Raw genomic sequence first — 105794 nt, forward strand, 5'->3', positions numbered from 1 at the left:
TCCCAGCTAATCAGTCATTGGGTGCAGGCTGCCTTCAGGGGTGTAACTTCCCCAGGTGTTCCCTGGCAAGGGCGTTCCACTGGCTGAGGGGAATCCTTAGGAGAAGGGAGTAGCTGCGACCTGTGAGCCACCACCTCTCACAGCAGCTGGGGGATGAGTGCACCAGCCTGGTAAAGAGGCTGCGGGCGGGGGTCCCAGGATCCTGTGCTGCGTAGTGATGACAAGGCTGATGCTGATTCCCACAGGGAGGATGATAGAGATGGAGATGCATGCATTGTCAGGGGAAGAGTCTACGGAATGGACATCTTTTTTTTTTTTTTGTCTTTTGTCTTTTTGTCTTTTGTTGTTGTTGTTGTTGTTGCTATTTCTTGGGCCGCTCCTGCGGCATATGGAGGTTCCCAGGCTAGGGGTTGAATCAGAGCTGTAGCCACCGGCCTACACCAGAGGCACAGCAACGCAGGATCCGAGCCGCGTCTGCAACCTACACCACAGTTCACGGCAACGCCGGATCGTTAACCCACTGAGCAAGGGCAGGGACCAAACCCGCAACCTCATGGTTCCTAGTCGGATTCGTTAACCACTGCGCCACGACGGGAACTCCGGAATGGACATCTTTTCATCCGTCTCCGTGTCTGCCTGGATCTCCTCCCTCCCTCTCTCTCTCCCTCCCCAGAGTGAGGTGATGAGGCAGGAGAGGCTGCTCCCATTCCACTCCAAGGGGCTCTATCACATTAAACGTCCGACAGAATAGCTCGCTGCTTAAGAGCTATTCTGGGACGAATGTAAAATGCGTTCGCTCATTCAACAAACATGCATTGAACGTCAGCTACAAACCATGCACTAGTCTGGGTGCTGGGGATACAACAGTGGTGGGAAAAGACAAAAATCTCTGCCCTCAAGAGCGTATATCCTGCTGGGTTTAAAGTGAGGAAATTGATGGTAAAAGAGGTTAATTGACTTGACCAAAGACAGCAAAGAGCAGAGCTAAGGTTTTTCTTTTTTCTTTTCTTTTTTATGGCCACACCTGCAGCATATGGAAGTTCCCAGGCGAGGGATCAAATCTGAGCCTTGGTTGTGACCTACAGCCACAACTGTGGCAACACCCAATCCTTAACCTACTGTGCAGGGCTGGGCATCGAACCAGCAACTCCGAAGTAACCTGAGTCACTGCAGTCAGGTTCTTAACCCACTGCACCACAGTGGGAACTCCAGGCAGAGCTAAGATTTTTTTTTTTTTCCTTCTTCTTCTCATGGCTGCACCTGCTGCATATTGAAGTTCCCAGGCTAGGGATAAAAAAAATCAGAGCTACAGCTGCAGGCCTACCCCACAGCCATAGCCACACAGGCTCTGAGTCGCATCTGTGACCTACGCTGCAGATTTTGGCAACACTGGATTCTCAACCCTCTGAGCAAGGCCAGGGATCAAACCAGCATCCTCAGAGAGAGAACTTCAGGTCCTTAACCTGCTGAACCACAACAGGGAAGTCCCAAGAGCTAAGATTTTAACTAAGGTCAGCCAGCTGCCCAGACCCATGCCCTTGACATTCTATACTGTCTGCAGGGGACACTTTTTTGGTTTGTTTTTTGGTTTCTTCCTCTTGCCGATCTTCTGGTACTTGAACCCTCAGATGGCTTCAGGAAAACCACTCTTCCCAATACCATCCAGAAAGACGGTCTGTCAAGGTGTCTGGTCCTCATTTAACTGTGGAGTGATGACCAAGCCGTCACCCCAATACTTGTTTCTGCCACCCAGACCTTCCGGAACTGTGTCTGCCTTTGTATCCAAATTGGTTTTTCAGCCCCATCTCATATTCTTCCCCCAAATTAATTTCTCTCCTGTTAGAAAGCCCATATGGTTGTGTGAGTGATGTAACACAGGGTGGCTCCACTCTCTGGACCTCAGGCAAGTTTTGTTGTCTGCTGACACTGAGGTATGACACCCACCTTGTAGGAGGCAGGAAGAATAGAGGTTTTATCTCCTCGTGCCAGGTCTCGCCAGCCTCCCCGGTTTTAGTGCCTTTTCAGACCCTAACCTCCCAGGAGAAGCTTCCTCATTCTTCGCTGGGGCTGCCAGACGTGAGGCTTCTGCACACTCAGCAGAAGCACTGGAGGAGCCTGAGCTATATTTGAGCTTTCCTGAGAAGGCGCAGCCGCAGCCTCCTGCGCTCTGCTGGCCGGGGAGAGGATGGAACAGGTGATGACTCAGCGAGTTCAGAATCGCATCCATGTCCAATCCCTCCTCCCCACCCAGGTCTATTTTTGGGTCACCCCCAGATGCTTATGAAGGCCACATGTCACAGCTACAGGGCAGAGGACAGACTTTCCTTGGAGAACCAGTCAGTTAGGGTTGCACAGAGTTGCATGAAACAGAAATCTGACCCAGTCAAGCTTTCCTTTTCTCACATAACAAGAAGTCTTGGGGTAGGCAGTGCAGGCTAGCACAGAGGCTCAAAAACACCATTAAGAACTGAAGTTCCTTCTATCTTCCTGCTCTGCTATCCTGAGCAGGTGGCAGTCACCCTCATGGTCACAAGATGGCTGCTTCACTTCCAGAAATCTCACCTACATTCCTGGCAGAAATGAAAGCAAAAGCAAGGAGGAAAAGTACATGCCTTCTAATTTCTCCCCTACCTTCGCTGAGGAAGACAATAGATTCCCAGGAAGTCCTACCCCAATTTCTACCTACATCTTATCAGTCAGACCTGGGTCAGAGAACCACCCCCAGCTGCAGGGGAATATGGGAGGTATTTTTAACGGGGCACATTTTTTATCCAAAGTTGGGATTCTGTTACTAAGTAAGAAGGGAAGAATAAATTTTTGTTAAGCAATTAGCAGTGTCTGTCAAAGGAGGTGAGATGGGAAATGGATGGAACTGTCACAGCAATAATCAGAGTCACAGCAGTAACAACACAATTCTTTTTTTTTTTTTTTTTGGCAGAACATGCAGCTTGTGAAAATTCCTAGGCCAGGGATCAAACCCACAACACAGCAGCAACAACGCCAGATCCTTAATCTGCTGAGCTACAAGAGAACTCCAACACTGGATTCTTAACCTAAGCCACCAGGGAATTCCAACAAATTTTTTTTTTTTAATCTTTTTGTCTTTTTAGGGCTGCACCCGTGGCATGGGTGCATATGGAGGTTCCCAGGCTAGGGGTCTAATAGAAGCTGTTGCTGCTAGCCTACACCACAGCCACAGCAACGCCATATCTGAGCCTCATCTGCAACCTACACCACAGCTCATGGCAACACCAGATCCTTAACCCACAGAGTGAGGCCAGGGATCGAACCCACAACATCATGGTTCCTAGTTAGATTCATTTCCACTGAGCCATAATGGGAACTCCCCAACACTTTTTTTTTAATGGTCACATCCACGGCATATGGAAGTTCCCAGGCCAGGGGCTGAAGCCAAGCCACAGCTGCAGTAACACTGAATCCTTTAATCCCCTGCATCAGGCTGTGGATGGAACCCATGCCTCTGAAGCAACCCACAACACTGAGGTCAGATTCTTAACACCAAAGGAAAACGGCAGGAACTCCTCCAACACTTATTAATATAACTAAATGCATGAATGAATGTGTGAATGAAAGAATGAATAATGCCAGTCTCAACAGCCGCATCGTGAGATTTGGAAATAAACAAATGTTATTAATTTACGTTTTAGATACCAGGGCTCCTTTTTCTTTCTTTCTTTTTCTTTCTTTTTTTTTTTTTTTTTTTGCTTTTTAGGACCACACCCACAGCTTCTGGAAGTTCCCAGTTCCCAGGCTAGGGGTCAAATAGGAGCTGTAGCTGCTGGCCTACACCATGGCCACAGCAACACAGGATCCAAGCCTTGTCTTCAACCTACACCACAGTTCACGGCAACGCCAGAGCCCCAACCCACTGAGTGGAGCCAGGGATCGAACCCACATCTTCATGGATACTAGTTGGATTCATTTCCACTGCACCACAACGGGAACTCCCAGATAGCAGGGCTCTTGATAGTTCAGTTGAACAAAAAGATTTAACAGAGATGAAGGTTGGACAACTCCATGGTTTCACACTTGAGGGATCATCAGAATTTTAAGGAAAGTTTGTTCAAAATGCCAATACCCAGTGCCTACCCGCAGAGATTCTGGGGACGAGGCTGGCCATCAGTTTTTTTTTTTTTTTTAAAGCTCTTCAGGTGACACTGATGGACCTCCACAGCTGAGATTCCCAGTCCTAGACCTCCTGAAACAATCTCTTTGACAGCGGATCTCAACCTTGAAAGCTTTGGAAGGTACAGGTGTGGGAATCCCACCGCCAGTGATTCTGAAGTCATTAGACTGGGGTGAGGCCTGAGATTCTTTATTCAGTGATTATGCTTTCAGCTCCAGAATTTCTATTTAGTTCATTTTTATCATATCTATTTCTTTTGATAGAATATTGATATTCACATTTTGTTCATACATTGTTTTTCTAAGTTCTTTTAGTTCTTTGTCCATGGTTTCCTTCTGTTCAGTAAACATATTTAAGACAGTTTGTTTAGAAGTTCCTTGGTAACTCAGTGAGTTAAGCATCCGGCTTTATCACTGTTGTGGCTTTGCTCACTGCTGTGGCACAGGTTCAATCCCCGGCCCAGGAACTTGTGCATGCTGGGGGCACAGCCAAAAAAAATAACAATTACATTTAAAAAAAATTTTTTAAATAACTGGTTAAAAGTCTTTGACTGATAAGTCCAATGTTAGGGCTCGCTCAGGGATAGTTTCTGCCAATTTTGTTCCTTTGACTGGACCATACTTTCCTGTTTCTTGGCATGCGTTGTGATTTTTTTTTTTCTGAGATCGGACATTTGAATATTATAATGTGATAACTGGAAATCAGATTCTCCTCCTTCCCCAGCGGTTGCCGGTTTGATTGATGAAGGCTGCCGTCACTACTGGCTTAGTGATTTTCCCAAACTATTTTACAAAGGCTGTATTTCATGTTATATGTAGTCAAAGAAGTCTGTTCCTTCAGCTCATGTTCAAATAGCATGTTGATAGAGATTTCCCCGAATGCCAGGATCTAAAAAAAAAAAAACAAGACAAACACAACACGCCTCCCAGGGCTTGCGGATGGGCTCTGTTTGCAACCTGCCTAAGACAATATTCACTGCTTGCAGGGAGCCATCTTTACGATGCTTTTTTTTTTTTTTTTCCTTGCTTCAGCATTCACTTGGTTGCTGTAAACCTTGATGGTTTTCCAGAATTCTTACAAAGTTGGTTCTGACAGTTTCTGCTTATTTTTTCAATGTTTCTGCGGAGGAGCTGGGAATGCCTTTTCTTAGCAGCGGTGCGGGCTGCTAATAACAGAAATACTATAGACTGAGTGGCTTAGCATCAACAGCAATTTATTCCTCACAGTTCTGGGGGTGGAAGTCCAAGGTCAGGGTGCCAGCATGGCCAGGCTCTGGTGAGAGTCCTATGCACTTGCAGACTGCCGGTTTCTCATTGTATCCTCACATGGCAGAGAGCAGAAAGAGGAAACGCGCTCTCTGTGAGTCCTGTAGGGGCACTATCCCCACTGGTGAGGCCTCCACCCTCATAGCTGCGTCTAATCCTGTTTACCTCCCAGAGGTCCCCCCTCCTCATACCATCGCAGGCTGGGGGGGGAGGTATGGTTTCCGCATGGGCATCTGGGGAGGACACAAGCATTCAGTCCTTAACACACTGACTCCGCCATTTTTTTATTTTTTATTTTTATTTTTTGCCTTTTGTCTTTTTAGGGCTGCACCCATGAGTATATGGAGGTTCCCAGGCTAGGGGTCCAATCGGAACTGTTGCTGCCAGCCTACACCAGAACCACAGTAACACCAGACCTGAGCTGCATCTGCAACCTACACCACAGCTCATGGCAATGCCGAATCCTTAACCCACTGAGTGAGGCCAGGGATCGAACCTGAAACTTCAAGGTTCCTAGTCGGCTAGTCAGATTCATTTCTGCTGCACCAAGACGGGAACTCCCTTTTTTTTTTAAAGCTCCCCAGGTGATTCTAATGTATAGCCACGGTTCACACCCACTACTCTGGAAGCAAAACTTTGGCATGACTGCTTTCAACAAGCTCCTTAGGTGATTCTGATGTAGCCATTCCAAGCTCTGGGGTCCTGCAGGTTCAGGAAGTCCACTTTCTGTCATCTTCCGCCACTTCCTGGGACCCAGATGAGGAGATCAGGCTGAAGGAGGAAGAGATCAACCTTTGTGGGCATGGCTCACCATCCCGGGACTGCAGCACACGGTGCCACGGGGACACCTAGTGGTGAGTTGCTCCATTGGGGGGTTAATGAGAGGAACTGGCTTATTGCTCCCATTTGCTTCAGAAGAATTAGAACGGAAATTAAGAAAGGAGCCCAGGATGGGCCAGATTCCTGCCTCCACGTGTGACCGATGAGTTAAAGTTTTTCAGCAGTAGATTTCTGTTGGGACTCAGCATATGGGTCACCTGCACCCGAGCTAGCGGCCCCTGGAATTGCTAAGACTTCCAGTTACATAAGGTACAAGCTCTCAGGTAAATGCAGCTGAGGATGAAGGCTTCTCAGTCCAGCTGAGCTCCAGGGTTCACCCCTCGCAGACACGAGGTCCTCAAAGAGTAAGTAGTTCTGGGATAACCAAGAGATTTTTTTCCCTATCTCACCAGGTGTGATCATGGACAGGGCTTTAATTATCTGACTCTCAGTTTCTTTACCTGTATGGTGAAAGTAATTACCTGCCTCAGTTCTTCTATGGAAGATATACGCAATGTATTACCTAGTAAAAGAATTTTAAAAATAAGGGAGTTCCCGTTGTGGCGCGGCAGAAATGAATCTGACTAGTATCCATGAGGAAGTGGTTTCGATCCCTGGCCTTGTTCAGTGGGTTAAGGATCCCACGTTGCCGTGACCTCTGGTGTAGGTTGCAGGCATGGCTTGGAACCCACGTTGCTGTGGCTGTGGCGTAGGCTGGCAGCTACAGCTCCAATGAGACCCGTAGCCTGGGAACTTCCATAAGCCGCAGGTGTGGCCTTAAAAAAAAAAAAAAGGCAAAAAAATAATAAAAAATAAAGTAATAATAATAAATGTGTAGTTTGATCCTGTTTTGTTTAAAATCATGAATATATCTTTATACATATATTTATCTTTATATAAGTTAGTATGGGTGTGTATATGTATATTTACATATGTATGCATACAGCGCTAGAACAGTGCTCACCAAACAGGTAGTGAGGTTGGAGGTGATGTTTGCTCTCCTTTTTGTACTTGTTTATGACGTGCGTGTACTGTTTTTTACAAAAGAATACTGAACCTTTGGGTCAAGAGGTCAGATTAAATACACCTGTTCATCTCTCATCTCTCCTCCCTCCAAACATCCCACTGAAATGACAAAGTGAGCATTTCCAAGTACTAATGAGAGTTCTTCTAATAATAATAATAATAATACTCTTAGAATAATGAGGATTAAAATCTGGCACGTAGCACTTGCAGTAATTACCTCCATTCCCCAACTACTTGTAGCTCTAAAGAGAACACGAATAAAGGGATTTTTTTTGACTCTTTCTGTGCCATAGACCCATGAACCTGGTGAAGCCCAGGGACCTCTTCTCAGTATATTTTTAAATGAATAAACAACCACACATAGGATTACAGAGGAAATCATTTATATCAAAACGCAGTTATCATAATATTTTTAAAACAAATCTGTCATAAAGTAACATATGTGCTTCTATATTAGAAGAATTTAGCAATGTGTCTAATAAATAGAATGAACAGAAGTGATATTTTGAGATAACTTCAGCAATATCACCATGATAGGAAACTGTCTCCTTTCCATTGGTGATAAAATCACAGGAACTGCCAAAACCACCATGGTTTGTTGCTTATGTTCCTGTGTGTAGGTGATGCTGAATTTAAATTCAACTTCATGAAAATAAAGACCATTTTTCTCATCCAATGTCATGGACCTCCAAAGATAATAAAATAGGTGCTCCCATAGGTCTTTGCTTAAGTCTGTTTGATTTCTTTCTCTATTTGCATCTTTTTTTGTTGTTGTTGGCCATGTCCACAGCATGCGAAAGTTCCCAGGCCGGGGATCAAACCCAAACCACAGCAGGGACCTGAGCCACAGCAGTGACAAGTCCCGATCCTCAACCCACTGAGCCAACAGAGAATTCCCTTGCATCTTTCTTCCAATATGTGATGATCCTTGGTTATGGCTTTGGTGTGACTATCCATTAGGGAGCTCCCAATGTCAGTATCTTTCTATAGGTCTTTCCTCCTAGCTGGTCAAATTCTCCAGAGAAGACTCTTACAGCAGCTCTTTAGGAGACCCTCATCCTCTGGGCCAGCATTCTGGAATCGAGGTTGGGAGAGAAGTCTGAGGGGAGGAGATGGCGCAGGGCATCTCAATCTTCCCGTGTAAATTCTCAGGTAACCCCGCTGCTCTCAAGATGGCGCCCCATCATCCACTGTGCATGGTGGTTCCCAACCCAGTGCCCTCTACAGCTGCACTTGCCAACACAGCAACCTCTGATCTCCTGCAGCTATTTACATTTAAATTAATTAAAATAGGAGTTCCCTTCATGGCTCAGTGGTTAACGAATCCAACTAGGAACCATGAGGTTGTGGGTTCGATCCCTGGCCTTGCTCAGTGGGTTAAGGATCCGGCGTTGCCGTGAGCTCTGGTGTAGGTAGCAGACGTGGCTCGGATCCTGAGTTGCTGTGGCTCTGGCCCAGGCCGGCAGCTGCAGCTCCAATTCGACCCCTAGCCTGGAAACCTCCATATGCCACAGGTGCGGCCCTAGAAAAGACAATAAGTAAATAAATAAATACATAAATTAAAATGAAATAAACTTTCAATCTCTCAATCGCACTAACCACATTTCACGCAGTCAAGAGCCACGTGAAGCTAGTGGCTGGCAACTGTATTTTTTTTCTTTTTTTCTTTCTTTTTTTTCCCCCTGCTTTTTAGGGCTGCACCTGCAGCACATGGAAATTCCCATTTCCCAGGCGAAGGGTCGAATCGGAGCTACAGCTGCCAGCCTGCATCACAGCCACAGCAATGCAGGATCCGAGCCGAGTCTGCAACCTACACCACGGCTCATGGCAATGCCAGATCCTGAATCTACTGAGTGAGGCCAGGGATCAAACCCTCATCCTCATGGATGCTAGTCGGATTCGTTTTCACTGCGCCGCAATGGGAACTCTGGGCAACTGCATTTAGACAGTACATGACACTCCTGATCTTTGAAGAATGTTCTCTTGAATAGAGCTGCCGTAGAGCATGGGTAGGCAAGTTTTTTTCTCTAAAGGGCAGACAGTAAGTATTTTTGGCTTTGTGTACCATAGGGTGTCCATTGAGAGTTCTCAATTATGTCACAGGGGCATGAACACAGCCATTAACAATGCAGGGAATATGCACTGAAACACACAGCTTTGTTCCAACAAAACTTTATTTATGAATACTGAAATCTGAATTTCCTAACATTTTCATGTATCATAAAATGTTATTCTGCTTTTGACTTTTCCCCAACTATTTGAGAATGCAAAACTAGTCTTAGCATATGGACTGTTCATAAACAGAGATCCTTAACCACTAAGCTACCAGGGAACTCCTTAGGCTATTTTTTTTTTTTTTTAATCCCTGTTCTGTTAGTTTTAGTAGGTTCAGAGAGGAAGCAGAGCTTAAGGTGTGCTTATCTAAAAGTCTCATGATTTGCTCTGGGCCTGTCTTCTCTGTGTATTTTAGGGTCTATGAGCACAAAACTCCATCTCTCTTATTGACTGTTCTCTGCCTTGGGTCCAGCCTTTGGTCCAGCATGACACTTGACATGTAACAGGCTCTTAGTCAATAGGGCTGAACAAAGACTCATCAAGCCATCTTTTTTCCATTATTTGGCATGATTTCACTTTTTCCTTAGATTCACCTTCAGGGAAGAATGTACTGGTCATGCTGATGGGAAAATTGCAGTCTGCTTAACAATCCAACTTCTGGTTATCAGCGAAGACACAGACATTCCGATTTTCCACATCAGTCCCATGAGCTTGCTAAATGTAATTCCACCTCTGAGAGAAGACATCATCAGTACCTAAGCCTGTGTAGGATCAAACAAATCTTGGCTACAGAAGTGTAAGTCTCAACTGAATCTGATAAGAAGGCTTGTAAAGAGAACGGAAGTAATCTGGCGAACACGAGTACTTGGAGATTTTAAATGCTGGGCTGAAATTGCCTTCTTAGCAAGATAAGGAAGAGAAGGTTATAGAATGTTAACACTGCCAAGACTGTAAGAAGACAATAAGCCAAGGGCATTATTGGAAACCAATTGGAGGGGGGACAAAAGCCACAGGCTAGATGAAAACTATTTGTCCCTCTGAGTTCCCTGGTGACATAGTGGTTAAGGATCTGGCGTGGTCACTGCTGTGTCTTAGATCACTGCTGTGGTGTGGGTTCAGTCCATGGCCCGGGCACTTCTACATGATGTGGGCATGGCCAACAATTTTTTTTAATTAAATTAAATTTTTAAAAAACTATGCATGCCCCAAACTCCTACAAGCTAACAGGGGCTAGCCTTGGGTATGGTAATATCTTTCAAAATATAACATTGAAGGAACAGTCCATGAAAGAAAGAATTGATAAACTGAAATTCATTAAGGTTAAAAACTTCTGGAGTTGTGACGCAGTGGCTTAGGGATCTGGCATTGTCTCTGCAGCAGCATGGGTTCAATCCCCAGCCCAGCGCAGTAAGTTAAGGTGTTGCTGCAGGTATGGTGTAGGTTGCAGCTGAGGCTTGGATTTGATCCCTGGCCTGAAAACTTCCACATGCCACAGGTGTGGCCAAAAAAGAAAAAAAAAAAAAAAAAAAAATGGCCAGGGAGTTCCCATTGTGGCTCAGCAGAAAGGAACCTAACTAGTAACCATGAGGGTTCAGGTTCCATCCCTGGCCTCACTCAGCGGGTTAAGGATCAGTGTTGCCATGAGCTGTGATGTAAGTCCAAGATGTGGCTCGGATCTGGTGTTGCTGCAGCTGTGAAGTAGGCCAGCAGCTGTAGTTCTGATTTGACCCCTAGCCTGGGAACCTCCATATGCCGCAAGTGCGGCCCTTAAATGCCAAAAGGTAAAAAAATAAATGACCCAATTCCAAAACACTGACAGCATCAAATGCTGGTGAGGATGTGAAACAAGAGGAATTCTCATTCACTGTCTCGAGAAAATGTTCCTTTCCTATTTAATGGTCTTCCACCTCACAGTCTGCCTGAACCAGATCCGAGGACCACAGGTTTTCTGATTATTGATTTTTTTTTTTTTTTTTCCTGCAGTGAGCAGCAGCTTGATGTGGGATCTCAGCTCCTTGTCCAGGAATTGAACTCAGGCTGCAGCCATGAATATGCTGAGTCCTAACCACTAGACCACCAGGGAACTCCTTGGTGGTGAAGGTTCTGGGAGACCATCGAACATACCTGCTTGTGCTGCCCTTGGGCCTGTGTGACCTGGTCTTAACGGAGGAGTCAGGCCTTGTGGCCAGGCTGAGAACCGGCTCCTGACTTCCAGCCCAGAGCCCTGCGGCCCACCCCTGCAGTCTCAGATTCCTAAGTGCATTTGGCTCTGGGCATAAGAGAAAAGAGAGCCATTTGGGAGGCATTGAAACATTTCCTCCTGTGCAAATTGTTTCTTTTTCTGCTGGCAAGTCCAAGGTGTTCTGACAAAGGTCAAACGTATTTATTTTCTTGAATATTCTAGGGGTGAGAGTGAAACATACATGAGGGCGAGAGCCAGAGCGGTTGGGGGTGGAGATTTGCCAACTTTGAGAGCCCAAGGGGCTTCTTTTTATCCCAGGAAATGGTTGGTGTTTTGGGCACAGAAAACAACCTCTGGTTTTCTTTTCAAAACAGCAGAAATTATAATGTGGGAAAATTAGGAAATGGTTGAACAGACCCACGAGGCGCTCGAGGCCATTCCCCAGGGGGGGCCCTGGGCTCCTGCCCAGCCTCCCCTCCCCCTCTCCCCACCCCCACCTGATACCTGAGCTTTTCCAGCCCAGCACGGAACTCCCCTGGGCTGTTACCTCTGCCTGGACTGGCCCCCGCCCCAGTTCCTCCGTCTGCTGAGTGCCCCCCCCCCAACCCCCAGGACTCAAATTTGACACCACCTCCTCCTCGAAGGCCCCCTCCCCCACGCCCGCTTCCCGCCTCTGCCGCATTGCATCACGTCTTTCAGTCTTTGCACGTATCAGGCTGTGTCAAATCTGCCCATACACCCATCTGTCTCTCCCTTGGGGCTGGAGCTCATGCACTGGACCCCCTGGCTCCGATCTGACCCTCAAATAGAATCCTGTTTTATTTGGCCTGCAGCGTTTGGGCCTATGCAGGGTTTTTCAGGGTTTTTTTGCATTCATTGCCAAAAATTCAAAATCAAGAGATTTCACAGAGTTCCCTGGTGGTCTGGGGGTTAGAATGTATGCTTTCGCTGCTGCGGCCCCGGTTCCATCTCTGGTCAGGGAACTGAGATCCTGCAACAAGCTGCTGCATGCTGCATCCAAAAAAAAAAAAAAAAAAAAAGAAAGAAAGAAAAGAGAGAGATTTCAAGTAAAAGTCCAGATTTCTATCCTCTTGGCAACTTGGAAATCCAGCAACACGGATGCACTTCCTCACCCCTGTGACGGGGTCTAGTTTACCGAGAGCAGCGTTTCCCCGTTTGGCCACAATTCCCAGAATGCCCTGTGCCGTCTCAGCATTGAAGCCTCTCAACAAAGCCATTTGTCATAATTCTTACAATATTGTTTTTTCTGTTTTGTTCTGTTTTTACAGTGGAGTGAAAAACCAAAATATTTCTTTTACCTGTGTTCCGTCCTCCCACATGGCCCACTGAATACCTCATAGGTAACCATGTTTGTAAATTTTTTCCTTTCAAATCTCTTATTTTTGCACTTAAACACAATGATAAATAAAAATGGACGTATCGAGAATCTCTTTCTTTTTCTTTTTTTTCTTTCTTTCTTTCCTTTTTTTTTTTTTTTTTTTTGCTATTTAGATCCACACGTGTGGCACATGGAAGTTCCCAGGCTAGGGGTCAAATCTGAGCTACAGCTGCCGGCCACAGCCACAGCAATGCCAGGTTCAAGCCACGTCTTCAACCTACGCCACAGCTCATGGCAATGCCGGATCCCTGACCCACTGAGTGGGGCCAAGGACTGAACCTGCATCCTCATGGATACTAGCTGGATTCGTTTCTGCTGTGCCACAGCATGAACTCTGGTTTTTTTCTTGATCTCAGTGGAAATGCTTTCAATATTTTCCCATTAAACATGATGGTTGCTATATATTCTATGTAGAGAATCTTTATCATATTAAGGAAGTTCCCTTCTACTCCTAATTTCTCAAGGTGTTTTATGTTTTGTTTTGTTTTGCTTTAAGAATAAACTTGTCTTGGAGTTCCCGTCCTAGCACAGCACACACAAATCCAACCAGGAACCATGAAGTTTCCGGTTCGATCCCTGGTCTCGCTCAGTGGGTTAAGGATCTGGCGCTGCTGTGCGCTGTGGTGTAGGTCGAAGATGCAGCACAGATCTGGCGTTGCTGTGGCTGTGGCGTAGGCTGGCGGCTGTAGCTCTAACTGGACTCCTAGCCTGGGAATCTCCATATGCCGTGGGTGCAGCTCTAAAAAGCAAAAAAAAAGAATAAACTTGAATATCAAATACTTTCTTTGTACCTACTGAGATGGTTATATATTTCTCCTTAATCTGTTAAAGTGGTAAATTATATGAGTTCATCTCCTAGTGTTAAACCCACTTTATATTCCCGGAGTAAAAAGTCATATTGGTTTAATAATAATTATTATTATTATTTTATTCATAGACACTGTTTTTCATGTGATTGTTTTTTCTGAACTATTCCTTTCTTTCTCGTTTCTCACCCTCCATTAACCTTACTCCCCACCCATGATTTTTTTTATTTTTTTATTACTCAATGAATTTATCACAGTTAGAGTTGTACAATGATCATCACAGCATTTCCATCCCAAACTCCCAGCGCATCCCCCACCCCACAAACAGTCTCCTTTCAAAACCATAAGTTTTTCAAAGTCTGTGAATCAGTATCTGTTCTGTAAAGAAGTTCCTTGTGTCCTTTTTTCAGATTCCACATGTGAGTGATAGCATTTGATGCTGGTGTCTCATTGTCTGACTGACTTCATGATAATTCTAGGTCCATCCATGTTCTTAACAATGCCAGTATTTTGTTCCTTTTAATGGCTGAGTAATATTCCATTGTGTATATGTACCCCATCTTCTTTTTTTTTTTTTTTTGTCTTTTTGCCTGTTCTAGGGCCGCTCCCACGGCATATGGAGGTTCCCAGGCTAGGGGTCCAATCCGAGCTATAGCTGCCAGCCTATACCAGAGCCATAGCAACTCAGGATCCGAGCTGCGTCTGCAACCTACACCACAGCTCACAGCAATGTCGGATCTTTAACCCACTGAGCAAGGCCAGGGATCAAACCTGCAACCTCATGGTTCCTAGTCAGATTCGTTAACCACTGAGCCACAATGGGAACTCCGTACTACATCTTCCTGATCCACTTCTCTGTCGATGGACATTTAGGTTGTTTCCCTGTCTTGGCTACTGTATAGAGTGCTGCAATGAATATTGGAGTACATGTGTCTTTTTGAGTCATGGTTTTCTCTGGATAGATGTCCAGGAGTGGGATTGCTGGATCAAATGGTAGTTCTATGTTTAGTTTTCTGAGGCATCTCCATACTGTTTTCCACAGTGGTTGCACCAATTTACAATCCCACCAAGAGTGTACTAGGGTTCCTTTTTCTCCACACCCTCTCCAGCACTTCTTGTTTGTAGACTTTTTCATGATGGCCATTCTGGCTGGTGTAAGGTGGTACCTCAGAGTGGTTTTGATTTGCATTTCTCTAATCATGAGTGATGCTGAACATCTTTTCATGTGTTTTTTTGGCCATCCATATGTCTTCTTTGGAGAACTGTCTGTTTAGATCTTCTGCCCATTTTTTGATGGGGTTGTTTGTTTTTTGGGTATGGAGCTGCAGAAGGTGTTTATCAATTTTGGAGATGAATCTCTTGTCAGTCGATTCTTTGCAAATATTTTCTCCCGTCCTGTGGGTTGTCTTTTTGTTTTGTTTAGGGTTTCCTTTGCTGTGCAGAAACTTGGAAGTTTAAGTCCCATTTGTTTATTTTTGTTTTTACTGTCATTACTCTAAGATGTGGATCTGAGAACATGTTGCAAGATAACCCATGTTAACAACTGATGTGCACATGTACAGACCTTTCTCTGAGACAGTATAATCTCACACACACACACACACACACACACACCCTCTACCTACCTATATAGAAGGCCTGCTTTTACCTCCTACAATACACATTTTAAAGGTCAGTGTATCACTAAAGGTGGCCTTTGGGGCTGAGACTGGTTGCTGAGGGGGCGATGAGGTTTCTGCCCACGCCGGGAGCCCTTCTTGGCACCCCTACGCTGCACTGCTGAGATGACCTTCAGGTAAGCTCATGCCTCCAAGGCTCTGGAGTGAGTGAGCGAGGCTGAGGGTGGGCACCCTCTGTCCCACCAGGTTCTCAGCGGGTCTCACTGCTTCCAGGAATGCTGGCTGGCCAGTTGCAAATCCGAAGGCACTGCAAAGTCACTTCTATGGGGAGCTTCTGAATCCAGGCCAGCTAATTGCTCCTCCTCCCAAGCCCTCCACACTTCCTTTATGGGTTTTTTCTTTTTTTTTTTTTCCCCCTGCTTGGTAATTTTAATCAGTCCAAGAACCAATTGCTGCGCCCTCAGATCAATAGCCCCTGGGAGGGACTGAGGATGGTCTCGGGGGAGGCCCTTCAGCTGCTCCTGCAGGGGAATCAGTTCCTTCCTGCCTCAGATTCACTCTAATCAAGCTTCTTCCACTTTATTGCTTTATGAAAGCAGCCTCCTCCAAGAACCTGAGCTGGCACCAAGTCAGGATGACCAGAATGAAATCAGTGGCTAAAACGTATCTTTTCATATCTTAAAATCCAATTTTCCAGTAAGGGCTTGGAGTTTTGTTTTTTTGTTTGTTTGTTTCTTTCTTTCTTTCTTTTTATTCTTTGTTTATTTGTTTTTTGTTTCTTTGTCACCATGTTTTAGAAGGGATTTAAAGCTGCTCTTTAGCTGAAGTAAGAGCTCAATAAGCATGCATTGAGGAAGAGATGAAAGAATAAATGATGGACTAGTCCGCACTTGGTAAATGGTTAATGAAGGAGAACCAAATAATATAATGTATGCGAAACAGATGTCATCAGCGAAGAGTGAAAATTATAACTGAGCTGGACAGAACAGCAGTCTTACTCTGTGGCGCCATCTGCTGGAAGTAAGTTAGCACCACATGTCCGTTTCTGCTTTAGAGAAGCAGGCGGACATGAGGTTCTGAAAATACAAGCAAAGCGCTGAGTAAAAATGGAACACATTTCAGCAAAATCTAACATTTGCCAGATACCGTGCGAGAAACATGCATTATTTCTCTTCATCCTCACTGTAACTATGAGAGGCGTATACTATGATTATTTTATCTTTAGAGATTAAATATCTGAGGGCTTCTTGGCATTCCCTGGTGGCTCATTGGATTTTAGGATCCAGCCATTATCAGTGCTGTGACTTGGGTCCCTGCTGTGACTTGCATCCCTGCTGTGGTACCAGTTGAATCCCTGGCCTGGGAACTTTTGCATGCCACAGGAGCAGAAAAAAAAAAAAAAAAAAAAAGAAAGAAAGCAAAAAGAAGGAAAAGAAAATGAAAATCTAAGGCTTATCAAGGATTCTAGTGAATATATATATGAATGTCTGAGCCCACAGAGCTAGTGGGTATTTGGCATAAGACTCAAAACACAGTTCCATCTGACTTCAGAGCCTCTCGTGGGTTAGTTCCCCAGGAATTAAACTCAAACATGGGGATATGCATGCAGGAAGATTATTACAGAGTGTTTTAGGATCACAGATGGAAGGGAAAAATCAAACTTCATGCAGCCTCAGCAGAGGCCTCAGCTGATGCCAAGAGGTTAGAATGGAGCTGGGATGGCAAGAAGGCTGGGACTCCCGCTTCATCCAATCTTTGCATGTAGAACTTGGGCTAGGTTGTTTTCCTCAGCCAAGGGCAAATCCTCAAGAAGGACTCAGCTGAGAACTGTCAGTAGCCTAAGATCCCAGCAGCTGGGGGAATATACAAGCACAGCATTCCTGGAGTGCGGAGGTCTGCGCATCATGCCACAGTATCCACTACAGAGCCCCTATACTTGTCACATCTGCACTGCTGCTCAAATAGGGGGTAGGTATCCAAGGTCAATGTCATGGGTAGTAGGGGGGGCAGGGGTTAATGAGCAAACATAGTTCTGCCCACCAACCACCCAGTGAAACTGATTCAGGCCATGCCTACCATTCAGTTGCAATAACTGATTCATACAGAAATAATATATAGATTGCTTTATGGGTTTCAAGCCACTAACAAAGAAGTAAAATGCAATGTTCAACTAACTGGGCAAGTGATTGGTGATGGATTCCTTGATACATTCAAATAAGAAATGGAAGAATTGAGGGCCACAAATTGACTAATGTATAAATCAAGAGTTCCTGTCATGGCTCAGCAGCTAATGAACTGGACTAGCATCCATGAGGACATGGATTCAATCCCTGGCCTTGTTGAGCAGGTTAAGGATCCGGCGTTGCCGTAAGCTGTGGTGTAGCTCACAGATGTGGCTTGGATCCCACGTTTCTGTGGCTGTGGTGCAGGCTGGCTGCTGTAGCTCTGGTTAAACCCCTAGCCTGGGAACCTCCATATGCTGCGGGTACAGCCTTAAAAAGACAAAAAAAAAAAATCATTCGTGCCGTATATTCTATTCCAGACAGATCCTGCTATATAGAACAGGGAACTGTATCTAGTCACTTGTGATGGAACATGATAGAGGATAATGTAAGAAAAAGAATATATATATATATATATATATATATATATATATATATATTTTTTTTAACATTTGTATGACTGGGTCACTTTGCTGTACAGTAGAAATTGACAGAACACTATAAACCAACTATAATGGAAAAAATTATAAAAAATAAATCATTTAGTGGCAAATGAAATTGTTTAAAAACATTTCGCTCCCTCTCCCACACCACTTCTATAGGAGGAGTGAAATTTTAATGTTGGGAGGTGTTAGCCTTGGTTCTGTCAGCCACCCACTGACCTTAGGCTTGGTCATGTGACTTGCTTTTCCCAATGAGATGTCTGCAGTTACTGACACAAGCAGAGGCTTGAAATGTACTTGGGTGGTTGGCCTTGCCTTCTTGTGCTTCTGTCATGCCCTGGCTGCTAGGTCACTGAGACTGCAGAACTATACATCAAAGTCAGTAGGAAAATTGTTGTTTTATATCACTAAGTTGTGAGGTGGCTTGTTTGGCAGCTTTGGTTAATCAATACACATTTACCAAGCTGTGGAGGATAACATACAGGAATGTATCAATAATAATTTTTTTTTTTTGTCTTTTTTTTTTGCTATTTCTTGGGCCGCTCCCGCGGCATAGGGAGGTTCCCAGGCTAGGGGTCCAATAGGAGCTATAGCCACCGGCCTACGCCAGAGCCTCAGCAACGCGGGATCCGAGCCGCGTCTGCAACCTACACCACAGCTCACGGCAACGCTGGATCGTTAACCCACTGAGCAAGGGCAGGGACCGAACCCGCAACCTCATGGTTCCTAGTCGGATTCGTTAACCACTGCGCCACGACAGGAACTCCTCAATAATAATTTTGACTGTATATGATTTTTCCTAAGAACAGTCCTTAATCCTTAGTCTCCATAAATGATCTGAATCTCATGCTTAAATATGGGAAAAAATTGGGCCAGGCATTATTTTGAGCATCTGTGGCAGAGACCACTAAATGCCCCTTAGTCAATGTCTCTATATTTATTTCTTGAGCAATAATAAACTCCAGTGTCCCCAAACCATCCGGAAACAGGGGTATAATATCTGTGCAGTCCTCCCAGAAAGTGATACTAGAATCTGTTCAATTTGGCCATGAGGATACTGGACAAGGAAGAGTGTCCCCAAGGGAAGAGCCAAGGGTCATGGAGGTCAGAGGTCAGGTAGGAGGTCAGAGGACAGGTACACTCATCCTAGAAAGCAGGACCAACTCAGCTGACAAAGGAGGATGTCTGTCCAATACCTGGACTTTATTTATTTATTTATTTATTCATTCATTTATTTATCAGGCCCATGGCATGTGGAAGTTCCCAGGCCAGGAATGGAACCTGAGCCACAGCAGTGACAATGCCAAATCCTTAATTGCTCGGCCACCAGGGAACTCCTGAATTTTTTAATAATAGTATTTAGAGGTCATTTCCCTTGTGCCCAGGCACATGATCCCCCAAATACATGCTAATCTTCCCAACCTTCCTTATAGCCAAGTGTGGGCATGTAACTGAGTTCTATCCAGTGGGGTGCAAATCAGATAATCACATAGCAGATTCTAGAAACTTCATTAAGAGACAGCTGGGTTACACCAAATACCTCTACCTTTTTCGCTCTGATATCTTTTTTCCTTCTGGTTTAGATGCAGGTGTAATGGCAGGAGCTGGACCAGCCAATTTGGACTATAAGGTAAGTTTGATTCAAATGGGCAATTAATGTAGAATGAAGCAACAAGACTAAAGGAGCCTAAGTTCTGGAAAATTTGATGGCACAAACCGCCAAATCAACCCCAAACTTCCTATCTTTAACTTTTACAGGAGAGGGGAAATAAAACAACTTCATCTTATTCAAGTCAATGATATTTGGCCTCTCTGATATTGGCAAACGCACCTAAACCCAACTGATATAGCATCCAACTATTGACAACTCATAGAAGGAAAGAGATCTTGTTACTGTTTGTAAAAAGACACTCTAGATAGAAATTTATGTTGGAGTTCCTGTCGTGGCGCAGTGGTTAACGAATCCGACTAGGAACCATGAGGTTGCGGGTTCAGTCCCTGCCCTTGCTCAGCGGGTTAAGGATCCGGCGTTGCTGTGAGCTGTGGTGTAGGTTGCAGACATGGCTTGGATCCCGCGTTGCTGTGGCTCTGGCGTAGGCTGGTGGCTATGGCTCCGATTCGACCCCTAGCCTGGGAACCTCCCTATGCCGCGGGAGCGGCCCAAGAAATAGCAAAAAGACCAAAAAAAAAAAAAAAAAAAAAAAGAAATTTATGTCTGTGATTCAGTGTGCTGGAAAAAAGACTATACTGGAGTTAGAAGAACCAAATTCTAGCCCCGGCACTGTTGCTGATGAATCATATGACCTTTGCCATATTTCTCTGATCAATAAAATAAGAGGGTTGGAAGAGGAATAAATTCAGGAAAATCAATAAACATAGAAGATGCTTACCATCACTGGTAATAAGAGAGATGCAAATTAAAACAAGCAGATACACATTAACTCCAATGAGATTGGCAGAATCAAAGTGCCTAATAAGTCCAGGTGTTGATGTGGACAAGGGGGAAACAGAATTTTCCTACAATGCAGGTGGAAATGAAACTTGGTACAACCAGTGAAAGTCAACCATTTGCAATAAAGCTGGAAACATGCATGTCTTGTGATCCAGCAGTTCACCTTCTAAATAAATACCCTAGAGACTCTTTTGCTGTCATGTCCCGTTTGATGATCTAGGCCACCGATGAAAAGACCTATGATCTCCACATGTATTATAGAAACGAATTAGGTATGGACATTGTCATATATTCAGGCAACGGAGTACTATCACAATAGGAAAATGCTCCTTCAGGCTTAGCCTCACTGTTACCTGTCCTGGGGTAGCACACTATTCTTTGTAAACCCTGTGAAATTCTCCTAATGGGTGCACCATATTAGGATACAGAGAGAAACCTAGCAGTTCCTTTGGAACGATTCATGAGCTCTTCATGACCCATTCCTCTTCTCGGTACCCATCCCAGAGAAAAAACTTGCATATGTGCATGAGGGCCAAGTACAAGGATATTTGCTATACTTATATTTGCAATAATAAAAAAATTAGAAACTATTAAAATGTCTTCAAATAGGGAAATAGCTAAATTATTATTTATCATCATCATCATAATTATTATTATATAATGCAGCTTGGATCTAGTGTTGCCGTGGCTGTGCAAGTAGGCCAGCAGCTACAGCTCCAATTGGACCCCTGGCCAAGGAACCTCTATATGCCACAGGTGCAGCTTCAAAAAGAAAAAACTTAAATTAAGTTTAAAAATACATACCCACCCTATTGAAGTGAGCTTGTCCATGTCATTTGCTTTGACCAAGGAAATGTAGGTAAAAGTGACATGAGACTTCTAAGCAGAAGCTTTAAGAAGTTCCACTACTTCTTTTCCTTCTGCCTTGAGATTAGCATAACCTACCTGCTTCTTCGACCTGTGTCCAGAGATACACCTGAAGCCAACCCATGACAAACATGAAAGGATCAAGAAATAAACTTTGTTGTTATAAGGCACTGAGATTTTGGGGATGTTTGTTATTGCAGCAAAAGCTAACCTCCCTTGACTAATGCAGGCTGTTATATAATTGATACATGGGTACTTTCTGGGGAGGATAAATGGCATTGAGAGCTGGTGATCAAAAGAGACTTTAGGGTTTTGTTTTTGTTTTTTTGCCTTTCAGAGCCGTACCTGCAGCAAGTTCCCAGGCTAGGGGTCAAATCAGAGCTGCAGCCATAGCCATAGCGACATGGGATCCAAGCTGTGTCTATGATCCATGCTACAGCTCAGAGCCACGCCGAATCCCCAACCCAGTGAACAAGACCAAGGATCGAACCTGTATCCTCATGGATACTAGTCATGTTCATAACCTGATGAGCCCAAGAGGATCTCTAAGACTTTAGTTTTTAATCTTTAATATTTTAGGTTTCTTACACTGAAAATATATTCATACATCACCAGGTAATAAAAATACATGATTAAAAATGAATACAGCAGGTGTTTGCTTACTTAAAATTAAATTCTAAAAAATATCATTCTTAAAATACACACATGAATGCCCCAAAAAATTAATGGTTCTTCTCCCCCAGCTGGCACTCTGAAGAAAGAGACTGGAGGCGGATACCTCTGTGAACTTTCCAAGGCTAGAGGAAGCACTGGAGCATGATGATACCTCACCACTTTCTCCACAGGTAGAAATTTGCAAAGCCTACACACACCATGAAACTTATTTCGGGTTCAGTTCTCATGAAATTGAAATATGGATCCACATTTTTTTCATTAATGATGCCTACCTTCCCAGTGACCTCATTTAGATAAGAGCCTAGGTGGTGATTATGTCATCAAAATTCAATCCAGTGAGTTTGGAGAAGTCTGGTCTCCTTGACCCAGGCTACTCTTGTCTGGCAAAGTCAGTGAGAGCTATTAGAGCTCTGTTTCTGATTATACCTATAGAACTCTCTGAGTCAAGGGTTCACCTTTTGTTCCTTTAAAATGAAAAGCCAAAATTGGCTGGATGGATATCAAAGTCCTCATGCAAGCTCACATGTCATAGACAACCCTGCAATTTCAAACTCTTATTCAAGCCACACAACCACCCCCTTGTCTTTGAACTTTACTTCTGAGTCAAATGTCAGTAGACAGACTTCCTGATCCAGTGCCCAGTCCCTGGCTTCATGTAGTCAGGAAGTTACTGTGGCAGCAGCAAAGGCAGCAAACCTGACCTCTCAATCACAGCTATGGTGACTTTGAAACAAAAGTCCCTCCTGACTTCAGCAACCCCAGCTCTTCCAATGAGTCTGCAAGGACCAATTCCCTGTATTAAATCTCTTTCTGCTTAAAATACCTAGAGTGGCTTCTGAGCCTATCTTCTGCACAGAACTCCGACTAAATACAAGTTGGAAGATCCTATTCAGAACGTAGACCCAAACACAAAACGATAAGAAAATAACAGAGAGGAGGAAAACTAAAACAATAAAATTAGAAAACCATTCTAAGACCTCAGCTATCCAAATACTTGGAGTTCTAGAGAGTGAAGATGTGGATAGAAAATAGGAAGATGAAGAAAGGAAATCTTTGAAGAAATAATTCACGAAAAATATTTTGGAACCGAAAGAAATGGGTTTTCAGATTGAAAGAGGTCACTGAGGAACAATTATATGCTTCCTGATCTGATATAGGAAATAGTCCCACCTATAAAATGCTCTTGCCAAAAACTGAAATGTAATCAAGACTCTACCAGTTTACAGGACATTCAAAGGACAATGTCACATTTTTAAAACAATGCAAGGATCTAGTCAGTCAAAATCAGATGGTGAGAAACTCTACAGGAGAATTTACCCAGTTTCTTCAACAGTTCAATTATATATTTTTTGAAAGGAGGGGTAGGAATAACTGTTACAGAATCAAAGAGAATTAAGAGACTTAGAAGCTAAATGCAAAGTGTAGACATTTTCGGATCCTGATTTAAATAAACCAATGTGACAAGTCATTTTTGAGATAATTAGAGAAAATTGATCCTGGATTATGTCTTGCAAGATTGTAAGGAATTGTTATTAATTTCGTTCAGCGTGATCATGGAGTTATGGTTGTTATTTTTTTTCTAATTCTTACTGTTGGAGCTATATATTAATATGTTTATGAATGCAATGATATGATACCTGGGATTTGCTGTAAGATAGTGCTGTTAAAAAAAAAGTGGGATGGAGTTCCCTTCGTGGCTCAGTGGTTGACAAATCCTACTAGGAACCATGAGGTTTCGGGTTTGATCCCTGGCCTCGCTCAGTGGGTTAAGGATCTGGCGTTGCCGTGAGCTGTGGTGTAGGTCACAGACGTGGCCTGGATCCCGCATTGCTGTGGCTCTGGCGTAGCCTGGTGGCTACAGCTCCGACTGGACCCCTAGCCTGGGAACCTCCACATGCCTTGGGTGTGGCACTAGAAAAAACAAAACAAAAAAAAAAAAGTGGGAGTTCCCGTCGTGGTGCAGGGGAAAGGAATCTGACTAGGAACCATGAGGCTGCGGGTTCAATCCCTGGCTTCGCTTAGTAGGTTGAGGATCTGGCATTGATGTGAGCTGTGGTGTAGGTTGCAGACCAGGCTCGGATCCTGCGTTGCTCTGGCTGTGGTGTAGGCTGGCAGCTGTAGCTCTGATTCGACCCCTGGCCTGGGAACCTCCATATGCCACAGGTGGGACCCTATAAAGACAAAAGACAAAAAAAAAAAAAAAAAAAGTGTGAGAGCTTGCAGAAGAGTAAAATAAAGCTGAGTGATGGGTACATGGAGTTTACTGTACTATGCTCTCTACCATTGTGTTGCTTTGGAAATTGTTATAATAAAAAATGAAAGAAAGAGAATGAAAAGAGGGAGTTCCTGTCATGGCACAGAGGAAACGAATCCGACTAGGGACCATGACGTTGTGGGTTCGATCCCTGGCCTCTCTCAGTGAGTTATGGATCCGTCATTGCCATGTGTTGCAGTGAGCTGTGGTGTAGGTTGCAGATGTGGCTCTGATTAGACCCCTAGCCTGAGAACTTCCATATGCTGTGCAGGTACGGCCCTGAAAACAAAAACAAAACAAAACAAAACAAAAACCCAAAGGGTTTTTAGAAAGACTGGCGCTGGCATGTTGGGAGGATAAGGAATCATCCAATAGAACTGGGGTTTTGTGATGAGGAAGAAATAGCAGAAAGAGGCTGAAGGATAGGGGCAGCTTCTAGAAAAACTTGATTGCCACACACAAAGAGCTTATCAATAAGGATTAAATAAGATCTGAATAAAGAATTTAAGCAAGAAAAGAACACAATTAGAATGCTTTTTTATGTTTGTTTTTTGACCTCACCTGTGGCAGGTCAGGGGTTGAACCTGTGCCACAGCAGTGACAAAGCCAGATCCTTAACCCACTGAGCCACCAGGGAACTCCTAGAATGGGGTTTTGAAAAGATCATTTCAGGGAGTTCCCATTGAGGCTGAATGGGTTAAGAACCTGGCATTGCAGAGGGCTGCGGAGTAGGTCACAGATGCGTCTCGGATCTGACGTTGCTGTGTCTGTGGCTTAGGTAGGCAGCTGCAGTTCTGATTCACCCCTAGCCCAGGAACTTCATATGCTGCGGGTACGGCCCTTAAAAGAAAAGAAAAGAAAAGAAAAGATCATTTCAGCAGTTGATGGGAGCAGGACTGGGGGTAGCGTGAAGAGTTAGAAGTCTATCATTAAGCTAAAGCAAAGGAGAAATGACAAAGGCTTATCTATTTACTCTGTTCTATTTCGTATCAGACTATAAACTCCAAGACAGCAGGGCCACGTCTATCTTGTTCTTGCTGTGTCTCCAGCACGAAACAAAAAGTCTGCTTCATAAATATTCGCTGAAAGAATGAATGAAAGGGAGGCAGTGGAGGTGAGGCATTTTGAAGAACTGGGCTTAATAGTCACTGGCCTTGGCAAGGGCAGAATGGTGATAAATGGTGAGAGCAGATGGGAATGGGGTGGGGGGTGTCGTGGAGCCTGGTTCCTTAAGATTCCTTTAAGAGCTTGGGTGAGGGGGTATTCTATCACGGACACAGGCTTCCAAAAAAAAAAAAAAAAACAACACTTCACAGGTCTAATTCCTGGCCTTCTCGGTTCACAAAAGGAGGAAATGATCAGTATTTTGAAGGACTGAAGGGAGGATTAAGGAAAAATTTAGCAAAAATTTCTGTCCTTCCTTAAACGCAGTGTTTCCAAAGCACACAGCAAAAGGGGACTAACTTCAACCTCACTCAGTGACGATGATTTTTTGGGTGGGGTGGGAACCAATGACCTCAGAGACTCTGGGCCCGGCCAGGGCGACTCCCTAGCCTAAGCCTCAGGCCCGCCCAACCCCAAACCTTGCCCAGCCCCCTCGTTTCCACATGTCGCTTTTCTAGATTCCCCCCCTCAGCCCCGCCTCCACTCCGCCCACCTCCTTTTTCAGCTCCCCGCCCCCATTTCCGTCCCCCTACACCCGCCTCCTCCTAGCTCCCTACCCCGACCCCCGCCCTCCCCCCGGCCGCAGCATCCCGGCCCTTAGCTCTCCTTCCTCCTCCCTCTGTCCGCGCCCCTCTCGGGCGGCCGGGGCAACCCCGTGCCCTGCTCACCCAATGAGGAGACGGCTCAGGGGCGGGGCTCGAGCCGAAGCGGAAGTGGTGACCGGAGCGGAAGTGGAGCCGCCGCCACCGCCGCCGCCGATTCCGGAGCCGGGGTAGCTGCTGCCGCCGCCGCCACTGCAGCTGCCGCCGCTGCCGCCAGAGGAGTGGGCTTGGGAAAGAAGCGGTCACCGCGCCGGGAGCTCCGCTCGCAAGCTTTTTTGCCCCCTGCAGCCCTCCCACGGTGAGTGCGGCGCGGGGTCCGCCCGGGGCCCCCAGGGGCCCAAGCTCCAAACTACCCCCCCCACAGGCGGCGGCTGCAGCAACGAGGGCGACCCGCAGGTGGGCCCGGGTGGCAGCGGCGCGCGGCCTGTTCAGCCCCGTGCGGCCGCCTGCGGCGCGGGCTCGGCCTCGCCGCGGCCCCTCCCTGTTTCCGGGGCCGGGCCCTTAGCTCTGGGAGAGGCCCCGGCCGCCCTCGCCGCCTGCGGCCCTGCCCGGCGGGCGGGGTGCGGCTCTGTGCCGGGCCGGAAGGGAATCGTGTCCCGGACCCCTGACCGCCCCTCATCACCCATCTTCGATTCCCTCGAGACCCCTCCCTGCGCCTTGAGCAGCCAGAACCGACCCTTTCAGCCCTGTCACCCCCTGCGCCTCGCTTTCCGGTTCCCAAAAATGAAATTTAACCAAATGCAGGCGAGTTCTTGAGCCGCAATGGCCCTGCTCGACTCCCTCTGGATGGGTAAGGGGTTTAACCTTGGGAGAGAGCAGAGAGAAGACCCCCTCCCACTTTGCAGTAAAGCCATTTCATCATCGTTCGCTGGTGCGGGAGCCTGACAGAACCCGAGATTCCCTAGGAAGCACAGGGTTGAGGTTTGAATCGAGAAAATGCGTTTGGTGGAACCGGTTACTGAGTCAGGCCGGACCCCCAGAAAAAAAAAATAAATAAAAAATGTCAGAGGTTGAGAATCGGAATATTTTCCCACGTTATTTCCCATCATTTAATGCCAGAGTCTCTTTTGTCCTCGCCCCAAATTCCCCTATACTGTGGGCTAGCACGTTTTTAGGACTGAAATTTGCCCGGTGGTGGAGAAGGGGTGGGTGTGATTAGGCCCCTTTTCTTCCCAAGATGAATACATCTTTGTCTCTTGCAAATGGAGAACTCACGTGTAATGGGGCTTTCAAAGGCGGCAGTATTGGTAAGACAGTTTGCCAACCTTTCTGTGAAAATTCATGTCTTTTGTCCTTGCCGTCACTGCTTTTCCCTTTGGTAAGGCTAGATGGCATCAGGTTCTGATTTTGCTTGCCCTGTGTGGGAGACGGAATTTGGCAATCAAGCGGCTACAGGAGCCAGAACAGAAGGATGAAGCACTTGGAAGAATGTGAAAATTGTCTGCATTTCTCACTCTGTCTCAGTTGTTCACATGAAACCGCACACGTATGTGGTTTATAGAACCAGACACGTGGGTACTCAGTTTTTTGCATTTTCATGTTAGAAATTTATATATGTTAATATTACTTGGTTCTTGGTCATTTCCTTCTTGACTGCTTCCAGAGCACCCCTTTTCTTATCTAGGAACGTGTCAGGGCCCTCATTTTTCTTGGATCTGTGTTCTTAGCACAGGTGGTGAGGGTAATATCTGTCAATTTGACTGGACCCAGGTTAGAATTGTACAGGTGATCTTCACAGTGGAAGGCTAATAATAATCCAGAAGCAACTGCTGAATTATTTTCCTGGTCTCTCCTTTCAGTGAGATAAGAAACCATTCATCCATCTAACCCACGAAGTCTTTATGAGAAATAAGATGCTTTGGCCTAGACCACACACCTGGTTTTCAGGTTGAATATCCTCATTCATCAGTAGCAAATATTTATGGCCCGTCAGCCCCTGGAGTATGGCTCCTACCCTATAATCTTCTGTACATTTCCCATCATGCAGTGCTTGCATTACATTGAAGCCATTTTAGAATTGGAGCTCTGTAGATCTGGAAGCAGCCTGCAGAAAACCAGGCTGAGCAAATTCCCACAATGCCAGTTCTCAAGGCAGAGTCTCCAGAGATTCGGGCCGCTGCAAAAAGTGCATTTTACCCATTTGGCTGTGGCTGTTGAAGCAGAGAGAGCACTGGACTTGGAGTCAGGTAAATTTGATTCCAGTTGTGTTTGCAGCATTTTCTAGCCGTGTGCAGCTTAATCTCTGCTGCTTGGTTTTTCTATCTCCAGAGTTGTCAAGAGACTTTCTCACAAACTGTAAATTGTTAAATATAAGCCTCTAGTTTTGTGTTTGAATCACAGGGTTCACTATTAAGGGCTTTCTTTTTGCCTTGATTACATTCTGAGGAGACCCAATCCTCTTTGTATACATGTTGCTTTCAAAGAATGATACATCATGATAAAATTGAACTTTGTGTAGAGCCTCTTCAGCCTTTTCTGAGCCCATTTTCTCATCTGACCAGTGCCAGTGGTAATAGTGTTTGATGTGTTATTGCGACAGACTCAATAATTAAAATCAAGGTGTGAGATCTAACTAGATGTTTGGTAAATGTTTTGATTGTATTCATGAATATTATGCATATATGGACTAGCTACCATTTATATGTGCTGAGTGTTGCTCTCAGCACATACACATTAACTAAGCTTTCATAACAACCAGTGGTAGGTAAATACTGTTAGCCACATTTTACAATTGAGGAAATTGAGGCACAGAGAAGTTAAATAATTTCCCTGAGGAGATGCGCGCGCGCACACACACACACACACACACACACACCTCTCGCTGGGTAGGTGTTGGAGCCAGGAATCAAAGCCAGGCAGTCTGGCTCTAATGATAGATTTCTTCTTGTGGTAGAACAATTCACATGTTTCAGGTGAACACCATTTAGTAGTTGGTTTTTCTTTACATGTATTTTATCCAAGAAAGTGTATTTGGACAAGAATTTTAGCAATTTTTGAAAATACATAAGATGTAATTTATTGGGAAGGAATATATTCTTTCTGGCATGCAGGGAAGATACTGCTAGTGTGCACTAGGAAGCAAGCTTGCGAAAAACCCAGCTTTTCTAGTATTTGCTTCATACCAGGGAGAAAATTCATCTGTTAGTTTGTGGCACACTGATTTATCAAATCCTAGGTAGTTGTAATAGAATTTGGTTAGGACCAAATATTTTTATATCTATATAGGTAGTAGAAGAACCATTCTAAATTATAATGTCCTGTTATGCTGCCTGCTCTTTCAGTGGTATTAAAGTAAGCAATTTTCCTTTAAATGATAGCTTGGAGAATGAACTAACATTTACTTGTAAAGGGAATTTAAGTTCCTGGGTTCGTACATTTTTCTAGGAACAGAGGATGACAATTCACACTGGCCAGGAGGCAAGAAATTGTATGATAGCCGTTTTCAAGCTTTAGAACCATCTTGATCTCTACACGAATAGATCTTAGTCTTCTGTTTGTCATGGCGGAGAAACCATGAGCTGGATTTTGAGGGAATTTTTTTTTTTTTTTTGGTCTTTTTGCCTTTTCTTGGGCTGCTCCCAAGGCATATGGAGGTCCCCAGGCTAGGGGTCTAATCGGAGCTACAGCTGCTGGCCACAGCCACAGCCACAGCCACAGCAACATGGGATCGAAGCTGTATCTGCGACCTACACCACAGCTCATGGCAACATCGGATCCTCAACCCACTGAGCAAGGCCAGGAAGGATCGAACCCGAAACCCCACGGTTCCTAGTTGGATTTGTTAACCACTGCGCCACGACGGGAACTCCTGAGGGAATTTTTCTAAAGGGAATAGTTAGGGAGGAAGAATGAACAAAAGTACTTTCTATCATGTGAGTGCTAAATTGTTCAGCTTTCTCTGCTAAAAGATCCAACATAGGCATGGTTAAACGTTTCTGATACTTAAAATGAGATGAAATTGATTGATGGCCTTGAGATCAAGGGGCTTCCAGCAGACTATAGGTTAGTAAGGTGACTTTTTTTTTTTTTTTTTTAATAATCTAGCCAGTTCTCTATCATAGAAGTTTTTTTCCTGTGCTGGTTAGTTTATTTCATTGTTTTTCCTCAACAATAAAAGTTATTTCTGAATGGCCTTGACCAGGACAGAGATTGGAGGTGACAGTAAAGTGGATATGAGCCTTGGCCATTGTTATTGTTTGCCCACAAACTTCTCCTTAAAGCTTGTTTGACATTTTGATGAGTTTTTGGCATTGATGTTTTTAACTGCCAATTTGATTTTGATTTTTAAAGCTTGATAAATTAAATCCAATTCTCAAACCTCACTGCAATAACTTTGTATGATTCTCTGGAAAATTGTTCATTCTCTCTTTTCCTTAATTAACCATTGAATATCACAGTTGATCTTTAGGAGATGGTGCTGCATAGAGGAAAGAGCATGTACTAGATACACTTCTGTGACCTTGGAAGGTAATTGGCATCTACAAAAGAGGACAATGACACCTACCTCATAGGATACTTGGATTAAAGGTGTTGATATAAACTCCTAACTCCACATTTAGGCAGATCATAAATGATGGGGGGTTTTGTTGTTATTTATTAAACCAATGGCTTTTTGTATAGCTAATTGGTTGGACTTTAGAGGAGTCCAAGGGCTTTTTGAAATTCAGTTTGAATCTATAAATATAGCGATTGGTACCTGAGAAACGACTGGTCAGAAAACATAGTGTTGTCTCCTGATTGGAACTGAGGTGGCTCTTCGCAAAGAGGAAGCCAGGACAGAATATAAATTAGTCTGTGTTTTATAGGTCAGATGTAGTCTCTTTATCTCTGTCCACATAGGAGATTGCAACCTTGTTCACTTTAAAAAGCACATCAGGGAGTTCCCTGGTGGCCTAGTGGGTTAAGGATCTGGTGTTGTCACTGCTGTGGCACTGATTCCATCCTGGCTCAAGCCATGCTGTGGGCGTTGACCAAAAAAAAAAAAAAAAAAAAAAAAAGTGCATTGGTTGATCAGGTAGTTTCACATTCAGGGTAGCCAGCATTGTGCTATGTGTGGTGCCCAAACACAGTCTGGGTTCCTACCTTAAGCTCACAGTCTAGCGTGGGAGTCAACAAAGACATTTACGCTAAACAGTGAAAAGTGTTTCTTTAGAAGTAGGCATGGGTGGAAGTTCCCTTGCAGCTCAGTGGGTTAAGGATCTGGCATTGCTGCAGGTGTGGCCAAAAAAAAGAAGAAAGGCAGAAAAGAAATAGGCATAGGTAAATTAACACGTGCCTTTCCTTTAACAATCTTAAAGAAAGCCACTTGGCTTTAAAAGAAATGAGGCATGTAATAAGTGTCCCTTCAGTGGCTAACCATTTTTTTTTAATAGACTTTTGTGTGAAATGTACTGTGGCTGCCATTTTAGTGCTTACAGTGTGCAGAGACTTGCTCAGTGTTTTGCATCATGAACTAATTTACTCCTTACTCAGAACCCTATGTAGATTTGCCTATTTTATGCATGAGGAAACTGAGACTCAGAGAGGTCAAATAACCTATTGAGTTGACACGTGATACTGAGAAATTGGACTGGGTCTTTGCGTTAAATTGGTTGGCCCAAAGCCTTTGACACCTATTCACAAGATTGACCAGTTGGATTATCCTTATGGATCAGAGTTAGCATACTTTTTGTTGTATTCTGTTTTATTGATTACTTCCAGGCCAAGAGATCAATTTATGTCATATCTGTTGTTGCTTCACATTGTGTGACCTTGGGCATAAAACACCATCATTGTTTTAGGTTTAATTCTGGCTAATTATACGTAATAATGATACTCAGTAGCTGATTAGAAAGTGGAATGGGGTTTTGAAATAGAAGTGATGTTTCCCTCTGCAAGTCAGTGTTCGTTGGATATCAGGGCTGTTGCCTTGTGTTTTAGACATGGTGCGTCTCATTTTCTAACAGAGAGCCTGCAAATGTGTGAATGGAATTAAGTTTATTACAGGACTCTGAGTTTTGTGTGTAGAATGGCACACAGGCATTTTTTATTTTATTTATTTATTTATTTTTTTGTGTTTTTGCCATTTCTAGGGCCACTTCTATGGCATATGGAGGCTCCCAGGCTAGGGGTCTAATCAGAGCTGTAGCTGCCGGCCTACGCCAGAGCCACAGGAATGCGGGATCCGAGCTGCGTCTGCAACCTACACCACAGCTCACTGCAACGCTGGATCCTTAACCCACTGAGCAAGGCCAGGAATCGAACCCACACCCTCATGGTTCCTAGGTGGATTTGTTAACCACTGAGCCATGATGGGAACTCCGAACACAGACATTTTTCGAGCGGGTGTTTTTCAGTGAGTAGTTGAACTTCTTTAAGAGCCCGGAGTACTTCATTTTTTCCGGGTAACACCCACTAAACACCTGGTCCCACTGACTTTCTCAGTCCTTCTTCCCACTGTAGCTTGGCATCTCTTTTTCTTTCCGCAGTGACTCCAGAACTGAAACTTTGACTTGATGGTGCTGTGGCTGCTGTGGCTGGATGGTACACCAGCGAAGGCTGTGCAAAGTTTACTGTCAGTTCCTTACCCCATGGCACCTTTTAGCTAGGTTTTTAAGAAGCTCCTGTCAGTTTCCTCTCTCCAGATTTGTAACTGTTCTCATTTCCTCCTTTACTTTGGCCTGCAGTTTGTTTCATCTAGAAAAACATACATGTAATTCATTCATCCATCTGTGTTTCGTGTCCCTTCCTGGAGCCCCATTCTCTCCTACACAGAACCCTTCCAGGTTTAGTTTAGTTAAAACTAAACCTCTTCTCTTGAATTCTACATGATTGCTTCTTCAAGGAGAAGCTTTGTAGCCCTTAGATACGTGCTTCCTTCTCATCTTCCTACCCTAGAAGTTAAGCTCTCTAACGGGAGGACCATGCTATTCTGAACTCCAAAAAAAGGAGTTCTTGGAAATACTGGTGGTTTTTTTCTTTTCTTTTTTTTTCTTTTTTGTCTTCTTAGGGCTGCACCCAAGGTATGTGGAGGTTCCCAGGCTAGGGGTCCAATCGGAGCTGTAGCCCCTGGCCTACATCACAGCCACAGCCAAGCCAGATCCAAGCCGCATCTGCAACCTACACCACAGCTCACCTCAATGCCGGATTCTTAACCCACTGAGCGAGGCCAGGGATCAGACCTGCAACCTCATGGTTCCTAGTCGGATTCATTTCCGCTGCACCACGTTGGGAACTTCTCTGGTGGTTTTTTCATTTGCAGTTATTTCAACACACATTAAATCATTTGTGTGAAGTAACTTAAGGGTAAGAACGTGCGCCTGTTGCGTTTTTTACTTTGACCAGCACTGTCTTTGCATTTTATGTACATTATCTAATTTGGTAGCTTTTACTGTTTCTGTTTAACATTGAGGAAACTGAGATTCAGAGACATTGTTTTTACAGATTACCCAATTTCTCTTTAGAAGCCCAGATTTGTCATATGTAGTACTTTCCTAAAAACAGGTCCCACTCATATGTATTTCATATTAGACCTTTGGTAATTCTGACACATGATAGATAGTGTTTTGTTTTAAATTTCTAGCAAAGTAGTAAACTCAAAGCTCAATATTTTGAAATTAAGGGTGTCCTTTTCCTTGAAAACACAACATAGCAGAAAGTTAATACCATCATTGACATGAGGTCTTTTTGAAACTGACAGTATTAACGGCCTGAACCTAGCCAGAACACAGATTGGGACTTGAACCCACGTGCCGGCACTCGAACCCAGCCTAAGCCCAGATTGGGACTTGAACCCAAGGTTTTATTTTATTTTATTTTTTTTGTTTCTATTTATTTTTTTGTCTTTTTTTGCCTTTTCTAGGGCCGCTCCTGTGGCATATGGAGGTTCCCAGGCTAGGGGTCTAATCAGAGCTGTAGCCACCGGCCTGTGCCAGAGCCACAGCCATGCGGGATCCAAGCTGCATCTGCAATCTGCACTACCACTCATGGCAATGCCAGATCCTTAACCCACTGAGCAGGGTCAGGGATCGAACCTGCAACCTCATGGTTCCTAGTCGGATTCGTTAACTACTGCGCCACGATGGGAACTCCCCAAGGTTTTAAATTAGAATCACTCACCCTGTGCCTGGACTCACTGAGGTTCAGGTTCTTCATGTCTCCGCGTAGAAGGAATTCAGCGAGAGACAAAGTGATAGGCAAGAAATAGATTTATTAGGATAGGACGCTTGTGAGAGATGCAAGCAGGCAGGCCCAGAAGCTCTGCCCCTAGGAGGATCCGTATCCGGTGGGCTACAGTTTTATCTTCCAAGGGGAGTGGGGGTTGGAAAAGCCCCCCTCTTCCTTTCTGGGAGCAGTAGCTCCTCCTTAATAACTGGTAAGGTGTGTATTCACATCCACAGAAGGGTGGTCCTCAGACTCCTGCCCGTGGTCTGACTCTGAATGCAGGCCTCATTCCATCCCCACCACAACGACCTGAGGTGATTCTCTAGGCTCCACTAATGAAGCAAAGCTGCCTTGTTCTGATGGCTTTTTTGAGCAGTTTACTTACTTACAGCGATCTCCCAGTGTTCCCTAAGTTTCCCTCGTTATCTGTGGTCCTTTAGTGGGACTTCTGAAAATGCCTGTGTCTACTCCATCACTATCACTTTTCGGTGCCTTTTTTTTTTTTTTTTTTTTTTTTAATGTGGACTGACAATGGATAGTCATTCTTGTTTTCATTCCCCCTCCCCCCCCTTATCCTTGGATGTCTGCTGCTGGCTACTGGGACATGACCTCTAGGCTTCTCCCCTAGCTAGAAACATGTCCTTTAGGCAAAGAATTGAGGTAAAGGGGCTACGCGGTTCAGCATTTACTGTCTGATTTAGGGTTTCGTTGATTTGAGGGAAGCTATATTATTTCCTGGGCACTTTTAGAACTAGCCTTCATAATATTCCTTAGGGGATATCTTATACAAATGAAAGACTGTTGTGCAGGAAGCTCCCCCCCCATTACACCTCTTTAACAACTCTTTCTATGACATTAAATCCCATCTTTGGATGGCCATGTAATCTTGTACCAGTTATGTCTTTTTAATGGCTCCCCATTAGATATTTGGGTGGTTTCCTATTTTCACTGAGCAGTTGCTGGTTTAATCAGCACATGCTCCCCATCCTCTGAAATGCCGCCTGCAATGGCTGAGAAGAGAGAGATGCTCGGGCTGAAGAACTCTGTTCTGAGACATGTCAGGGTCTTCCTGATCTGGGAAATCCCTGGGTCCAGTGCAGGGTTAGACCCCTTGTGGCCTCTCATAAATTTGTCTGCTTTGGAATCCTGACTCTCTTGTTAGCGCCAAGCCTGACTGTAGTCTTTTTAGGAGTAAAGGAAGGCTCTTACTGTTGGTTTTCTTGGTTCCAAAGTCTCAGGAGAAAAGTAGGTCCTGATTATAAACCATCATTACTTGACATCTAGTAATTAGAAACTAATGAAAGTGTTACGGTTTACAAGTGTGTCCATTTTTCAGGACATCGAGGGGTGGAGTCATAGCTAGGATTGTTAACATTGTAACATACTCACTTCCTGTACAAGATTAATCTAGACCCGTTTTTCCTTCTCATGGATTGTATATTAAAAAAAAAAAATTTCAAGCTCACCTTTGTGGGCTTTGACATTTGTGTAGGTACTGTGAGAGGAATAGCATAATTCCAGTTTGTTTTGCACTATGCGCTTTTTTAAAAGGTCACCACACTTACTCTTTCATCGCCTGCCCCTCAGCTTCACAGCAGCTCTTCTGAGGTGGCTGCTGTTAGAGATGGGAGGACTACGATAGGCCTGGAGCCCAGGGGCTTATGTAGTGGCAGCTCCTGCTCTTACACGCGGGCCTCTTGCCTTCCTGCCACACCACATACAGGCGGCCTCCCAGGAATGGTTGGCTGAAAACATTCACAGGTACTTATTTGAGTATAGTTTTGTACTTGGCAAAGTTTTAGGCGTTAAATGAGAAACAAATGTGAAGCTTTCCTTTGAGGACATACACACACGACCCTGTAAGTGGTACACCATCCATCACCGGTGCCGTAGACATAGAGAGTGGAGGCCTGGAGAAGCCGGGATTGTGTAAGATGCTACAAGCACGTTTGGATTCATAGACAGGGAAGATCAGTGGGGGCTGGGGTGGTCAGGGAAGGCTTTCTAGCCCTAGATGGATGCATAGAGTGTGCAGAGGCCGGAAGTAAATAGGAGAGCTTTCTAGATGGGGGCCACTGTGGCAGTAATTTCTGGCATGTTTTAAGCAGGGCATTTAAGGGTATGCCCTGACAGCCAGCCTGGGAGAAAGGAGCATGTCGGAGAACAGTGAGTGAGAAAGCCTAACAGGTGCAGAGGAGCCAGATGCTGAAGGACTCCACAAGCCAGGTAGAGTTTAAATTTGATCAAATAGCCAAAGAGAGTCCGTAAAAGGTACTGAGTAAGAGCGGGGGGGATTTTAGGGTGCAGAGTACATGGAGTGAGGTAGGAATGTAATGATTGCATGTGCTTGTGAAGAAGAGGTGCTTTGACTTACTTGAGAAGAGAACTACTAAATTTGCAATTTTAGGATCTGTTGGTTCAGTCAGTGAAAATTTGTTCATGCGGATTATATGCAAGGTGCTGCGGGGGATGTGCCCTAAAGGAGTTGATGGTGTAGGAAGGGACTTGAAGGATATAGACAAATAATTTTAGTGCTGAAGAAATGGGATGAGAGGAATGTGACAGAGGTATAGGTGAAATGCTTTGGGAAAATATTTCCAGCCTAGAGCAGTGCTCTCCAGGAGAAATAGAATGCAAATCCCATGTAATTTAAAATTATCTAGTAGCTACATTTAAAAAGGAAAACAAAGGGGGGAGTTAATTTTAGTAATTTTTAAATATTTAATTCCATATATAAAAACAGTACAATTGTAACATGTGGTCAACGACTGTCTTATTAGACAGCTGCTTTAGCAGTTTGAGAAAGGCTTCATGGAGGGAGGGGATGCCCTTTGTGTTGTGCTCTGAGAATTTTATATGCAGAAGAAATGGGGAAGGACATTCCAGGTAGAGGGCGTGGCTTGGTGAGCAAGCACATGTCAGAAAACCGTTGTGGCAGAAGCACATGCTGTGTGGAAGGCAGGTTTTAGGGGAAGTGGGAATATAGCTTGGAAGACGTTCCCTGACAGAGGAGGAAATCTGACTCTTCTGTCGGTAATAGGGAACTTTAAAGAATTTTGAGCAGGAAGTGACGTGATTAGAGCTTTAAGAATGGCTCTGATAACACCCTGAAGGGAGTTAAAGATGATGAGAGACTGAAAGCAGTGGGGAAGGTGATGGATGGGAGGTTATTAGAGATGTGGAAATAGGAACAATTTCATTCCTCCCTTGTCTGCTGCCTTCCTCCAAACTGCTGGGTGTTGTGTAATCCATTTCCTGTTGAAATTGGTCTGCTGCTTCAAAATCCATGTTATATAAGTCAAAAGTTACATAAGCAGTAAGCATCAGGACATTGAGCTATGGATTTTTGTTTGTTGTAAGCTGTTGGTAGGGGTGTGTGTGTGTGTGTGTGTGTGTGTGTAGTTAAAAATTTTTAAGCAGATGGATAAGTGTTTTAAGGCATACATTCGGTTTTACCATATCATGGTGGTTCTCTGTCTCCAAGAGCTCTTGCAGTAATCCCAAAAGAAGCTTGAAATAGTTGGCCCCAAACCAGAAAGGCCACATTTTATTTTGAGAAATAGGGCGTGTACATGTGGGAGGTTCCAAGGAGTACTCAGGAATCTTGAAAGAGCTATGGTTTAACTTTTAATGTTTGGGAAGAGAGAAGTGTGCCCGGGGGTAGGAGAGGGCTGGGAGGGATATTAGGGGGCCTTAATTGATGGGCCCAATAGGGCCAAAGAGGTTCATGGCATCCTTTAGCAGTGCTGATCCATTACTCTTTTGTAACACTGCTTGGGTGGCTTAACTTTGAATTGGCTTTGGCTGGTACCTTTATGAATTGGAATCTGTCTGGGTAGAGTTGCACAGATGCTGTTTTATGAACTTTAGAGCAGGTAACTAAGTGACCTCTAACTTTGAATGAGTCTACAGACTGGAATATTTCTAAAGTTTGTTGAAAGTTGGCTTCCCTTAAGGGACAATGAAGTAGGGTAATTTAATGATGGAGATTGTATCCTGATCAGAAAGACTTTATGATCAAGAAAGTTAGACATATGGGGAAAGCATATAATTTTAAGAGGTTGAATAATGTCCTTGTGATGTCCTTGTGTTAGAGTAGACTAGGTTGCGTTGCGGTAACAAACTGCCCCAACATTTCAGGGGCTTCGGCCAACAAGGGTTTCTCTCCTTTTCACAGTGCATGTCCAGTGTGGGCCTGCAGGAGCCTCTGTATCACGGTCCCTCTGGGACTTGGGCTCCAGAAGCTCTGCTCTTTCTTGATAGCGCCCTCATGATGGCGTCTTGCAGTTTCTTCCAGCACCTGGGAGTAGCATCATTTTGCTGTTTCACTGGGTAGAACTAACTGTTTGACCCCCTCCTAAGTGTGGGGGTGGGTGAAATGTAGGGAAACAGGTGGATCGTTGTCTCTGTTACAGTCTCATTCTAGTGATTTGGGTGAAGCTGTCAGACAAATCAAGGTGAGACTTGCTTCAGAGTGTAAGGTTAGAATTAGTGAGCCTTATATGGGACACAGCTCTGAATATGATTTAGATAATAAGTGGTGGGAAGAAAAATCATAGTTCTGAACTAGAAAACGAACGCTTTCTGAATTGTCTAGATTTGGGGTGTATCTTAAAATCGTGTTCCATCTAATGAAACATTTTTATGTGGTAGGGTCCTGCCTATAGAATTTCTCCCTTGAAAATACAGGAATGACTTTTGAGACAGAACCAGAGTTTGAAATTATGAGAATGTGTAACAAAAAGATTTGTTTTAAACACACTGGTATTTCTGGAGTTCCAGCTGTGCCACAGCGGGTTAGGGATCCGGCGTTGTCTCTGGCAGCACGGGTTTGATCCCTGGCTGGCGCTCAGGTTGCGCATCCACAGTGTTGCTGTGGCTGCGGTGTGGGTCATGGCTGTGGCTCACATTCAGTCACTGGCCTGGGAACTTCCACATGTCGCGGGTGTGGCCAAAAAAAAGAAAAAAAATAGTGATAGTCCTACTTCTGTTTAAAGTAGTATTTTATCTTTTTACACCTTATTAGTGTATATTTACACTGTAGCACAGATGGGTGTATAATTGAAATTTAAACCAGCAGTACATAAAAGTCTTATGGGTTAATACACAATTTTTTACATGTTATCCGAAAATGATTACGTTCTCTGTTAACGGTGATGACTGCAGTAGAGAATTGACTAAGGTGAGGTGAATAATTTAAGAAGTATTCATTGATTGGTGTATAGAGAGTTTGACAAAATGACAGATTGAAATCACTGAAGTTTTTGTCTATTTTAGAAAAGCTTAAATTCATTTCTGGCTCATAGTTCTCTTGCCGTGCATCTTGGTGATAGGCCATCTCTTTCTGCAGCTTGTACCCCACACACAATTAGTGCCTGGCCTTTGTATGTCAGGCTCTAACCCTTGCACAGCGCCTTCCCCCGGATTAGGCCGCTTGCTCTCACGGCCGCCCCGGGAGGGTCTGTAATGTTCTTATTCTCCCGTTAGGAAACGGAAGCTTTCAGGGGCTGAGTGATTTGACCAAGGTCATACCACTTGTAAGTAGCGGAGCGGGTGCCAGAGAAAGCCACATCTGCTGCCCTTGGTCTGTGCTCTTGTGGACAGTGTGTCCTTGTGACCAAGTTGGTGAATTGCAGAAGCTAAAATAGAAATGGCTCCTGTTTTCTAGGTACCTGCTGCTTGATAGGCCCTGCCTGATAGAACCCTGAAAGTTGTGTCTTTTGCTTTAAGATTGATTGAAGCTGGAGTTCTCTTGTGGCCTTTGCTCAAAACCAGACAAGTCTCAGAAGAAAAGGACATATATTTAACACAAGTTTCTAATGATGTAGGCAGTCTGTGTGTATTAAGGAGGCAGCTTAGGAGAGTGGAAGGAAACAGCTGAGAGACAGAGAGACCTGCGTTTGAGCTCTGGCTTTCCCACCTCGTATGGACCCTTGGGCACATCACAGCCCTGGCCTTCTCTGAACCTCCATTTCTTTACTTCGAAAAAGGGGAAAGGGATTGTGAGCATCTCTCTCCAGTAGGACTGCTGGGAAACGAAAATGACCAAAACAGTAAAAGCACCTGAGCAAAGCACTTAACCCTGTAAGCCCCGTGGTCAATACCATTGAGGACGTTGGTAGGAAATGTTCCCCATTTAGGTATGTTTCTTTCTGGAAGGGTCAGAAGATTTGCACGTGCATCTCCCAGGCCCTGAAGCCTGACATTTGCTTTCTCTCCCTCTTGCTCCTGGTCTAGGGAATGACCATGGATAAAAGTGAGCTGGTACAGAAAGCCAAACTCGCCGAGCAGGCTGAGCGCTATGATGACATGGCCGCGGCCATGAAGGCAGTCACGGAGCAGGGGCACGAACTCTCCAACGAGGAGAGAAACCTGCTCTCCGTCGCCTACAAGAACGTAGTCGGTGCCCGCCGTTCTTCCTGGCGTGTCATCTCCAGCATCGAGCAGAAAACAGAGAGGAACGAGAAGAAGCAGCAGATGGGCAAAGAGTACCGTGAGAAGATCGAGGCAGAGCTGCAGGACATCTGTAACGATGTTCTGGTAAGAGGCCAGCGTTTCTGTCCTACAAAGGATTTCTGATAGTATTCATTTAATGTACACATGCAGACCTTCAAACAGCTCAGGAGCGAAAGAAAGGTGTCTGACTGTACTGGAAAGCCGCACACCATTTGCAGCTCATTTTTAAGCATCTAAAGTGATTTTTTTCCCCCCCTCTCACCTCTTACTGATCAGAGGTTGCTCATCACTCATGGGGTACTTTGCTTACCCTTCCAGAGACCCCTGAAGAACAGGAGCACTTGGTCAACATCCCTCCAGCTTTGCTTTAGAAATCGAGGCCAGAGAGGCAGGATTTTTGATGGGTGCAGCCTCGGAGAGGCAGTTCTCCGTGTTGGCCTGAGTGGCGATGCCGTCCCCAGTCAGGGAGAGAGGAGCAGAGAGCTGACTGCCCGCCGGCCTCTCCCCGTCAGGCCTGCACTGTGGAAAGTCCTTTTGGAAAGTTGGGCGCCTCCGTCAGGTGGGGCCTGCGTTCCAAAGGCAGATCCGAAGGGGTCTGGGGGGGATTCTCTCCCCTGTGTTTTGTGTACACCTCAGGCAGATGCTTGACTCCTCACGCGCTCACCTGGGCTTGGAAGGGAGGGTGCGGATCCCAGAGCAAATCATGGCCATGTTGTCTTTCCCTCGCATCCTGAGCCCACTGGCACCTTTCTTTGTCTTCCGGGTGAAATCAGGTAAAAATGAACGGTGAGGGCCGCTTTGAAGAGAAAAGGAATTCACACGTGTGGATCTGCCTCCTCCCCTGCTGGCTGCCTCTCCGAGTCACTGCCCATGACACCTTTCTTTTGAAAACCAGTATAGAGCTTGTCAGCCACCAGGCAGTGCTCCTCATCCTTAACCCATGAGGAGTCACACCCTGTCTGTCTGCAAAGAATATTAAAACGACTACTGCCCCCTGCATCCTCTCACTTTTGATGAAACCCCCTTACAGCTAAGCTTTTGCCTTGAGCTGCTCTTTTCTGTTAGACTCTCGGTGGTGTAAGTGTCGTGGCTGAATTTGTTGCCCGTTGGTAATTGGGGGGGGGTTGTTAATGGTGCCCTAATTCCTGAATGTTAGGTCCATCTGGTGTTCAGATGAAGTATGGCATGCATTCCAGAGGCAAGAAAAGAAAGTTCCCTAATTCCTGAACTGTAGACCAGCTTATAAGAGCATCTGAGAGAATGTGAAGAAAAGCATGGTACTTACTGCCTCTTAACCAGTTTTTCAGGATGCCACATTCTAAAACAACTCTTCGAAAATATTGCTCTGTATACGAAGCTTGGACTCCTTCAGAACTGCTTTTGTTGTAAGCATAAATGTTTAAAGGAATTTATTATTAATAATAGTATTAGCTACTTTTGGAGTGCTTACTACGTGCCAGGCAACGTGTTAAGCGCTTTCTGAACCTCAGCTCATTTCTTCTCCTGACTGCTCTAGGAGCTGGCTTCTGGGCTTCCTCATGCCGTGACGAGGAAACTGAGGCTCAGGGCGATGAGGTCATTTGTTCAGGGTCATGCAGTTAGTTGGCGGCAGAGGAGGGATTTCTACCCAGGTCTGACTAATTCTAAACTTTCTTCTTTTTTTTTTCCCAAAATGGAAAGTTTTTTTTTTTTTTTTTTTAACCTCCTCTAATTACAGAAATAAGTTCATTGTTTTAAAAAGCATAGGGCAGAAGAGTATAAATAAATAAGGAAATGAAAAATCACTTCTAATCCTACCACCTAGAAAACCATTAACATCTTGGTAAATATCCTTCCAGACTTTTCCCCTAGGTGTTTGTGTGCGTGTACACATACGTGTTTTAATATTAAATTAGATTCGCATGGTATTCACGATCTCCTTTTTTTTTCCCACTTAGACTTGTTTGTGAGAGCCTTTCCACGTTAGCAGTGTAGTTCTGCATCCTCGTTTTTAATGCCTCTGTAGCATTCCATTGTGTGGCTGTACTTTAATCAACCCCTTATGAATGGTCAGAGTGATTTTTAATGAATGAATACAGGCATCTGTTATGACCTGGGCTAAAAATCATTTAAAAGCTCTGGATAAAAATTACGTTTTTTTCAAACTTCCAAAAAGACATTTAGGAGTGGTAGTGTGAATCTTGAGTCTCAAACATAGTTTGAACATCTCGTAAGTAATATTTCCAGATTCTTAACAGAACATGAATCATTTTTTAGGAGCTGTTGGACAAATACCTAATTCCCAATGCTACACAACCAGAAAGTAAGGTGTTCTACTTGAAAATGAAAGGAGATTATTTTAGATATCTTTCTGAGGTGGCGTCTGGAGACAATAAACAAAGTAAGTAACTTTTTTATTTTTTTAAGTTTTTGTTTTGTAGTCAGAAATTTAAAGAGCCACAGCACCGTGCTGACCGATGATGAACGGGGTCCTGGGGCTGGACAGCTGTATCTAAGGAGCAAATGTGAAGGGCATGAGAAGTCTGGTGCAGTGATGCATTTAAAGAGTCCTTCATTTTAAGGATTATTTGGTAGTTCTCTTTTATTTTTATTTTTTAGCTTTTTAGAGCTGCATTCGCAGCATATGGAGGTTCCCAGGCTAGGGATCGAATCGGAGCTACAGCTGCCGGCCTACCCCACAGCCATAGCAACTCCAGATCCGAGCTGTGTCTGTGACCTACATCACAGCTTACGGAAATGCAGGATCCTTAACCCACTGAGTGAGGCCAGAGAATCAAACCCGCAACCTCATGGTTACTAGTCAGATTTGTTTCTGCTGTGCCACAATGGGGACTCCGGGAATTCTCTTTTTAGAGGCGAAACTTTAAAATGTTTGATAGAGTAAAACCACCATAGTAAATATGCATTTCTTTTGTCCTATTCATGCATGATTGTAATGGTGATAATTACAGCTATGCCTTATTAAGTACCTACTGTGTATCTTATTCCTCACACAATGCTGGGGGTGTGAGGCAGGAGTCTGTCCATTTTTTCTTTGCTTTTTCTTTTTGTCTTCTTGCCTTTTCTTGGGCTGCTTCCCGCCGCATATGGAGGTTCCCAGGCTAGGGGTCCAATTGGAGCTGTAGACACCGGCCTACGCCAGAGCCACAGCAACTCGGGATCTGAGCCACGTCTTCGACCTGCACCACAGCTTATAGCAACACCGGATCCTTAACCCACTGAGCAAGGCCAGGGATCGAACCCACAGCCTCATGGTTCCTAGTCGGATTTGTTAACCACTGCACCACGACAGGAACTCCTATCCATTTTTTCTGATAGGGAAACCCCGAAGGCTCACAGAGATGTTCACTTAGTCCAAAGCACACACCCGGTGAACAAGAGTTGGGGATTCCAGGTTTGAGTCTGACTCTGAAGCCCATGATCTTTCCGTTAGAGCATATTGTCTCCATGCTGTCTCTTGTTCAAGGTTGTTTCTGTGTTTCCTAACGGCTTTTGTCGGCTTTGCCACCATTGTCTTTGTTTTCCCTCAAAGCATTTAATATAGTCCGTGGTTAGAGTAAACATTTAATTGCTGCTTGTTAATCAAGAGACTTCCCACCCCTCGTTTGATAGCACATATGCTCCCAACCCAGTTTGCTAAAATAATTGATAGTGGATCCAGCTATGATGCAACCTCTGAAAGACCCAACCTTTGATCTTTTTTATCTTTGTTACAGCCACTGTGTCGAACTCCCAGCAGGCCTACCAGGAAGCATTTGAAATTAGTAAGAAAGAAATGCAGCCTACACACCCAATTCGACTGGGCCTGGCACTTAATTTCTCCGTCTTTTACTATGAGATTCTAAACTCTCCTGAAAAGGCTTGCAGCCTGGCAAAAACGGTAAGAAAAGACTCTGGGGTTTCTGATGATAGTAAAGCTGCGAGTGCTTTCTAGTACCCTTTGTTTTAAATGACGTGAACATAACTAATTGTCTTGGACTTTTGTGAAGATTTCTCTGGGGGTAGGAGTACATCTTTTATGAAATAAATATAGACCTATTACTTCTTGATTTCTTCTCAGCACGTCTTGCTGATTTTTGTGTTGTTTGATTATTCTTTGCATTGCTCCTTCTTGTCACGCTTTGGGCTATGGGCCTTTCCTGTTCACTTTCATCCTTGTGCCAAGATTGGCAGTTAGGGCTGTGCAAAGGAAGGAAATCAGATCTTGGTGGGTTTTTTGGTATTGAAAGTACCTTTAGTAACCCAACTGCCATTTCTACATATTTTTACAGTCTTTGAACATGCACGTCATTGAAAACATTTTTAATTAGTAAAAAAGTGTGTGAAATGAATGCTTAAAATTCTGTCACTTAATTGAATTAGATTTAGTGGTATGGACTTCTGTACTCCATTTATCCCTTGTATCCAGGGCTTTTGAGTTTCAGCTTAAAGAAAAAGGTAGAGGGATTACTAGAAATGTCTTTGATAACTAAAAAATCATACCAATTTGCTTAGAATGAGTGTGCCGGGTTAACAGTAGTACCTAGTAATAGGTACAGTGAAGTTTTCTTATCTAGGAATGTTTGTCATTTGTTGCTTGAAGCTTTATAAACCAGCGTTATATGGTTGCTGACATAACTGGCAAACAAGGTAACAGAGGCCTTGGTTCCCCCAAAGTACTGTACAGGGAGAGAAATGACGCAGGGAAAGAACTGGGCTAAACTAGTTCCAAGGCACCTGTGACTTCTTTGCTAAAGGCTCTTTGTTGTAGGCATTTGATGAAGCAATTGCTGAATTGGACACCCTGAATGAAGAGTCCTACAAAGACAGCACCCTGATCATGCAGTTGCTCAGGGACAATCTCACTGTAAGTACTGCTCATACCAGTGACCACTCTGGAGGCTTTCGCTCATTCCTATTCCCTCTGCCTCATAAGTCAGTCCTGCCCAAGACGCAAGAGGGGATTTCTACCCTGTGAGTACAGTTCAAGTTTTTGTTCATTTGCTTATCAGGGCCTGCTGAAAGTCCGACCCTTGCAATCACTGTCTACAGTAATAGAGGAAGAATTTTTTAAACAGTTGAGTGAGATGAGGTGATACAGACTGGGCCACCTCCCCAAGGACAGTTTTGGTAGGCCTGCTTTGATCATAGCTCTCTTTCTCTTACAGCTGTGGACGTCGGAAAACCAGGGAGATGAAGGCGATACTGGGGAGGGAGAGAACTAATGTCTGTCGTGCTGCGTGATCTCTTCAGTGTCACTCTGTACCCTCCACATATACCCCTTTGTGCGATAAAAAAAAAAAAAAGAATCGTACGTCGACTTCCAATTTTTCACAGCCTCAGCCTAGCGAAAATGGTCCATGGGATAAACAGCTGGTATTTGTATCAAAAACTCAGATTGGTCACATCAATGCCACGGCATTCCCAAATTTTGATTTCGATTAACATTGACAGGATTACTGTGTTTAATTTTTTAAAAAACTGAACACTGTGATTATGGGGTTTTGTAATTTAGCAGAACTCTTACTGGTAGAAAAAAAAAAAATAGACCTGAATTATGTGTAACTTTTTGGAAAGTTTAATCCAATATCAAAATAGTCACTGAAATACAGTTCCATTGTAAAGTTGTACAGAAAGTTATAGAGATTATATTGTGACACTGGGACTTGGAGTGAGACACCTTGGTTGGCATTCGAGTTTCATCGTAATTCACAGTAATTCTGCCCGTTCTGTTCAGGGCTTGTAGACCCTTGACTGGTTGGGGCTGTTGCCACTCCAAAGTTGCTGACTGCAGATGGCCACAGCGCCTTCCTCCAAGGAAACTCGAAGCCAGAAATTAACATTCTTTGTGGCAGATAACTGGGTTATGACACCATGAAAAGGTCCAGTGCTCATAGACCACTCGTGACTCAAACCCCTTTCCTACAGCAGCGTGTTACTGACTGGCAACTTGCGCCTCAGTGGTGGCATCTGTTTTCCTTGAAACCACAAGCGAGAGAAGAAAAAAAGCCGTGTATCTTAGGAATGGCCTTATCTGGTTCTTGGGTGAACCCTTTTAAGAATCATGTTCTGCAGAGATTGCCTTTCACTTGAGGAGTAAGTACTCAGTCTGGGTTCTTCCTAGCTCGGGGCCTTTTAGTTTGAAAATCTTAACATTCTTCCCCACTGTCCTTTTTTGACTGTTGACTTTGGTTTTCTCTTCCCTCTCTAAATTTCTGTCCTCCCTTCTGCTTCCTTACATTGTTTTTTTCCTTCTGATTTCTCTCTCGGCCCTTTGTTTCTAGTTTAATACTATATGGGCAGGGACAGGGGCCCTGGAGGGGGTGAGAGGCGTTGGTGAGCGCTTGAGTGAGCCAGCCTTGCTTCAGAGAGTCGAAAAGAGCTTCCCACGTCACAGTTCTGTCTTCCTCCAGTTCTCTGCACAGTGGTTGCTCTCCAGTCGTACCAAGATCTGAATCAAAAAAGTATTTTAAAATATCCATGCTTTCTCTTTATTGCAACCAGCCCTGATAATGCTTGTTAGCACCTGTCACCAGCTCTCCCAAGTGTGCCCATCCAGTCAAGTTCACAGACATGTTTCAGCAAGACCCTGTGCTGCAGGGAAGTTGCATGAACACTGCAATGGGGAGAGTCAAGAATAGCCAGGCCTACCAGTCTCACAGTATCCCCCCTTCTCCCTCGAACATTCCACATAGCCGTAGTGTCCATCTGTTTGTCCATCTGCTGAAATGAGAAAAGAAACATTCATGCACTGATTTCAAACAAACCGAAAGAAAAAAGAAAAAAAAAAAGAAACCCTCTCTCCTTTCTAGCTGAACAAAAATGTGCAGTTCATACTTGGCGCTTGAAAATGCAGTAGTGACTGTGGAACGAGCCTGTCTGTATATCTGGTAGCTCTCTCTTGCTTTGTTTTTCCTTACCAGTATTCTGCCTCACGTTTGCTTCTGTGATGGTTATATTGCCTAGCAAGCACACCCGTGGTTGTGAAAATAGTATAGCAAAAAAGAAAAAAACCCCGGTTATTGATGTACTAGATTTGTGTATGTCTTTTAAACATTTCTAGGTTCCACCTTCTACAGAATAATCAGGAAACGTGTAAAAACTCAAAAGTGAAATAAAAAATTTTATCAGTTGGCCTGTGCATTGATGTGTGGCGCCACCCATGTCACCACCAGAACTAGCTGACTACTCTGATCACAATTGGGGCCTTGCTCTTAAAAGGAGGCAGCAACTTAATTTCATCTTTTAGAACCAGAAGTCAGCGTGTTGTGAAGAGGGGGAAATTGCCATGAATTAACACAGAGCTGGAGTTCCTGCCGTGGCGCAGTGGTTAACAAATCCGACTAGGAACCATGAGGTTGTGGGTTCGATCCCTGGCCTTGCTCAGTGGGTTAAGGATCCAGCGTTGCTGTGAGCTGTGGTGTAGGTTGCAGATGTGGCTCGGATCCCGAGTTGTGGCTCTGGCGTAGGTCAGTGGCTACAGCTCCAATTGGACCCCTAACCTGGGAACCTCCATATGCCGCGGGAGTGGCCCTAGAAAAGGCAAAAAGACAAAAAAAAACCACGGAGCCTCTCTGCGTTGCACAACAATCCATCCAGGTGTTGGGTCCACTTTTGTGGCTTCTGAGATTGGGTGTGGACTGTGGTTTTGCATCCTATTCATAGATGACGCCCCCACTCCTTTTTAAATCCTGAGATGTAACCAAGCCAGGGAGAAATGGTTGCATAAGTCTTGGTCGACTCCAAGGTTAGGCCCATCTCCGTCCTCCCTCCTAGCACTGTTTAAGGTAGCCTGCAGCACTGACTTTCTTCCTGGGGCTTGTCCCCCACGCCCCAGTCTAAAAGCATCCATTAAAAAAAAAAAAAAATCAAGATAGTTTTTTTTTTTTTTTTTAAGCCCAGGATTAGAACTGGTTGATGCTTTCTTGCTAGTGTAAGCTGGGCAACCAGACGAGCTCCTGCCCTTGGTTCCCAGGCTGCTTGTTCCATCTGTCACACCCAACCAAAGGTCTCTGGGAATCTGTTTTATTGAAGCAGGAAATGAGAAGCCAGGTGAAATGTCAGTTTTCAAAACTGGCCCTACATCACAGGTTGGGGCTGCAAACTCTGACACTTGGTGCTTTTTGGGGGGCCAGCACTCTGACCTTGTCCTGTTGGGTTCCAAGAATCGCGGTGAACCTTCCTGGTGGCCTGCGGGTGGGATGGATTCGTGCGCAGAGCCTCTCCCAATGGCCTTGCTGGGGTCAAGGAAGGTTTTAGTTGGAAATGCTCACATGGAGCCTTCAGTCCCAAGTCACCCAGCCAGGTCCTGAAGGCTGGGACTGGATCCGTGCTGTCCGGACGAGAAAGCCTCCTTTCGGGAGGGTAGGCAGTAGGAACACAAGCCTTGAAGTCGGGCGTCCCGCTCGGAATTCGCCCGTTACTGTGTGAAACATGCGCGGGGCACACAGTCCCTCGTGTAGAGGGAATCCTCCCAGTTTCACAGAGAAGGTTCAGGACAAAGGCATCTTGGGGATTAGAACCCAGGGCTCCTGCCGCCCGGTCCCCGCCCTCTCCGCGCTGCTGGCGCAGGCTCGGAGCTCCCCCGGCTTCCCCGCAACTCTACCCGGGGCCAGGTGAGGGCTGTCCTCGCCTCTCGTCACGGAGGCAGAGATGCCCCCACCTGGGGCTTCTCGAAGGCTGAGGGGTCGCAGGTGTGCGGCGGGGCCGCGCGCGTCCGCGATTGGTGAGCCGGGCGGCGGGGGCCGTAAAAGCCGGGGGCCGACGCGGGTGGGAAGAGCCCTGCCGCCCCGCGCGTCCCCGCTGCCGAGGCTCCCGCCGGGGTGAGCGCACGCGGGCGCCGAGCGCGGGGCCGCGCCCACCATGAACGCCAGCGGCCCGGGCTACCCGCTCGCCTCGCTCTACGTGGGCGACCTGCACCCCGACGTGACGGAGGCCATGCTCTATGAGAAGTTCTCGCCCGCCGGCCCCATCCTGTCCATCCGCGTGTGCCGCGACGTGGCCACCCGCCGCTCGCTGGGCTATGCCTACATCAACTTCCAGCAGCCCGCCGACGGTGAGCGGGGGGTGGGGGGTGGGGAGACGGACAGACCCATCGACCGACAGACAGCTAGAGAGCATCCCGGCCCCCCGTGCCCTTTCATCTCTGGCTGCTCTTGCATCTTCCGTTTTGCAGCCTGGGGTCGAGAGATACAGGTGGTTAGAAAGGGCCCTGAGACGAGAACTGGCAATTAGTGTGCGCCTACTGTGTGTTTTGCTGGTGCTCCGTTTTTACGGAGGAGAGGTGTTACGGCTCAGGGAAAACGGCCAAGGGCTTTGGGGTCAGCCAGACCTGGGATGAGAAAGCCGGCAGCTGTGCGGCTTTGAGCAAATAAACCATTCTGAGCTTGGGGAGGGGGGCTGTCTGCAAAAGGGGGGTGGTAGCTGCCTTATAGAGGGGTCGGGAGGATGGGCAATTCAAAGCACCTGGTGAGGAAGGTGCCGGAGGAGACCCAGGTGATGACTGGGGAAGCCAGAAGAGCTTTCCCGGCAGCGTGACCCGAGGTCGGCCCCAGCCGCCCCTATTTTCCGGAACCACGAGGAGCTGCCTCCGCTCCAGGCTGCACAGCCGGTTCTTCAGAGCTGATAGGACTGGTGGAAGCCGCCAGCCGTCTGTCCTCACTTCTGTTGAGAGTGAAGAGCTTGCGCGCCGGGTTTCGCTCGAGCTCTGCCGCTAGGGCGCGAGCTTGAGCAAAATTTCACCCTTGGCAGCCTTTACCTGCAAAAATGCGGCTGACTTCTTCCCCCGGGGCATGGAAAACAGGAGGACTGTGTCTAGGCAGTATCTCCAGCACTACCTCATGTGGTGCATTGTGAGCGTTCAGTAAGTGCTAACCTAAGAAATAGAGTAACTATCACGTTCAGCTGTAAGATTCCAGAAACTAAGCATAAAAGGCCTTGCCCCAGCCAAGTCCAAAAGAGGGCACCTTGACTCTGAGTCTTCTGGGAGGGGGAGGAGGTTCCCTGAGCTGGGAGTTTGCTGGGGTGGTTCTGTGGGTTTCCCAGCAGGTGGCTGAGCTGGGTTCCAGGGAGCCCTCTGCTCTGCTCTGCTTTACCTGCCCCACTGCCTCTTCCCACCTTCCTCCCAGCCTGTACCACCTGACCTTTTTTTGCCAGACTTTGTAGATGGGGAAACTGAGTTCCAGACAGGAGAAGGGTTTTGCTCCTGGGTGTTGATGGCAGGGCTAGATGGAACACCCAGACTTGCAGAAACTTGTCCACTGAGTATTCCACAGTTTGCCAACACGCCTCTGAAACCAGACAGTGTACCACCTGGGGCGGGGGGGTGGGGGTGGCCGGCGAGGACAGGCTGTAGCAGTGGCAGGAGGATGGGCAGAGGCTGCAGTTTTTAGACACACTACCATTTGCCAGACACCTATTTTGCGCCAGGCACAAAGGACAAGACGCCTTGCAAACCTGGTTTAATGTTCAACCTGACCACCTGGATACAGATGCTATTCCCTCCCTTTGTTATATGTACAAAGGTGGGTAATATTATCATCATCTCTTTACAGGTGTAGAAATGGGCTCAGAGAAGCGATGTTCACGTCTCCAAAAGTCATTCACCTTAGAGAGTTCCCTGGTGGCCTAGGGGTTAGGATTCAACACTTTCACCACTGCAGCTCAGGTTCAATCCTGGGTCTGGGGACTGAGATCTGCTGCATGCTGTGGCCAAAAAAAAAAAAAAAAAAAAAATTGAGATTATACTCCTCGGGATCAAATCTCAACTCTGCTGTTCAGCACCAATGAGCTTCTGTTTCCTCAAACTGCTGCCGCCCTTGTCACAGAAACCCTTTAGATCTTTCCTCTTTCTGAGCCTCAACTTGCCCTTCGTAAAATGGGCATAGGTTTTCATGTTCACATCACCATGGTGAAGAGTCGAATGAGAAGGTGGGAGGAGTGCCAAACACCTGGTTTCTTTCTGTTTATCCCTCCTGAGCCTTCAAGTTCTTAGCTCAGGTGAGACCCAGACAGTGGTTTTTCTTTTTCTTTTTGTCTGTCTGTCTGCTCTTTTCTTTTCTTTTTTCTTTTTCTTTTTTTTTTTTTTCTTGATTCAATTCCCGATTAAGCTCTTCGGAACTCGGAAAGAAAACACCTTTAAATTTGGTCCTTTCTCTTCTCCTGTGCAGCGGAACGGGCACTGGACACAATGAACTTCGAGGTGATCAAAGGCCAGCCCATCCGAATCATGTGGTCCCAGCGAGACCCAGGACTTCGCAAGTCTGGTGTGGGCAACGTCTTCATCAAGAACCTAGAGGACTCCATTGACAACAAGGCCTTGTATGACACCTTCTCCACCTTCGGGAACATCCTCTCTTGCAAGGTGGGTGTGCCTTTTGTTTACATTAGACGCCTGTGTGGTGGTAGAGGGGATACCACGCAGCCCCTCACTTTCCAAGGTCTTGTCAGTAAAGCTCCAGGTTTAGCCAGCAGGCGAATGGTAGTTTTTCTCAGTATTATTTTCATAGAACTGTCAGTGGTCACCTGTGTATCAACTAGCTCTTGCTAGGTAACCACCTCATAGCTTAGTAACTGTCAACAATAACCATTTATTTTGCTCACGATTTGCCATTGGCAGTTGGGGCTGAGTTCAACTGGGCTGTGCTTTTTCTTAGCTGGCCTCCTTTATATGCCAGCTGTGAGCTGGATGGCTTGGCTTCTAGGGAGTGGGTGGCCATCGGCTGGAATGTCTCAGCTTTCCTTGCTGTGGTTTCTCATCATTCAGCAGGCTCACCCAGGCTGTTCTTCTAGCAATGGCAGGGTCCCAAGAGATGGAGAGTGGAAGCTTGCTAGGCCTCTAGAGACCTTCGCTCAGAACTGGCACACCGTCACTTCCAGTGCATTCTACTGGCCAAAGCAAGTCATGAGAACAGCCTAAATGTGCGTGAGAGGGCAGTAAAAGTTATAGGACAAGGCAAGCGCATACAGGGTGGCCATCAATCAGGGCAATGATAGCAATGGACCACATTTTGTTTGTAACAGTTCTCTTAGAATGGATGTTCCCTAAGACTAGGGATCTTGGAGTTCCTGTTGTAGCTCAGTGGTCAACGAACCCAACCAGTATCCACGAGGACGTGGGTTTGATCCCTGGCCTTGCTCAGTGGATTAAGGATCTGGTGGTATTGTGAGCTGTGGTGCAGGTTGCAGACATGGCTTGGATCCTGCATTGCTGTGGCTGTGGCGTAGGCCAGGGGCTACAGCTCTGATTTGACCCCTAGCCTGGGAACCTGCATATGCCACGGGTGCAGCCCTAAAAAGCCAAAAAAAAAAAAAAAAAAAGAAGAAGAAGAAAAAAGAGGCATCTTGTTCTTATTCACCACTCTATCCCAGTCCCTAAAGAAGATGTGAAGACATAGTAGGTGCTCAATAAATATTTGTTAAGCTAATGGCTGTTCTCATTTGGGAAAGGCTGTGTTCATTTCTCTGACTTTGTAGTTGAGGGTCAGGGCCATGCAGAAGGTCAGTCTGTTCTAACAGATGGCTTAACCCTGGGTGTTTTGCTCCCTTTTTTTTTTTTTTGGCTACACCCACAGCATATGGAAATTCCCCGGGCCAGGGATTGAATCTGAACCGCAGCTGTGACCTACACCAAAGCCACAGCAATGCCACCTCCTTAACCTCCTGTGCCACAGTGGGAACTCCTGCTCCCAAGATTTTATGAGGATGGCTGGTCAGTTACCCTGCAGCCTTTGGTATGTTGAACTTTCTGGGGAGGCAGCAGGGAGATGGGGAGACAGTGGGGAATGACAGCACCCTCTGTGTTAGAACTCTCCCTGGACTCCTCCTGGGTGGCAGGCGCAGTCTTAAAGATCTCGAGCGAGGTGTCACCACCTCCCTGTTAATGAGGAGCAGACAGACTGGAGGATGCACAGTAGCTGCTAAGGACTCCCCATGACGGACAGAAAGGGCTGGTTCCTGCCTTTGAGCATCAGTGGGGGAGAGGGAGAAAGAGAGAAAGAGTCTTAACTGTGTGCTAAGTTCTTACAATAAAAACAGCAGATTTCATTGAGAACTATGTCTAGATACTCATGTTGCAACAGGAGAAAGGGTGGGGGAAAAACTGTAATTGCAATGTATACATGTAAGGATAACCTGACCCCCTTGCTGTACAGTGGGAAAAAAAAATAAATAAATAAAATAAAATAAAACCCAGCAGATTGGAGTTCCCTGGTGGCTCAGTATGTTAAGGATCTGGCATTGTCACTGCTGTGACTCAACTTGCTGCTGCTGTGGCATGGGTTTGATCCCTGGCCTGGGAACTTCCACAGGCGTGGCCAAAAAAATAACAATAACAGCAGGTCATCCAGTACTTTCTATGTGCTGGATTTTCCGCATACACATGCTCATTGAATTTCCCACAGCAGCATCTTAAGGTATAAGTTGGAGGATCCCCGAGTTACCTTTGAGGGCAGAGAGGCTCAGAGTCGAGGGTCACTTGTTCACAGTTGGTATGTTGGGGTGGGAGGTGAGTGGCTGGGCCAGGATCTGAACTAATGGCTTTGCAGGCTTAGTCACACCTGCCTGTGTGTGACTCGGGCAGGTCTTTGCAGGCCTGAAGAAGCCCTGTCGTGGGCCTGGTTGGATACAAGGCACTCAGTGTGGTCCGTACCCCCGTGTGTTTGCCTTTAGGTTTTATGGGGATGGCTGGTCAGCTTCTCTGGCGTGTCTCCCCTTCTGAAAGGTGGCGGGGCAAGGGGGAGAGGATGAGAGTGATGGCGCCCTCTTCTGGGAGTGCGACTAAGTGCTCTCAGGGTCTTTGGCGATGGTGAGATTTTTAGGAACAGCTGGAAATTGGGCTCTGAGGGAAGTGCACAAGACCCATGACATCCAGGGCCCTGGAAGGCGCTTGCCCTGTGGCAGAGGAGAGGTTGCTGAGCAGGCGGAACTCCACCGGCTTGCAGTCAGGCCACGCAAGTGCAAAGCCTAGTCTACCAAGCAGAGGGGCGACATGACATAGTGGCCCTGACCTTGGACTTTGGGGCCAAGTGTCCCGAGTTCAAATTCTGACTCTTGGAGTTCCCGTCATGGCTCAGTGGTTAACGAATCTGACTAGGAACCATGAGGTTGCGGGTTCGATCCCTAGCCTTGCTCAGTGGGTTAAGGATCTGGCGTTGCCGTGAGCTGTGATGTAGGTTGCAGACGCCCCCGTGTTGCTGTAGCTGTGGCGTAGGCCAGCAGCTGTAGCTCTGATTGGACCCCCTAGCCTGGGAACCTCCATATGCCACGGGAGCAGCCCTAGAAAATGGAAAAAAGACCAAAAAAAAAAAAAATTCTGACTCTCGCATTCACTCCCTGGCACTGTGGCCTTGGGCTGGTTGGTTAACCTCTTCCCACCCCAGTTTCCTCTGAGGCGGTGGTAGAACCTGCCTCATAGATGGTTGTAAATGTCTCTTAATTTGGACAGTGTCACAACATGGGTAGCCCTTGAAAGAGTAGCGGGTGCCTGGTTAAGCATCTGAGGAGTAACTACAAGAATCAAATGGTGGTGCTCCCCTGTGGGCACAGTTGGCTAAGAATCCAGTGTTGTTACTGCAACACCTCAGGTTCGATCCCTGGCTCAGGAGCTTCCATCTGCCATGGGAATGGTCAAAACAAAATCAAATTGTTATTTTTGCTGGCTGGCTGACCTTGGACAAGTCATTTATTCCCATTTTCTCTAGTCAGGCAGCTGGAGCTTGGAGCTTAATAATTGGCTGGAAGGGTTCTTATGACAAGTATGACAGTATGTGATGCCCTGAGTAGGTGCCTGGCCCAGAGTGGGACCAGGTCAGTGGAAGAGCTGGGCCTGAGTTGAAAGTCGAGGACGCTGCTCAGGGCTGGAGGGGGGCCTGTTGGGTGTGGATCTGGAAGCAAGACTCAATGCAGGGCTAGCTGGAGAGCAAGGTGGTGTCGTTGTGTGGACAGCAGGAGCCACTGGAGGCTATTTCCCCGAGGGATGTGGTCACAGGCACGTTTTAGAAAAAGCATCCCAGAGGTCAGCCTGGTAGTGGGGCTGGGAGATTGGGGTGGGGGTCGAGGCAGAAAATACCACTTAGCTGAGCTGGGGCAGTGGCTGAAGGGTCGAGAGGCATTAGGGGTCTTAATGCAAGTCTAGCCAGAGAGACGAGAACTCTGAACCGAAGATCTTTCCTGTTCTTAATGTTTGTCCTAATAACTTGACTCGGGAGCCTTGCAGACTGGGGATAGGATGTTTGTGTCAAAATTTGAAACAAGGAGTTCCCGTTGTGGTGCAGCAGAAATGAATCTGACTGGGAGCCATAAGGTTGTAGGTTCAATCCCTGGCCTTGCTCAGTGGGTTAAGGATTCCACGTTGCCATGAGCTGTGGTGTAGGTCGAAGATGCGGCTCGGATCTGATGTTGCTGTTGCTGCAGCTGTGGTGTAGGCCAGCAGCTGTAGCTCCGATTGGACCCCCTAGCCTGGGAACCTCCATATGCCACAGGCGTGGCCCTAAAAAGCCAAAAAAAAAAAAAATTGAAACAAGTTTGCTGTTGAAATAATAATTGGTAAAATTTAAACAGTGTGGAAAGGAGTAAAGTAAAAAAGTTTCCATCCTGGAGATAATAATTAACAGTTTGGAGAGTTCCTGTTGTGGCTCAGCAGTTTAAGAACCTGACTAGTATCCATGAGGGTGTAGGTTTGATCCCTGGCTTCACTCAGTAGATTAAGGATCTGGTGTTGCCATGAGCTATGGTGTAGGTCGTAGATGCAGCTTAGATTCTACCCCTAGCCTGGGAACTTCCATATGCTACAGGTGCAGCCCTAAAAAAATAATAATAAATGAAAATAAATAAGTAAATAATTAACAGGTTTTTTTTTTTCCTGTGTGTGCATTTAAAAATTTCTCTGCCAAGGTATATGGAAGTGACCTAAGTGTCCATCAACAGATAAATGGATAAAGAAGATGCAATATATGTGTATGTGTGTGTGTATACACAATGGAATACTACTCAGCCATTAAAAAGAACAAAATTTTGCCATTTGCAGCAGCATAGGTGAACTTGGAGGGCATTATGTTACGTGAAATAAATGAGACTAAAGGCAAATACTATGTGATATCACTTATATGGGGAATCTAAAAAATATAACAGACCAGTGAATATAACAAAAAAGAAGCAGACTCAGAACAAACTAGTGGTTACCAGTGGGGAGGGGGTGAAGGGGAGGGGGCAGTATAGGGTGGGGGAGTGGGAGGCACAAACTATTGGGTGTAAGATGGGTTCAAGGATCTGTTGTCCAACACGGGGAATAGAGCCAATATTTCGTAATCACTGTAAATGGAAAGTAATCTTTAAATACTGTATTAAAAATTTTTTTTAAATTAAGTAATCATCCCACACTTTCTCTCTCGGTACTTTCCTTCTTTCTTTCCCCTCTCCCTTCCTTACTTTCTCAATCTCTCTCTCTCTCTGTCTCTCTGGCTGTCTCTCTCTTTCCAAAAATTTTCTACTGAATATGTATTACTGTTAGTGGAAATATAATTAAATGTTACCAAAAATGTCGAAAAATTCTCAAAAGTGTAGATGCCCACTTTAAAGCACATGAGCTTGATTTTATTTTATTTTTCACTTGACAGTATACCTTGCTGTGGTGCAGTGGGTTAAGAATCTGACTGCAGTAGATTCTTAACCCACTGCAGTGGAGGTTGAGGTTCAGGTTCAGTCCCCAGCCTGGTCCAGGGGGTTAAAGAATCCACCGTTTGCATCTGCAGCATAGATCACAGCTGTAGCTCAGATTCAGTCCCTGGCTCAGGAACTTCCCTATGCAGTGAGTGCGGCCATAAACTTAAACAAAACACAACATACCATGTGGGTAATTCTACCAGCTGTGAACTTGATCACGTCCTCTTTGAGTAGATTATGCACATCTTTGTAATTTACTTAACCAGTCTCCTCCTGACGATCCTGGAGTTGTGTCTAATTTGCTGTTAGAAACAAAGATTCAGGAAGGAGGGGAGGTGGTTTGAATTTAATCCTTTATCCATCACCTTAGGAGGATCATTGAAAGCTGGTCTGTGGTATATGTGAGACCTATGTTCAATTTCTGGACTCTGTCCCTTCTTACTGTGTGATCTTAAGCAAGTAGCTTGACCTCTCTGAGCTTTCATTCCCCGGCTCTAAAATAGGGCTGTTGTGTGGTGTGGGAATGTCTTCACAGGCACAGAGTAAGCTCTCAGATATTAGTCATTATCACCATTGCCATTCTTTTCTACCGACCCCTCCGTTGGATGCTCTCCATGTCCTGTTTCCCTGTGGCCCAGGTGGTGTGCGACGATCATGGCTCTCGAGGCTTCGGCTTTGTCCATTTTGAGACCCACGAAGCTGCACAGAACGCCATCCGCACCATGAACGGGATGCTGCTGAATGACCGCAAAGTGTGAGTGGTGCGATGTGGGGGCGGGACCAAGGCTGAAGGGGCAGAATCATGGGTACCCCACCCTGGGACTGAGCAGCCTCTGCCTTTCTTCCTGGCACTGTGACCTCGGCTGACTCAGTGTCAGGGACTCCCTTTCTCCCAAGTAAAAAAAGTGGTGCTGCTGTGTTAGATTCTGAGTAACAAATGATGTGGATGCTTTAGAAATTCTAACAGGAGCAGCTAATGGCCAATCATAATGAACTGGGTGGTTTTTGACTTGTTTTCCAGCCTTCTCAGCATGGCTGTGAATTTTATTGATTTATTTATCAACTTAATTATTTATTTACTTACTGATTTATTTCTGTACCCACGGCATATGGAGGTTCTTGGGCCAGGGATTGAATCTGAGCTGCCACTGTGGCAACACAGGATCCTTTAACCCACTGCGCTGGGCTGGGGATCAAACTCACACCTCCAGCATGACCGAAGCGGCCACAGTCAGTTTCTTAACTCACTATACCACAGCAGGAACTCCCATGGCTGTGAATTTCACTGGACTTTTGTTTCCTGAATTTGGGGACCAAAAGGAAAGTTGGCATATACTTAGCCTGCCATCTTCATGCCTTTAAGCTTAGCATCATCCCCACTTCACAGATGGGACAATTGAGACACAGATGCTGAGCGGCTCCCTCCCCCAGTTCTGATGCTGCCCATCTGAGGGGCCCAAGGCTGAGCAGTGGAGGAGGCTTTGAGATGGGAGACGCAGCCAGAGTCATTTTGTCCAGAGTTTCTCGGGGGAGTCACCTGTCAGCAAACCTTAACTTTGGAAGGCTTTTCCTGATTCTCCAGAAGCGTGTTTCTCTCTTTGTTGGCTTTATTTTGCCTCTTTTCCCTTGTCATTCAGTTTCCTCCAATTTGGGGGCCAGCTATAACTCATTTTACCTAATGTCTTATAGATACCATCAAATTTTGTTTTGCTTGATTTGTTTTTCATAATCTAGGATACTTTCCTAGATGTGTTTGTGTGAACTAGGAAATTTTTTTTTTTTTTTTGGTCTTTTTGCTATTTCTTTGGGCTGCACCCGCTGCATATGGAGGTTCCCAGGCTAGGGGTCAAATCAGAGCTGTAGCCACCGGCCTACGCCAGAGCCACAGCAACGCAGGATCCGAGCCGCGTCTGCAACCTACACCACAGCTCACAGCAACGCCGGATCGTTAACCCACTGAGCAAGGGCAGGGACTGAACCCGCAACCTCATGGTTCCTAGTCGGATTCGTTAACCACTGCGCCACGACGGGAACTCCTGAACTAGGAAATTCTAATTTTAAAAATTAGCATTGTAATTAAATGATTTCAGCCCCCTGGTCTTAGCAACACTGGCATAAACCGCATCTAGTTCTCTTATAACCACTTCCCCAGTGCACCCAGCACATGTTAAATGAATGAGCAAATCCCTGTGAATCCCTTTATTTATTTATTTATTTTGGTCTTTTCTAGGGCCACTTCCCACGGCATATGGAGGTTCCCAGGGTAGGGGTCCAATTGGAGCTGTAGCTGCCGGCCTATACCACAGCCACAGCAACGCGGGATTCCAGCTCACAGCAACGCCGTATGCTCAACCCACAGAGCAGGGCCAGGGATCGAACCCGCAACCTCATGGTTCCTAGTCGGATTCATTAACCACTGAGCCACGACAGGAACTCCCCTAGTTTGATCCCTAGTTTACAGGAATGAACCCTGAGGCTCAGAGCCATTGAGTAACTTGCTCAGGGTCACACAGCTTGGCACCTGTAGAGCAGGGATTCAAGCCCTTGTCTCCGTGACTCCATAGTTCGGACCCTTATCTCCTGGCATGCAGGAGGAGATCCCTGTGCATTTGCCACAAGAGTGAAGTCATCTTTTTTGGGGGGGCGGGGGGCACCCTGAGGCATATGGAGTGCCTGGTCGGGGACCAGATTGGCACCGCAACGCCAGATCCCTAACCCACTGTGCCTGGGATCCAGCCTTCATCCCAGTACTACGGAGATGCCGCTGATCCCTTTGCAGCACAGCGGACACTCCAAGAGGGAAGTCGTCTTAACCTTATTCTGGAATACAGAATCTTGGCTGTTGGAGGTGCCAGGCTTTGGATGCATGCCATCTGCCCTGTCCCCTGATGAGGGGTACGGAGGTCTGAAGGCTGGCGGCAGCTGACCTAGGGTTGCTGGGTGGGCTGGGGCTGGGCAGGGGGTGGCTGATGGCAGCTGCCCACCCTGTCCATGTGTCCACAGCTTCGTTGGCCACTTCAAGTCCCGACGGGAGCGGGAGGCGGAGCTGGGAGCTCGGGCCTTGGAGTTCACCAACATCTACGTGAAGAACCTCCACGTGGACGTGGACGAGCGTTGCCTGCAGGACCTCTTCTCCCAGTTTGGTGGGCTTGTTTCCCAAAGGAGTCGGGGATGACTTCTCCTCCAAGCTTGGGCTGGGAATGGGGCGGCCCTGGGGCTTCCTAAATAGAGACTTGGGAGAAGGGAGGGGGACCCCGTGGGGCTGCTTCGACTCCCTTTTGAGCCAAGTTGCCCTTCCCAGGGAAGATTCTGAGTGTCAAGGTGATGAGGGATGACAGCGGCCACTCCCGAGGCTTTGGCTTTGTCAACTTTGAGAAGCATGAGGACGCCCAGAAGGTAGGAGCCTCCCCATGGCCCTGTCTCGTGGAGGAGGTACGGCACCAGGACTAGGAAGAAGGGGGATCAGGAGCAGAGGGCTCCAGCTGCCTGTGGAGGAAAAAGTCCCTCCCCAGCTTGGGTCCATACAAGCCAGGGCCCTTCCTGTCTGTGGTGAAGGCAGCCACCTTCAGCCTCCTCTGGTTGCTTCCATACCCTGAGGCTGGCTGGCTTTTCATAGAATCTTTTCCCATGCAAAGGAGCTCAGATAGGGGCCTTTGGGGCAGCCATTACCCCTTTCTTGACTTGATGGTGGGCTTGAGGTCAGCCTTTGCAAATATCTTCTCCAAACACTTCCCTTCCCCTACTCTTTAGACCCATGTGTCCAATAGAAATGTAACATGAGCTGCATGTGCAGTTTCAAATTGTTCAGTAGCCACATTAAAAAGGGTAAAAAAAAAACAAACCTGTAATTTTAATATGTTTTATTCAACTTATTCAAATTATCACTTCAATGTGATTTAATATGGATATAATTGATTGATATTTATGTTGATAAAAGTTGAGATTTCACATTCCCATTTTTGGCTAATTTTTTTGAAATCTGGTACCTCTGGCACCTGTTGGTTCAGACTAGCCATTATTTCAGGTGTTCAGTAGCTGCATGTGACTGGTGACGCCATATTGGACAGTGTAGCTGGCAGTCATTGATGGGTCTCGGCTCCTAACTTTCCCTCCGTCAGGAAGCCCCCTCTTCCTGGCTTCACGTGCTCCTGATGAGATGCCCCTCCTGTCTGTCTCCATCATTAGCACAGATCTCCCTGGATAGAACCGAGGGTGGGGGCTGGCTCTCGTTTCACCATTAAATCTCCAGTATTTCATTGCCGGTAGGTTCCAGATATGCATTTGCTGAGCAAGGGAATGGCCCAGGGTCATACCGTTAGTAACGAAGCAGGACCACTGTCCTGTTTGGCCTCCCACCATGAAGCACTTTCTACAGATTTCATTGATCACGGAAGAGCTCTGCTCATGGTGGATTCTGGCTGGAGACCTGGATCCTGGGGCCATCGGGATGGCAGCCACTTCTCACTCAGCACTGACCACGGGCTGGGCACTGTCTGCTTTTGCATACCCTCTCCTGTCTCCTTCCACCCATACGGGCTGTACGGTTGCTCTCAGCTTCCAGCAGGCTGCAGCTCGGAAGAGCGATCCACTGGGATGAGAACCAACCTTTTCTGACTCTCAAGTTTTGTTCTTAAGTAAAGGGCTCCTTTGAAAGGTAACTTTTGGAGTGTCCTCGGGCAAGTCCCGCCCTCTCTCTAGAGTTTGGTTTCCCTAATTCTAAAAGGACTCCTTGAGTAAATGGGTGAAGCTGATATAGAACAGGCAATTCTTGGAGCCCCAGGTCACTTTGCATATATTTACATATATTTGCGTGTCTAGGTAAGGAAGCAATTCGTTATGTGAAAATATTTATTAATGAACTGACCACTTAAAAAGTCAGTTCCCTTTCAAACATTTCTCCTCCCTAACACCAGTGTCTATTCCAAATCTTTTGAGTCAGTATACATGTGGGTCTGCTTTTTGCTGAATTTTGCAGGTAAGTCAGTGCAGATTGAATTCAGTATAAATGGATTGCAAAGACATTGCTCGTCTTGCAGAAGATGTACAATTTCATGCAGTCAAAGCCACTGGTGATGTGGGATCTGGCAGCCTTAGGCCAGTTAACTGAAAAAAAGAAAAATCAGCAAAGGTTAAGACCCCTGTGTGTGTGTGTGTGTGGTCTTTCTAGGGCTGCACCGGCAGCATATGGAGGTTCCCAGGCTAGGGGTCCACTCAGAGCTGTAGCCGCCAGCCTATGCCAGGCCATGCCAGATCTGAGCCTCATCTGTGATCTACACCACAGCTCATGGCAACGCCAGATCCTTAACGCACTGAGCGAGGCCAGGGATCGAACCCACAACCTTATGGTTCCTGGTCAGATTCTTTGCCACTGTGCCACCCCAGGAACTCCAAGACGCCAATATTTTTAAAACTAAAGCCCTCCTGGTTATCCTTCCCTGTCTTGGCCCAGGAGATGGGACTGGAGGCCAGGGCCTCTTGGGGGTGGTTACCAAGCGCTGGTTGCCTCTTCTCTGCACAGGCGGTGACAGACATGAATGGGAAGGAGGTGAGCGGGCGGCTGCTCTACGTGGGCCGGGCCCAGAAGCGGGTGGAGCGGCAGAATGAGCTGAAGCGCAGGTTCGAGCAGATGAAGCAGGACCGGCTGACCCGCTACCAGGTGAGGGTCAGCCTTCGTGAGGGCAGCTGCTTCCATGTGAAAGTGTCTGTGCGTGGATGGCCCTCTCTCCTCCAGCAATCCCACTTCCAGGAACTTGCTTGTAGGGATGGGGGGGAGAGGCTGCAGCTTCCAGGTGATTGGCTGAGTGATGGGTGGGGTGCATGGGTGCTTCGTGAGACCTGGAACTAGAGGCTTGGTGGGGGGGGGCTTCCCGTGCCCAGGTGGCCCATATCGACCCCTCCCCCATCCCGGGGCATTCACAGCTACATCTAGGGGTCTTAACTCCTAGGGCGTGAACCTGTATGTGAAGAACCTGGATGACTCCATCGATGACGAGAAACTGAGGAAGGAGTTTGCTCCCTATGGAATGATCACCAGTGCCAAGGTGAGGGCCAGGGGCACCTACAGGGGATGCACAGCCTTCCCTTCCTGCCCTCACTGCCCTACCCCCACCCCGTGGCTTCCAGGGAGTTGGTGCTGTGCTGCTCGGTCTTGAGTTTGGGGGCTGTATCTGACCCCACTGGAGCTTGTTGTCCATCTGCAAGCTGGTCTGGCCTGGAGGGGAAGAGGGTAGAAATACAGTCCCAGCCACACAGCTGAACTTAATTGTAATCTAGGTTTATTCAGCATTTATTGAGTGCCTACTGTATGCCAGAGTCCAGAAACTTATGTCACAAAATTTCCATTGACTTTTGTTGTCTGGGCTTGGCCCATGACATAATTCCTTTCAGGCCTCAGTTTCCCCATCTGGAAAATGAGAGGGTTGGACTGCATTATTCTTTTTATTTTTTTTATAATGGCTGCACCCATGGCATATGGGAGTTCCTAGGCCAGGGATCAAATCTGAGCTGTAGCTGCGACCTATACCCCAGCTGAGGCAACACCAGATCCTTTAACCCACTGCGCGCCTGGCCAGGTATTGAACCCATGCCTCCGCGGTGACCCGAGCTGCTGTGGTTGAATTCTTAACCCACTGTGCCACAGCAGAAACTCCAGGCTGCATCATTCTTCATTCATTCTTCTCCTTTTATTGAGCACCTACTGTGTTCCCAGCCCACCTAGCACCAGAGATGTGATGTTGGCTCTGTGACCTTGAGCAGATATCTTCTGAGCATCTATGAGATGGTTCTGAGCTCTGGCTTCTTATTAAGATCCCCTCAGGAGCTCTTAAAGAGACACTGGGGTCAGGCAGACTCAATGTAGGTCTCTGAGAGTAGGGCCTGAGCATCCGAATTTTAAAAGTGCCCCAGATGATTTTAAGATGACCCAGTGTTTGTTCATGTCATACTCAAGCATCTGCTTGTTTGCCAGGCCCTATGGGTAGCACACAGGTACAAGTCAGCCGTGGTCCTTACTCTTGGGTTGCTTATAGTCTCGTGTGGAATTCGGACACATCACTAATTCAAGTCTACTCTAAGGTGTGATGGGGGTGGGGTAAATAGAGGAGGCAGAGCTGTGGTAGCTCAGTGGAACAGGAAGGAGGGCTTCCTGTAAGAAGTGGCAGTGGCAGCAGAGTTCGACTTGGCTGTGAGGAGGTAGGGAGCTGTAGGTGGGAATAAACAACTTTCCAAGGAGATCAGTGTGTGTCATGGAGCCAGGGAGCTGCGAGTGTGATGTGATGGCTGGGCTTTTAGGAAGTGGTCTAGAAGTTCTTTTATCTGTCAAATCCAATTTTGAACGTCCTTTGGAGTTCCCTTGTGGCACAGAGGGTTAAGGATCTGGTGTTGTCATTGCTGTGGCTCTGGTTACAGATATGGTGCAGGTTTGATCCCTGGCCCAAGAACTTGCTCGTGCTAGGTGTGGCAAACAAACAAACAAAAAACACTAGGTCTAAATCCCAATCCTACCATTAGCAAGCTGAGGAAAGCTGAAGGAAGTGATTTTGCCATTTGGACCCTACTTACCCATCTGTAAAATGGGAGCAATGTTACCCACTCCTAGAGGTGTCTTGAGAACTCAGAGACCTGTATGTGGAGCACCTGCCCATAATAAGTAGTAAAATAATGATTTAATTGTTCATGCACATTGCATATACTTTAGGAGTTTCACTGACCTCCTGAGGCCCTCCTGAATGAAAGGAGTCGTAAAAGTCTGGATTGTTTCCAACTGAGGCACATTGGAGTGACTATATTGTTATAAAATGGGAATTTTATTTTTTAAGTTTATATATATTTATATAATTAATGTATTCTATTTTATAAAATTGTGATTGTAAATGAGATCATCTATATAAAGTGCTGACAACATATCAAGTTCATAGGAAGTGCTACATCACTGTTAGTTATACTAATCTTATCTTTTTTTAACTACCTAACAGAAGTTCTTATTAACTTGTTCTGACAGTATTTTTGGTACCAAGAAAATTTGGCTGTCTGACCCCTTCTGAGGATATTTTTAAATGCATAAAAAGAAATTCATAGTGCTACACAAAACAATTATATTGAAATATATTTATTAAAATACTGGGGCGACAGCAGTGTGTGCTGCTGTGTTAATGCATCACATTTATAAGATCTAGTGAAGCAGCAGCATAAAAGATTTTGAGGTCAGCAATAATTAATGTGATGACATATTTTATTCTTCCTGACAAAGTCAGAAGCATAGCTAATACTACTATAGCTTTCATTGCCTGTTTTCAAAATAGAAGAATATGCTAATGTGAAAATAAAGGTGCCGTTTTCCCCCCATCTGAGCTCACAGATTCCCCTGAATTCTATCCGTCCCCGGGGGAGCTGTGAATGCTCAGGTCAAGGCCCCTGTGTACGGGTAGCCAAGTGCAGCTGAAAATCACCAGTGTTAGAGCAAGAGCGCCAGTAGAGCAGATTTAAAATTTTCTCAGCTCAGATCCTCATTCAGTTGGCCAGTGTCTCAATCTAAAAAAAGAATCAAGAATCGTGAATGCAATGTGGATTGGATCCTTGAAGAGAAAAATGTTAGAAAGGCCAGCGAAATCTGAGTGAAGTCTGCGGTTCCGTTAACAGCGTTGTAGTTAATATTGCAGATGATAATTAGCAGTATTGTCTCCATGCTGATATTACAGTTTTGATAAATGTACCATGTTAACATTGGGACAAGTTGGGTGATAGATATACAGCGACTCTATACTATTTTTGCAACTTTTCTAAAAATCAAAAGAAAAAGGTTATTTTTTAATAAAAATGGCTAAGAATATCTCCCCCAGATTCCTCAAAGAACTTGGCTTTATGCCTTGCTGGTAAACCTTGCAATGAAGGTTTACCAGAACTGTGGATTGGGTTCGAGTCATGGTTGATGTGTGATCCACTGGCTGGATGACCCTGAACGAGTCCCCCCCTTTTTTTTTTCTCGTGGTATTGACTTTTGTTTCTATTTTAATGAAATGAACATTTGAAAGCACCAAAAGCATAAATTCAAATTATTTTTTCCTATTCCACACAAATCTCCTTATTGAAGTCTCTAAGAAATACAGCTCTTAAGAGCATTCCACTTGGTCCATGGTGCACAAATGAACTATAGAATTGTATGGGTGGCTTAATAAAATCCAGGGAATAGTTGAAATTGCAGGTTTTCATCCTAGTGTCCTCAACCGAAAGGTTTAAGACTGTGATCTGGCTGATGGACTCTGCCCCTAGATGTTAATGGGTCCCAAACTCTGGTCCCACTTCATCACTGCCCCGCTGGCAAAGGCGGATACAGTTAACAGCTTAACCCCGCTTTCCATCACAGCTTAGGAGCATCTTTTCAGAAAGAAACTTGAGAGAGAAAATTAGCTCTGCAGAGCAGCTGTTCTCACTAACTCTGAGGGACAGTCTAGTAAATTAGCGCGTGGACTGGTCCCGCTAAGTCGCTGAGCCTCAGCTCCAGCACCTGTCAAGTGGGCGTGGCCGTGCCCGCCCATCAGAGGGCCGTGCCTGTCCAGTGAGAAGGCGTGTCAAACATCTGGCATGCGGTGGGCCTCAGTAAATGTGGGGGTGACAGGACCCACCTCCATCGCAGTTTCTCCTGGGCCTGCTCAGGGTGGGGCTGGGCCCCCCCCGGGAGGGAGGGGAGCATGGTCCCCGGCGTCTTCCTTCCCCGCCCCCAGCAGCCCTTGTCTTGTCTTGCTTTTAGGTGATGACAGAGGGTGGCCACAGCAAAGGGTTTGGCTTTGTGTGTTTTTCCTCTCCAGAAGAGGCGACGAAGGCCGTGACAGAGATGAATGGGCGCATCGTGGGCACCAAGCCACTGTATGTGGCTCTGGCCCAGCGCAAAGAGGAGCGGAAAGCCATCCTGACCAACCAGTACATTCAGCGCCTCTCCACTATGCGGGCCCTGGGCAGCCCCCTCTTGGGCTCCCTGCAGCAGCCCACCAGCTACTTCCTCCCCGCTGTGCCCCAGGTGAAGGCCCACCCATGTCCTTTCCCCGACAGTCAGACAGGGCAGGAAGATAGAGCTGTATCCTCAACTTGCTTCTGCTGGAAACTCACTCGGCAGGCACCTGTTTTCACCCCATCTCTCTCTCTCTCTCTTTAATTTTTTTTTTTTTTTTTTTTTTTTTTTTTTTTTTTTGCTTTTTACTGCTGCACCTGTTGTATATAGTATTTCTCAGGCTAGGAGTCGAGAATCCGAGCTACAGCTGCCAGCCTGCACCACAGCCACAGCAACGTGGAATCCGAGCCTTGTCTGCAACCTACACCACAGTTCACGACAATGCTGGATCCTTAACCCACTGAGCAGGGCCAGGGATTGAATGCACACCCTGAGCCACAACGGGAACTCCATTTGTTTTCAATCTTTTTTTTTCCTCTTTTCATTCCCTGCCAGTGATTTCCACTAGTTTGTCTTCCACCTCACTTATTCATTCTTCTGCCTCCTGTTTTCTGTTGTTCCTTCTAGTGACTTTTTAATTTCAGTTATTGTATTTTGCATCTCTGATTGCTTCATCTTTAAATCTTCTATTTTTTTGTTCAGTGTTTCTTGTCATTATTCAATCTTTGCCTCCAGTTTATTTCCAAGATCTTGAATCATCTTTACAATCATTAGTCTAAGGTCTTTTTCGTGGAGTTTGCTAATCTTCAGATAGCAAACTGGAGATTAACTGTTTTTCTGTTTTTTTTTGTTGTTGTTGTTGTTTTTTTCTTGTTCCTTTATATGGGTCACAATTCTAGGGCTTTTCTTTTTCTTTTTCTTTTTAGGGCTACACATGGCATATGGAAGTACCTGGGTTAGAGGTCAAATTGGAGCCATAGCTGCCAGACTACTCTGGAACCACAGCAACTCAGGATCCAAGCCACACCTGGGACCTACACTGAAGCTTGTGGTGACGTCAGATCTGTAACCCACTGAGGCCAGGGATCCTCATGGATACTAGTTAGGTTCTTGACCTGCTGAACCACAGGGAGAGCTCCTTCCTTTTCATTTTGTGTAGATTTTTTATATGGTCTCATTGCAGGCAATAGCGTTGTAGCCTTTCTTGCTTCTGATGTCTGCTCCCTTGTCGCTGAAGTTGGTACAGGGGCTTGCTTCAGGCTTTCTGATGGTAGGGACTGGTACCTGCCCATTGGTAGGTGGACTGATTCTTAGCCCTCTAGTGGGTGGGGCTTTGACTCCAGGTGTGATTAGAGGCCACTGTGTGCCTAGGAGGTCTTTAGGCAGCCTGTGCTTATGGGTGAGGATGTGTTCGCACCTTGTTTGTTTGCCCTGGGGCTTCTCAGTCCTGATGGGTGGGGCCAGATTTTTCCAAAATGGCAGCCTCTGGGGAGTTCATGCTGATGATTCTTCCCAAGACCTTTGCCTCCAATGTCCTTCCCCCACAATGAGCCGCAGTCGCCCCCTGTGATCCCCAGGTAGGTCTGACCCAGATTCTTACGGAGTCCCTGCTTTGCCCTGGGACCCAGTGCCCATGAAAGCCTATGTGTGCTCTTCAAGAGTGGAGTCTCCATTTCCCCCAGTCCTGTGCAGCTCCTGCACACCAGCCCTGCTGGCCTTCAATGCCAAATGCTCCAGGGGCTCCTCCTTCCAGTGCCAGACCCCAGGCATAGGACCCTGACCTGTCACTCCTTGGGGTGAGTCTTTCCAGTCTGTGGGTTGCCTACCTGGTGGGTATGGGATTGCTTATGTCATGTAGGCGCCCCTCCTACCATCTGGATGTGACTACTGCTTTGTCATTTGGTGTTAGGATATCTTTTTTGGTAGTTTCCAGTCTATTTTGTTGATGGTTGTTCAGCAGTTGGTTGTAATTTTGTTGTTTTCATGAGAGAAGGTGAGCTCCAGGCCTTCTACTCTGCCATCTTAACCCCGTCTCCCACCCCATCTCTAAAAGGGGTAATAACTTTGCTGTCAAACAGTGCTTCCCAATCTGTGGTCAGATACATTTGGGAATGGAGTTCCTGTTGTGGCTCAGCGGTAATGAACCCAACTAGTATCCATGAGGACTCGGGTTTGATCCCTGGCCCCACTTAGGGGGTTAAGGATCCAGCATTGCCAGTTAAGGATCCAGTGAGCTGTGATTGCAGATGTAGCTTGGATCCTGCATGGCTGTGGTGTCGGCCCAGCAGCTGCAGCTCCAATTTGACCCCTAGCCTGGAAACTTCCATATGCTGTGGGTATGGCCCTAAAAAGACAAAAAAAGAAAAAAATACATTTGGGAAATATTGTATTCATCCAGAGAAGCCTGGATTTCCCCCTTCCCCATAGCAGGCAGCAGCTCGATGTGGGATCTCAGTTCTCAGACCAGGGATTGAACCTGAGCTGCAGTGGTGAAAGCATCGAATCCTAACTATTAGACCACCAGGGAACTCCCTCAATTTCTTTACTATATACCTTCTTCTACCCTAATATGCCAGCGTGCGCTGTGACTTTCCCAACGTGGCAAGAGTGTGTAGCATTCCTCCAACTTAGATGGTCATTTTTGTGGGATGTCTGCCAGCATCTCTCCTGGATGTTGCTGTCCGTGGGGCATGGTTTGGGGAAGGAATCTGGGAGACTTGGAGGAAATAGAAAGATGTCAGTAGAAAGGCGAGTGGCTCTGAGGCTGGGAACACTCCTCCCCCTTCAGCAGTTACACTGGCACAAGTTACAGTGGGAGGTGTCACTATTTTATCCAGGTTCCTGGGCAGGTAGTGCTGATCATTGGGGCAAGGATTGAACCTGAGATCCTGCCCGGAAGGGTCCAGGACTAGGGGACCTCCTGAGATGGGAAGTGAGAGCCTTCTTCCCAGCATCGTGGGTCTCTACTAAGCAGTCCCCTGGCGGGGGCGGGGGTGGGGGGTTCCTGCAGCACTGTGCCTGCGAGGAGGCAGTTTCTCACCTCCCCAGCCGCACCTCCGCACCCCTCACTCTCGGTCCTTTCCTCCCATGCAGCCTCCAGCCCAGTCGCCATACTATGCCTCTGGCCCACCCGTCCAGCCTCCCCCCAGGTGGACAGCCCAGCCACCCAGGCCCTCGTGTGAGTGACCCAGCCCGTCCCCATGGGCCCCACGGGGCAGTGCGTAACAGCGGTTCAGGACACACGAGGTTGGGAGTCCAGCCTGGCCCTGCCCCTTCCTGGGGTGTTAGTTCGGATGGGTAACCTCGCCTCTCTGAGTCCGTTTCCCCTTTCCAACGTGGGCCTGAATGAGATGTGCGTAAAGCCCCGAGAACCACGCTGAGCCTGTAAAAGACATGCCCTGTAGCCGTTATCCTCAGGGAGCTCCAAAGGCTCTCCTGATTTGTGATGGAGAAAATCCCTGCAAAGCTGAGAAAATGTTAACTCCTGGAGTTCCCTGGTGGCTCAGTGAGTTAAGGATCTGGCATTGTTGCTGCTACGGCACGGGTTTGATCCCTAGCCCAGGAACTTCCATATGCCTCAGGTGCGGCCAAAAAAAAAAAAAAAAAAAAAAAAAAAGAAAGAAAAGAAAAGAAAACATGGAGTTCCCATTGTGGTGCAGCAGGTTAAGAACCCGACTAGTATCCAGGAAGAGGCAGGTTCGATCCCTGGCCCCCTCAGTGGGTTGCCATGAGTTGCAGTGTAACTTGGATCTGGCATTGCTGTGGCTGTGGTGTAGGCCCACATCTGCAGCTCCGATTTGACCCCTAGCCTGGGAACCTCCATATGCTGCCCTAAAAAGGAAAAAAAAAAGAATGCAAAAAGAAAAAAAGAAAATGTAACTCCTTCGGCCACGCTGTTGATGAATGGCCCTTCTCCAAGAGTGCAGTTCACCCTGACCTGAAGCTGCCCTGGGGACCAGGGTTGTGTGGTCCTGGTACCTGTGCTTCTTGGGGCTCTGGGGAGACAGAAGTTGGCTTTGTGATTGCAGATTTCCACCCCCTCCCCTGGACTTCTGGGTCTGCTAGTGAATTCATTCATCTTTCTGCTGATGAAGGTTCTGGTTCCCCTTCCGATCCCCTTCCCTTTACCTCCAGAACCGTCAGGCTGCCAGGTGCCCTCCCCCCGCCCGATTGTCCCCTTCCACCCAAACTTTCTGTACGTTCTCTGTGCCACCAGCCGCCTACCCACCTGCTGCCTCAGTGGTCCGGCCAGCAGCCGTGTCTCGGCGCCCCTCCGTCCCCATCAGCAGCTCCAGGCAGGTCTCCATCCACGTGCCACGCCCGGTGCCCCAGACCCAGGGAGTAGGTGAGTGTGGGCAGGGTCCAGAGGAACAGAACAGAACCGTTTGGGGATGGGGGCAGAGGCTTGCTGCTGGCTTCAGCATCAGAGGAGACTCGGAACCCGCCTCCATGGTGACCCTGCCACTCGCCCGCCTGGAGGCGGGGCTGGATTTGGAGGCCCCGTAGTCTAGTAGTCAGCGTGGGCTCCAGGGTCCTATAGGCCCAGTTCCGGGGCTGGCTGACTGTGTGGTCTTGCTCACTGCTGTATCCTCGTCTCTAACACTGGAGTGAAAACAGTACTCCCATTTTGTCATGTGGGCGATGCGATCAGACGTGCAGGGGCTCAGCACCAGCTCTGAACCCGAGTGCGGCGGGCGGCAGCTGTGAGCAGAGGCAGAGGTTTTGGCTGTCAGACAAGCACACCCATTCTCGTTCAGCAGATGTTTGCGTATCTGTGTGCTGGCCCATGCTTGGGCGCTGGGGATCTATGTGAATGCTGGTCTTGAGGTTTTATGCCTTTAGTGCTGCTGCCAGGCCTGACCGTCCCTGCTTCTTGTAGCCAACATTGGTACCCAGACCACAGGACCTGGCGTGATGGGATGTGCTACACCAAGCGGGCCTCTCCTGACCCACAAATGTTGTTCAGCAACGCACAACAGTCCCAGGGTAAGGCTGGCCCGGCTGCCCTCTTATCTCGGGCTCTGGTGGGGGGCCTGGCTCAGAACCTGTCTGAGGTGTTGGTCCTCTCTGGGCCTTGGTTTCCTTTCTTTTCTTGGCTTGTAAAGTTTCATTTATTAATGTGTACCATCAAGAAGAGACCTCCCCGACCCTTACAACAGAAGAGGAAAAGAGGCCCAGGGGCACTCTTTTTTTCTTTTTAGGGTCACACCCACTCGGCACATGGAAGTTCTGGGCTAGGGGTCGGAATCAGAGCTGGAGGTGCCAGCCTACACCACAGCCGCAGCAATGCCAGATCCGAGCTGCATCTGTGACCTATGCCTCAGCTTGCAGCAACGCTGGATCCTTAACCCACTGAGCCACAGTGGGAATTCCACGATCACATTTTGTGTATTCATCATGATTTGTTTTGCCTGGGTTTTTACCAAAACTAATTTGGCTTAGTAGTAATGTGGTGAATAGCAAGAATGTAATTAATCTGAAGAACAGAACTGAAAATATCTTCTGTGTTTATCTCCCGCCCCCTAAAAAAAGTCTCCAACTCAGCATTTTCTTTCTTTTTTTTTTTTTTTGAGTTTGAAATTTTTATTTATTTTATTTTTTTCCGCTGTACAGTATGGGGACCAAGTTACACATACATGTGTACATACTTTTTCCAATGTTTCCTCCCATTGTTGTGTTGCAATGTATCTAGACATAGTTCTCAATGCTACATCGCAGGATCTCATTGTGAATCCTTTCCAAGAACAATAGTTTGCATCCATTAACCCCAGGCTCTCGATCCCTCCCACTCCCTTCTTCTCCCCCGGGGCAGCCACAAGTCTGTGATTTTCTTTTCTGTGGAAACATTCATTTGTGCTGTATGTTAGATTCCAGTTATAAGTGATATCATATGGTATTTGTCTTTCTCTTTCTGACTTATTTCACTCAGTATGAGTCCCTAGTTCCATCCATGTTGGTGCAAATGGCATTATGTCGTTCTTTTTTATGGCTAAGTAGTATTCCATTGTGTATATATACCACATCTTCCTAATCCAATCGTCTGTCAATGGACATTTGGTTGTTTCCAGCTCTTGGCTATTGTGCATAGAGCTGCAATGAACATGCGGGTGCATGTGTCTTTTTTTAAGGAAAGTTTTGTCCGGATATATGCCCAAGAGTGGGATTGCTGGGTCATATGGTAGTTCTATGTATAGATTTCTAAGGTACCTCCATACTGATCTCCATAGTGGCTGCACCAGCTTACATTCCCACCAACAGTGCAGGAGGGTTCCCTTTTTTCCACACCCCTCCAGCACTTGTTATTTGTAGACTTATTAATGATGGCCATTCTGACTGGTGTGAGGTGGTATCTCATGGTAGTTTTGACTTGCATTTCTCTAATAATCAGGGATGTTGAGCGTTTTTTCATGTGCTTGTTGGCCATCTGTATATCTTCCTTGGAGAACAGTCTATTCAGGTCTTTTGCCCATTTTTCCACTGGGTGGTTGGCGTTTTTGCTGTTGCGTTGTATAAGTTGCTTGTATATTTTAGAGATTAAGCCCTTGTCAGGTGTATCATTTGAAAGTATTTTCTCCCATTCTGTAAGTTGTCTGTTTTCTTTTTGGTTTCCTTTGCTGGGCAAAATCTTGTCAGTTTGATTAGGTCCCATTGGTTTATTTTTGCTCTTATTTCTGTTGCCTTGGGAGAATGACCAGAGGAAATATTCATGAGGTTGATGTCAGAGAATGTTTTGCCTATGTTCTCTTCTAGGAGTTTGATGGTGTCTTGTCTTTTGGTTAAGTCTTTAAGCCATTTTGAGTTTATTTTTGTGCATGGCGTGAGGGTGTGTTCTAGTTTCATTGATTTGCATGCAGCTGTCCAGTTTTCCCAGCAATTCTTGCTGAATAGACTTTCTTTTTCCCATTTTATGCTCTTGCCTCCTTTGTCAAAAATTAATTGACCATAGGTGTCAGGGTTTATTTCTGGGTTCTCTATCCTATTCCATTGGTCTGTCTTGTCTGTTTTGGTACCAGTACCACACTGTTTTGATGACTGTGACTTTGTAATATTGCTTAAAGTCTGGAAGAGTTATGCCTCCTGCTTGGTTTTTGTTTCTCAGGATTGCTTTGGCAATTCTGGGTCTTTTGTGGTTTCATATAAATGTTTGGATTGTTTGTTCTAGTTCTGTGAAAAATGTCATGGGGAATTTGATAAGGATTGCATTGAATCTGTAGATTGCTTTGGGTAGTATGGCCATTTTTACAATATTAATTTTTCCAATCCATGAACATGGAATATCTTTCCATTTCTTTACATCTTCTTTAATTTCCTTGATTAATGTTTTATAGTTCTCAGCATATAAGTCCTTTACCTCCTTGGTCAAGTGTATTCCCAGATATTTGACTTTTTGGGGTGCAATTTTATTTATTTATTAAAAAATTTTTTTTGTCTTTTTACCTTTTCTTGAGCCGCTCCCGTGGCATATGGAGGCTCCCAGGCTAGGGGTCTAATTGGAGCCGTAGCCACTGGCCTACACCACAGCCACAGCAACGCGAGATCCGAGCAGCGTCTGCAACCTACACCACAGCTCACAGCAATGCCGGATCCTTAACCCACTGAGCAAGGCTGGGGATCAAACCTGCAGCCTCATGGTTCCTAGTCTGAATTGTTAACCACTGTGCCACGACGGGAACTCCTGGGGTGCAATTTTAAAAGGTATTTTTGTATTCCTTTTCTAATATTTCATTGTTAGTATACAGAAATGTGACTGATTTCTGAATGTTAATCTTATATCCTGCTACTTTGCTGAATTTGTTAATCAGTTCAAGTAGTTTTTGGGTTGAGTCCTTAGGGTTTTCTATGTATAGTATCATGTCGTCTGTATACAGTGACAGTTTTATCTCTTCTCTTCCTATTTGGATGCCTTTTATTTCTTTTGTTTGTCTAATTGTTGTGGCTAAGACTTCCAAAACTATGTTGAAGAGCAGTGGTGAGAGTGGGTATCCCTGTCTTGTTCCAGATTTGAGTGAGAAGGCTTTCAGTTTTTCTCCATTGCATATTATATTGGCTGTGGGTTTGTCATAAATGGCTTTATGTTCAGGAGTGTTCCCTCTATACCCACTTTGGCGAGAGTTTTTTATCATAAATGGATGTTGGACTTTGTCAAATGCTTTTAATGCATCTTTTGGGATGATCATATGGTTTTTGACTTTTTTTTTTGTTAATGTGGTGTATGACGTTGATAAATTTGTGTATGAACTCAGCATTTTCCTATCCTGTATAGAATTCTTATGTGTATATTTTGAACTATTTCTTGTAAAATGAGGTAGGCTTTACAGAATAAAATGATTTTCTTTTTTTCTTTTTATTCTTTTTACGGCCGCACCTGTGGCATATGGAAGTTCCCAGGCAAAGGGCTGAATCAGAGCTGCAGCTGTGGCTTACACCACAGCACCTCTGGACCTGTGACCTATGCCACAGCTTGTGGCAATGTCATAGCCTTATCCCACTGAGTGAGGCCAGGGATTGAACTCACATCCTCACAGAGACTATATTAGGTTCCTAAGCCGCTGAACCACAATAGGAACTCCAGCAAAATGATTTTATTTATTTTGTCTTTTTTCTTAGGGCCACACCCTCAGCATATGGAGGTTCCCAGGCTAGGGTTAGAATCAGAGCTGTAGCTGCCAGCCTACACCACAGCCACAACAATGCCAGATCTGAGCCACATCTGCAACCTACACCACAGCTCATGGCAATGCCAGATCCTTAACCCACTGAGTAAGGTCAGGGATGGAACCTGCGTCCTCATGGATACTAGTTGGGTTTGTTAACTGCTGAGCCACGATAACTCCCAGCAAAACTTACCAAGACGTGAAAGGGTCAAAAACATGCGGGGCATCGGCCGCAAAGCTACTTGATTTTATTTGGCACCCAGTGGTCAAGAACATGTGGCTTTCAGTCGGCAACATGCATCGGGTTTCTGACACCATGGAAAACATCTGCATCAGAACGAGACTTTGGGAGTTCCCGTCATGGCGCAGTGGTTAATGCATCTGACTAGGAACCATGAGGTTGCGTGTTCGATCCCTGGCCTTGCTCAGTGGGTTAGGGATCTGGCATTGCCATGAGCTCTGGTATAGGTCGCTGACGCGGCTCGGATCCCTAGTTGCTGTGGCTGTGGCTGGCGGCTACAGCTCCGATTAGACCCCTAGCCTGGGAACCTCCATATGCCGCAGAAGCGGCCTTAGAAAAGGCAAAAAAAAAAAAAAAAAAAAAGAATGAGACTTTGTCATCCAGTCCACTGAGCCCTTGCTAGGGCTTTTGTCTCACCTGATCATCCCTCCCTTGCTCCCTGCTTTCCAGAGCCTTCCTGGAGGCCTGACAGGGGTAAGGGTTTTGAGGCCTTGCCCATCCATTTGGCTAAGGGACGTGTCCCCGGCACCATGTGTAGGTCCAGGAGCCTGGTGTGCGCGTCCCCAGACAGGAGCCCCTGACGGCGTCCGTGCTGGCTGCAGCCCCGCTCCACGAGCAAAAGCAGATGATTGGTGAGTGGCTGGCTCCCCTGCTCTGGAGCTGGAAGCAGGTGCTGCGAGCTGGCTTGCCTGGTGGGAAGCACCCTAAGCAGAGGTCAGACCTGAAGATAAGATCCCCAGCCTTGTGCTGAACCGCCTGCCGGATGGCCTTGCCCAAAGCGCATTTACTGGCTAGGCCCCCATTCTCTCGTCTTAAAGCACTGTTTAGACCACATGGTCCCCAGGGTTCTTCCAGCTCCACCGCCTCTGGCTTTGCTTCAGGGTGGGAGAGCCCCTGGGTGTGGGGAGATGAGGAGCCGGGAGGAGGAGTGGAAGGGTGGGGTCTTGGGTTTCTGCCAGGAACTGGCCCAGAAGGTGGGTGCTGTGGTTCCTCACGCCTCTCCTGATGTCTCATTAGTCTCCCAGTGCCCACCGCAGGGAGGTAGGACATAAACGTGCACGGGGGGATGAACCGTGTCCCCCACTGGCCCCTGAACTCCTGGGCCATGCACCTGCACCCCAGCATATATGGCAGGCCCGCCAAAGGAGGCCACCACCTGTTGAATGACTGAATAAGCTTTGCTGCGGTTCCCAGGCTCTTCTGTGAAGGCCCGCATTGCCACCACCCCATTGTTAACCGGCTCTCGTGGGGTTTGGCCACTTAACTACCTACTCCTCAAAATTTCTCAATGGGCTCAGCGGAAGTAGAAGGCTGTCAGCACTTCCCTGGACGCATGGTCACTCTCCTCGTGGGAAAAGCCGTCCCCCCCGCCAAGGCACCTGGCACCCCATCCTGGCTACACCCTCCACATGTTGCCAAGATGGGCCAACCATCAACACTAGGCCCTGTCGCTAGAAGTGCCCAGTGGTGGAAGGTGAATTTATCTTGTGTTTGGCTCTCCTGTCCCTCTAAAGAGTCAAGTTCAGCATTAGCATATCCTGTGTCGAATTTCCACGTGATACTTCAAATGATTTCTGACAAGCTGAACAAGAGTAGTCTTTAAAACACAACCAACTTTGTGTCCGATCTCCTCTGCAGTGTCCTTTATGCGTAATGTCAAATCTGATTCTTCAAACCGGCCTCCAAGGCGAGGTCTGCTATGCCCTCTTTCCAGTTAGGACTCCCGCTAAGGCTCAGTGACACACCTGCAAGGAGCCGTTGGGGGACAAGAACCTGGATCCCTCTCTGCTCTGTTGCCCAATACCACCTGGGGATGCTGGGCTGTCGCCAGGTGTGTGCTGTTCCGTGCAGGTGAGCGTCTCTACCCCCTTATCTACAATATGCACACGCAGCTGGCCGGCAAGATCACGGGGATGCTGCTGGAGATTGACAACTCGGAGCTGCTGCTCATGCTGGAGTCCCCGGAGTCCCTCAGTGCCAAGGTGGGCTGGGGCCTTTGAAGGAGCGGGGAGCCCTGAGGGCCAGAGGAGGGTAGCTGCTGCTCAGACAGATGTTTACCTTCTTGCTAAAACCTGGAGTTCTGCTATGGTGCAGGGGGTTAGAGATCTGGTATCGTCTCTCCAGCAGCTCAGGTCACTGCTGAGGTGCAGGTTCAATCCCCAACCTAGGAATTTCCATGTACCCTGGGTGGACCAAGCCCCCCCCCCCAAAAAAAAACCCTGCAAATACCTGCTGCATGTGGGTGTGGGAGAAGCCCTTAGTGAGGGGCTGCGCCTTCAGCCCCTCCAGACTCCCTGAGGCTCCCACAGGCAAGGAGCTGTGTGGGGACTGAGGGGTAGGATTTCCTGGCTGTTGGGCAGTGTAGGCGGCGACCACGGGTTTGTCCTGGGAGCTGGTAACAGTCAGGTGGCAGCTGTGCCACGTGGCAGTGGACAGAGGGTGGGGGAGCCCTCGAGTCTGCATGCTGAGCAGGGGGAGGCAGGGCTCTCCTGCGAAGGCAGCTGCACCAGCCTTTCCCACGTGTGTCCCGCAGGTTGAAGAGGCTTTGGCGGTGTTGCAGGCCCACCAGGCCATGGAGCGAGTGCACGTGCGCTGAGACCAGGTGCGTGGGTGGCGGTGGGAGGATGCTGACAGAGCAGCCGAGCCCAGGACCTGTAAGAGCCTGGGAAAGGACACTGACAGAGTCACAGAGAACCCTGTAGTGTCAACCGGCTTTCTGTGAGGCACCAAGGAGGAGTTCAGGGGTAGCTGTGATGATTAAACACAAGGACAGCCTGTGTGATGGGAACTGCGTGGACTATGGTGCAGAGCGGAGGGGGCGGCCCACCCCGGCACCCCACTCAGATAGGTTGGCCTCATCCTGGGCCCGGCCTGGCCCTGCGCTGCCGGCCTGGCTTGGTCTAGTCTCTGTCCTTACTTGAAGGTGGGGCATCTGCCATACTTTAGAAACAATCATTTTCTTTTTCCATCCCCAGAAAATGGAATCCTCAGCCCTTGGCTGATGGAGCGACCAGCATCTCCTGCTCTTGGCTCTAGGGCCTTGTGAACTGTTAACTTCCCCGCTGGGCTGTATCTGTACTTGAGCTTTTTGTGGAATGAGGGCTGGTCACCCAGCCAGCCTCTTATCTGTTGCTTTGTGTATTAAAAGTGTTGCAAACTCCGTCTTGTCTCCCAGGAGGCCTTCTTGTGTCAGAGGGAAGCGGGCAGAGCAAAGGGTGGCTTGGACAGGGTCGGGACCTCGGCTTCAAGGAACAGACACCCACAGTGCGCCGAGCACAGAGCGGGGGTAAAGCCTGCACCTGACAGAGGAGGGCCTCTGGTAATAGCCCCCAGGGAGCAGCTGCCACCCGCCAACGGCGCAGCGGGGACTACAGGGTTGTCATCACAGCACAGAGAAAACGAGCTGCAGCTTCAGGCACCCACACGTTCCTGGACGCCAGTCTCGAGCAGGCGAACGCCCTGGGAGCGGCACCTGCATCTACACTCCTGGCTGAGTGACTGGGGGGTTGCTGACGCTCTACTCCTATAGAAAGGCTTTAGGGTACCCCCCCAGGGTGGGGATCTTCCTCCCCTACAGGGAGAAAAACCTCTTCAGGTAATAAATCCAGATACCTGCCGTACAGGCCCCAAGAAAAGAATGTCAGGTGTGACTAGATGTCACCTCTAAACCTGCCCCTAATCAAAGTGATGCCTGAAGAAAGAAAAGGGGTACAGCTGCCTGCTTTGAAATGGTCCCTGGATCAGACCCATGAGTGTATCTGTGACGTTAAAAATCCGCTTCAGCCTGGAGGTCTGACTGCTCTGAAGGTAGGCTCGGCCCTCGGCAGAAGCAGCAAGCCAAGGGCTGCTGTGATGCAGGAGCAAAGGGCTGAAAAACCCTGTGGGCTCTGCTTTATGGAGTCATCAATCTTCTCCTTAGGGGGAGGGACCCCTTTCCTCCACAGGGTCGAAGCTCCCTAGGTAGGGAAAGTGTTGTGGGGCCACTTCTTGAACCCCGAGCTGGCTGCAGTGTCACTCTCGCGTGACCACTCTCCCGCATCCCACTGGACTGACGGCCCTCTGAGAGCAGGGACTGTGTCTCGTCACTGCTCTTTCCCCAGCACTCCATACACACAGGGCCTGGCCCAGGCAGACAGGCCGGTGAATTTGCTCAAAGAATGGATAAATGCTCAAGCAGTAGTTTTTTCTGTTTTTTTTTTTTGGTTGTTGTTTTGTTTTTTTTCAGGTTTTTTACAGCCATGTTCCAAAATGAACCAAAGCTGGAAAAGCACAAACAAAAGTACAATAGACACTGACGGAGAAGATGTTTACTTCAACAGTGGAAACCCACATCTCAACAACTCAGTTCAGTTCAAATTAACATCAACATATTATAACGAACCTAAGAAGCCCAGAGGGGCCACCACTGGGGTCAAAAGGCAAGTCCCTGCTGGGAATGGGACACTGACTTCAAGAGGGCCCTTCTCCCATCCCACCTTCGGGAGCAGCAGCCACCCCTCTGGGCTCTTGAAACAGCTTAGGTACCTCCGCACGGGGGGTGGCAGCACAGAGCCACAAAACTAGCCAAGGGTCAGGTTCTGCATCCCCACCAAAGGAGGGCTCAGCCAAAAGGCACTGGGGTTCACAGCACGAAGCATGGGCCAAGGACAGGGCTGGGACAGCAGCCCTGGAGAACCAGCTCAACAGGCTGCTTTGGGTGAAGGCGGCCACGGTGTTCCAGCCACCAACCCCACCCCAGCTTGGGTTGCTCAGATGGACTGTGGTGAGGTGGCCTGGTGATACTGGAAGTGCAGCACTCAGGCTGGAGCATGCTGGGTAGAGATAGAGCCAGAGCCAAATGCTTGGCTGACAAGGACCCATCTGTGTGACCCACTAGCTGTCCGCAGCACAGGGGGATGCAGAACAGGGAGAGACCTTTTCAACAAACGTCTGATTTTTGGCTACGCTGAGCTCAGCTTGAACAACCAAAGCCTCTAAATGGGCAGGAGGCCATCAGGTCTGAGGAGGGAGCTCTGGGGCACGTCAGGTCCCACGAGCAGGCACAGGAAGGAGGTCAGGCAGGTGTCCCACTGCCCTTTTGGGATTTTAGTTTAAGCTCCGGTTGACTTCCTGCCGCAACTTCTGTGCAGGGCCGTTCCTGGGCTCAATCTGCAGGAGGCTGTTGATGTCTGCAAAGCTGGATGTATAGTCCTGAGAGGAGACAGAGGGTTGAGGGGTGCAGCCCTGGCCCAGGGAGACCAAGCAGGGTGGGGGCGGCTGCTGAGACGCCAGGGCCTTCACACCCCAGCCTGGAGGCCTGCCCCGAGCACCTGGACCCGAAGGGACAGGGCAGCTACCACGTTGCTGTGACTGCTCTGGAAGTGCCACCACAGGCACAACTGGCTGTGGCTCTCTTGGGGCCTCTGGTCAGGATCTTTTTACCTTGAGTGCCTTGTAGGCTTGAGCCCGTCTGTAAAAGGCCTTCACGTTTCTTCCGTCCAGCCTGAGGGCTTCGGTGCAGTCCTTCACGGCCTCCTTGTACTGCTTCAGCACCAGATGGCAGAGCGCTCTGGGGGACAGACGGATGCAGAGGTTTCAGCCACTCCCTCTGGGCCACCCCCCAGCCACACAGTCCGAGGAGTGACCTGTGATTCCCTGAACACCTCCTGTGCTGGCTGCTTCCTCACGAGCCCCTCCCCCTTTTACAGAACAGAAGGGCTGGTCAAGGTACCACCACTTCTGAGGGGCAGAACTCAATCCAGGTTCGAATGATCTAGATCCTGACAGTGTTCAGTGCCATCATTCCATCCACCTTACACTCCCACACTGTACTCTTTCAGGCAAAAAAAAAAAGGGATTTCTTGAAACCTTCCCCTTAATAAATTATCTACCTTAACAAAACCCACAAAAGTCCTACTCTAAGTACATGCATGTTGACACGTTAGGAGTGAAATGTAAAGGTGTGTACAGCTTATGCATCAAAAATGATTTAAGAGGAGTTCCCGTTGCCGCTCAGTGGGTTAAGAACCCAACTAATATCCATGAAGATGCAGGTTCAATCCCTGGCCTCACTTGGTGGGTTAACGATCCAACATTGCCATGAGTTGCAGTGTAGGCTGCAGATGTGGTTCGGATCTGGCATGGCTGTGGTATAGGCTGGCAGCTGCAGCTCCAATTTGACCCCTAGCCTGGGAACCTCCATAGGGTGAGGGTGTGGACATAAAAAGAAAAAAAACCCCAAAAACAAAAATTAAGATAGCTCTATAGATGGCTATAGTGATAAAGTGAATATAACAATGCTTTTTAAAACTGAGATATAGTTGATTTTATAACAATGTTCATGAATTTACTTGGGAAGTATATACAAGTGTTCAATGTAGAATTCTTTCAACCTGTATTTTGAAAAACTTCACATTCTGCATCAATGGGGGAAAAGTGCATGTGTGTTTCTTTCTCATTCAGTTTAGTCCTTTTCCCCAAAAAGAGTCACTAAAAACAAAACAGACATCCACTCCACCTATTTCCAATAGGTGCAGAGTATTCTCTTGTATGTACCATAATTTATTAATTCCTTGTCAGGAGATATTTTTCGTGGTTTCAAGTTTATAAGTAAATGATGCTGCCATGAACATCTTGGTGCATAAAACTTAGATGCCTATTAGGAGGAACTGCTGCATCAAAAGTTTACATGCATTTAAAATTTTGAAGCACACTATTTCATGATAAAAAGATCAATTCAAGAAGAGGATATTACTACACTTGTCATTATATATGCCCCTAATATAGGAGCACCCAAATACATACAACAAAGACTAACAGACGTAAAAGGAGAAATTGATGGGACTACAGTAATAGTAGGAGACTTTAACACCCCACTCACATCAAGGGACAGATCCTCTAAACAGAAAATCAATACGGCAACAGAGATCCTAAATGACACAACATAAAAGTTAGACTTAATTGATATTTTCAGGACATTACATCCAAAAAAAATCAGTATATTCTTTTCAAGTGCACATGGAACATTCCCGAGGACTGACCACATACAAGGGCACAAAACTAACCTCAACAAATTTAAGAGTGTAGAAATTATTTCAAGTGTCTTTTCTGACCACAATGCCATGAAACTAGAAATCAATCACAGGAAAAGAGAAAAAACTGACTACATGGAGACTAAACAACATGCTACTAAAAAACCAATGGGTCAACAAGGAAATCAAAAGGAAAATTAAAAAACACCTTGAGACAAATGATAATGAAAACACCATTCGAAATCTACAGGATGCCACAAAAGCAGTTTTTAGAGGGAAGTTCATAGCAATACAGGCCTTCCTCAAAAAAGAAAAATCTCAAATCAACAACTTAACCTACCACCTAAAAGAATTAGAGAAAACAAAACCTAAAGTCAGCAGAAGGAAAGAAATCATAAAGATTAGAGAAGAAATCAATAAAATAGTCAAAAAACAATAGAAAAGATCAATAAAACCAAGGGCTCATTCTTTGAAACGGTAAACAAAATTGACAAACCTCTGGCCAGACTCACCAAGAGGAGAGGAAGAACTCAAACAAAATAAGAAATGAAAAAGGAGAGGAGTTCCCGTCGTGGCGCAGTGGTTAACGAATCCGACTAGGAACCATGAGGTTTCGGGTTCGATCCCTGGCCTTGCTCAGTGGGTTAACGATCCGGCATTGCCGTGAGCTGTGGCGTAGGTTGCAGACGCAGCTCGGATCTTGCGTTGCTGTGGTTTCTGGCGTAGGCTGGCAGCTACAGCTCTGATTGGACCCCTAGCCTGGGAACCTCCATATGCCACGGGAGCGGCCCAAGAAATGGCAAAAAGACAAAAACAAAAACAACCCCCCCAAAAAAAAAAAAAAAAGAAAAAGGAGAAACCTCAATGGATACTGCAGAAATACCAAAAACCGTAAGAGAATACCATTAACAATTATATGCCAACAAATTTGACAGCCTAGAAGAACTGGACAACTTTCTAGAGACATGCAGCCCACCAAAACTGAATCAAGAAGAGACAGATCAACTCAACAGACCAATCACTAGAAATGAAATTGAATATGTAATAAAAACACTCCCTCCAAACAAAAGGCTAGGACCAGATGGCTTCATAGGCAAATTCTACCAAACATACAAAGAAGAACTTATACCCATTCTTCTTAAACTTTTCCAAAAGGCTGACGAAGAAATAATCCCAAAGACATTCTATGAAGCCACCATCACCCTAGAATCCATACCAAAGACACGACCAAAAAAGAAAATTATCTTTGATGAATATAGATGCAAAAATTCTCAACAAAATTTTAGCCAACCGAATCCAAAAACAGATAAAAAAGATCATACACCATGACCAAGTGGGATTCATCCCAAGTTCACAAGGATGGTTCAACACAGGCAAGTCAATCGACACGATATACCACATTGAAAGAAATGTCAAAAACCATGTGATCATCTCAACAGAGGCAGAAAAAGCATTTGACAAAATCCAACGTCCATTCATGATAAAAATTCTTACCAAAGTGGTTATAGAGGGAACATACCTTAACATAATAAAGCCATTTATGACAAACCCACAGCCAATATACTACTCAATGAAGAAAAGCTGAAAGCCTTCCCTCTAAAATCTGGAACAAGACAAGGATGCCACGCTCAGCACTTTTATTCAACAAAGTACTGGAAGTCCTAGCCACAGCAATCAGACGAAAGAAATAAAAGGTATCCAAACTGGAAGAGAAGAGGCAAAAGTGCCCCTCTATGCAGATGACAGTGATATTATATATAGAAAACCCTAAGGACTCCGTACAAAAACTGCTCAAACTGATCAATGATTTCAGCAAAGTAGGAGGAGACAAGATTAACATTCAGAAATCGGTTGCATTTCTGTATACTAACAAATATCAGAAAAGAAATATAAAAATGCAATACCTTTTAAAATTGCACCCACGGAGTTCCTGTTGTGGTGCAGCAGAAACGAACCGAACTAGTGCCCGTGAGGATGGGGGTTCAATACCTGGCCTCACTCAGTGGGTTAAGGATCTGTCGTTGCTGTGAGTTGTGGTGTAGGTTGCAAATGAGGGGCAGATCCATCATTGCTGAGGCTGTTGCATAGGCTGATAGCTGCAGCTCTGATTCAACCCCTAGCCTGGGAACTTCCATATGCTGCAGGTGTGGCTGTAAAAGCAGAAATAAATAAATTGCGCCCCCAAAATTAAATACCTAGGAATAAACCTGACCAAGGAGGTGAAACACTTATATGCTGAGAACTATAAAACATTAATCAAGGAAATTAAAGAGGAGTCAAAGAAATGGAAAAGACACCCCATGCTCCTGGACTGAAAGAATTAATATTGTTAAAACGGCCATATTACCCAAAGCAATCTATGGATTCAATGCAATCACTATTAAATTACCCATGGCATTTTCCACAGCACTAGAACAAACAATCCAAAAATTTATATGGAACCATAAAAGACTTGGAATTCCCAAAGCAATCCTGAGGAACAAAAACCAAGCAGGAGGCATAACTCTTCCAGACCTCAGACAATATTACAAAGCTACAGTAATCAAGACTGTGGTACTTGGAGTTCCCGTCGTGGCTCAGTGGTTAACGAATCCGACTAGGAACCATGAGGGTACGCGTTTGATCCCTGGCCTTGCTCAGTGGGTTGATGATCCGGCAATGCCATGAGCTGTGGTGTAGGTTGCAGACGCAGCTGGGATCCCGCGTTGCTGTGGCTCTGGCGCAGGCCAGCGGCCACAGCTCCGACTGGACGCCTATTGCCTGGGAACCTCCATATGCCGAGGGAGCGGCCCTAGAAAAGGCAAAAAGCCAAAAAAAAAAAGACTGTGATACTGTACAAAGACAGATGAGAGACCAATGGAACAGAATAGAAAACCCAGAAATAAACCCAGAAACCTATGCTCAATTAATCTTCAACAAAGGAGGCAGGAATATAAAATGGGAAAAAGTCTCTTCAGCAAATGGTGCTGGGAAAACTGGACAGCCGCATGCAAATCAATGAAACTAGAACACACCCTCACACCGTGCACAAAAATAAACTCAAAATGGCTTAAAGACTTAAATGTAAAGCAAGACACAATAAAACTTGCAGAAGAGAATACAGGCAAAAAAATCATACAAATGTTTTCTTAGGTCCCCAAAAGCAAAAGAAATAAAAGCAAAAATAAACCAATAGGACCTAATTGAACTTTTGCATGGTAAAGGAAACCATAAAAAAAAAAAAAAAAAAAAAAAAAAAAAGATAAGCTACGGAGTGGGAGAAAATAGTTTCAAACAACACAACCAACAAGGGCTTAATCTTCAAAATATACAAACAACTCATACAACTCAACAGCAAAAAAACAAACAACCCAACTGAAAAATGGGCAGAAGACCGGAATAGACGTTTCTCCAAAGAAGACATACAGATGGCCAACGGGCACATTAAAAAATGCTCAACACCACTGATTATTAGAGAAATACAAATCAAAACTATTATGAGGTACCACCTCACACCAGTCAGAATGGCCATCATTAATAAGTCCACAAATAACAAATGCTGCAGAGGGTGTGAAGAAAAGGGAACCCTCAACACTGCTGCTGGGAATGTAAACTGGTACAACCACTATGGAAAAGAGTGTGGAGGGACCTCAGAAAACTAAATACAGAACTACCATATGACCCAGCAATCCCACTCCTGGGCATTTATCTGGACAAAACTACCATGGAAAAAGACACATGCACCCCTCTGTTCACTGCAGTGCTATTCCCAATAGCTAAGACATGGAAACAAACTTGATGTTCATCAACAGATGAAGGATTAAGAAGATGTGGCACACAACAGAATACTACTCGGCCGTAAAAAGAACTAAATAATGGCATGTGCAGCAACCAAGATGGAACTAGAGACTCTCATACTAAGTAATAAAGAGAAAGACAAATACCATACAGTATCACTTAATATCTGGAATCTAACATATGGCACAAATGAACCTATCTAAAGACAGAAACAAACTCATGGATGTGGAGAACAGACTTGTGGTTGCCGAGTGGGAGTAGGAGGGGAGGGAGGGGGTGGACTGGGAGTTTGGGATTAGTATGTGCAAACTATTGCATCTGGAGCGGGTAGGCAATGAGATCCTACTGTAGAGCACAGCGAACTCTATCTAATCACTTGTGATGAAACGCAATGGAGAATAATGTGAGAAAAAGAATGTGTATATATGTATGACTGGATCACGTCGCTGTACAGCAGAAATTGACAGAACAGGAGTTCCCGTCGTGGCGCAGTGGTTAACGAATCCGACTAGGAACCATGAGGTTGTCGGTTCCATCCCTGCCCTTGCTCCGTGGGTTAACGATCCGGCGTTGCCGTGAGCTGTGGTGTAGGTTGCAGATGTGGCTCGGATCCCGCATTGCTGTGGCTCTGGCGTAGGCCAGTGGCTACGGCTCCGATTGGACCCCTAGCCTGGGAACCTCCATATGCCGTGGAAGCGGCCCAAGAAATAGCAAAAAAAACAAAAACAAAAACAAAAACCAAATTAAAAAAAAAGAAATTGACAGAACACTGTAAATCAACTATAATAAAATTAAAAAAAATTTTTTTTGATTATTACCAAAATGGTCTCCAAAAAAAGCAGGTGACCCTTGAGCAACATGGGTCTGAACTGAGCAGGTCGCCTTATATGCAGATTTTTTTCTTTTTTCAGTAATAAGACTGTTACAATACCACATGGTTCGCATTTGGTAGACTCAGTCATGTGGCAGAACCGCAGATGTGGAAGGCTGATTTTTGACTACAAGGAGGGTCAGTGCCCCAACAGCCATCTTATTCAAGGATAAAGTATACTTAAGAACAGTTCCTAACAGAGGCTACCTTCCTGCAACTATACCCTGGGTCTCAAAGTTTAACTTTTGCCAATATGGAAGAAAACAGTGCCTGCTTTAATGTAGTTGATTTAAAGCTGAATATCTTTATATAAGGCTTTTTAAATCTCATGAAATAAAATTTATCCAACTTCTTTAGTGACTTCTGCACCCCCCCATCACTACCTAATACCTTCCCCACTGCAAGATAATTAACCCACACATTATTCTAGAACTTGGCTTTACTGTTTACATTTGAAGCTGTGATCCACGTAGAATCTATTTTAAAATAAAGAGTGAGGGTAGGGATTCAGGTTTCTTTTTAACTCTTTCCAGCCAACCCAACACCATGCATTAAATAATCCTGCTTTTCCCCCCACTTTCATACACTAAATTCCCTTATGTTGTTATTTTTTTCATGACAAATTAGAGATTACTAAGAATGCTAAAAAAAAAATTCCAGAATTTTCATTGAGATTGCATGGAATTTATAAATTAATTTAGAAAAAGCTTCTCCCTGTAGGAATTTAAAAGCAGGCACAAATTCTGCGGCATTCTTCCCATTGCAGGGGTCCTACGAAAGGGGTCTCTCTCCTCCAGCTGAGGCAGGTTCCATGACTGCTCTGACCAGGAGGGTGCAGAGGAGGCACACAGTGTGAGTTCAAGCCTAGGTCACAGAGGTCTTGTAGCTTCTGCCCTGGTCTCAGGGAACACTTGCTCTTGGAGCCTTTAGTTGCATTGTGAGAAGCCAACTACTCTGAGGCCTCCTTGCTGTGAGGAAGCTCAAACCAGCCCATGTGAAAAGGCTGCCAGGAGAGAAGAAAAAAGGCTCCTGCTTGCTCCATCAGTTCCATTCTCCAGCCATTCCAGTCACCCCAGCCCCGGTGCCGGATACCCAAGAGAAGTCTTCAGGTCACCCCAATCCCAGCGACCATCCCATCGACCCTGAATAAGAGACCCTGAGTAAGAACCGCCCCTTCTGGATTCCTGGCTCACAAATCACGAGCAAAATAAAATGGCCGTGGTAAGCCACTAACTTTTAGAATCATAGTCCTTGACTTAAATCCAAACACAGAACAATTCTAAGGAAACTAAAGTGTTCTCTCAATGGCCTCCAGCGATTTAAAGAATTAGCCAAGTTTCTGGCAAGTAGAGGAGCCACAGCATAGGCATTACGTACCATTTGGTGACTTTAGAATGTGAACGTTGTTGTGAAAGGGATTATACATGGGCTCTAGAGTATATTTAAGATATTAAAATTGCCTGACTTTGGTGTATAAAATAAACACCCTCGGCTTCTGGTAAACAGAATGATTTTATATCCAATCAGAAGGGTTTTCATTACAAAGGCATCTGGGAGATGATATGGGTGAGGGTAAAGGAACCCAGGCTTAGGAGTCACAACCCCCTGACTGAAATCCCAGCGCTACTATGTATTCGTTGTTTAACTTTATGGTCATTAATTCACCTTTCTGAACCTGTTTTCTCTTAGGTAAAATGGGACCATGCCTGCCCTGAAGAAGTGCTCTGAGCACTAAATGAAGAGTTTTCCGGAGGTCCATTCCAGGCCTGGCCAACCATAGGTGCCACATGCCTGAGTGATGACACCTACTCAGGTGTCAACTGCACACAGACCTGAAGCCGAAGAGGACTCGGTGGCCCACACAGATGCATTTGCACGAAGTGGGGCATTAAAGTGGCATCAAGGATTTCAGCGACAGGGGACAGAAAATTCCATGTTGTATGAAGTTTCCGTTTTGGATAAAGTTATCTGTCTTCTAAATCACATTTATAAAATCGATGTAATTATGACCAAAGACCCAACAAGATATGGTTTGGAATTTGTCAGAGAGTTTAAGGTTTAGCTAGATCAGTTTCCTTGAGAAAACTTCTAAGGACACTCTGATTAAGAAGAATAAGGAAAAGACCAGCCCTTCAAGCAAATGTAACTAAAACAGTGGCAGAGACACATCTGCATGAAAACCAGCATTTAAATAAAACATTGTCCTGAATGCGGTAAAACTCCAGCAAAATGGGTTAATAGAGGCCTCCAGCAACATGCAGTGAGCAAGGCCCCCGACCACAGAGAGGACTGAGAAGATGCTGCTGAACAAACCTGGATGGACGGGCTGCGGCCTTTGCCCCAAGTTAGCCTGGCTGACAAGGCACCCCAGTCCCGGCACCCAGTAAACGACAAGTCCAAAATGCCAAAATCCAAGCTTTCAGAGTTTCCCTTTCAACTAATTTGGCAGCAAAACGTGACCTGAACGGACATGAGGCTGCTTAGTCTTTCTTCACACCATCCCACGTGACTGTGCAATTTCCACGTGTTTCTCTGCAGAAATGCTAATGATTAACTTCCGAAAGCTGCCCAGGCCCTGCTGGATGGAGTGCTCTGTGACTCAGTATATGCACCATTGTACCTTCCTAAAATCTGAAGCACTTCATCCCAAGGGTTCTGGGTAAGGAATGGTGAGCCTATAGCAGATCCAAGATTTTTGAACCCAAGAGTCGTATGTATATGTTGGTTGGGAAGGAGAAATAGGCTCACAAGATTTATTGATAAATGTTTTATAAGATATGTTTGGATCAGATCAGGACCCTTGCTGAATGTTTCAAGCTGCTGACAGTAAAACTCACAGATCTCACTGGAGCCAGGTTCCAATTCCGTCTCTGCCATTTATGGGCTGGGTGAGCTGAGGCAAAGCCTTTCCTACTCTTAGCTTTCTCAACTTTAAAACAGGAAGAGTGGAGTTCTTGTTGTGGCTCAGTGGGTTAAGAACCTGACACTATCTCTCTGAGGATGTAGATTCAATCCCTGGCCTCGCTCAATGGGTTAAGGATCCGGTGCTGCTGTGAGCTGCGGTGTAGGTCACAGACACAGCTCGGATCTGGCATTGCTATGGCTGGGGTGTAGGCAGGCAGCTGCAGCTCCTAATCGACCCCTAGCCTGGGAACCTCCATATGCCAGAGATGCGGCCCTAGAAAGACAAAACCAAACCAAACTGGGAAGAACAGCTACCACCGATGCCCTGACCTGCTGTGGCACAGCAGTGACTTCTGCAGAGTAACGGGACGGTGCCCTTGGTCCCAGGCCCTTCTAGAGCCCCACTAGCAACACCTATCTCGTGGTGACCAAATCAAGTGTGAATGAATGTTTTGAGCTGTAACACACCGGCATACCTTCACAGCTATTTTGAAGATTTCTGGCAACCCTGCATCTGGCAAGTCTATTGGCGCCATTTGTGTCTCTTTCACATTTGGTAATTCTCATAACATTACAAGTTTTTTCATCATTATTATTCTTTTTGGGAGGGGGGCGAAGGAGAGAAAATAGCTTCCTTGCTTTGCCAGGCAAAGGAGGATCCCAGCAGACTAAGGCCTCAAAGCCTGTGCCCTCATTATTATACTTTTTATGGTGAATTGTGATCAGTGATCTTTTTGTGTTACTATGATGCCTTGTTGCTCACAGGACAGTTGGCAATTGTTAGCAATAAAGTATTTTTAAATTAGGGTATGTATATTTTTCTTTTCCCTTTTCTAAAAAAGAGATAATGCTATTGCACAGTTAACAGACTACCTTATAGCATAAACATAACTTCCATACTTGGAAACCAAAAAATTCATGTGACTCGCCTTACTGGCTTTACTGAGGCGGTCTGGAACTGAACCTGTGATATCTGAGATAGGCACGTGCTGACGAAATGCTAGGATGCCAATCCTTCAGGGTCTAAGAGAAGACTGTGGAAGAATGCCCAGCGTCCTGAAAGCCCCGAGGCCAGCCGTGCGGAAGGTACCTGTTGCTGTACGTGGCGGATTCCATGTTACTAAACCAGAGGCTCTCACTGTACTTCTCAATCGCTTGCTTATGGTTCCCCTTCTTCACAAGCTCATTGCCTTCCTCCTTCAGAACTCTGGCTCTCTCCACATCCCCAGCAGAAGGCACTAGATACAAATTCAGAAGAGGAAAAAACCATGGAGCAAGTGCCCGGCTGAGATCAAGGAGATCTCTTGGGCCCTGTCCCTTCTAAGCCACCTACAACCCCCAACCCCCGAGGTTGCCTGCCCTATGTAAAGCATCCTTCCTGAGTAATGAGTGCCCCGATTGATGGCTTCTGGGAAATTAAACAGGTTTTCATCCAAGAGAGGCTGGAGACTCCTGATATGAACATACTTATACACACACACACACAATAATATATACATGATAAAAAGTGACCCGGGTTCTGCCTGGGCACTGCCACTCAGTGGCTCGAGGTCTCATGTGACCTTCCTAATGCTTATGGAACTCAATTTCCTCACCGACATGTTGGGGTAATACCTATTCCACATAGGGCTGCTGTCAGCATGAAATGTGAGAAAGCACGAGAAAGTGCAGAGCACCCTCCAAACTTCAAGCAGGAGAGGACTTAAATAAATAAGCATCTTTGAAAGAAAGGGTGTGGCTCCTGGGCTTGCAGAGAGGGGGAGGCATCTCCCGCTCCCCAGCTGTTTGGGGCTGAGCCCATGAGTCCCCCCTGCCACCTGACACCCAGCTCCACCCCAGCCGTCAGGAGAGAGCAAGGTGAAACCCCAGCTGCTCCACCTGGCCTCGGGGCCCTTCACTGAGGGGCCTGATGAATTATTCCAGCCCAGCTCCCATATCACCAGCTTTTTCAATTTTTAAAAACTATCTTTATAGAATACTGAATATTTATGACCAGGGTAAGGTTTTAGGAATAAAACAAATATCCTTGAACTCATCCCTCACCTTAAGAAAGAACATTTACAGGCGTTCCCGTTGTGGCTCAGCAGGTTACAAACCCTACTAGTGTATCCACAAGGACTCGGGTTCGATCTCTGGCTTTGCTCAGTGGGCTAAGGATCCGGCGTTGCCATGAGCTGTGCTGCAGGCTGCAGACGCGGCTCGGATCTGGCTTTGCTGTGGCATCAGCTGGTAGCTGTAGCTCCGATTGGACCTCTAGCCTGGGAACCTCCATATGCCATGGGTGTGGCCCCCCACCCCCCCAAAAAAAAAGCAACAGAACATTTACTAAGACCTTTGAAACCTTGTGAACCTCTCCCCTAATCAATCCACGCCTAGACGAAACCATTATCCCCAGTTCTGTGCTTCTATCCCCGGCCCCCTTTTATGTTTAACTATATCCAACAGTATTTAGAAACCACTGCTTGTTTTGTTTCTGAACTTCAAATAAAGGAATATGTAATTCCCCATGTATTCTATGAGCTGGTTTTCTTTCCCCTGAGATTCGATTCCCGAGATTCACGCATACCTGCAGCTCCTTCATTCGGTCTCAGTGCTGCAGTACAACACTTACTTGCGGAGGTTTGGGTTATTCCGCTTTTGCTCTAACAATCTGCTCTCAACATCCTTGTATACACCTCCCTGTGCGCATGTGCATGAGTTTCTCTAGAAGGAGAGCCAGTAGGCTGCAATGCACACAACCTCAGCACCACGAGGCACCCCCCACTGCACGGAGTTTGTCCCTCTGGCCACCCTGAGATTCATTCTCGACCTCCTTCCACTGTCGCTGCTGAAAACCCCCTTCCCTTCTCACTTGCAGAAGGTGCTCTTTAAGGCCCAGCTCAACCCGTCACCTCCACCGCTCCCCTTCCACGAACCTCTCCCCAACTGCTCAAGCACAGCGCCGCCAGTTCCCAACTGCAAGTGATCCTCAAACACTCAAGACTAAAATACCTGTTTTTCTTCCTGTGTTATTTATTTACTTTGCTTTTTAGGGCTGCACCCGCCGCATATGGAGATTCCCAGGCTAGGGGTCCAATTGGAGCTACAGCTGCCGGCCTACACCGCAACTCCCGAAACACGGGATCCTTAACCCGCTGACGAACCCAGGGATCGAACCTGCAACCTCACGGTTCCTAGCTGGATTCGTTTCCACTGCGCCATGACTGGAACTCCTTCTTCCTGCATTTAAGTTGCTCTGTTTAAGTGTCTCAGTCTCTCACTGGGCCGAGAACTTCTGGAGGGCCTCTGGGCCACAATGCTTAGCACCAGGCCCGGGACACCCATGACCGTGACTCCAAAAGAATGAAACAGATGGTAGGTGCCTGGAAGCTGTCGAGTTCATTAGTGCCCCACGTTCTCACTTCAGGGAAGAGCAGGGAACACTTACCAGGCCCCCATACACCAGAGGAGGGCCCTCCACGGCCAGACAGGTTTCCTAGTGGGAAGAGGAGCGGCTTCTGCCCTCTGCATACCCGCGACAAGACTCCAGCCTGACCCCTCTGCGCCTCCCTCTCCGGCAGGAGAATTCTCCTGGGGCATTATGAGTTTCTCGTTACCCCTGCCTGAAGAAGGCCGCTTTGTATTCCTGAGGTGGACAGTCTCCTGCTTTGGGCTCGCTGGCTTTGCTCCCCCTTCTCTCATCCATCCTTTTCTAGGGACTCACACAGTGTTCGTTCTGGGGACGCACCACCCTTATTCCTGGGAAGCTATGGAGGTGGAGCAGACGGCTTAGGGCTGACCTATCACAAAATCTCAGGCCCTGGACATAGTGACTGGCTCAGGGAGTGGTCTGTGACCAAAGAGGCCAGAACAAATTAAGAAAAGACAAGCTAGGGAGTTCCCATCGTGGCTCAGTGGTTAACAAACCCAACTAGGATCCATGAGGATGCAGGTTCGATCCCTGGCCTCACTCAGTGGGTTAAGGATCCGGCATTGCCATGAGCTGTGGTGTAGGTCACAGATGTGGCTTGGATCCCACGTTGCTATGGCTGGCAGCTATAGCTCCAATTCGACCCCTAGCCTGGGAACTTCCATATGCCTCTGGTGTGGCCCTAAAAAGAAAAAAGAAAAGATGAGCTAGGAATTTTAAGGAAAGAAATGCTTTCTTTCTTAGGGAACTGTCAGGAAAGAAACCTTCCCTCCCTCTGGGTCAGGAGGCATGGTGCATGGATGTGAGACAAGAAACTGTACTGTACTATGTAGGAGGGAAGACTGTCTGCAGACAAGGCTGACACACACCAGAGAGGGGCAGAGTAATAGAGCCAGTCTGATGATGCAGTGAGCTGCTGGAGCAAACCCTGCCTGAACCTGAACTGCATGCACACTTCTCAGGCACATGAGCCAATAAATTATTATTTTTACCACATAGAGTTTTCTATTCTTGAAACCAAAAACATCCTAAATGATATACCCCCAAATGCAGCCAAAGGAATGAGAAGGAAACTAACACCGGCTACTTGGGCGCCAGGCTTAGAGTTCAGCATCCCTCTCGTCACCTGTGTGGTAGGCCTTCTTGTCACCCTCCTGTAGAGCCGAGGAGACGGTCTCTAAGAGGTTAAGGCTTTTCTGTTTGTCGTCTTCTTTGCTTGAAAGGTTTTTAAAAATGACTCGCCTTAACCGAGTTATGTTCTAGAATGACTAAATCCACTTTTTAGAGCATTTCTCTACAGAAAGAGGCTCTCTGGGCAGGAGTCACAGCTCACCTCTGCTCTTGGCGGTTGTGGTTTCTTTGGATTTGCTTTTGGCTGTCTCTTTGCGGTTTTCCGAAGGCAAACACTCCCACCTCTTCTGAGCTGAAACAGGCACCAAGGGGATAGAGGGCAGCTTCAGGCGCCACTCGGACCCAAAGGAGTCCATGAGAGCTCTCGTCATCCTGGAAAGGCAGCCAGATTACACAAAGGTTTCCATCTGGGTCAAGAAGATCTCCTCTCATGAGCCCGCAGGAGGTGTCTAAGAGCCAGTTATCATCTCCCCCGGGGCTTTCCCTTCTGACACGCAGCAGGAAAGGAACAGGAGGCTGCAACCCCTACACGTCTCAGATCAGCCACCATGGCACCCCTTCCCCGCCTGGCCCTTGCCTGGTCACACTATGTTAACTTCAGAGCGGTGATCTGGAGCCTGCAAAGGTACTTCAACCTTACCCTCAAGGGACCACATTTGCCCTAAGAAAGGACCACGTGTTTTATGCTTTTTTAAAATGGGTCTATTACAAGGCCATGCAAACACCGGACGTTTGCCTAATGCTCAGAGGTTTTTTTTAAATGCAAATCTTGGCGTGCCTGTCCTGGCTCAGCGGAAACGAATCTGACTAGTATCCCTGAGGACAAGGGTTTGATCCAGTAGTTAAGGATCCCACATTGCTGTGAGCTGTGGTGTATGTAGGTCACAGACACAGGTCCGATCTGGCATTGCTGAGGAATAGGCCAGTGGCTCCAGCTCCGATTCAACACTTAGCCTGGGAACTTCCTTATGCCACGGGTGTGGCCCTAAAAGACAAAAAAAAAAAGGAAATCTTACCATGCCAAGTCTCAAATTTTAAAATCCTTCAGTGGTTCCCACTTCGCTACGTTAGCCAGGCTTGAGACCCGGTCCCCTCCCGTCTCCCCGGTTTCATCATGTACCACATGCCTCTTGATCTTTATGTTCGAGCCTTTGCACGTGCTCTCCCCTCTACCTGGATAAGCTCTCCCACCTCCCGTTCCCCACTCCCACCTTCTCAGCTCCATGACCGTGCTGGTTTTGTTAACTGATCTCCAGCACCCAGAACACCTGGCACCCACCAAGGCCCAATCAGTTTGTGTCGAGTGAGAATGAAGCCAACTATAACACCTTCTGCTCCTGCAACCGTGCTCCTGTGTTGCTGGAATGAAGTGCTCGCAGTCTGGTATCACTACAAGTTCATGGTCTCTGACTAAGCCCCCAAAGCTGCTTTCCTGCCTGGCCTGCTATTTCAAACCCCTACCCTCCTTCACTCTGCTCCCTGACCCGCCTCCTTTTCCAGAGCAAACTTCCTCACTCTATAAATACAAACCTACCTGTTCGGGCACACACCACTTCCTATTTCTCTCCTGTCACAAAGGAAGGGATGACAAGGCCATTCCCTCCACCTCAGCTCAGGATCCATCTCTCCCTGCCTCTCCTGGGCCACGCTCAACCAGCATCTCCCGCTCCCACACCTGCATCTTTCTGTTCCCTCCCCCCCGCCCCCGAGAGCCCTCTGCCATCACGAGGACACTCCTCTGCCCTCACAGCCAGACCCTGGGAGCTCCTGCCATCTGGCTTCTGACCCCACTGACCTGCTTCCGTGAGCATCACCAGTGCCTGCATTCCTCAACACGTAATTACTTAAGCTCAGTGAAACACCCGCCACTCCCCACGCCTTCATCCTTCTGGAAACACTCCTGCCTTTGTAACACGAGATGCTAAGTTTCCTCCTCTTGCTCTGGCTGCAGTTCCTCCATAAGCCCCTCAAATGCTGGAATTCCTCAAAGCTCCGCCCCCTCCCCCTCCACACTGGCTGTGGTAGGTTTTGGTTTTCTCCTACAACCTCAAGCCACATCTATGCAGATGACCTTCAAATCCCTACATGTGGCCTGTATCCGTTGCTCCAAACCCATGAAAATGCCCAGCTGCCTTCCTTACATCTCCAGCCTCCTGCCCCTCAGGCACCTCCAACTCCGAGTCAACCACCTGGCTGCCTCCTCTGTTCTTCCCTCCTCCCCAACCCCCCAAACCTGCTGAAGTACCACCTACATGTCCCCTGAATGGGTCCCACTGTCCGGTTTCCACCAGCTCTCAGATTACGGCCTGCTGCCTCCCTAGCCTCTTCTCCTTCATTGTCACCACAGCAGGCAGCCAGTCAGCTTTTCTCCCGTGTTGTCCCCTGCTAAAGGCCCTTTCATGAGGCCTCACTGTGTTTGAATTAAGTCCAAGCCCTGAGCACCAGGCCCCGGGTGATCTTGTCCTCCTCACCCATCTGGGGCCGAGCAGCATCGTGTACGCGGACCTCTCTCAATTCCTGTGCCACCGCCTACTCACTCAGTGCGCACGTGTGGGCCCCTGCCCAGAGCGCTGTCCACCTCTCGGTCTCAGCTCACCTCCTCGGGGAAGCCCTCTCTGGTCTTCCCCTGGCTGATGAGGAGCCACCTTTCTGCCCCTACAGTCCCCTGTGCTGCCTCCTGCCACAGCACTCGTCACACTGCAGGGGCCCTGCCGATGACTGACCACTGCTCTCCAGGGGACCGGGAGCCCCGTTACAGCAGAAAGGGCTGTCTCAGGCCCTAGTGCCAAGTCTGGCATAGAAACAGCAGATTTTGTTGAATGATAGCGACTAAAAGCAAGCAGAGAGAAACCAAGTCCAGCCAGAAACGACGCACTCAATAGGCACCCTGAGGTCCTGTTCGGGGTTTCTATCTGTGGTTTCTGGCTTTCTAGCAGACCATGCAGAGGGGAAACACAATCAGTTACCCAAATGAGAGCATCCTGAGATTAAAAAAAAAGAAAAGAAAACACAACTGCTCAGAAGACCAGAAAGAAATTTCACCTGAGGGGCCTCGTGAAGGGGTCACAGTACAACACACTGAATCGAATCACAAACAACAGCCCTTCAGCCCGGGGTCACGGCTGCTTGTACTATGTTTTACTTTGCCCATCCTAGTTAGCTTTTGAAGCTAGTGGGGTCTGTATCTCTTTTTTAGTTTGGTATTCCCCACTGAACCTGGCTTAAACAGAGATCAATAAAACATTACTGTGTGACTGCATTTCAGCACCTAGGCAAAAAACTAAAAAGCTCCACATATACAAAACTCTGGAGTTCCCTGGTGGCCTAGTGGTCAAGGATTCAGCCTTGTCACTGCTGTGGTGTGCGTTCGATTCCTGGTTCCAGGAATGTCCATATGCCAGGGGCACAACTGAAAAAAAAGAAGTCACTTCCTTTAAAAAAACCAAAACACAACAACTTAATATGACAGCAAGTGCTCCTGCCACACTTTCTCCACATGCTCATTAGGAGTTTCGAGGCCTGGCCCAAAGGGCTCCCCAGAGACTGACTAAGGCAATGGGTCCAAGCCAGTCAGGGAGGACAGAACGTTCCAGAGAGACTGCCCGCCGGGACTCGGGCTCACCTGCTGCTGCCTTCCAGAGCTGATGTCACACCGTCGTCGATCTGCAGCACAGTCACGTAGTCAACATAAGCCAGTGGGTACTTCTCCAGAGCCTCGTAGGCCGATGCTCGCCGCAGCAGGGGCTTCATGCTAAAGGGAACCAAGGCCAGTGCTCTAGGACAGGAGGCGGAAATGTCATCTGGCTGCTGAGTCACCAGGGCTCCCCATCCCAGGCTCCCTCAGCATTCAGGACACTGCTAAGAATGTCAAATTTCAGAAGAGAGACTTCTCAACTTAGACTGAAGTGGAAACAGGGCAGAGAATCGCTACCGCTGTGAAATGTGTGTGCACATGCCTCGCTTCTCAGAGGTGTAAGCTCCTCGAAATCAAGAACAAGTGCCTTGGAGCCTTGACACTGTTTCTACAGAGTGTGGCCGGGCGGGATAACAAATGGCCTAGGAGTCTGACGAAGCAGTGTTTGAATCTCACCTCTGCCATTAACGAGGTGACCCCAGGCCACTCACTGTGCCGCCTCAATCCTCCACCACCCAGTTCTAGCCTGGGAAGGATGGCAAACGTAGCCCAGAGTGGCTGTGAACACTCCAAGAAGGAAACCTAGCACAGGGCCTGGTACAACCAGCTGAGCACAGGTTCCTGAGCATGCTCACCTCTCTCCCTGTCCATCTGTCACCAGGGCATGAATCTAAGGCAACATCACAGAGCAGACCTAAGAACACGTTAAGGCATGTGTGCTAGTTTAGTGCTGACCATCAGAGGCAGTATCAGACTAGCTTGAAGAAGGAAGCAGTGTGAAAAATCTTTTTTTTTTGTCTTTTTAGGGCCACACCCGCAGCATATGGAGGTTCCCAGGCTAGGGGTCCAATCAGAGCTGTAGCCACAGGCCTACACCACAGCCACAGCAACTCGGGATCTGAGCTGCATCTTCGACCTACACCACAGCTCACAGCAACACAGGATCCTTAACCCAGGGATCGAACCTGCATCCTCATGGATACTAGTCGGGTTTGTTAACTGCTGAGCCATGGTGGGAACTCCTCCTTCCTCCTTTTGAGGTTATTAACCTCCATCCCTCTTTCTTTCTCTCCCTGCCTTCCCCTCTCACACTCGTCCAGTCCAGAAAAAACCTGAGCAAGCTGGTCACTGGCCTGCAACTCTCCCTCATCCCTAGGTCCAAAATCTCAGAGACTGTAAGGCCCACCTCTAACGTCCACCCTGTGCCTTCCAGCAGCAGGGCCGAGACTCCAAAGATACAAGACAGGGGTCACAAGGACCAAGGAGACCTTCACATTCTCAGTGACCTGGGGACACTTAGTGACGGGTCCTACTGTCTGTCACGGAAGTAACAGGGGGACCAGGTAAGCTCGGCCTCCTCTTCCAAACCCCCCCGCACCCGGAGGTCAGCCCCGCCCGCTTACGAAGTGCAGTCCTTGATGCAGTCTACACAGTTCCCATCCTTCAGGTGGCATGCGGCTCGGTTGGAGAAGAGGACACTTTCTTTTTCTGGGTCCAAAGAACCTGCCCAGGTGGAAGGAGAAAGTGTGCTATTAACAGGCTGGGAAATGGATGCCTCGGGACATCAGGGAGCATTTCACACCCGGAGCTCTCTGGGTTTTCCTAAAGGGCTGTAGAGGTGACTATAACCCGATGGGCTAATAAGTGTGTCACTAAGCTTCTGGCCACTCACAGGTTCAGCACTGAACCTGGTACCAACCCAAAGAGCAAGACGAAACAGCTGGCTTTTGCCTCAAAGAAATCCATGCTGTAACTACCTGGGGGTTATGTATGCTAATTTTATTACAAGAAGCATGTGAATCCAATAAAGAAAAAAAGGGAGATGAAAATACGATAAATGCTATGATAAATCATTGCGGGGACACAAAAAACAGACTTACTCTACTTGGTCCATCAGAGAGGATTTTGCTAGGGCAAGTCCCCTGGGTCTGGCAGGACTACAGAGAACTTAATCAGGGGAAGAGCTCAAGCTATCCCACAGGAAAGAGAATTCCAGACACTTCTCTAAAGACAGTCCTTATCTCTCAGAATCTCAGAAGCCCAAGTCCTTTAATGTGACCAAAATGATTTTCATTTATTTATTTTTTATGGCTGCACCCATGGCATGTGGAAGTTCCCAAGCCAGGGACTAAATCCGAGCCACAGCTGCAACCTACACTGCAGCTGTGGCAATGCTGGACCCATTAACACACTGCGCTAGGCAAGGGTGGGCAGGGGATCAAACCCGAGCCTCCAGAGCCACCCGAGCTGCCTTGGTTGGATTCTTAACCCACTGCACCACAGCAGGAACTCCTGATATTCATTTTTAAAAGTACTTTTTTGGAGGAGTTTCCATCATGGCTCAGTGGAAACGAATGTGACTAGCATCCATGAGGATGCAGGTTTGCTTCCTGGCCTCAATCAGTGGATCAGGGATCCAGCAAGGTCGAGCTGCGGAGTAGGTCGCAGACTCAATTTGGATCTGGTGTTGCTGTGGCTCTGATTCGACCCCTAGCCTGGGACCCTCCATATGCCACCTGTGCAGCCCTAAAAAGACAAAAAAGAAAGAAACAAACAAACAGTGGTGTATGTGGTAGAAAGGACACCAGAACCAATGATCCAGCCTGAGATCCTCACAAGTCATTCAATACCTCTGAGCCCATGTGCTCACCTATCACATGAAGGTATCACTTCACAGACTCCCGGGGGGGTGGGGGTGGGGTTCACTGGGTTGGGTTGCTCCCTGCTCTCCTTTACAGATCAGGGAAACTGATGAGAGAAATCAACAAACTTGCCATAAACAGACTAGAAAATCAGTAGCAGGATCAGAACCAAATTCTGGTCCCTTACTAAATTGAAACATCAGCCCCGAATAAATCCATACAAATACACATGTTTTTCTAGGTCAGCTGGGGTAGGAGGAAAGAACAAGACAGAAAAATCAATGCTTTAGATTCCTCAGCAACTTTATCAAGTTGAGACAAGGAGGTGGGCCTACAGAAAAGACGGAGCAAAAGAATGGCTTTGAAACCGCGACAATTCAAACAAAAAAAAACCCTTGAAATACAGAGAGGACTTGGGGAGAAGTCTACCAAAATGATTTAAAACTTGGACTTGGGGAGTTCCCGTCGTGGCACAGTGGTTAACGAATCCGACTAGGAACCATGAGGTTGCGGGTTCGGTCCCTGCCCTTGCTCAGTGGGTTAACGATCTGGCATTGCCGTGAGCTGTGGTGTAGGTTGCAGACGCGGCTCAGATCCCGCGTTGCTGTGGCTCTGGCATAGGCCGGTGGCTACAGCTCCGATTGGACCCCTAGCCTGGGAACCTCCATATGCCGCAGGAGCGGCCCAAGAAATAGCAACAACAACAACAACAACAAAAAAGACAAAAGACAAAAAAAAAAAAAAAAAAAAAAAAAACAAAAAAAACAAAAAAAAACTTGGACTTGGGAATCAGAGAGCTCCATATTCAAATCCTGCCTCTCACATGTTTTCATGGTATCACCCTAGAATAGACAATTTAACTTTTCTGGACCCCTCATCTATAAAGCATCTTACCTGTAAGTTGGTAGACAGATAAGGGAAAATGTCTATAATGTCTAGCAAGTACTCAACCAATGCCAGCCAACGAAACAGAAGAAGGAGGGCAAAGGGAACCAGGTACTACAGAAAAGAGTGCTGGAGTTATCATGGTAGCTCAGCAATAACGAACCCAACAAGGATCCATGAGGACGCAGGTTCGATCCCTGGCCTTGCTCCCTGGGTTAAGGATCTGAATCCCCGTGAGCTGTGCTGTAGGTTGCAGTCAAGGCTCAGATTCTGTGTTGCTGTGGCTGTGGTGCAGGCTGGCAGCTGCAGCTCCAGCTCCTATTGGACGCCTAGCCTGGGAACTTCCATATGCTACAGGTGTGGCCCTAAAAAGACAAAGAAAGAGAAAAGAAAAAAAAAAAAAAAAAAAGCAAAGAGTTCTGACGAGGCTCTGGGATAAGCCCTCTTGGAGAGGTGTGGGACAAAGGGCTGTAGTTGGCTGAAATGAGCCAGAGGCTGGCAGAACTGCTAACAATGTGTTCTTTCTCTTGTGTAAAGGTCTTCAGTAGCTTCTCATCAGGGAATGAAATCCAAACTCCTTACCATGAACTACTGGGTAAAAAGCCTACACAGAAAGGTTCTGCCTACGTAACTGTCCTCAAGTCTCATTACTCCGTCCACTGGCTCCTGGAACACACCACACTGATGGTCTGAGTCCTTCGGAATCACAGTTCCCTCCACCTGGAACACTCAGCACCCAAAACATTGTGCATGTGTCTTCTCTCCATTCAGATATCATCTCAACTTCAGAGAAGTTGTCTTTGATCTCCCATTCTTTACAAAGGGGCTTCCCCAGTCAGCGCCATCACATCACTACATCTGCCTTCTACAGAGCCCTGATAGGACCCCACAGCTCTTAATTACTGTTTACTAGTTTAAGAGCCACACCTACATGTGCCTCCTGTCAACAAGAACCTACAACCTTGAGAGAAAAGGACTTTCTCCATCTTACCATACTCTGATTCCACACAGGTGCTGAACAAATGTTACTTTAACTGAAGCCTGAACAGCTGAGAAGGAGAGTTGCCTCAGGGATCAGAATGAGGCCTGAATGAGGCCATCAGGACAGTTAAAAAGCAGGCAGCTCACACACCTACCAGGATGGCCACTGTCAAAAGAACAGGAAATTAAAATGTTGGTAAGGATGCTGAGAAGTTATGGTTGTGCCCTGTTGTAGGGTCCTCCCAAACTTAAAAATACAATTACTATTCGATCCAGCTATCCCACTTCTGGGTATATATTCAAAAGAATCCTCAACAGGATCTTGGAGATGTCTGCACACTCATATTCACCATAGCTAAGGGGTGAAAGCGATTCCAATGTCCACTAAAGGATTGAATGAATAACAAAGTGTATATCCACACAGCATCATGCAAGCCTTTAAAAAGAATGAAAGCCTGTCACGTGCTACCATATAGATTCTGTCAAGAGCATTACGCAGTCACAAATGACAAATACTGTATTATTCCACTCCTTTGAAATATCTAAAGTCGTCAAAATTACTGACACAAAAAGCAGAAGGGTGGAGAGCAGGGGCTGCGGAGAGTGCAAGAACTAGTGTTTAGCGGGTCCAGGGTTTCAGCGTAGCAAGATAAAAAAGTTCCAGAGATGTCGCACAACAATGGGAATGTACTTAACCCTACTTTACTCCACACTTAAAAATGGTTACGATGGCAAATTTAACGTTTTATACCATTATAAAAAGCAATAAAACACCTCTTAGGAAATATATTTCCCTTATATCACTAAGTAAAAAAAAAAAAATAAAACCATGCTACAATTTTTTAAAGGCGGAAAGGCCAAGGAAGTTTCTCGTAGGACGCCAAAGGTGGGGGAGGGGGCAGGAATGGGCGGGTGGTGGGAGGGTCTGGCGGGTCAGCAGGCCGCGGGGAAAGGAAGCCCCAGGCCGACGGGGCCAGAGCCAGTCTGGGGGGCTGGGGCTGGGGGAGAGGGGAGGGAGAAGCAGGCCTGGCGGAAAAACGAGGGGCCGGGGTCGCACCTTGCGCCTGCAGCATCCGCAGCGCGCGACTGTAGAGCGTGGCGGCCTCGGCGAACTGGCCGTTGCGAAAGCTTTGGTTGCCGGCGGCGCGAAGCTCCTCCACAGAGCCTGGGAGTTTGGGGGCCATCCTGGGGCCAAGCCGGTAAACTGAGGGGCGCCTCGGTTCCCTCGCCGAGTTGTGCAGAAAAGCTTCCGAGTGGAAGCACACGCGGTTAGTACCCCGGTCCGACCGCTACCCAGGCGGCGAGGGGGCGGGACAGAGGGGCGGGGCCTGAGCGAAAGACGGGCTCGTTGCCCCCGCCCCCCTGCGCATGCTCAGTTCGGAATTTAGCACCTGAGGGTCCCGGAGCTGAGCAGAACCCTGCGGGTAAGACCGTGAGCAGGTCCTTGCTTGCCTCGAGTTTACATTCTAGTGGGGCCCGACAGGCAATTAACTCATGAGCAAGTGAAGACGATAATCTCATAATGTGATTAGTGCTATAGAAAGGGACCAGGTGGGGGACTTTTTCGGTAAGGGGGATGAGGAAGACTTTCTGAGAGATTCATAACTGAGCTGAGACCCGAGAAGATTTAGGGAATGCTGTTTCAGTGGCTTAGCAAGTGCAATAGCACTTAGGCTGGAAACTGGCACCTACTCATTTAGATACTGATTTTATAAATGAATACACTGATAAATTAATGTCGATCCTTCCTTGAGGGAAACAGGTTTATCTTTCAGCCTCATCTGACTTCACTCTGTCCTACTTAGTACAGTTTTTTTTTTTTTTTTTTTTTTGTCTTTTTGTCTTTTGTTGTTGTTGTTGTTGCTATTTCTTGGGCCGCTCCAGCGGCATATGGAGGTTCCCAGGCTAGGGGTTGAATCGGAGCTGTAGCCACCGGCCTACGCCAGAGCCACAGCAACGCGGGATCCGAGCCACGTCTGCAAACTACACCACAGCTCACGGCAACGCCGGATCGTTAACCCACTGAGCAAGGGCAGGGACCGAACCCGCAACCTCATGGTTCCTAGTCGGATTCGTTAACCACTGCGCCACGACGGGAACTCCAGTACAGTTTTTTTAAACTGCTTGTTGCTCCCTGTGCACAGTAAGCTTTTTCTCTTGCTTCCTAACTTTTACGTATGCTCTTTTCTCTGGAATACTTTTCCAAACACTTTTTTGTCTTGCCTAATCCTGACTCAATTTATAACCGACTCAAAAATCATCTCCTCCATAATCTCCTTCTTTTGCTCCTAGTGCTCCAGGGCTTTATTCCTAATTTAGCTATTATTATTATTATTATTTTGGCCCACCCTTGGCACATGGAAGTTCCCACGTGTGAACCCACGTCACAGCAGCGACCAAAGACATTGCAGTGACAACACCAGATCCTCAACCAGCTGCACCAAAAGAGAACTCCAATTTAGCTCTTATACTATGATTGTCAGGGTCAATGAAAATTAATCAATAGTCAATCTATGAAAAAAGTGGAAACTTTTATTTG

At 46.8% G+C, this 105794-nt stretch overlaps 3 protein-coding genes across 6 annotated transcripts; 2 read left to right on the plus strand and 1 right to left on the minus strand.

Moving 5' to 3' along the window:
- On the plus strand, positions 26077 to 45883 carry YWHAB (tyrosine 3-monooxygenase/tryptophan 5-monooxygenase activation protein beta). Its single transcript, XM_005672961.3, has 6 exons — positions 26077 to 26295; positions 40377 to 40679; positions 42852 to 42975; positions 44312 to 44475; positions 45346 to 45441; positions 45743 to 45883. Exons 2-6 carry the CDS (start codon positions 40380 to 40382, stop codon positions 45797 to 45799), a joined length of 741 nt encoding a protein of 246 aa, XP_005673018.1. The 5' UTR covers positions 26077 to 26295; positions 40377 to 40379; the 3' UTR covers positions 45800 to 45883.
- PABPC1L (poly(A) binding protein cytoplasmic 1 like) lies at positions 49316 to 79962 on the plus strand. Of its 2 annotated transcripts, XM_005672962.3 has the most exons (15): positions 49316 to 49629; positions 51743 to 51936; positions 57872 to 57987; positions 60237 to 60376; positions 60535 to 60629; positions 62752 to 62889; positions 63179 to 63274; positions 66979 to 67245; positions 70210 to 70294; positions 71333 to 71461; positions 71996 to 72102; positions 76550 to 76643; positions 77863 to 77993; positions 78545 to 78613; positions 78987 to 79962. In XM_005672962.3, the coding sequence occupies exons 1-14, from the start codon at positions 49437 to 49439 to the stop codon at positions 78605 to 78607; spliced, it is 1848 nt and encodes a 615-aa protein (XP_005673019.1). In that variant the 5' UTR covers positions 49316 to 49436; the 3' UTR covers positions 78608 to 78613; positions 78987 to 79962. The 2 variants fall into 2 exon arrangements, with proteins under 2 accessions (XP_005673019.1, XP_013840851.1); XM_013985397.2 differs by lacking the exons at positions 70210 to 70294; positions 71333 to 71461; positions 71996 to 72102; ... (2 more) ...; positions 78545 to 78613; positions 78987 to 79962 and having other exon boundaries at positions 67037 to 67158.
- TOMM34 (translocase of outer mitochondrial membrane 34) lies at positions 80201 to 104628 on the minus strand. Of its 3 annotated transcripts, none has more exons than XM_005672959.3 (7): positions 104313 to 104628; positions 100151 to 100250; positions 98736 to 98864; positions 95316 to 95485; positions 91664 to 91811; positions 81433 to 81559; positions 80201 to 81201 (listed from the first exon to the last, which is right to left on the minus strand). In XM_005672959.3, the coding sequence occupies exons 1-7, from the start codon at positions 104437 to 104439 to the stop codon at positions 81097 to 81099; spliced, it is 906 nt and encodes a 301-aa protein (XP_005673016.1). In that variant the 5' UTR covers positions 104440 to 104628; the 3' UTR covers positions 80201 to 81096.

This window comes from Sus scrofa, chromosome 17 (genome assembly GCF_000003025.6).
Source record: "Sus scrofa isolate TJ Tabasco breed Duroc chromosome 17, Sscrofa11.1, whole genome shotgun sequence".
Lineage (NCBI taxonomy): Eukaryota > Metazoa > Chordata > Mammalia > Artiodactyla > Suidae > Sus > Sus scrofa.

Bases quoted from the DNA above. Each gene is read 5' to 3' on its own strand.
- YWHAB (XM_005672961.3), top strand. From the start codon at position 40,380: ATGACCATGGATAAAAGTGAGCTGGTACAGAAAGCCAAACTCGCCGAG. The intron at 44,476-45,345 runs GTAAGAAAAGAC...TCTTTGTTGTAG, and splicing joins CTTGCAGCCTGGCAAAAACG to GCATTTGATGAAGCAATTGC. The intron at 45,442-45,742 runs GTAAGTACTGCT...TTTCTCTTACAG, and splicing joins TGCTCAGGGACAATCTCACT to CTGTGGACGTCGGAAAACCA.
- PABPC1L (XM_005672962.3), top strand. From the start codon at position 49,437: ATGAACGCCAGCGGCCCGGGCTACCCGCTCGCCTCGCTCTACGTGGGC. The intron at 49,630-51,742 runs GTGAGCGGGGGG...TCTCCTGTGCAG, and splicing joins CTTCCAGCAGCCCGCCGACG to CGGAACGGGCACTGGACACA. The intron at 76,644-77,862 runs GTGAGTGGCTGG...TGTTCCGTGCAG, and splicing joins CGAGCAAAAGCAGATGATTG to GTGAGCGTCTCTACCCCCTT.
- TOMM34 (XM_005672959.3), bottom strand. From the start codon at position 104,439: ATGGCCCCCAAACTCCCAGGCTCTGTGGAGGAGCTTCGCGCCGCCGGC. The intron at 98,865-100,150 runs GTAAGCGGGCGG...GGTTCCCTTTAG, and splicing joins TGCATCAAGGACTGCACTTC to CATGAAGCCCCTGCTGCGGC. The intron at 91,812-95,315 runs GTGAGCTGTGAC...ATTTGTATCTAG, and splicing joins CACAACCGCCAAGAGCAGAG to TGCCTTCTGCTGGGGATGTG.